General features: G+C 36.6%; 1 protein-coding gene across 2 annotated transcripts; it reads right to left on the bottom strand.

Moving 5' to 3' along the window:
* Nucleotides 1–33,867: 33,867 nt before the first annotated feature.
* LOC136128251 (platelet glycoprotein 4) lies at nucleotides 33,868–92,749 on the bottom strand. 2 transcript variants are annotated; one of them, XM_065884035.1, is made up of 16 exons: nucleotides 92,694–92,749; nucleotides 91,109–91,279; nucleotides 65,816–65,900; nucleotides 65,122–65,330; nucleotides 54,255–54,415; nucleotides 50,009–50,156; nucleotides 49,065–49,244; nucleotides 47,528–47,619; nucleotides 45,429–45,475; nucleotides 42,127–42,196; nucleotides 41,069–41,256; nucleotides 39,925–40,043; nucleotides 38,914–38,987; nucleotides 38,286–38,340; nucleotides 37,299–37,463; nucleotides 33,868–34,793 (listed from the first exon to the last, which is right to left on the bottom strand). In XM_065884035.1, the coding sequence occupies exons 4-15, from the start codon at nucleotides 65,239–65,241 to the stop codon at nucleotides 37,299–37,301; spliced, it is 1,419 nt and encodes a 472-aa protein (XP_065740107.1). In that variant the 5' UTR covers nucleotides 65,242–65,330; nucleotides 65,816–65,900; nucleotides 91,109–91,279; nucleotides 92,694–92,749; the 3' UTR covers nucleotides 33,868–34,793. The 2 variants fall into 2 exon arrangements, with proteins under 2 accessions (XP_065740107.1, XP_065740108.1); XM_065884036.1 differs by lacking the exon at nucleotides 91,109–91,279 and having other exon boundaries at nucleotides 65,816–65,904; nucleotides 92,694–92,743.
* Between the last annotated feature and the right edge of the window lie 40,456 nt (nucleotides 92,750–133,205).

Below are 133,205 nucleotides of genomic sequence, written 5' to 3'. Positions count from 1 at the left end.
TAGTTACAGAATCAGTTCCTTCAGGACCAAAAAATCCACAAGATTCAAATATGTTTGAGTAAACTTCACCAAATATTTTCGTAAAAAATACGGGTAGCAGCTATAACTTTCAAGGTAAATTTCAAAATTTTCAGTATACTCTGTCCAAGTACCTCTCCAATTGTAATTTTGAGATTCTTCCCAGGTTAACCTGCTATCTGATGATTATGTATTGGATTTATTTTTCCAGTCTCTTAATGATTCTGATAAATGAAAAAAAAATTCTATGTATTTTTTCTCTCATAAAATCCAGTCAACCACTGGACTATCTACATAACAATTTTTGTAAACTTTTTGGATTATTTTTTGAACCAATATTAAAAACAATGTTTCTTGTACTAATTTAAAACTACATAGTAAAGAAAGGACTGAAAAGTGCATGCAAAAGATTTTAGAAAACATCTTTCAATATGTAACTTGATAATTCCAGAAACTGAGATATAGAAAATTTATGCCATTTATATTTATGTATGAATTCACTTACTAATTAAATTAAAACTTTAAATTTCTTCAGAATTATTTTTGTTATCTAAACTTGGTATCATCATTCAGGAAAATAATTCACTGATATTTGTAATAAGCTTCCTAAATAGCCAAAATCATTAATTCTGAGTTGTTTTTATTCTGCTACAGAATTTTATATAATTTATACAAAATTATTAAATCTAGAATCCTTATTTGGAATTAATATAATTTACCATTCCCAGTAGCAACTACAGTATCTTTGTTCACTTAAAAAGAACATATCCAAAGAACACATTGCATTTAGCCATGTAGACAAAGTTTCACCAAAAGTTGTGAAATTCAGATAGAAAGTTAAACTAATAACTCTCTAAAATAATTAGTTAATAATTGCATATTAGGAAGCATGTTGGCATAAGAGTGTCAAATCATTTATAAGAACTAATTCCACTATACTAAATTTTATTAATGTTGACTTTTATTCATAATTTAAATTAGAAATTATGTATAAATAGCCTAAGTAGACAATGAAAGTTCTGCAGTAATCAAATTGGATAGTACCTCGTTTTAAATATTGATAAATATGTACAGATAAACATAAGTTTTAAACATCAAGAAGCAAAATGCCATAGACTAGTGGACAAGGTTTTAATATTTAACATAAAAGGTAAGAAGATTACTAACTTGGGAAACAACACAAACCTAATTTTTTTAAAAAGCCTGATAACTTCAAGAAAACAATTCCTGCTTGCTGTTGTTGTTCTATAACTTCTTAAGCGTGTTTATATAGTAGTGTCATCTTCTATTACTTTGGGAAATAGAAATCTTTTTATTAAAAAAAAATCATTATAATTCACTTTTAAAAAGGCCAAGAAGGATTTTTCAGTCAAATGCTCCAACATCTGAACAGTCAATTCTTAGTAGGACCAAATGGTATTCTGCAGAAAAACCCTACACTGAAATCCTCATTACATAAAGTGTGAGAGTTTAAATACGCTTTCAGAAAAAAAAAAAAATGAAGACGTCAGATCCCAGTGACTGGTTTGGTACAAGAGGAATTTAAAAAAAACAAAACCCACACACATCCCACCACTGATATGACTCCTGTGGGTCTATTTTTATGTTCTGGTAAGGACCCATTACCTGTATCTGAGATCCTCTGCAGCACCTTTTTTTTTGGCCATTTTCTATCTAAGTATATCAGATGCCAGAGAGACAAAAGGAACTAACTTGCTGAGTACCTCTAACATACTCTGTTTTACTACACAGTCATTACTCCAGATGATAAACTGGGTCTGAGGAATTAAAATGAATAATTAAAGAGAATTATCAGTCTCATTTTCCTGCATGATTGAGCTTGAAAAATTCATTTCATGACATTTAAATAAAACGTACTTTTCTATACAGCATTAATCTAAAGGGTATTGAGGCTAATAATTGTGAAAATGACTGGAGACTGTCAGTCAACAAGAGTGACAGACTTTAAAAAGGAAATAGCCTACTGTTCTAACTGGGAGTTCTTCACTATCATTTTCTGTTAGTTGTACAGAAGTTTCATGAGCACAACAAAATCCTTCTATGAAAACCAAAAAAATTAAATTTCTCTTAGATCTCTTCAGATAAAAAGATAACTGTTAGATAACATTTAAATAATTCTACTATTTATGATGACCCTTTAATATAAAAAAGCATAATCATAAGTTAGTTTAAAAGAAAGTCATTATTTTAAAGTCTAACCAAATCTTGCACTTTGGGAGGGTAAAAAAGACCCTCAATATTAAAAATACATTTTTAGGACTTCCCTGGTGGCGCAGTGGTTGAGAGTCCACCTGTTGATGCAGGGGACACGGGTTCGTGTCCCCGTCCAGGAAGATCCCACATGCTGCAGAGCGGCTAGGCCCGTGAGCCATGGCCCCTGAGCCTGCGCGTCCGGAGCCTATGCTCTGCAATGGGAGAGGCCGCAACAGTGAGAGGCCTGTGTACCAAAGCACTCTTTTTCCTCAAGCATTGCATTCTTTCTCCAGGGTTTTTTGACTGACACACTTATTTAACAATTAATAAGTTATAAAATTCTTTAGGTATATTGGGTGTTTTTCAAATGTCAGATCACTTAATTATGATAAAGTAGAAACAGGCTTGTGTAATCTCATTATGATTTATGTTTTTCATTTAAAAAGAATAACTTACAGGGATTTCAGGTAATTTAAGGAGATGGTTCCCTTATACCTGTGACCTTTTTCTTTGTTGTATTAGTAAAAAGGTAGTATAAAGGCTAATTTAATAAATATTTTAATTAAGAATATGTATTTTCATGTAGTTAAACTGCTTTGATACATTTCCTTCTCAGTCTTAATTCTCACAAATACACACACCCTCCTGTGTGACAATTCAGAAATAGCCTACTAACACAGGAGTTCAGATGGTATTTTATACAGCATATCTTAAATATATTGAAAGGATAGTTAAATTATAATGAAAATACGAACACTGTTAGAGAAAGATATTTCAGAAAAAAATACATGTAAAATAGATGCCTAAGTTGACACTGGACTTACTTGGATCACTATTTACTCAGTAGCCTAATGCCATCCAAATCCTCTCTCTCTGGAGAGGAAAATGTCACACCCTCCCATGAGCAAACCAGAGAATCAAATTTACATTCTCAGAGGCAGCTGTTAAGTGTTCAGTCCCATAGACAACAGTTCCTGAGTAGCTTAGCACACAGGACTCTGAAAATGTAGAGCTATGTAAAATCTGCAACCGTATTTTTATATTTCAAGCAAAATATTCTGCTTGATCAATAAGGCAGAAAAATACTGTACCCATTTCTAACGTATGTTGGGGTTTCCATGTTAAAAAGATTATGCATGTGCAATATTTTGAAGGGATATTCTTTATGAGGGTATACCTTGCCTTATGTAAATCCGCTAGAGCTCTAGACAAAATGAAAGCTAAAATTGTCCACATGCTAAAGTCGCCTTAGGCACAGTGCTTTCGGAACTCTTTTTCTCTGAAAGACCACTTAGGGTTTGGAATCAGATGTTACCAGGCCCTAGCTATATTGCCTGGGGATTAGGAGTTAGCTAACAACTCATTCTTATTTTCTTAATCAAAAAATGGAGGAAACTAAATCAGAGCATCCCAATAAGAACTAACTAAGGCGAGTTGTGTGCAACACTTGACAGGTACCTGATTATGAGGCAACAAAATGCTTCCCTTCCCATCGGGCCCCTGCCCCGTTTCTCCCTTCTCTGCTGTTTCCTGGAGATTACATATCTTCATCAGACATACATTTGACCTATTTCTTTGTCCTGTCTCTGCATCTACTAGAATGTTGGCTTCATGGGAGGGGAGACCGTTTTATCTGTTTAGTGCACTGCTGAATCCCCAGAGCAGGGAGCAGCCTCATAGCTAGTAATCAGTTGAATGAATGAACACACACATGATTATCACAACCACAATAATATTTTGAAAGGAGTGAGAATGACCAGAAATTAGAGGTTATTATATTGCTAGTTTGTAACGCAAATAGGCAGTGCTTTGAGGTGAAGGGCATCTGCTATGGAAGTGAATGGACCTAAGTGGAATTTGGAATTCTTCCCTTCCTACAGTGTGTGACTTGTTGCTAACTACCTTACCTCTCTCAGTCATAGTGGAAATAGCTCCCTCTCAGCATTGTTGTAAAGATCGAGAGTGGTAATATGAAGGACTTAGCACAGACCCTGACATACAGTATTTGTTGAATAAATAATTGTTATGTGATCATTGGCAAATTTTTATTTTAGGAAATTCATTAAAGTAATATGGACAAGTAAAAAATATTGAAAATTATAGAGGGGTATAAAATGAGAAGTCTTGTTCAACCACCAGTTCTACTCCTCAGAAGTGACCGATGTCAGGTGTGTCCTCATACCCTCCATTAATTTTAAGATTTTAAACTTATATACACATGTATATGGACTAGTACATACACTGAATCATACTTTCTGCAACTTGCCTCTTTTAATATCAGGTGCCTTCTTGTTCTCTGATCTTACAAAAATCATGCTAAAAATTCATGTCTGTATAGTTTTGTTTATGTGCTTGGGCACTAGTAAACAGAGAAAGTGAAATTTCTGGGTCAAAAATTCGTACTTATTTTTTTGGTAGGAAGAGTTTTATCTAATTTCTGTTCCTACATGTACACAGCAATGTGTGAAAATGCCTATTTCCATACATCACACACACTGGTTTATACTGAAATTTAAATTTTTAACAAGTGCTTATTTTATTGGTAAATATGTAATTGAGTGAAGTTTTAACCTATTAAGTATATTGACATGTATATTTTAAAATATTTCTGAGAATATACTTGCTCATCTTTTTTTTTTCTAGTGGGTTTGTTTGTCCTTTCCTTATTAACTAATAATGAAATAGCCTCTCTTCTTACATTTGACACTTAAAAAAATTTTTGACTATGTTAAACTTTATTTTTATTGTATTTTTAAATTACTGAAAATTTCAATTTTTATGCCATTAACTTTCACTTTTAAATATTGTGTCATGCTTTGAAAGGTTTTCTCCAAGAATATAAAAAATAACAGACTTTCTTCTAGCATTTGTATGGTTTCAAAATATCCTTTAGAACAGTATTTCTAAATAAACTGATTCGTGGACTTTATCACTTGTGAAGTAAAAGAGGAAGAGTAAAGTACATTGAGTAATTGTAAATATTACAACATATTTGAGAAGCAGACAATGTAGGCATAATAAGAGTTCTAGAAGAGGAATCACACAGCCCAAGTCCTGACCACAGCTCTTTTCATAATAATAGGTTTTGTGAACTGGGCAGCACACAGTCATCATATTCCTGATTTCCTTTCTTGTCAAAGAGAATAACTACAGAGCCTACCTACAGCCTCAAGCTGAAGGTCATTATATGGTAGATTTAAATTTAAAATGTACAGGTGTATGCAGATTCTGTACAGTAGACGAAAATGTTTGATTCATTTTTTTTTGCAGTCTAGCAAATGAAAAGAATTTTAGTGTCACATGCTTTGCAATTCTAGATTGTATGAGCAATCAAAACCTATAAATTATGATGATGATAAGGTAACAGAGTTAACATGTACTGACTGCCAGTTGTTGAAATAAGTGTTTCACGTAAGTTATCTCGTTGACCCACCACACCACCTTACTATGTTCTTTAGACAACTAGTTGAGGTCACACAGCTAGCATGTGCCAAAACAAGGATTAAAACCCTGATAGACTGACTGAAGAGCCTATACTCTTTCCCGAAAGAAAAAAATATACACAAATGAGTTTTTGATCAATACCTACCTTTCCATATTCTTTTTAAGACATTTGTATAAACAGAATAACAGTTTTAAATAACACTATGTTAGAAAATTATATCTAAATTCAACAAACAAGGAATGACAATGAACATATTCTGTATGTGGCAAATAATAGAATTATTTTGAGATTAAATAAAACAAAACTCATTCTAAAGACCTGTAACACATACACTGTAAAGTACCTCGAAACATTAGTTACCACTGCAAAACGATAAGGTAAAATTCATCTTATCACTTTAATCCTTGGGATAACTAATCATGGAGATTTACACGCACATATTTGTGCACATGCATAACACACATGCTTGTGTTTGTGTATATATATATACATAAACAAACATCTAGTTTTTCAATCAGTGCCTTGTTCATTTACAGAAGTAGTAAACCAAAGGCAGGTTCTATCTGCTTTATATAGTGAGGAGGGGCTTCACATGCAGAAGTAAATATATACATACATAGTTTAAAAAGAGAATATTAAATGCACAAGACATAACAGTATACAGCAATGCCAGTGAAAGTTTGAGAGATTAAAACTGAGGTTTTAATATCACTTTTAAAAGAAAATTTCAAGGACATCATTAAAGATAAAATGTAGAATATCAACGTCATTAAAGTTTAGACTTAAGCCATGTTGTCTAATTAATGAAAGCACAGGATGAAAGTAAACCTACTGCATCAAAGATATAAAATAAACTTACACATATGTTTCATAGAAGCCATGGTTGGAACTGTGTATAAAAGACAGGTTAAATTGAGAGCGCCTCTGTATATGTGGGTAGTTCTCATGTGAGCAGGGCTAGATCAATATGTAAATGTCAAAGGCCTCCTAAAAATCTTGGCAGACCTAATTTTTACTTGACTTGTTTGCAAAGCTGACTCAACTCTCTAAGGAGAGGGGAAAAAATCATTTTTATGTTCTTATCTATATGCACGATATATGTGTATATACACACATATATATACACGCACTCACATATGCACATATGTGCACGCATGTTTGTGTGTATGTGTGCCTCTTGTACTTCCCTTTGTTTATCTGCTTCAAAATTTTAGATGTAACAGGAAATTTTTGTCATGACTGAGAAGTTAAGGTTCGGGTACTTTAGGGACCCACACAAATTATCTATTTGCATTTGGAGCTTGACTGCTGCCCACTGAAGTTGAGGGTTGTCCTCATTTATTTCCATCCAAGCACTTTCTTAGGAGTAAAGAGGCTTCTTTTTTGAGCTAACATATGTCTTCTTTATCTTCCCCATATTGCACCCATTTATCTGGAGCTCTTGAACTATATAAAATATACATAATCCATCCATCACTTAGCAGTCCTATTGAAAAGAAGTACTAAACATTTATTTATGTTGGCTTTCCTACATTGGAATTCTGTAAGTTACTACCCCATATATTTAATGGAAAAAACTGTGTTCCATTCTTACGTTTAGAAAATTGGATTAAAGGAATATTGGTGTCTTGGAACGTATATCATGCTTATATGTTTAGTGACTCTCCAAGAGGGCTATTTTGTTTGCCATATTTCCCAAATATTTCCCCAGAGGACAAAATTTTCCCATATAGTATGTATTATTATATTCCAGAATTAGTGTTCTGAGGGATACCATTTAGTTAACTTTACTACAGGATATCTTAATTCTCAAATACAAGGATCTTCAAGGTTTCCATATTATCAAACAGGTAGTATATAGGCTGTTGGTGGCTTCGAAGAGAACCCGAAAAACTTCCAGCTTTTGGGGGATCTTTTATTATTCAAAACTGGTTTTGTTTTCATGATAATATAACTTAACAAAATCTGCATGACTTAACACAACGACAGTTGATTTCTTTCTCATAACACATGCCTCACACTTGAGAGCTGGTGGGGCTGTGCTCCACACGGTCACCCAGGAAGTCAAGCTGATGGGAGCCCACCATCTTGTCTGCACGTGGTCAGGTGTAGCAGCAGCTGATAAGAACCCGAATGCTCTGCAATGCTTCTGAGGAAGTATTCTGTGGCGCTTCCATCCACGGACAGTCAGCCAGCATTTATTGCATAACTGCTCCTAATTGTAGGGGTCTGACAGATGCAGGGGAGTGGACAAAATATTTGGGGCTACCACTGTATCTGCCACAGCTAATAACACTCCTTAACTTCTTTTTATGAGCAAAATTGCCATGGCGTTAACCGATTGATGTCTCCTGAATGTCATGATAGAGTAATCTAACTATTGTACAATGGTGAATAGAGTTTGCCACAGAATGAGGTTGTACTGAATGCAAAGGAAGAATAATCATTAGTAAGATATCCCACATGTAAGAGCAAGAGAAGAATTTCAGAAAGTTATAGCAGGGAATTAAAGGAATGTTTAGCATTCACTTAAAAATGGTAGCTGTGTAGTCCAGGAATGTGTTATATGGTACAAAAAGTTAATAAAACAATGCAGTTACTACCATGATCGGATGATTAAGGTTAGCATGCCAGTGAAAGCCACAGAAGAGGGAAGGCAACTATTCCAAATACTGAGCACTTTATATGTACCTCTTTCTGCCCTAAGTGCTTTATATTCCTGCACAGATTAAGGGTATTATAGTGATTTTTCTTAAACGACCAGGAAATAAATTCTGTGAAGCAAGCAACATAGCAACGTCCAACAGTACTTTTGAAAAATGCACTTTGTATTCGTAAGTAATTATTCTTAAGTGAAAGGAATCCATGGTCATAAAACTTTGGGAAACACTGTACAGTAAATTTTACCTCCTGGAATCTGAAAAATAATATATGTGTATAACTGAATCACTTTGCTATGCACATGAAACTAACACAACATTATAAGTCAACCATAAGTCAATTAAAAAGACCTTAAAAAATTTTTTTTCCTCTTGGAGATTTACAGCACATTAATCACTCTGAAAATCCTCCCCAGAAGAAGTTAGTTTAATGTTGTTAAACCCAAGTTTACCAAATTTTTTTTATCATAGACCTAAAAAGAGTAAAGAAAAATTAACCTATCACACACTGCTGGGCCTAGTGTAGAACTGAAAGAAGTAGTAGCCATGGGGCTTCTTGTTTTCCTACGTGTCTTGCTGGGTATGCCAAGAAGGAAAGGCGCTAACTGCTCGTTACATGAGCCTTTACTTGGGCTTATGTTTGCAGTGGTGAACCTGGAGGAATGATGTAATGTCTCACTCCTGCCCCCAAACCATAAGAGGCCTTGCTTACTGCTTGCTCTCAAAGTGGTGGATCCCTGAAACTCAGTCTTCCTGAGCTGCAGTACAATCTCACGATGTGCACAGCATCCCTTTGACCTTGTTGCATCTCCCCTGTGAGACTTGAGGTCCAGGGGGACTGACACGTGCTTTTTACTGAACTGTAATAAAGTCCTTTGCCAACATCCATGAACAATTTAGGCTAATTTATTAGCTTGTAAGTAGGGTAACTTCAAATCCAGGATGTAACAGTACAAAGTGGTAATAATAAACTTTCAGCTCTTTCCATAAATTGATTAATTTGAATAATCTTTCCAGGGCTACTAATTTCGACAGAGGAGAAGTATGAGTTAGAGATAATCAACTCACAGATGCTATGGATCTACCAAAGTTACAAGGTCTTAATTAACATTTGAGTGCTTACTCTTTTATTCACTGTGGAAAGAACTTCATATGCATTAACTTGTTTAATCCTCAAAGCCACTGTATGATGGAGGTATCAGTACCTTCATTTTACAGATGAGGAAACTAAGACACAGAGGGCTTAATTATTTCATAAGGTCACACAGTAAGTTGTGGGCCTGGAATTCAAACCCCAGGCACCAGAACCAAATTTCTATCCATCACATTTAGAGAGAGGAGATATAGGAATTTTAAATTTATTCACAATAGAAACAAAGAACAATTGTCACAAAAAATAATAAAAACCCAATTAAAGAAGGATTTTTAAAAATATTAAAAACCTGAGTTTGCAAATGTCTACCCATAAAAAAAGCAAATCAAGATTTTATTGTCCAACAAGTGTAAAGAATACATGCGAAGAGAGCAAGTGAGTTTTGAGCTAGAAGGGAGGGCCTCACAAGTCAAGATACGGTTAATACTCCTTATTTAATCATTCAGATCGTATCAAGCAGAGCAGCCCCATTCAGATGGTAACATGGGCCTCTAATCTCCAAAGTCCAGAGTTCATTGTTGGTGTGGCAAAGCAGTTCAGTCAGTTGAAGAATATCTATCTTGTGTAGTTTCAATTTTGCATAACATATACTTTACATAGCTGTGATAGGTTAGTATAATTGTAGTGTTATAGGAAACTCTCGGGTTAACCAGGCCACTCAAAATGATTACTCATGATACCAAGATTAAGCACCTTCAGCTACAGGGATCAACAAACTGTGGCACGTGGGCCAACTGTAGTCCACCCTCCGTTTTGTAAATTGATGTTCCTTGGAACACAGTCATACCCATTTGTTGGGTACCGTCTACGACTGCTTTGTGCTGCAGCGACAGAGCTGAGTGGGGGCAACTGCTACAGAGGCCCTGTGAGCTGCAAAGCCTGCAATATTTCCTATCTGGTCCTTTACAGAAAAAGTTTGCTGATTTCTGTTTTAGTACCTTAAGCACATTTTCATCAATGGTAAATATCTTTGTTTTGTTTTTAATTTTTATTGGAGTATAGTTGATTTACCATGTTGTGTTAGTTTCGGGTGTACAGCATAGTGAATCAGTTATACACATACTACATATATCCACTCTTTTTTAGATTCTTTTCCCAAATAGGCCAGTACAGAGAATTGAGTAGAGTTCCCTGTGCTATACAGTAGGCCGTTATTAGTTATCTATTTTATATATAGTAGTGTTTATATGTTAATCCCAACCTCCTAATTTATCTCTCCCCACCCCTCTTAACTCCTGGTAACCGTAAGTTTGTTTTCTTCATCTGTAACTCTATTTCTGTTTTGTAGATAAGTTCATTTGTACCCTTTTTTGTAGATTCCACATATTAGCAATATCATATGATATTTAAATACCTTATTCAGCATGTATATCAAAGTGAGTGAAACATGGAGCTTTAATGTTTCGAAGTGAACCCTACTATCAATATACTCTGAACTTTGAGTGTTTTTGTTTGTATTTCTACAATGTGACAGTGAATTAAACTAGTTGACCATAAATGTTTATTCCATTTAACAATGTCAGTGGTTAAAGCCAGACATCAAGTTGCTCATTTCATAGTTACCTGTGGGGATATTTTCCTTCGCCTAGGGATCCATGAATTTTCTCACTTAACTTTTCTCATAATAGACCTTACTAACTGTTCATGGCCTTTGGTCTGCACAGATTTGGGCTACTTAACTTTCTCAACCAGTTTAAGTCTTTCTCCACCAAATGATTTCAGGTAACTACTATCAAATAGATGTTGAAAGAAACTTATTTGCCATCTGTGCCTTATACTGCATACACTATTTGTAACTTTTTGTTATTTAGCAGGCCTGTTGAACATTTTCTTCACATTTTGCATGCTAACTTACTCCAAATAAACAGACACTTGTTTTTGATTCCCAACGTAAGAACTATAGAGTTGTGTAGAAAATTACCTTGAGGCAATAGTGTCCTCCAAGTACACGTCCCGGCACTCTCCCAGAGGTCTTAGAACAAAAAATCTCAGAGAACTTTAGATGCTCGAATACTATAATTTTAAAATCAATTTAAAATACACAGTGAGAAGTTAGGAGAGAGAGGTGGGGTAGGTTTACAAATGTAGGACAGGTTGCAAGCAGGGTGAAAGCCTCACTGTACCTGAATCCTGAGGTACATGATTCAGGAGCAAGGGCGTCCAACATACAGAAGGTGCTTGGTGTCAAATGCTACCCTTGTTGTATTGGAGAGACACACGGACAAGTATAGCCACAGCTCTAGACAATTAGTGACCTGATGGACAGCGTAGTTTTTGTTTCTGTTTTTTACTTGCTACTGACAGGGGACAAATGGGATATTTTTATGCCTCCTATAAAGGTAATGTCTTACACATTGACTGACTCATGTATATTTGGTATTTCCACCCTTCTGTTTTCAGCAAATGCTCTACTTTATATCTAATGAGTCACACTAGCTTTTACACTTAGTTTCATCTGTCCTTGTTATTTGTTCTCTGATTGGCAGAGCTGAGTACACTTTTTAAAAAATTGTATAATTGACACACAGTCATCTCTCCATATCCATGGGTTCCCCATCCACAGATTCAACCAAACTTGGAGTTTAGTCTGTGGTTGGTTGAATCTGGGAATGTGGATGGTTGACATGGATGACCGATGGCCCTATGCCACTTTATATAAGGGACTTGAGCATCCCTGGATGTTGGTATCCGAGGAGGTCCTGGACCAATCCCCTGCAGATACCTAGGAATGACTGTATAACATTACCTTAGTTTCAGGTGTACAACATAATGATTCAATGTTTTTATATACTGTGAACTGATCACCACAATAAGTCTAGTGAACAACTATCACTGTAAATAGTTACAATTTATTTCTTGTTATAAAGACTCTTGAGATGTACTGTCTCAGCAGCTTTCAAATGTGCAATAGAGTATTAATAACTAGAGTCATCGTACTGTACAATACATGCCCAAGACTTACTTATTTTATAACTGGAGGTTTGTACTTTTTGATTCCCCTACTGACTTCACCTACCTCCACCCCTTGCCACTGGCAACACCAATCTATTTTCTGTATTTATGACCTTGATTTTTCTTTTTTCTTTTGGATTCCGTATCTAAATGAGATCATACTGTGTTTGTATTTCTCTGTTTGACTTATTTCACTTAGCATAATGCCCTCAAGATTCGTTCATGTTGTCACAAATGGCAAGATTTCACTTTTCATGGTTGAATAATATTCCATTGTATGTCTGCTTGTCTATCTATCACAATTTCTCTATCCATCCATTTCTTAATCAACACTTAGGTTGTTTCGAGATCTTGGCTATTGTCAGTAATGCTGCAACAATATGGGGAATGTATATATCTTTCAAAATTAGTGTTTTTGTTTTCTTCAAAAAATGCCCAGAAGTGTAATTGCTGGATCTTATGGCAATTTTATTTTTAATTTTTTGAGGAACCTCCAGCTGTTTTTCCATGGTGGATGTTCCGATTTACATTTCCAACAACAGTGCACAATGGTTTCCTTTTCTCCATATCCTAGCCAAAACTTGTTATTTCTTGTCTTTTTGATAACAGCCATTCTAACAGGTGTGTGGTAAGATCTCAATGTGGTTTTGATTTGCATTTTCCTGATGATTAGTGATGTTGAGCATCTCTGAATGTACCTATTAGGCCATTTGTATCTCTTCTTTTGAAAAATATCTATTCAGATCTTCTGCCACTTTTGTAACAAGACTGGGTTTTTTCTTTTTTTTTTTTTGCTATTCAATGTTATGAGTTTTTTATTCTTTACGTATTTCACATATTAACCCATTATCACATATATGATTTGCAAATATTTTCTTTTATTCCATAATTTGCCTTTTTATTTTATTGGTTTCCTTTGCTGTGCAGAAACTTTTGAGTTTGATGTAGTTCTGTTTGCTCATTTTTACTTTTGTTGTAAAATTTGAAAAATTATCACCAAGATTGATGTCAAAGAGTTTACTGCATATCTTTTCTTCCAAGAGTTTTATGGTTTCAGGCCTAACATTCAAGTCTTTAATGCATGTTGAGTTAATTTTTGTGTATGGTGTAAGATAGTGGTCTAGTTTCATTCATTTGCATGTGGCTGTCCAGTTTTTGCAGCAACATTTGTTGAAGAGACTGTTCTTTCCCAATTGTGTATTCTGAGCTTTCTTGTAAATTAATTGATCATATATGCATAGGTTTATTGCTGCACTCTCTTATTCTGTTCCATTAATATGTGTCTGTTTTTATGCTAATAACATCCTGTTTTGCTTTATATTACTTTGTAATATAGCTTGAAATCAGGGTGCATGATGCCTCCAGCTTTGCTCTTATTTCTCAAAATTGCTTTCGGTATTCAGGGTCTTTTATGGTTCAATAGAAATTTTAGGACGATTTGCTCTATTTCTGTGAAAAGTACCATTGGAAGAATCTGTAATTTGCTTGGGGTAGTATGGACATTTTTACAATATTAATTCTTCCAACTTATGAGCATGGAATTTCTTTTTTTGTGACGTCTTCAATTTATTTCATCAGTGTCTCATATTTTTCAGTGTACAGGTCTTTCACCTCCTTGGTTAAATTACTCCTAGGTATTTGGTTCATCTTGATGGAATTGCAAATAGGATTGTTTTCTTAATTTCTCTTTCTGAGAGTTCATTATTAACATGCAGAAACACAACATTTTTGTATTTTGATTTTGTATCATGCCACTTTACTGAATTTATTTATTAGTTCCAACAGCTTTTTTAATAAGTCTTTAGGGTTTTTATACATGATATCATGTCATCTACAAACAGTGACAGTTTTACTTCTTCATTTCCAACTTAGATATCTTTCATTTCTTTTTCTTTTATGACTGCTATGGCCAGTGCTTCCAATACTATGTTGAATAAAAGTGGAGAGAGTAGACACCCTTGATCTTGGAGGAAATGAATTCAGCTTTTCACCATTGAGTATGATAATAGCTGTGGGTTTGTCATAAATGGCCTTTATTATATTGAGATACATTCCCTCTAACTTTGTTGAGAGTTTTCATCATAAATGGATGTTGAATTTTAAAATACTTTTTCTGTATCTATTGAGATGATCACATTATTTTTTTATCTTTCATTTTGTTAATTTGCTGTCTAACATGGATTGATTTGCACATGTTGAACCATCCTTGTGTCCTTGGAATAAATTCCAGTTGATCATGGTGTATGATCCTTTTAAAGTGTTGTTGAACATGCTTTGCTAATATTTTGTTGAGATTTTTGTGTCTATGTTCACCAGGGATATTGGCCTGTAATTGTTTTTCCTGTGACTTCCTTGTCTAGTGTTGGTATCATGGTTTTATAGGCCTCATAAAATGAGTTTGGAGTGTTTCCCCCTCTTCTGTTTTTTGAAAGAGTTCGAGAAGCATTGGTTTCAATTCTCTTTGAATGTTTAGTGGAAAGCAACAATGAAGTTGTCAGGTCCTGAACTTTTGCTTGGTGAGAGGTTTTAGATTACTGATTCAATCTCTTTACAAGTAATTGATTTATTCAGTTTTTCTGTTTCTTCATGATTCAGTCTTGGTAGGTTGTATGTTTCCAGGAATTTATCCTTTTCTTCTAGGTTGTCAAATTTGTTGATGTGTATTTGTCAATAGTAGTCTCTTATGAACCTTAAACCTTTGTACTTCTGTGGTATCAGTTCTAATGTTTTCTCTTTCTCTTGTGATTTTATTTATTTGAGTCCTCTTTTTTCTTGGTGCATGTAGCTAGAAGTTTGTCAATTTTATTTCTCTTTTCAAAGAATCAGCGCTTAGTTTCACTGATCTTTTCTACTGTCTTCTAGCCTCCATTTATTTCTGCTCTGTTTTTATTTCCTTCCTTCTGCTAACTTTAGACCTCATTTTTTTTTTCTTTTTCTAGTTCCTTGAAGTGTGAAGGTAGGTTGTTTGAGATTTTTCTTGTTTCTTGAGGTGGAATTTATCATTATGAACTCCCTCTTAAAACTGCTTTTGCTGCATCCAATAACTTTTGGTATTTTGTATTTCCATTCTCATTTGTCTCAAAATGTCTTTTGATTTCTCTTTTGTTTTACTTTCTGACCCATTGGCTGTTCAGTAGCACAGTAGCATGTTGTGGAATTGGCACATATTTGTGAATTTTCCAGTTTTCTTCTTGAAATTGACCTCTAGATTCAGAGCATTGTGGTTGTAAAAGTTGCTTGATATGATTTTAGTCTTTGTAAAGCTATTAAAACTTGTTTTTTGGTTTAACGTATAATCTATTCTGGAGATCCATGTGCACTTCAAAAGAATGTGAATTCTGTTGTTTTGGGATGGAATGGTGTATATATATCTGTTAAGTCCATCTGGCCTAATTTATCATTTAAGGCCAAAGTTTCCCTATTGATTTTCTGTCTGGATGATATATCCATTGATATAACTGGGGCATTAAAGTCTTCTTGTAGTATTGTATTCCTATTTCTCCCTTTAGGTCTGTTAATATTTGCTTTATATATTTTGTGCTCCTGTGTTGGGTACATAAATATGTACAAATGTTACATCCTTTTATTAGATTGACTCTTATCATTTTGCAATGCTCTCCTCTTTCTCTTATTACAGTCTTTGTTTAAAGTCTTTTTGTCTGAGGTAAGTATAGCTACCCCAGCTTTCTTTTGGTTTCCATTTCCATGAAATATAATTTTCTATCCCTTAATGTTCAGTGTGTATGTGTTCTTACATCTGAAGTGAGTCTTTTGTTGGCAGCAGATAGATGCATCTTTAAAAAAAGGTCCATTCAGCCAATCTTTGTCTTTTGATTGGAGAATTTAATCCATTTACATTTAATGTAGTTATTGACATATATGTTCTTATTACCATTTTGTAAATTGTTATTTGTTTTATAGTTTCTCTCTGTTCCTTTCTTCTCTTGTTCTCTTCCTTTTTGGTTTCATAACATTTTTTGTGGTGTGCTTAGATTCCTTTCTCTCTATCTTTTGTGCATCTATTATAGGTTTCTGCTTTGTGGTTCTCATGAATCTTATATATAATAACATTATAACATGCACATAAAGGCTTACATATAACAACGCATTTATAACAGTCTATTAGTTCATAACTACTTAAGTTTGAATACATTTTAAAGCTCTACATTTTTACTCTCCCACATGTTTTATGTTTTTGATGTCAAATTTACATGTTTTTATGTTGTAAATCCCTTAAGTAATTATTGTAGTTAGTTGTTTTTACTACATTTTTTTTTTTTTTTTTGCCGTACGCGGGCCTCTCACTCTTGTGGCCTCTCCCATTGTGGAGCATAGGCTCCGGACACGCAGGCTTAGTGGCCATGGCTCACGGGCCTAGCTGCTCCATGGCATGCGGGATCCTCCTGGACCGGGGCACAAACCCATGTCCCCTGCATCGGCAGGCGGACTCTCAACCACTGCACCACGAGGGAAGCCCCTGTTTTTTACTACTTTTGACTTTTAACCTTCATACTACCTTTAGTATATTTCATTTTACCAGTGAGATTTATATTTTCATATGTTTTTTTGTTACTAATTAGAACCCTTTTTTCATTTTATAAAAAAACCCTTTAACATTTCTTGTAAGGCTGGTTTAGTGGTAATTTATTCTTTTAGCTTTTTTAGCATCTATTTTCTTTTTTTCTGATTTTTACTTATTTTTTATTGAAGTATAGTTGATTTACAATGTTTCAGGTGTACAGCAAAGTGACTTAATTTACACACACACACATATATTATTTTTCAGATGCTTTGCCATTATAGGTTATTACAAGATATTGAATATAGTTCCCTAGGACCTTGTTGTTTATTTTATATATAGTAGTGTGTATCTGTTAATCCCAAATTCCCAGTTATTCCTCTGCCCTTTACCCTTTGGTAATCATAAGTTTGTTTTCTATGTCTGTGAGTCTATTTCTCTTTTGTAAATAAGTTCATTTGTATCTTTTTTTAGATTTTTAGATTTTCCATATAAGTAATATTGTATGACATTTGTTTTTGTCTGACTTACTTCTCTTAGTATGATAATCTCTAGGTCCATCCATTTCCTTCAAATAGAATTATTTCATTCTTTTTGTATGGCTGAGTAATATTCCATTATAAATATGTATATATATATATATTTCTGTAACATCTTACAGAAAAATCAAAATGAACTTTTTGGCCAACACAATACATATATATATATATATATATATATATATATATATATATATATATATATATACACACACACACACACACCATATCTTCTTTATCTATTCATCTGGCAATGGACATTTAGGTTGCTTCCATGCCTTGGCTATAGTAAATACTACTGCTATGAACACTGGGGTGCATATATCTTTTCTAATTAGAGTTTTCATCTTTTCTTGATATATGTCCAAGAGTGGGAATGGTAACTCTAGTTTTAGTTTTAAAAGCAACCTCCAGACAGCTTTTCCATAGTGGCTGCACCAATTTACATTCCTACCAACAGTGTAGGTTGGCTCCCTTTTCTCCACACCGTCTCCAATATTTCTTATTTGTCGACTTTTTGATGATGTGTGAGGTGGTGACTCATTGTAGTTTTGATTTGCATTTCTCCAATAATTAATGATGATGAACATCTTTTCATGTGGCTGTTGGTCATCTGTATGTCTTCTTTGGAGGAATGTCTATTTAGATCTGCCCATTTTAAATTGGGTTATTTGTCTTTTAGATGTTAAACTGTATAAGTTGTTTGTATAATTTGGAAATTAAGAGCTTGTCGGTTGCATCATTTGCATATTTTCTCCCAGTTCCTAGGTTTTTTCTTTTTATTTATGGTTTCTTTTGCTGTGCAAAAGCTTTTAAGTTTAATTAGGTCCCATTTGTTTATTTTTGCTTTTGTTTCCACTACTCTAGGAGACAGATCCAAAAACATATTGCTGCATTTAAAGCATGTTGTGCCTGTTTTCCTCTAGGTGCTTTATATTTACCAGTCTTACATTTAGGTCTTTAATCCATTTTGAGTTTACTTTTGTATTTGGTGTTAGAGAATGATGTAATTTCATTCTTTTACATGTAGCTGTTCAGTTTTCCTAGCACCACTTATTGAAGAGACTGTCTTTTCTCCATTGCATATTCTTGCCTCTGTTGTTGTAGATTATTTGACCATTTGGGGGTGGGTTTATTTCTGGGCTTCCTATCCTGTTCCATTGAGCTATGTGTCTGTTTTTGTGCCAGCACTATACTCTTCTGATTACTGTAGCTTCATATTACAGTGTAAAGTCAGGGCATGTGATTCCCCAGCTCCATTCTTCTTAAGATTGTTTTGACTATTTGGGGTCTTTGGTTTTTCCATACAAATTTCAAAATTTTTGTTCCACTTCTGTGAAAAAGGCCACTGGTAATTTGATAGGGATTGCAATGAACCTGTAGATTGCCTTGGGTAGTATGATCATTTTAACAATACTGATTCTTCCAATCAAAAAACATGATATATCTTTGCATCTGTTTGTGTGGTATTCAGTTTCTTTCATCAGTGTTTATATTTTCTGAGTGCAGCTCTTTTGCCTCATTACGAAGTTTTATTCGTAGGTAGGTCATTCTTTTTGATGTGATGGTAAATGGGATTGTTTCTTTAATTTTTCTTTCTGATATTTCATTGTTAGTGTACAGAAATGCAACAGATTCCTATAAATTTTTTATCCTGAAACTTTACTGAATTCATTGATGAGCTCTAGTAGTTTTCTGGTTGCATCGTTAGGATTTTCAATGATGACTTTTCCAGGTAGAATATTCTTGGTTGAAAGTATTTTGTTTTCATTTCTGTTTTTTTTTTTCCAGCATTTTGAATGTATCATGCCTCCCCCTTCAGGCCTGCAAAATTTCTGCTGCAAATTCTGCTGATAGTCATATGGAGTTTCTTTGTATAGACCAAGTTATTTCTCTCTTGCTGCTTTTAAGATTCTGTCCTCTTTTACTTTTGATTTTTTAATTATAATATCTCTTTTTTTTTCTTTTTTCTGGGACAGCATTAAATGCACCAACATATAATATCTCTTGATGTGGAAATCTTTGGGTTCATCTTATTTTGCACTCTCTATACTCCTGGAGCTGGATGTCTGTGTGCTTCCCCAAGTTAGGGAAGTTTTCAGCCATTATTCCTTTGAATAAGTTCTCTTTTCCTTCCTTTCTCTCTTCTCCTTCTAGGACCACTGTAATGAGAATGTTACTCCACTTGATGTTGTCTCATAATTCCGTTAAATTATCTTCACTTTTTCTCATTCTTTTTGATGTTCTGATTGGGTGAGTTCTACTGCCCTGTCTTTGAGTTCATTGACTTTTTCTTTTGCTTCATCTGCTCTGATGTTAAACCCCTCTTATTGTATTTTTCAGTTCAATTATTGTATTCTTCAGCTCTGTGACTTTTTTTCTACAAAGTATTTAATTTATTTTTTGGGAAGGGGCCTTCATTTTATTTTATTTTATTTATTTATTTTAACACCTTTATTGGGGTATAATTGCTTTACAATGGTGTGTTACTTACTGCTTTATAAAAAAGTTAATCAACTAAACATATATCCCCATATCTCCACCCTCTTGTGTCTCCCTCCCACCCTCCCTATCCCACCCCTCTACATGGTCACAAAGCACCGAGCTGATCTCCCTGTGCTATGCAGCTGCTTCCCACTAGCTATCTATTTTACATTTGGTAGTATATATAAGTCCATGCCAATCTCTCACTTTGTCCCAGCTTACCCTTCCCAGTCCCCGTGTCCTCAAGTGCATTCTCTGCATCTGCATCTTTATTCCTGTCCTGCCCCTAGGTTCTTCATAATCAACTTTTTTTCTTTAGATTCCGTAAATATATATGTGTGTTAGCATATGGTATTTGTTTTCTTCTTTCTGACTTACTTCACTCTTTATGATAGACTCTGGGTCCATCCACCTCACTACAAATAACTCAATTTTGTTTCTATTTATGGCTGAGTAATATTCCATTATATATATGTGCCACATATTCTTTATCCATTCATCTGTAGATGGACACTTAGGTTGCTTCCATGTCCTGGCTATTGTTAATAGTGCTGAAATGAACATTATGGTACATGACTCTTTTTGAATTACGGTTTCCTCAGGGTATATGCCCAGTAGTGGGATTGCTGGGTCGTATGGTAGTTCTATTTTTAGTTTTCTAAGGAACCTCCATACTGTTCTCCATAGTGGCTGTATCAATTTACATTCCCACCAACAGTGCAAGAGGGTTCCCTTTTCTCCACACCCTCTCCAGCATTTATTGTTTCTAGATTTTTTGATGATGGCCATTCTGATTGGTGTGAGGTGATACATCATTGTAGTTTTGATTTGCATTTCTCTAATGATTAGTGATGTTGAGCATCCTTTCATGTGTTTGTTGGCAATCTGTATATCTTCTTTGAAGAAATGTCTATTTAGGTCTTCTGCCCAGTTTTGGATTGGGTTGTTTGTTTCTTTAATACTGAGCTGCATGAGCTGCTTGTAAATTTTGGAGATTAATCCTTTGTCAGTTGCTTCATTTGCAAATATTTTCTCCCATTCTGAGGGTTGTCTTTTGGTCTTGTTTATGGTTTCCTTTGTTGTGCAAAAAGTTTCATTAGGTCCCATTTGTTTATTTTTGTTTTTATTTCCATTTTTCTAGGTGGTGGGTCCAAAAGGATCTTGCTGTGATTGATGACATAGCGTGTTTGGCCTATGTTTTCCTCTAAGAGTTTTATAGTGTCTGGCCTTACATTTAGGTCTTTAATCCATTTTGAGGTTTTTTTGTGTATGGTGTTAGGGAGTGTTCTAATTTCATTCTTTTACATGTAGCTGTCCAGTTTTCCCAGCATCAATTATTGAAGAGGCTGTCTTTTCTCCATGGCATATTCTTGCCTCCTTTATCAAAAATAAGGTGACCGTATATACCCGGGTTTATCTCTGGGCTTTCTGTCCTGTTCCATTGATCTATATTTCTGTTTTTGTGCCAGTACCATACTGTCTTGATTACTGTAGCTTTGTAGTATAGTCTGAAGTCCAGGAGCCTGATTCCTCCAGTTCTGTTTTTCTTTCTGAATATTGCTTTGGTCATTCACAGTCTTTTGTGTTTCCATGCAAGCTGTGAAATTTTTTGTTGTAGTTCTGTGAAAAATGCCATTGGTAGTTTGATAGGGATTGGTTTGGGTAGTACAGAAATTTTCACAATGTTGATTCTTCCAATCCAAGAACATGCTATGTCTCTCCATCTGTTTGAATCATCTTTAATTTCTTTCATCAGTGTCTTATAGTTTTCTGCATACAGGTCTTTTGTCTCCTTAGGAAGGTTTATTCCTAGGTATTGCATTCTTTTTGTTGCAATGGTAAATGGAGTGTTTCCTTAATTTCTCTTTCAGATTTTTCATCATTAGTGTATAAGAATGCAAGAGATTTCTGTGCATTAATTTTGTATCTTGCTACTTTACCAAATACACTGATTAGCTGTAGTAGTTTTCTGGCAGCATCTTTAGGATTCTCTGTGTATAGCATCATGTCATCTGCAAAGAGTGACAGTTTTACTTCTTTTCCTTTTTGGGTTCCTTTTATTTCTTTTTCTTCTCTGACTGATGTGGCCAAAACTATGTTGAATATTAGTGGTGAGAGTGGGCACCTTGTCTTGTTCCTGATCTTAGTGTAAATGGTTTCAGTTTTTCACCATTGAGAACGATGCTGGCTGTTGGTTTGTCATATATGGCCTTTATTATGTTGAGGTAAGTTAGCTCTATGCCTACTTTCTGGAGGGTTTTTATCATACACGGATGTTGAATTTTGTCAGAAGCTTTTTCTGCATCTATTGAGATGATCATACGGTTTTTCTCCTTCAGTTTGTTAATATGGTGTATCACATTGATTGATTTCCATATATGGAAGAATCCTTGCATTCTTGGGATAAACCCCACTTGACCATGGTGTATGATTCTTTTAATGTGCTGTTGGATTCTGTTTGCTAGTATTTTGTTGAGGATTTTTGCATCCATGTTCATCAGTGATACTGGCCTGTAGTTTTCTTTCTGACATCTTTGTCTGGTTTCCATATCAGGGTGATGGTGGCCTCGTGGAATGAGTTTGGGAGTGTTCCTCCCTCTGCTATATTTTAGAATAGTTTGAGGAGGATAGCTGTTAGTTCTTCTCTAAATGTTTGATACTGGGCTTTGTTTGTTGGAAGATTTTTAATTATAGTCTCAATTTCAGTGTTTCTGATTGGTCTGTTTATATTTTCTATTACTTCCTGGTTCAGTCTCGGAAGGTTGTGCTTTTCTAAGAATTTGTCCACTTCTTCCAGGTTGCCCATTTTATTGGCATATAGTTGCTTGTAGTAATCTCTCATGATCCTTGTATTTCTGCAGTGTCAGTTGTCACTTCTCCGTTTTCGTTTCCAATTCTATTGATTTGAGTCTTCTTCATTTTTTTCCCTGATGAGTCTGGATAATGGTTTATCTCTTTTGTTTATCTTCTCAAAGAACCAGCTTTTAGTTTTATTGATCTTTGCTATCATTTCCTTCATTTCTTTTTCATTTATTTCTGATCTGATCTTTATGATTTCTTTCCTTCTGCTAACTTTGGGTTTTTTTAATTCTAGTTTCTCTAATTGCTTTAGGTGTAAATTTAGGTTGTTTATTTGAGATTTTTCTTGTTTCTTGAGGTAGGATTGTATTGCTATAAACTTCCTTCTTAGAACTGCTTCTCCAGCATCCCATAGATTTTGGATCATTGTGTACTCATTGTCATTTGTTTGTAAGTACGTTTTGATTTCTTCTTTGATGTTTTCAGTGATCTCTTGGTTAATTAGTAGTGTATTGTTTAGGGTCCATGTGTTTGTATTTTTTACAGTATTTTTCCTGTAATTGATAGCTAAACAAGCATTGTGTGAGACAAGATACTTAATATGATTTCAATTTTCTTAACTTTACCAAGGCTTGATTTGTGACCCAAGATATGTTCTATCCTGAAGAATGTTCCATGAGCACTTGAGAAGAAAGTGTATTCTGTTCTTTTTGGATGGAATGTCCTATAAATACCAATTAGGTCCATGTTGTTTAATGGATCATTTAAAGCTTGTGTTTCCTCATTTATTTTCATTTTGGGTGATTTGTTCATTTGTGAAAGTGGGGTGTTAAAGTCCCCTACTGTGATTGTGTTAATGTTCATTTCCCCTTTTATGGCTGTTAGCATTTGCCTTATGTATTGAGGTTCTCCTATGTTGGGTGCATAAATATTTACAATTGTTATATCTTTTCTTGGATTGATCCCTTGATCATTATGTAGTGTCCTTTTCTGCCTGTTGTAATAGTCTTAACTTTAAAGTCTATTTTGTCTGATGTGAGAGTTGCTACTGCAGCTTTCTTTTGATTTCCACTTGCATGGAATATCTTTTTCCATCTCCTCACTTTCACTCTGTATGTGTCCCTAGGTCTGAAGTGGGCCTCTTGTAGACAGCATATATAAGGGTCTTGTTTTTGTATCCATTCAGCCAGTCTGTGTCTTTTGGTGGGAGCATTTAATCCATTTACATTTAAGGCAGTTATTGATATGTATGTTCCTATTACCATTTTCTTAATTGTTTTGGGTTTGTTATTATAGGTCTTTTCCTTCTCTTGTGTTTCTTGCCTAGAGAAGATCCTTTAGCATTTGTTGTAAAGGTGGTTCGGTGTTGCTGAATTGTTAGTTTTTGCTTGTCTGTAAAGGTTTTAGTTTCTCTGTTGAATCTGAATGAGATCCTTGCTGCGTAGAATAATCTTGGTTGGATGTTTTTCCCTTTCATCAGTTTAAATATGTCCTGCCACTCCCTTCTGGCTTGCAGAGTTTCCACTGAATGATCAGCTGTTAACCTATAGGGATTCCCTTGTGTGTTATTTGTTGTTTTTCCCTTGCTGCTTTTAATATGTTTTCTTTGTATTTAATTTTTGACAGTTTGATTAATATGTGTCTTGGGATGTTTCTCCTTGGATTTTCCAGTATGGGACTCTCTGTGATTCCTGGACTTGATTAACTATTTCCTTTCCCATATTCGGGAAGTTTTCAACTATAATCTCTTCAAATATTTTCTCAGTCCGTTTCTTTTTCTCTTCTTCTTCTGGAACCCCTATAATTCGAATGTTGGTGCGTTTAACGTTGTCCCAGAGGTCTCTGAGACTGTCCTCAGTTCTTTACATTCTTTTTTCTTTATTCTGATCTGCAGTAGTTATTTCCACTATTTTATCTTCCAGGTCACTTATTGGTTCTTCTGTCTCAGTTATTCTGCTATTGATCCCATCTAGAGTATTTTAAATTTCATTTTTTGTGTTGTTCATCATTGCTTGTTTAATCTTTAGTTCTTCTAGGTCCTTGTTAAATATTTCTTGCATTTTTTCTCTTCTATTTCCAAGATTTTGGATCATCTTTACTATCATTATTCTGAATTCTTTTTCAGGTAGACTGCCTATTTCCTCCTCATTTGTTAGGTCTGGTGGGTTTTTATCTTGCTCCTTCATCTCCTATGTTTTTCTGTCTTCTCATTTTGCTTATCTTACTGTGTTTGGGGTCTCCTTTTTGCAGGCTGCAGGTTCGTAGTACCCTTTGTTTTTGGTGTCTGTCCCCAGTGGCTAAAGTTGGTTCAGTGGTTTGTGTAAGCTTCCTGTTGGAGGGGATTAGTGCCTGTGTTCTGGTGTACTAGGCTGGATCTTGTCTTTCTGGTGGGCAGGTCCACATCTGGTGGTGTGTTTTGGGGTGTCTGTGGACTTATTATGATTTTAGGCAGCCTCTCTGCTAATGGGTGGGGTTGTGTTCCTGTCTTGCTAGTTGTTTGGCATAGGGTGTCCGGCACTGTAGCTTGCGGGTCGTTGAGTGAAGTTGGGTGCTGGTGTAGAGATGGAGATCTCTGGGAGATTTTCGCCGTTTGATATGATGTGGAGCTGGGAGGTCTCTTGTGGAGCAGTGACCTAAAGTTGGCTCTCCCACCTCAGAGGAACAGCACTGACTCCTGGCTGCAGCACCAAAAGCCTTTCATCCACACGGCTCAGAATAAAAGGGAGAAAAAGTAGAAAGGAAGAGGATAAAATAAAGTTATTAAAATAAAAAATAATTATTAAGTAAAAAATTAAAAAAAAAATGGATAGAAGCCTAGTTCAAATGGTGAAAGCAATGCTATACAGACAAAATCTCACACAGAAGCATACACATACACACTCACAAAAAGAGGAAAAGGGGAAAAAATAATAAATCTTGCTCTCAAAGTCCACCTCCTCAATTTGGGGTGATTCATTTTCTATTCATGTATTCCACAGATGCAGGGTACATCAAGTTGATTATGGAGCTTTAATCTGCTGCTTCTGAGGCTGCTGGGAGAGATTTCCCTTTCTCTTCTTTATTCACACAGCTCCCGAGTCTCAACTTTGGATTTGGCCCCGCCTCTGCATGTAGGTCACCAGAGGGCATCTCTTTTTCGCTCAGACAGGACGGGGTTAAAGCAGCAGCTGATTCGGGGGCTCTGGCTCACTCAGGCCGGGGGGAGGGAGGTGTGCGGATGCGCACCGAGACTGCAGTGGCAGAGGCTGGCGTAACGTTGCAGCCTGAGGTGCGCCGTGCGTTCTCCCGGGGAAGTTGTCCCTGGATCCCGGGACCCTGTCAGTGGCGGGCTGCACAAGTTTCCCGGAAGGGAGGTGTGGATAGTGACCTGTGCTCGCACACAGGCTTCTTGGTGGCAGCAGCAGCAGCCTTAGCGTCTCATGCCCGTCTCTGGGGTCCGCGCTGATTGCTGCGGCTCACGCCCGTCTCTGGAGCTCCTTTAAGCAGCGCTCTTAATCCCCTCTCCTTGCGCACCAGGAAATGAAGAGGGAAGAAAAAAATCTCTTGCCTCTTCTGCACGTCCAGACTTTTCCCTGGACTCCCTCCTGGCTAGCCGTGGCGCACTAACCCGCTGCAGGCTGTTTTCACGCCACCAACACCAGTCCTCTCCCTGCGCTCCAACCGAAGCCCGAGCCTCAGCTCCCAGCCCCCACCCGCCCCGGTGGGTGAGCAGACAAGCCTCTCGGGCTGGTGAGTGCCGGTCGGCCCAGATCCTCTGTGCAGGAATCTCTCCGCTGTTCCCTCCGCACCTCTGTTGCTGTGCTCTCCTCCGCGGCTCCGAAGCTTTCCCCCTCCGCCACCCACAGTCTCCGCCTGTGAAGGAGTTTCCTAGTGTGTGGAAACCTTTCCTCCTTCACAGCTCCCTCCCACTGGTGCAGGTCCCGTCCCTATCCTTTTGTCTCTGTTTATTCTTTTTTCTTTTGCCCTACCCTGGTACATGGGGGACTTTCTTGCCTTTTGGGAAGTCTGAGGTCTTCTGCCAGCGTTCCGTAGGTGTTCTGTAGGAACTGTTCCACGTGTAGATGTATTTCTGATGTATTTGTGGGGAGGAAGGTGATCTCCATGTCTTACTCCTCCGCCATCTTGAAAGTCTCCTCCAAAGTACTTTAAAACGTGCTTTCTTAGATTTTTTTTCTCGGTGTTGAATTTCTCATTGTGTTGCCTTGAATTCGGTGAGCTTCTTTATGACCATTACTTTGAACTTTTTATCAGGTAAATTACTTATCTCCATTTCATGAATGGTTTTTCCTCACGTTCTACCTTATTCTTTTCTGGGGAATATATTCCTTTACTTTTTTATTTTGCCTTTCTCTCTGTGTTGGTTTCTATGCATGAGATGTAATAGCCATCTCTCCCAGTCTTAAAGGATTGGTCTTGAGTAGAAGATGAGCCATATTGTTCATCTGTGCCCTAGCTCTTGATTTTCTCTCACACCTTTGTGAGCGTCCAAGCAGCCTATTTTATTTTTAATAGCTCAAAGTAATTGCAGGTGTGCAAGACCTGTCATTCTCCCAAATAGGAGGAACTCATTGAGCACTTTTATTCAGGCTGATTGGAAGCAGTACCTTAGGCTGCAACTTTTAAATTATGCTCATTTATACTGTCTGGTGGGATCACAGATTTATGCTCTTTTGGCCTCCAAAACCAAGTGTTTTGGAGGTGTGCCCTGGGTGGCAGTTGAAAAAAATCAGGGCACCAAACAAGTTAAAATAGTTCTTTTCTGGGAGTTACCAGTGAGATATAGTGAGGCAGAGGAAGAACGGAGATGGCATTCACCAGCTTATGTTCGCTGAGAGTATCTCCATAGGACTCTAGATATATGCCAATCCTGAAGCCTGCCCCTCCAGTCAAAGCTCCAAGTCAAGCAAAATCAGCTCCTTCACAGAAAGAATGGGAGTGTTTCAGTCTGTTGTTTGTGCAGTGTCCTCGGCATGGTAGTGTGCCAGAACTGTCAGTCTTATTGTTAGAGTCCCATGAGACTCAGGAACACAAGGCCCTCTGGCCTCCAGAGCCAGGTGATCAAGGGGTATCCCCTGGGAAGCACCCTCCAGATGTAAAAACTGGATCACCAAATGTGTGTAAAACTCCCGTCTGTGATATACTTGCTCTCCTTCACACTGCAGAGCATGAGTGTGAAATTGGCATCTGTTGGCTGGAGTGAGGCATAAGGGGAGCATAAGCGCAGTGTCCAAGTTGGGACAGGGGAGGTGGCACCTGCCTGATTGAGCAAAGCAGAAGAAGAGTGTGAAGATGGTGTCACCACCCTCTGTCTCCAGAAAGTATCCCAGCATGCCCCTATGTGTGTGTCAGGTGAGATGCCTGTCCCTCAGTCTGAGATTTTAAGGTTAGCAAATGAGCCTCTTTCATATACAGTCTGGGTGCCTCTGGTTCTGCTGCTTCTGTACTTGGCCCTGGGGGAGGTGAGTCTGAGCGTGTGAGCCCTTTGACTGAGTCATTTCTGAGTTTGTTATACCTTTGTGAGTCTCGTGGTTGCAAGATCTATTGGCTTTCAGACCGAGATGTTTTGGAGGCTCATGTCTCAGGTGTACATATTAAAAGTTAGGGTGCCCAATGTGGGGTTCAGACTCTTTGCTCCTCAGGGAGAAGCTCCGGGTTAAGTTTCCTCCTGAATGTTTCTTGCCAATGGCAACATTGTGTCTCAGCCTCTCCTACCTGCTTCGATGTGGGGTTTTTTCTCATTTGCTCTATGTGTAGGAATTGCTCAGCTAGTTTTTAGTTTATTCAGAGAAAACTGTTCCTTATGTTGCTGTAGATTTGAAGTGTGTGTGGGAGAAGGTGAGTTCAGGATTTTCCTATGTTGCCATCTTCAGCTGGAACCAGAGCTTATGTTATTCAGTAATAACATAAATAATGCAGCAAATAACACATGTCAACAAGAAATTATTTGTGGAAGAAGTTTCTGAATCCTAGTGACTCGACTGCCCATTCAGTTGGTTACTCCATTGATACCCCTCCTTATACTTCTGTAGACATGCTACATGTGTGCTGGTGGCAGGCTGGGGTGGGAAGGGAATGGGGGATGGGCAAAAGGAAGTGGCTGACTATCAATACAGATAATTCTCACAATCTTATAGGACCTTTAATTTTAAATGATTATTCATATATCTATGGGGAAATACATAACATTAACATGTGATGATATTTCAAACAAGTTCCAGAAAAGAGAAAATTTTTAGAATTCTGTTCCCCAGTCTATATCAAAAGCTGAAGATATTTAACACTTTCTCACGAACCATATTTCCATTTTAGGATGGTTCCTTGGACGTCTCCAATAACTAAATTATCTTCTTTAGTACTTAGGACGTGGAGTTTATAAAACTACCTGCTACTGATTACGTATTCTTTCATGTAGGCCCATCTTTTCATAATGACCATATTCCTCAACTGTGTAGACTGAGGGTAGGATTAGAGCAGAACAGTAGCTGTCAACTTGGTTCTTTGAGCCTAGATAGTTCCAAGCTCAGTTCTCTCCTCCACACTGGCCTTATTTATTCTTCTTTAACTTCATAGATACTCATTCTCTGGAAATAAACCCTCATCTTTGTATTGTCCCCCCTTGCCCCTGCTCCTTACCCCTTTCTAGACATCCTCCAAGCAAGCAATCCCACCCATTATTTTGCCCAGAGTAAAGCTCCATAGCTGTTAATATATTCCTTATAACTTATATAATATGTAAAACTCCTGGATGCTGTAGAGTCCCTTTATTCAAGTGGATAATTTCCATCTCAGATAAATTCTGGGGAATATCTCCAGTCTTAATATTCCTTACCTGCCCTGAGCTATCTCCTACTTCACATGCAGTAAATATGTGATCAAAGAACACATTCCAGAAAATTCAGAGAGAAGAGTTACTTTCACTTCACCCTCTACCCTGGCAAATAGATTAGCTCTATTACCATCTGAAAATAGCATGTACAAGCTCAACAGGGCAAATGAGAAAACTTAGTGGAACATTTATAGCAAATTGTCAAGCGAGATGACGTTCCTCTCATCTCAGTATGCTTATATAGCTTTGCTCTCTTAAGTTGTTCTGTTAATAAATCTAATACCAGCAACCAGTCAAATAAAACTTTTTTACACAGGTAGTCTGGTTTCAATATGACTTAAATCTGGACTTCTCGAATTTTCTTGTGTATAGAAATCGCTTTGGTATCCTATTAAACTACAGATTCTGATTCAGTAGTACTAGGATAGAACCCGAGATTCTGCATTTTTAACAAGTTCACAGGTGATGCTGAGGCACCTGATTCAGATTTCACATAATAAAGGAAACAAGACTTTAAAACATTTATATTTGTCCTAACTACATCAGAGTTCCCCTTCATGAGTGTGTAGAATGGAGCATTTCTGAAATGTGTGAGTATAAGCTTACTAGCATCTGAGAACAGTTGGGAAAAGAAAATAGGAGTTAATATGTCAATAACTCATGACAGGCAGAAACAGCTAATATACAATTATAGTATTAATATCAAACAACATTGATTCAAATGCATTCAAAAATTATAAATGAAAAGCAAATCATTATTCTAATAAAGGAAGTTTTTATTTTCACCAGTGTTTAAAAATGCAGCTACCTTTGAGCCAGGAAAGAAAAAAGTAGAGTTTGCCTGTATGTATTTGATACCAATATTATACACTAACTCACTTTTAGTTCATTAGCTCAGCCTGCTACAAATAACTCAGAAAAACAATCATAGGTAATTCTGTTAGTGTATGCAGAAAAGGGTAATGGACAGTGATTCTTTTTTTTTTTTAACATCTTTATTGGATTATAATTACTTGACAGTGGTGTGTTAGTTTTTGCTTTATAACAAAGTGAATCAGCTATACGTATACATATATCCCCATATCCCCTCACTCTTGCTTCTCCCTCCCACCCTCCCTATCCCACCCCTCTAGGAGGTCACAAAGCACTGAGCTGATCTCCCTGTGCTATGCGGCTGCTTCCCACTAGCTATCTATTTTACATTTGGTAGTGTATATATGTCCATGCCACTCTCTTACTTCGTCCCAGCTTACCCTTCCCCCTCCCCATGTCCTCAAGACAATTCTCTACATCTGTGTCTTTATTCCTGACCTTTTTTTTTTTTAGATTCCATATATATGTGTTAGCATACAGTATTTGTTTTTCTCTTTCTGACTTCCTTCACTCTGTATGACAGACTCTAGGTCCATCCACCTCACTACAAATAACTCAATTTCATTTCTTTTTATGGCTGAGTAATATTCCATTGTATATATGTGTCACATCTTCTTTATCCATTCATCTGTTGATGGACACTTAGGTTACTTCCATGTCCTGGCTATTGTAAATAGTGCTGCAATGAACATTTTGGTACATGACTCTTTATGAATTATGGTTTTCTCAGGGTATATGCCCAGGAGTGGGATTGCTGGGTCATATGGTAGTACTATTTGTAGTTTTTTAAGGAACCTCCATACTGTTCTCCATAGTGGCTGTATCAATTTACATTCCCACCAACAGTGCAAGAGTGTTCCTTTTTCTCCACACCCTCTCCAGCATTTGTTGGTTCTAGATTTTTTTGATAATGGCCATTCTGACTGGTGTGAGGTGATACCTCATTGTAGTTTTGATTTGCATTTCTCTAATGATTAGTGATGCTGAGCATCCTTTCATGTGTTTGTTGGCAATCTCTATATCTTCTTTGGAGAAATGTCTGTTTAGGTCTTCTGCCCATTTTGGGATTGGGTTGTTCGTTTATTTGATATTGAGCTGCATGAGCTGTTTGTACATTTTGGAGATTAGTCCTTTGTCAGTTGCTTCATTTGCAAATATTTTCTCCCATTCTGAGGGTTGTCTTTTGGTCTTGTTTAGGGTTTCTTTTGCTGTGCAAAAGCTTTTAAGTTTCATTAGGTCCCATTTGTTTATTTTTGTTTTTATTTCCATTTCTCTAGGAGGTGGGTGAAAAAGGATCTTGCTGTGATTTATGTCATAGAGTGTTCTGCCTATGTTTTCCTCTAAGCGCTTTATAGTGTCTGGCCTTATATTTAGGTTTTCAATCCATTTTGAGTTTATTTTTGTGTGTGGTGTTAGGGAGTGTTCTAATTTCATTCTTTTACATGTAGCTGTCCAGTTTTCCCAGCACCACTTATTGAAGAGGCTGTCTTTTCTCCATTGTGTATTCTTGCCTCCTTTATCAAAAATAAGGTGACCATATGTACACGGGTTTATCTCTGGGCTTTCTGTCCTGTTTCATTGATCTATATTTCTGTTTTTGTGCCAGTACCATATTGTCTTGATTACTGTAGCTTTGTAGTATAGTCTGAAGTCCAGTGATTCTTTAAGTGGAGTTGTAGATGGGCCAGAAAGGGCAGATGAAGAGAGAGCAGCCACCGTTCTCTAATACATAGAACTTCAACCAGAAACACTGAAGTAAGAGGTGGAACACACCTGCAACAAATTCCAGCTCCAAAGATAATTATTGTGTAGCTCAGACATTGATAATGGGTTAAGATTGACAGATTATTGCATATGTAAAAATCTAATGTATAGCTAGGTTTTTTTTTTCCTGAAATGATACCCCCTTTACCTCTTTCTGAGAACTAAAAGCTTTATAGATTGTTTTCTTTCTTCATGTACTTGTCAGCAACAATAAGCCTCAACCCATTTTAAGATGCTGTAGACTCTCTAATTTATGTTAACCCGTTTGTAGATGCTATACATTTTCAAACCTAAGTTTTGAACACCGATAGTTTTGTGGTGATTAAACAATTTTGAATGAAAATATGCCTCTCTAAAATATGGGGTAGTTTTTCTACAAAACAAAGCAAATTCATCCTTGTGTACAATTACACTTTCTCTGTGGCAATCAGCAGGTCAACGTTTAATGCATTCCCAGAAAGTGCTCCACTTCCACCTCAGCATGTGCACGTGGGCACGCACACACATATCCAAACCCATTTTTCACATAAATAAATCTATCTCCCATTTTTTTAAAGCAAGTATTATACTTTCTAATGGGCATTTTTAATGTGTTTCACTTATCTCTGTGTATGGACTTTTTTCCTCTGCATAATTTATAGAATTCAGGGAAAATACGGTGAGGAATGATAATGATTAGAATATACATGTATTTAGTTGAACGGTACTAAAGACATATAAGTCAAAACCTTTTTACTGATACCCAAATACTATGGAGGTGCATTCCTGTATGAAGCGTTAAAATCTGAGTCACTGATTGGTTATGCAATTCTACCATGAGGTGGATATGTAATTTCTCAACCAATTCTTTTGAACAGTTTCTACTTTACATCGTTCAGCCCTACTTAGTTTAAGATTTAAAGAAGTATCCTTTATATTCCTCCTTGATCAACATGTCCACAAATATCCTAATGCAGCAAAAGTAGACTCAAGTATCAGAAGAGGATGTTTAGGATCTCATCTGTCTATATCTTAGGGGGATACTTTTTTCTGTTGCCAATAAATGAGAGGACATTATTACATCAGTATGTTTTGAGTAGCTTCAGATTTTCAAAAGATCCTTCTGAACTGGTGGTATCTTGGTTTGGGGTTTTCAGTATTTACCCTGGCAGCTAACATGAGGAGATTAATTATTCTTGATTTTAGTATCTCAACAAACCAGTTACTAATAATTTATCCTAGAAACCTCTGTGTATAAAACACAAACAGAATGTGGTCCACCTTTCCTTTCTATGGGGAGCCTTTTTAGGGGGCCTAGTGCTCTCTGCCATAAGTGAACCCCTGCTGACGAAAGGGGTTACGTAACAATATATCTATCTTCTAATAAAAAGGAAAGATCCTTCATAGTCTAGACTTTAAGTACTACAACTCTAAAGCATGACCAAGTATCTTTTTATTTCCTTTTCCACCAACTAGCTCAAAAAATTACCTAAGGAAAAAGTAGTCAAGGTTGAATTTAGAAATGTTTCAGAAGGAAATGTAGATGCATAAAGAATTAAAGATTCAGATAGAATGCATAAGTCAGAAAACTAGAGTAAATATTTTGTGACACAACAGGAACCAGGCAAAGCACAGGAATTTAAGGAAGAACATCTTTTAATGTTTGAAACCAGTCTTTCTGTGGTGACTATAAAAGCAAGAAATACCACAACAAATAACTACGAATGGACATTCTACTCTTTGTCATCTCCCACACAATAATTTCTGTATTATCATTTACATCTCTTAATACTAGCACAGCATTCTGAAGTTGCCAAGCATAAGTTGTATACAACTGAGTGAAAAGATCAAAATCTACTCAGATTTCCAAAAGAACTGCAGAACATGGAAAATGACAGTCCCAAAAATGTCTATTTGTATGATCATTGACAAAAATATACGCCCATATTGTTATAAACAGCATGGTTATAGTGCCTACTGATGCTGTACAAAGGATTCCATAGAGAAAGAAACTTAAGTAATGTATAATAAATGGTTCATAGGCCAGTCATTTAGTTTCCATTTTTAAACGTCTTTCAAAATGGCTCATGCTCATGAAATGCAATGTCCTGACAGTCCTGGGGTCTGTGTATTGCAGGGACACTGATGAGGGTAGTGATGTTTCTCCCTTTGATGAGGACGACAAGAGTTCAGGGTCCAGGATTTGTTTAGAACATCCACCCCTTTTCTGAATTTAGCAAAAGGGAACCAATCAGCGAATCAGTACCAAGTAAAAATAACTGGATCATGCTGAAGCCACATCTGTAGAAACTGAAATCCATTCCATTGTGAACATGTTGAATTTTAAAAGTTACTGCTTTTTGTTCAAAGTGTGGATTTTAATGACATCTTAATAATCCTTTAGAAACGTGCTGCTGCTCAGTGCAGAGAACAAAAGTGCCGCCAGTTCTTCAACTGTAAGATAAGGTGTGTTTTGCAAACATAAAGCATATTAAATCTTCATTTTGTAGGTCGATATTAAGAAAGGTCCTCATGTAGCTGGTGCATAAATGTCAACTCATTTGCTTCCTGGAAAGCAGAAGAAAGGTAAGTACTTATCAGAAAGTCGTGGAAAAATAAAGCAGGTAATATTCAAATTCTAAATACTGAGGATGCCATGTTTTCTAGTAATTAGCCCAATTTCTCAAGCTGCAGAGAAAAATTCTCTGATGAACTTCATGGATAAGGCAATTATTTTCCCATTCCAGGATACATGGAAGGCTGCTTCCCGGCTCTCAAGAGCTGCGCATGGCCAGATAAGGAGGGGTAGCTCGTTAAATCTGCTCTGGATGAGCGTTTCCACTCTTTCCTGTCCCTTCAGACCATCCTCCATTTAGCGGTGTATATACTGCTACTTTCGAAAGGACTATTGGCTTACTCTCTTTGTGATTCATTGAGTAAAAGCACACCTTAGCTCCACCATCTTTGCTTTACTCCCTCTTGTACATCCATCTCCTTATTTTTCAATTGTTTATAAATCTTCCCAGAGGCATAATTATTATAATATTCGAAACTGAAGCTTGTTTAAGGAAATCTATACCTGTGATTCTTCTAAACCTAGTAAATCAGGTAATCTACAGAGAACAGTGTTCTTCTCTATTTGTATAGAAAAGAAAACAGACATATCATTGCGTAAAGAGCAGTAACTTTTCCTTGTAACAGTCAAAGTTTAAGCCAAGTCAATATACTCGTTGATAAAGACACTCTAGAAAGTTTTCAGTCTTTCACCTTAATTTAGCCACATAGAGACCCAAGATATTGGACATTCAGGGCTCATTAAGCACTGATGAAATAGATCATATAATTTTAATAATAGAGAATAGTATCAGAAAATTTTTACAACTACTATATACTTCATTTTGAAAAGCATATTCTCCCACTACAACAAGGTTTTGTTGTAAATTGGCTTTTCAGTGAATGATCTCTTCTATCTATTATATAAATGGTCATATGAAGAAGTACTTTGTTTAATCATAACTCATTTGTTACTGGACTGATGACAGGACTTAATGGTGATGCCGTATTTCCTTTATTTATTATAATGTGAATGTATTAAGTCAGCATTTTGAATACATTCTGTCCAAAATGATTGTAGGCAGAATTGTTCAGTCTTTTCAGGGAATAAATATAGGCTGAAAACATCAGAACAAAAGATGGAGTTGCCTTCCTCTCAATCTCACACAAAAAAAATATTGGTCCCAAAATGCCACTTCATTTTTTAATCTTCTATTTGACTGATTCACATTTAGAAAATGGATAATTTTGCAGTTAAAATTTACAATTTTCTGGAACGTCTCCAAAAGATAGAAAGATGATGATGGATCCATGGCTATTGGAAACTCATAAAATTTTATTAGGGATTAGTTGTGATAATTCATGTAAAATATTTAGCATGATTTTGGCACATTAAGAAGGTCAATAATTATCAGTGGCAGCTCCAGAATTTCTATATATGACAGCTTACGGTCAACAACCTGACTGAAAGTAGAGTAAGAAGACTTGTTTTGAAATTGTAATTTTTCATAGCACGTATATTGCTTTTATTTAGATTCCACTTTTTGTTTTTGATGTTCCCGGAAAGGAAGGGTGGATGGAAGCTATGGGTAAGTGGAAAATCACCCCCCGCCCCCTCAGGCCGTACCAATGTCACATATGATCATTAAAGAAAGGCTTCCATTTAGGAAAGACAGGGTCAGACATTCATTCCTCTATGTACAAGGGGGGCACAGGCACTAATGTCTAAAACACAGAGGCCTGAACCATCTCTTCAGTTTTGCTAAAACTCCTGTCTGTCCACATTTACCTGATTTTTCCTGTAAACTCTGAGTAATTTGGTTTTACTATGTTGAACTATTTTTGTCTCTATTTTCTTGTACTGTTGTCTTCAGTTCTAGCTCCTGAATTGTAATCAGGGCTTCCACATCATGATTTTGGACAGCATGTCTATATGCAGCAACTCTGTTTTAATAAGCTATCTTCATTTTACCACAGCATATTTTTATCTTATCTATATCATTTATTGAGTTTTTAATTCTCATTAATTTTTAGCTTATCTAATCTAAATTTTCCTTTTCATTTTCTTTTCCTTTGTAAATTTCAGTCTCCCCTAATATCTACCATTTTCAGTTTCACATACCCTTTCCTAGTCAGAGATCTATTAAATTAATTATCTGTGATTTTTAAAAATAATTAGCTAGAAATAATCAAGAAATAAAATTTAGTACATGTATAGCTTTTGTGCAACATTCTAACTTTTCAAAGGTGACAATTTCATAATTTAGCCCAGTCCTCCCAGAATAAAGATGAAATGTCGTGATCTGCTTAATGTTAATAGGCCTTATTACTCATTCAGGCTTTGTTTATAATTTACATTAAGCAACTCAAAACTTCAAGGATGTGTTAAAAATGCTAGATGACTAGACATATCCAGAAATATTTGCAGCCTAGTTTATAACCTCTTTTTGATAAAATGAAAACAAGTAATATATAAACTAATGTTATTAAAGCCGTATATAATTTTTGTTATATACTTACTTAATTTACTCTCTTTGATCGGCATGCACAGTATGAAATCATAAAAACAATAAACATCACCACACCAACACTGAGTAAGGTAATTTCTACCAGGCCAAGGAGGTTTATTTTTCCAGTCACTTGACTTCTGAACATTTCTGCCTTCTCATCACCAATGGTACCAGTCTGTAATCAAGTTAATAAATAACGTTATTTGGTTAGATTTGGGAACAAAATACTCAACTCTCCACTTAAGTGTATCACTCTTTTTTTGAAACACCGCATAGATGTTAGTCATCTTTATCTGTAAGACAAGCCAATGGAATTCCCTTTGCATGCATGTCAAAGAAGGCAATAAATGCCAAGGTAGAATATTTACAGAGAGAAATATAATCTTCCTCCCTTGAAACATGTCAGCTAGCATTCTTCAATATACTGATTTCATTGATAAATACAATGGTCTTACTGGAATATTCTCCAGTTTTCTGAAGGTTGTTTCCTAGTGGCAGAGGAAAATGCCAAGGGTCAACAGTTTTCTTCCTCTAAAGGCTTATACAGTTAGTTCATTTCCTAATCCCGTGGCTAATCAGTTCCCTGATTTGTACTAAAAATTTCTTGTCAGGCACTAGATAGACTGCCTACATCTACTCTAACCTGGTTTTTATAAGTTTGGTTGCCTTTTATTAGCACTACAACATTCACATGGAGTTATTTGGAGTTACACGTTTGCATGACTCTTTCCTAACATACTCATTATGACAGGAAAAATTGTTTAATAAACATTATGAAAATAAGAACACTGAAATCCAACATAAGCGTGATACTTCTGTGTGATTTGGTACTCTCAAAATAATTATTATATAATTAATAATATATAAATCTCCCATATATGCAATGGAAACACAAGTTCAATACTATATATGTGTATTCAGTTTTCAAACATCAAAAGCTTTTTCTATCTACCAAGAAGTTTACTGTTTTTAGTGACTAAGAAATAAAAATACTAACCTCATTAAGCCAAAGAATAGGCACAAAATAGTTCTGCTTCAGACCCTTTAACGCTCTGTAATAAACATTGAAAATAATTATGAATATATATAATAATATACTACCTATATATGACAGAAATGTTAATAATTATTAGTGAAAATAAATTTTCAGAAATTAGCTGCTCTTGAAACTTGGTTAAGTACCTTGATGTTTGTTCCCTGTAGTGAATCATTTAAATTTTAATATGGCTGTTTCTCAGACATCTTTCACTCTTATAAATCTTTCTAATACACATTTCTAATTAGACTGACTTTTCCTAAGCATATGTTTTGTCCTTTCAAAAAATTATACCCAGGAAACTAAAATATGAATGCTAGAAACTATTCTCTTGAAAATATTTGGACAGCTAGCAAAATGAGCAGTGCCACAAATACTCATTCCAAAATATGTGTAAATACCATTACAATACACACTAGATATAATTCTAAATTACAAGTGAAAGTTATAAGCATTTAGTAATCATTTAATGACATAAAGCCAAATAGAAGGTGAAAGTTTTATTATTTCCACTTCCTGTCATAGATATACCCACATTCGTACAAGGAGGTAGTAAAAATCATAATGAAACTTTTTCCAAGGGACTCACTCAATTTTTCTTGCTGGCTTGACCAGTATGTTGATCTGCAGCCGTTTTGCAAATCGTAAGGTAAATCCAGTTATCTAAAAAGAGAACAAACTAAAAAATTACCAACTTATTTTAAAAACATTCTTTTATAATATCCAAAACTTATTTTTACTGTTATGTAGAACCTAAGGTGAAACAGTTGTACTTAAAACTTGTGAAATTTATTAAATAATTAATTGGACTTATTAAATATTACATACAAAACTGTCCATAATTACATTTTATGTGTATATGCCTGGGTGTATACACACATGCATATATATGTGCACGCACGCACAATTTTTTGCCCAAACTACTGTCAAGGTTTTAGTTAGATTTTTGATTTTTATCTGAACTGGTTTTGGGGAATCAACAACAACAACAGTAGTGAAACGTAGAACTCATGTAGTCAGTTTAAATCCTGAACTATATACTGTCAAATATATATTCAGTCAGAATCCATGTATCATCCGTATAATTATAATGCTACTTCCGTCATTATTTAAACTGAAACATGACTACTAAAATCCTGGCATTTCATTTAACTGTTGACAAGGGAATATTAAAATAAAAGTTAAAACTGTTACACTATAGGAAACTTAGTAGATTTTTTTACACTAAGTATATCATAGATCTTGCCTCAAATGCACATATACCCATAAAACTTTTTTAATCCCTCATAGTCTACAGTGTCCCTTCATGTAAGCAATACTTGCAGATAAGTATAAAAGAAGCATAAAAGAGTACCTTATACCAAATTGTTTTAAACTGATTAGAATCATTTCCATCATTGTTATTCCTGACCTTTGCTGAAAAACTAAAATTGAATTACCTTGACATTTCATAAGCAACAATAGGAAGAAATCAACGTAATTTTCATTGAAATAAAAGTAATTTATCAAGATTGTGATACAATAAATATCAATAAATGTGATTGACAAAAGGAGAGAATTATTTTAAAAAACAAATGAGATAAATAATGTATTTGCTTACAGGTTCAACATCTAAGTACGTGCTGTGTTCTTCTTCATTTGGACTTAAGCCTTCAATAGGTTGTGAAATTTCAGGACTTGCATATAGAAAATGAGGAAGTGAAATATACACAGGTTTTCCTGAAAACAAGGTTTAAGAGACAATTGGGATAAATTGTTTTCCTCATTTCATACACCACTTAGGAAAGACTTCCTTGAAAATAAAGCTTTTTAAGTTAGAAAGAGAAATGCATAAAGTTGGCTTTGAATACTAACTGGGAGATGAGGGTGAGGGAAAATTATTATATCTGATTGCTTTTTGATCAGAAATAAAATATAAGCTTCTGCATCATCCTACTAACCATTCAGTTGATGTCTGTCGTTTATCCCTTAGGTGTTTATTTTCAATATGTAATGCTTAGCTGTTGAACACAAAGTTACAACCACATACCTTCATGTTTCAGGCAGTAGTATGTCTATGGACTGAGAATTTATTTAAGAGGCTTTTCTTTCTTTATTCTCACCCATTCCAATATGAAGAAGGTGAGCAAAATAAGATAGACTCCAAATTTCATGTTTGAATCAATTCTTGTCTCAGACACCCTGAAATATACTTATTTTAATTTACCATTTTCTAGGGTAGAAAAGGTTAGAAAAACGTCAGATGGGTAAGTTAGGATGCTCAGAATATTCTGGGAACTATTTTCATTTTACCCTAAATCTATAAGGAGCACAGGGATTCTGCACAGCAAAGAAAGCCATCAAAAAATGAAAAGGGTATCTATGGGATGGGAAAAAAATATTTGAAAAATGCATATCCCATAAGTGATTAACATCCAAAATATATAAAAAATTCACACAACTCAAAGAGATAAGCAACCCAATTAAAAAATGAGCAAAGGACCTGAAGAGACATTTTCCAAAGTAGCACTCGGAAATATCAGTAGGGCTTTACCTAATAATAACTAAGTTTTGCAACACTGAAACGACTGGGACCTTGATTGACAGCGGTACAAAAATCAAAACAAAAATATCCTACCGCCACCTTTACTTTCTGCCCTTATTGCTTTCACACTTTAAATTTTTGGTGGAAAGGATTCCTGGGTGAAGTTTAAAGAAAACTACAAATTATGGCATGGATTGTGCCATCGAGAACTTTTACTCACCGTCTTTGCATTTGCCAATATCTAGCACACCATATGAAGTACAATTTTTGGAGATAATTTTTTCTGTGCAGAAACAGTGATTGTCTGGATTTCGAAGTGGAGATGCGAAAGCCAAGGATGGAAGAATAAATCTATATACAGGGATTCCTTTCAGATTAATTTCGGCTCCAAACACAGCATAGATTGACCTAAACACAGATAAAGATCTTCATTTATACTGAGGACATTTCTCAGAGTTTCCTTTATAGATTAAATATTTATATGACTCCCTCAAGTCCTCTATTTGTGCCCAATTTAAAGAAAAATAAAATTTCAATCTTCTACAACTTAATCCTGGAGCGAAAGGCTGCTCACATGCTGGGGTGCGTGCATATGGGTTTTGATATATGTCTCCAACACTCCTGCATTTACCAAGTGTCCACCATAACCCCGGCAACATACTGGGACTCAATACATGTTTTCTAATCCCCTGTTAATTCTAGTTGAAGAAATGCTGCTCTTTTCAGTTTTACAGATAAGGAAAAATTCAGAGATATTAAATGCTTACCCACACCACAAGCGTTTAGAAACAGGGCTAGGATTCAAGGATATCGGTGTGTGTGTGCGCCAATGCTTTTGTAATAGCTGCTAGGCACCATCAATTTGAAAAGATGCTATACTGTCTGTAGAGCACATTAACATAGCCCTGTGACTGTGGTATCATCCTCTTTGGACATCTTTACAAAGACTGAACATGCCTTTCTAGACTTGACTGTTACTACACATACTACTAGTTTAGTAAAAGAATGAAAATATAGTTCTCGCTTAGAAATAACAAAGAAGAAAATGATTTGCATTATGCAAAATATCCTCCTACATCTTTCAATTTTTTAAAGACTTATGAACACATTATGAATTCCATATTATATTTCTTCTTAATACATCAAGAAAAAACTTCCCTAAATGTACTTTATTTTTCTCAAATAACATGATTATTAAGTATGAGCTTCTTGGTCTGTGTTTTATCTCTTAGGTAAAGAACTGTGACTTCGAGAAATACATCAATGTCTTTGTCTTACCTGCAAATGTCAGAGGAGAAGAATTGCAATACCTGGGTCTTCTCGATGAAAGGTGGAAATGATGCTGCATCTGTTTAAAAACCAAGCCAGTGGCAAGGGATTAGGTGTAATGTGTGTCCTAGACAAATCTAGAAATCTCGATTCCAGCAGGGTTAAGAGAAATAAAATGCAAACTGTATATATAATATTAAAATTCTCCGGTAGCCACACTTTAAAAATGAAAAAAGTATCTGGTATATTTTATTTAACCCAATATATCCAAAATACCATCATTTTAAATACAATCAATATAAAAATTAACAAAAATCTCAAAATTCAGTGTGTACTATATACTTACAGCACATTTCAGTTTGTACTAGCTGCATTTCAAGAGCGAAATTGTGGCATGTGCTAGCAGCTACCACATTGAACCAGTCTGTACACTGTACACAATCACTGGTATTCAATTTCATACTAAATTTTCCCACTCCTTAAAAATTAATGAAAGTTACAAAACAATGGCAAAATCGCACGTTGTTAAAACTGTGATTGTGTGTTTTGAAATCCTCCACCTATCAGTAGAGTAGCTCTTTTCTTACCTTGAGGTTCCTTTAGAACTCATTTTGGTAAATGTTGTTCTTACTTTTAATAACGATTCATTCACCTACCCTAACGTCTGATTAATATTTTTTAAGTCACTTATTGAAGTTCTCTCACTAAACAGAATTTCATGCAAATGGTTGGAAAATGTACACATCAAAATAAAAAGGGCATTTGTTGAGTTTATTGAATCTCTCCTATGGTTATGACCCATGGCACACACTGGATATAAGCAGAAAAAATGAGATTATTCCTCCATTTGCTCCACAAATGAATGTCACCAAAATGAGCCACCACTGAATGTGTCTGTTCAAAACAGTAAGACCTATCCTTCAACTATGAATACCATGCTCTTCTGGTAACTGCACTAACCTTGTGATCTTATTACATTTCATTTATTTATTTATTTATTTATTTCATTTATTTATTTATTTAAATACAATCAATATAAAAATTAACAAAAATCTCTTAATTAACAAAAAAAATCTCTTTTTGTGGTAAGTGAAATGTAACAGAAGATCTCAATGAACTTGATACTGACATTGAGAGAATGTTGGGACAACTGCTGTCCCAACATCGTAGCCATTAAAGGAAAAGAATACCTTGAAAAGCTTTAAAAATGATCTGAAATATCATCGAAAATTGTGTCATAATGACACCAGCAATTACCATGGGCCATGACCATAAGATAGCTGATATTAGCAGGGCTCTTTCTTGTAATACATTCAAATGTAAATCAATATTTTCATTTTCTGTCTCTTTAAACTTACTGAAGAAGGTAGAAGAGGTACATCTAAATCATGATAAAAAACACCTTGGAACACTTTCCATTTCATTAGTCTCTTTTCCCTAGTGCCATAACTAAGAATCTCTTTCACAGGGATTCCATCAGAGTCCTCTGGCCTGTTCAGTCTACCTTTGCTCCTAGTTTGTTTCACTGCTTTTTTATTCTTAGATACTTTTAGCTTCATGCCCGATACACATGTATTTATATTATAGTCATTAACGAACCCTCTAATTCCTCTTTTTTTTTTTTTTTTGCGGTATGCAGGCCTCTCACTCTTGTGGCCTCTCCCATTGTGGAGCACAAGCTCCGGATGCACAGGCTCAGCGGCCATGGCTCACGGGCCCAGCCGCTCTGCGGCATGTGGGATCTTCCCGGACCAGGGCACGAACCCGTGTCCCCTGCCTCGGCAGGCAGACTCTCAACCACTGCGCCACCAGGGAAGCCCTCTAATTCCTCTTTTAAAACTTCTCTACTTCTCTGTTTTGGACAAAGTTTATAAATATATTTTTAAGCCCATAAACAGTAGTTTACTAGAAGAAGCACAGTATATTTTTCTCTGTGTCTAAGGACTGAAGTTGATGCTTACGAAATTATTAGAGTTAGTGGTATTGGGACACTTGACTACTTGCAGAAATGAACTGCTGAGAAAGGACCTCCTTACCCATCCCCATGACTCAAAGCACTACAAAGCAAACTCAACGTTTGGTTTTGCTCTTTTCTTCTAGAAGAGTGTTAACAAAATTAAATAAACATGCAAAACTCAGCAATACGTTTGTGAAAATGAATATTCTGTTTCCTTTTTATTCCCTGCCTTTTACATAACTTTGTATTTAACATTTTTCATCTTCATTATATTACCTTCCTATAAAGTACTGTCTCACTGGCTTTGTAAACATTATACTCTGCTTCTGCTTCTTAGCAGCTGAAAGTTCACCTCTGATTTTAATTACCTCATGGGATTCGATTCCCATTGCTTTTTACAATCAATTCTTTTTTTTTACTGCTATTTTTATTTTTAAATTATTTTTTACTTATTTTTTTTTTTGCGGTACGCGGGCCTCTCACTGTTGTGGCCTCTCCCGTTGCGGAGCACAGGCCCTGGACGCGCAGGCTCAGCGGCCATGGCTCACGGGCCCTGCCGCTCCGTGGCACGTGGGATCTTCCCCCACCAGGGCACGAACCCGCGTCCCCTGCATTGGCAGGCGGATTCCCAACCACTGTGCCACCAGGGAAGCCCTACAATCTTAATTCTTAAAATGATAGGCATATGTGTACTTTGCTTTTTTTTAAGGAGAATAATAAGCTGGATCTACCACACACTAAATCTAAATTCATAGTACTTTCTTTCTTCACAACTCTAATTCAGAATGTTCATTTCTGCGTACATTTTTCATGGTTAGTACACTTATAACCTTGTTTTGTTGCTGTTTTCTCTCTCGTTTCTGATCACCTCATTCAAAAATCCGTGGCTCTGTCTTAACAGCTTCACTGATTCTACCTCATATTGAAACCTCAATTTGGATGCATGTTTTACTTTTGGTACTTATCTTGATTTTTTAATTCTTTCAGTTTTAAACCATTATGTACACAGTACTTACAAAAGATGCAGACAGTGACGACTACTCTAAAACTTTCTAACCCCTGACTTCTGTGGCCAGGGAGGGCGTTCAATTAAGTAAAGCTTTTATGAAGCAAACATTTCCCCAGGAATGCAGTAAAGGCTCATCTTCAATGGTTAATCTTCAGAAATCCCATCACATTAGACAGACATTTACTAAGCCTACATAAGAACAGAGACTCTGAATTATGTTGCAGGGATACAAAGATAGGTAAACGCATACCCTCAACCTCCAGAACACTGTAGGTACCCTGGTGGATTTGTGGGAGAAAGGAGTTGGTTTCACTGTGATTATTACCACAGAACAAATGCCCTTACCTGTACCATTAATCATGTCACAATAACTTGGCCAATAGGAGAGATTCCTTAGGAATAAAAAAAAAAAAAAAAAGAAAATGATCAGTCTCATTTCAAGAGCGTGTTTTCACATTACATTGTCTATTATGAGTCAGTACTCCTGCAAAGATAATATTGATTAGACTAGATGTGTCAAATGCTAGGTTTAAGAAGTGTTCTAAGTCATTTGGTCTATGTTTTGTTTGAAGTTTGCATCTTGTTGAGATAAGTGAAGTGCCTGATGCCATTAAGTGGCCAGATTATACAATAAAAGCTGCCAAAGGTTGGTAGTTAGAAACAACTTGGAACAGAGTTCTGCAAAAAGGAAATTGAGAAGCACTTATCAGAAATTTAGCTCTCTACTTAGGGGAAAGTTTTTTTTGTTTTGTGTGTTCAGCTGAATAGGAGGAAAATATTAACCAGATAACTGGTATAAACTCAGTATGAGGGAAGAGGGAAGTGTGGAGGAGGACAGAAAGAAGCAGATGTTTGATCAGCAGAGATTAGAAACATGTAATCAATTTAAACTTTTCCTCTCTTTTACCTCTTACGCGAGTGGGCATTAAAGTAGGATGGAGTTTGTTAATTTGTACTCTGGTATCTACATAAGATATATGTATCAACATATATATCTGGAAACAATAAAAACAATAGTAGTGATAGTCTCTCTGCACACTCAGCCCCACTTTTTGGTGATGGAAAATGGGTTTTTCACACTCCCAACATACCATCCAATAAGATGTCAAGGCAAGCTGTTGATTCTTTGTTGTTGCTTTTAATTTAATTAATTTATTTTTATACAGCAGATTCTTACTAGTTATCTGTTTTATACATATTAGTGTATATATGTCAATCCCAATCTCCCAATTCATCCAACCACCATCACCTCCACTGCTCCTGCTTTTTTAAACAGAGCAAACTTAATCATGCTCAGTCTTGCCATGGTCAGTTAAATTAACCTTGTCATAATCTTAAACTCATGTGAAATTCTTACTCCAATTTGGAGCACTTAGTAACACTCCTCAAAAACTATAATATTGAAATAGAGGAAATGCTCATTTTCCTCAATACAGAGATGTGATTCCCCTGAAGTGAGCATTTCGATGTGTTCATTTTCCTCCATTAGAATTTTCAACAAAAATACGTGACTATGAACTCTGTAGAAGAAAAAGGACTGCACGAGTGTTTAACTGTTTTAAGCAACTTTTAGATAGGAACGCAGTGTGAGGTAATGTTTACTTAATAAAAATATTTCATCTCTTTTGATTTTGACTATTCTTTGTCAGAAAATCACTGACTTAAAAGTCATTTTAACTTTGAGGAGAAAAGGCTTTTCCCTTGAATATTTATTGGGGTTCGTCCTATTTTAGACATATGATGAATAAATTAGGGGAAAGTAGGAAATCATGGCTATATGAACATATCTCATTCTACTACTGCTTCACAGGAGGCATGCTCCTTATTTTCAAGTTTAATATGTCAGTTTTAGCACTTGAAGTACTACTTCCCTTATTGCATTGATAAAGTTTTTAAAAGCTAAGTTACCAATGTAGAAAATATTTCAAGAAAATTTTGAAGGGGAAAGTCATGAAAGTGTTGGCATGGATTCATTAAGCTTCCACCTTTATAGGCACATTTAGTCATGTCCTTGGAATGAACAATTTTTATTTGACATGCTCGGTTAAAATTAAAAAAGCAGAAAGATATATTTTCCTAGTTACTAGATGAGTTAATGTATTGATTTTCTTCCTTTTCATTTGCGGTTATGTAATTGTATGAGTGCACGATAACGCTGGTTATGCAGCAGAGATGGAAGTAGTCCCTTTAGATTTCTTTAGGTAAGAGAACCTATGTAAAAAGGTCAACCCTCAGTGGGTCTGACACTCAGCACCTATGCACTAGTGTGACCAGTCGTCACAACTAAAGGGTTAACGCCTGGCAGAACAGGAGTTTCTAGGGCTGAGATACAGGCAGGTCTGTTCCATAGGTTGGTGTCTGTGTATTACCAGTTGTTAAATAAGTTTCTTGCCTGCCTTAGAGTATCCTAGTGACACACACACACACTTTGTGTGAATACTTACTTTTTGCCTTTATATGTGTCGATTATGGCAACTTTGCTTATGTTGTCCTTTCCGCTGAAAACTTTATAAACTCCATCTGCAGTATTGTTGTACTGAAAAGATACGTACAAGAAAAAATTACTTCTACAACAAGCCACATTTTCTAAGTTATAAAATATGTAATTAACTTACACATTTCTCAGTGGTTGTTCATAATTTTTTAATATGATTTGAAATATATATATGCAATAAAGTTTTTAAATTTTTGGTCTTTAACATTTTAAAAAGATATAATATAAAAGGTGCCTAGAAATAAGTGCTAGATCCTCAGACAGAAGGACACAAATAGCAAAGCTGACATCCAACTCTAGCACACTTTTCATAATTAAGCCAGAAAGGCCATCTTAATCACTACTCCTATTTTATTGAGGTGAGGGGATAATGAACAAAACCTATGAGAACAATGACAGATTTCTAGAAGTATTCTCAATATTATGATCTTTAATAAGATAATAAGTGCTTACAAAATTTAAAGCAGAATTAGCCAAGGAAAGAATTAAGAATATTTGTGTTAAATAATAGTAACTGAATTTATTATCCCTTAAGGCTTTCTATATTCATACTTGATTGATCTATGAACTTGCAACCCTAAAAACCATCTAAAGTAAAATAACAACCATGAACTGGAGAATATAACTAGTACGTCATATAGTGCCAAATGAAATCACCGTCATATTTTCAATGCAATAGTCACCTTGTCCTATTTATAATTCAAAACATTATGCTATAACTAAGTACATAACCAAGTTCACGTTTTTCTTTATCTCCAAACTGCCATTTCATGACATTTGTAGATTCCTAGAAGTTCTTATCAACTAATTCTGTGAAAATATGACATTGCTGACTTATCAATCTGCTGTGCAATTTCTGGTGACTTTTAAATTTACATTGAAATAAATTTGTAACAGGTCTAGAGAAGGAAGAATGATATGATGAATACAATTAACAAAAATAAAAATATGGTATTAAACTTGATTTTTTTTTTTTTTTTCGGTACACGAGCCTCACTGTTGTGGCCTCTCCCGTTGTGGAGCACAGGCTCCGGACGCGCAGGCTCAGTGGCCATGGCTCACGGGCCTAGCCGCTCCGCGGCATGTGGGATCTTCCCGGACCGGGGCACGAACCTGTGTCCCCTGCATCAGCAGGCGGACTCTCAACCTACTGCGCCACCAGGGAAGCCCCTAAACTTGATTTTATCAGACAGGAAATCAAAACCAAAAACAGTGTTCAAAGTCTTACCAGCTTATAACCTTATTTGTGACAACTGTATATTTATCTAAGAGTGGAAACTTGATTAAATGTGCTAAATTCAGATAAGTAAATTCTCCCAACTAGGAAAACTAAATCCATGTAGGTAGAGACTTTTAAAAACTTAGAACATGTATTCCCATATCAGAAATAGGGTTAACACACTAAATGATAAAATTATGAATTGTCAGTGCCATTATATTTATCCAACTAAAGTCTAACAGTATCAACATTCATACTTCGTACTCACAGGATAAAACACACCAACTGTAGTGGTAATAGGGTATGGAACCAAACTCAAGAATGGATCCTTATAGCCCCACAATAGTTCTTTCAAAGTTCTCTTTTGAAACATAGAAGATTTTGACTTTTTGATAAGTGAATTGAGTACTCCTTGAATAAATACGTTTGGGTAGAGGTGGGGTGCAGCCTGCAAAAAAAAATCACCGTTTAAGACAGCAATTGTAGTATCAGATTTTAAACAAATAAATGGAAAATACTAGAATTAAGCTTGATAAAAGTTTTCAACTGTATCTTTAAAATGACTGCCAAATCTTGCCAAGACTAAAAGTGTATTTTTTCTTCATCTCTGAATGATTACATTTCTCTGCCTCAGTGTGAGCCACAGGAAGAAGACTGTCAAAGTTAAATCCTACTTTTTAAAAAATAAAAATTTATTTATTTATTTATTTTTGGCTGTGTTTGGTCTTTTTTGCCGCACATGGGCTTTCTCTAGTTGCGGAGAGCGGGGGCTAGTCTTCTTTGCTGTGCGCGGGCTTCTCATTGTGGTGGCTTCTCTTGTTGTGGAGTACGGGCTCTAGGCGCATGGGCTTCAGTAGTTGTGGCTCACGGGCTCAGTAGTTGTGGCGTACGGGCTTAGTTGCTCTGTAGCATGTGGGATCTTCTCTGACCAGGACTCGAACCCGTGTCCCCTGCATTAGCAGGTGGATTATTAACTACTGCGCCACCAGGGAAGTCCTAAATAATACACTTCAAATAGTTTTCTAATTCAGTTGATTATTCTATAATCTTGTTATCTTTCCAAATGAGTGTAATTCAAAATAATGCCGTAAGAACACATTTTCATAAAAATAACAAAATAAATGATATCTAATAGTAGTTCTAATCATGAGATTAATTACAGAGGATTCTAGAGTATTTCAAAACCAGTAATTTCGCTGTTTGTCTACTCACTGCTACAGCCAGATTGAGAACAGTGAAAGTGTCATTCTCGGTTCCAACTGATAGTGAGGGTTCAAAGATGGCACCATTGGGCTGTAGGAAAGAGACCGTGTGGGTCTCAGAGTCATGGGTTATATTTTCCTTGGCTAGATAACGAACTCTGAAAAAAAAAAGTAAATAAAATTTAAAGTAATTGTTGCAAGTGAACATTAAGTCTCAAATGCCGTTCATTCATACAACAAATAATTTTTGAGTGCACAATGTCAGAAATTAGGCTAAACAAGTGGGTTAAAATGATATATAAGCAAATGCTGAGTTTCTAGCAAATCAGAGAAGGCGGGGAGGGGTGGGTGGGGAGGTGTCTTAGAGGTGCAGAGCAGGGGAGAAGGAGTACGTGTTATTATAGGAGTTTACACAGAGTCTGTGGGAAAACACAGAACAGGTACAAACCCAGGCTTGGGATGGTTATGGGGGGATAATGGACAAGACACAATTCCACACAAGTGGTCTGAATGACAAGGAGAAGTTTAGTTAGGTAAAATAGGGTAGAAAATAGCAGGTAGAAGATTAAGGAATAAGAACATGGTGTAATTTTAGATACGCAAACTTTTCACTATGGTTGGTTTACAGAGTTAGAGTAAGGAGAGTGGTGGAAATAAAGCCACTAAAATAAACAAGATCTCAAACATAAAAGGGTTGTGTCCTGTACTCAGATATTTAGCTTTTTATCCTGAGGGTCGGGAGGAGACAGCAGAGAGGCTGAAGGAGAGGAACAGTAAAAGCACATTTCCGTATATTAGAAAGAATGTTCAAAGTGCACAGCCTTTCCAGTACTGGCTTTTTCATAATTTCTGGTATTTTAATCAGAATTAAAATAACTAATGGAATATAATTTCCACTTTAGAGACCACTCCCCTCCATCTCTGCCCCATATATTGTATACTTATGAGTTCTAAGCTCCTGGCTCTAAAATCTCTAGGCAAAGTACCAACTACTTTTTAGGAATGTGGTGAAGGGTTATATATGGAAAAAAAATCTTTTGCAAGTATAAGATATTTACTGAGATGCAATAAGGTAGACATTATTCATTGCTCTATCATATATCTGAATGTCTATTATGTGAGGTTCTAATAGTTATCTGTTGTTATCTAACTAAGGTAAAGACTGAAAAAGCATGGGACTGAAATGGAAAAAATAAAACAAACCAAAAACACCTGACCTGATTTCAATCAGGTATAATAAAAATGTAAATTGCTGTAACATAGGTAGTATGTGTGTTTTGTATCCCCAAGCAGTGTCTGGTGCATGGTAAGTTCTCCGTAAATATTTTTGAATGAATAAATTTATTGTTCATATTCTTTAAAAAGAGAATTCACAAAAAATTGAAATAGATTTTATTGCTAATGTAATTTCATCAAGCTTTATTATTTATTCTTCTTGGAGTACTGTAGACATGCAAAGAATATAAAAATCTGGAACATCTCCCTGGAGAGTCTATTACTAGTCAATTACTCTTTTCTATTAGATAAGTGTATATTAAAATTAGATTACATATTAACTTTTAAAATTAAAATACTTTAATTTTCAGGATTATATATATGTATATATATATATATACATAAAATAATTGAAATAGAAAAATAATTGTGACCCAAATTCTAGTTTACTTAGTTGTACTTACATTGTACCAGTAGATGGCACTGACTAACAGAAAAATCCTTTAAACCGAGGCCTGTGTTTAGAACGTACTTTTAAAAAGAGAACATGAATCACTAAAGTTTTTGTTTAAAAATTAGAATGTATACAGGTTTCAGAAAGTGTTGGTTAATAAGGCCAAAGGGAGGAATTTGCCTCCGATTTTGCTATGTACTCCTGCCAAAACAAAGTAATGAAAAAAAAAAAAAAAAGATTGGATCTGAGAATATTCTGAAGGAGTTACCAGGTCTTCACAGAGATGGTGTAGGTTGGAACATATATAATTCAGATCTCTATCCAGGCAATTTTATGCTTTGACCCATGTCACATCTTGTCAAAGTTTCATCAAGCTCACTTTAGCAGCCAAAAGCCAAATAAGCCTGTGGTTTGAGGAGAGACATCCTCCTCCACTTAGAATTTCAACTGAGTTCAGGGTGTAACTGATGGAGAGGCAGGATCACCTCAACACGTGGAAGACTCTCAAACTATTAACTTTTTCGGAAAGGTAAACATCATTTTCCCATCATTTAAGGCATCCAAGCAGACACTAAGGACCGTTTTGTTGACATCATGAGACAAGATGACTTGTAGTTAATCATAAATTCGTTTAACATTGTTATATAAATAGGAGTTTATTGTTTATGTACTTTAGCTGCAAATCCAACTTCTCTTCTCCAGGTAAATCAATTATATCTAACCCACCCCCTTTCATCCCTTCAAGAGCAAGGTTTAAGCCTCTAAGAATAAAATATGTATTAACTGTCAACTATCAAAGCAGGACTAGGGCAGGATTCAATATTATGTTTATGTTTTCCACACCCCAATTAATATCTTTAAAAGTAAAAACATAACCCCTCCAAACAAACAAAAAATTAAAAACTGTGATGAGTTCCCAAATTCTAAGTATTCTCTTTTATCACATGTATTCGGTTCTCTCAGGGTATGATTTTTAATCAGTTATGCTTAGATTCTTACTAGGTCATATGTGAATTCTACATTTTCATAGGTACACATCACAGCTAACAACAGTTTTTGGGCGAAGGTATTCATATAGGCTTTTCATAACAACATAAGAACTATAAGACCATGAAAAAATAAAAATATTTTCCAAGGTGAGGTGTTGTTTTGTTTTGTTTTCTGGGTTTTTTTTTTTTTTTTTGGTAACAATGAAAACCATGTCTTCTTTGACAGAGCTGTGAATAGTCACAGACCTGTGCCTGGAGACAGGAGACGTGGGGATAATTATTAGGACAGAATAGGCACCAAGGCTCTTGGCAGCTTACGTATCATGTGCTATGGCAGCAGGCCTCACCCTCCCAACTACTGTTATTTCATTATATTTGCGTGTGAGTTGTCAATCTAGAAATATATTAATGCACGGAAAGGAAAGAAATTATATAATCATAGACCATCTGAAACAGATAAGAAAGTAAAACTATGAATTAGAAGAAATCATTACAAATATGAAATTTTGTAATAATACTTGATCATGGCATATGAGTAGTTGTATTATTCTTGAGGAAAAACCACTCGTGTGTATAACAAATGATACAGCAGGACTAGCTATGTTCACATATGGGCACCATAAATATATTCCTAATACATGGATACGGTTAGTGTTTTTAGCACCTCAATCTCCCCTTTTCCTACTCTGTTAGAAAATACACATAGTCTATAATTTACATAGGAGAAAATGTACACAAATATCTAAGAGTTACCTGTTCCTAGGTTTGTGTGAACATGGACAAATCATTTCACTTACCCTGGTATCACTTTGTTTTTAAATTTACAAAATGAAAAGTCCTGGCTAATTATTTCCCCCTACTTCCAATAGGCTATGATTCTATTCACAAGTATGTTAAGGCATGTAGATAAAGGTGTAGCTTATTCAGTCTCAGTACTGAAGAAAACATAAGAATGAAACTACTGAATAAATACAAACACCCACATGACCTGGAAATTAGTTGGAATAGAAGTCCTTAGCAGGTATTGTAGTTAGGTAGAAACAGTTTAATGCTGCGGTTCTCAGAATTGAGTGTGTATTGCAGTCCCCCAGAGTACTTGTAAAACTCATTACTGGGGTCTAAACCAAGTGTCTCTGATTCATTTGGTCCAAGAGAATTTGCATTTCTACTTAGTTCCCAGGAGATGCTGATGTGGCTGGTTCAGGAGCCACCCTTGGAGAACCACTCATATAACCTACACTTTCAATTTTAGGCTTTCAAAGTGCTCTGGTTTTAAAATTGTGATAGATGGTTTTCTATTTAGCATGCATACTTTAGACTTGTTGAAAATATATGCCACAAGTGTAAAACTCCTGTAACTTCCTAAATGTAGGGCAGTTAATTGGTGCCGGTAAATTCATAATAAAATATATGTTTCTTATCATCATTAAATCCTTAGATTAGGCTTTTGTATAGGCAGAAACAGAATATTTCAACGTATGTTAATGGCAAGAAAATAATAAGTACATTTCAATACAATGGCAGTTGTCAAGTGGAAGCTTTTTCAGAAACACGTATGGTCAAGGAAAGAATGCCACTTTTTATGGGGACTCGCTCACCTGTACGTGTAAGGACCTCTTTGCTTAACTTTAATTTTGCTGCTGTTAACTGCCACATCCTCTGGATTCTGCACATCAAAGATCCAAAACTGTCTGTAAACTTCTGTGCCTGTTTTAACCCAATTTTTAAAAGCAAGTGTACCTTCTTCAAGGACAGTTTCCTATGAAAAAGAAAACAAGTTTGGGTTATTTCTTTGTAGTAAATATGGGCACTTGTGGGAGTTTAAAACCATTAATGAGTTAGTGAAAGAACCAAACTCAAGTATCTTGTTTGTGAGAACCTCTGCAACCTGCCACAGGTTGCGACAGAAATGTTTTCAACACATTTGATAGCAATCTCTTTTCATCAACCTTTTACAAAGAGAATCAGTGTCTAATATTGCGGACCATGTCTGTCGATTGTAAGGCCAACCATTAGCAAGCTTTAGAGTAACCTTATGGCAACATTGCAACAGCTTATAACACAATTTATTAAGCTAATTTAAAGCTTTTCCAAAAATTTATTACCAGGTTGAATATGAACTTCTCTTCTGCCCTCAGTGAGATGGATTGAAGAGGCAAAACAGAAAAACTGAGAGAAAATTCTAGTGGTATTGGAAGCTTTTTCACTTTCTTCAAAAGTTGGATACTTCAGGGGAAAATCACTTAATATCTTTTAAATTAAGAAAAACACAAATTTGACTTCTCCCCTTCAAAACCCTGCTAAATGAGGCTTTCCCAACTCTCAGTACATTTGCAGAAACCTACTAGTACATGTTTCCAAAAATTACAAGTTTAATTCATTATTATTAGGTTAATACTTTTTTTAAAAAAAGGATGAAATAAGGAAGTTTTCGTGTTATCCTTTTGTGAAATCCATTAAAAATCTTTGATGATCCTTGTAATAAAAATAGACAGATAGGAAAAATACCAATGACAGAATCAGAAAACCCTACATTAGAAATCTCTCTTGTGCTTCAGGAGTTGGGACTGAGTAGAAAGTCACCAAAGCCCTTGGGTCAATTTCAGTATCCGTAAAATGAGGGAATTATCATAGATGCTCTCCTGGATTCCTTCCAAGGCTTTCACTCTCTGGGCAGGAAGCCTATGAAGCTCTAGTAGCTAACACAGACAAAGGTGACTTTGTAGCAGGCAGTGTTTCCAAGTAAGCACCTTGGGAGGAATGCCCAGGTGTAAAGCTCCAACTTACCTTGCTACCAGAGGAAGAGGAAGGAAAGTATTTCACACATAATGAGCCTAATAAGACCTAGGAATACAGGGACAATCTGACTTCTTTGTTTCTGTCACCTGGAAGCATCAATTCATAGAATGATGGATCAGGAAAGGACATTGGACATTAGCACATTTTCTAGGAGAGCGTGCTGAGGCTCTGAGAAACCAGGTGTCTGGCTCAAGGGTAACTGAGGCAAATACCTAGAAGAAGAATCATGACGAGGATCCTAGTCTCTGACCCTTAGGCTGGTCCTCTTTTACACCGTGTTTTTACTATTTTTTGTTCCTGTCACCTCTGCACTTAGTTGGTAGAAGTCAAGTTAAGTTTCATATCTTCAGGAAACTTTACTTATTACTTAGTGGAGAGAATAACGGAATTCCTTAGAGAAGAACAGGACATCAGCTAAAATGCCTTTACAAAACCCTGTGATGTTGCAATCATTGCTGTTGCAATGCAATTGGAGCTGCTAAAGCGATGTTAGATCTTCTTACTTTTTAGAAGCAATTGTCCTTGAAAATCTTTTTATTTGCTCCTAAAAAGTCTATTTCCATAGCAAGCTCAAAATTAAGACAAAATTGTGTACAGATAAAGTATTAATGCTATTCTTTTAAATGTAAAGGTGTTTACCCTAAATGATGGGGCTTTTGAAGCTGAAATCTATATGGAAGCTGAAAGCTATGTTAATTTACCCATTTCAAGAGACTTTATGAGGGGAAAACACACACGAACATACACACATACACATAATTACTCTCACCCTGTAGAATGTTAAGGACTAATACATATAGTATCAATTGTTTATCATGTACCTCTCAAGGCACATATTTTATTTCAGTTCTTAATGAAAGGAACTCAGTAATGTACTTGGCAGGACAGAAAACTCCCTAACTCTGATGCTTGTGCATTTCATATCAAAAGACATTGTAACTGTATCATGCCTTTCTTCTAACGCCATGAATTACTTTGTCTTATTTGTTGACCTAGAAATTTTTTTTAATGGGGAAATTGAAACACAAAGAGTTGAAATGAATGCATTGAATTACTAGCTTTAGAATTAGGGTCATCTAACCCCATCCAGTTTTTAGAAATAGAAGTGGGTCCTAGAGAAGCAGATGTCTGATCCAATGTTGTATGACAATTTAGTAGTAGATAATGGAGAATCTGGCGTTTCACTCCAATCTTGTGTGGTTTCCGTAACACCATGGTTTGTTCAGAGACACAGAGAAAAACATTGAAGCAGTCACAATAGGAATGAATTTCTTCTGATCCTAACATTATCAAACGTACTAAAAAATTGTAGAGGCCTCTGACTACCAAGGTTAAATATATCATAAGTTCCTGTAAAAGGAGCAAAAGTTTTTATGTTCTTTGTGAATTTAGGAGGCCTTGATTTTAAGTTGACTTTGGACTCTCTACCCCATTTTGCAGATCTTTTACTAAATTTGAAGTACAAAGGTGATAATTATGTGTACGGAAAAAGTAATATAATTTAACATCCTCTCACTTGGCTAATATGTACATCAGTATCTGTCCCTGACTTTAAGTGTTCAGACTATCCAGTCCTAGTAATGAGTGGATACCAGCCTGATGACTGCCACATGACAGGGTCTCCAGCTGGGTTTAAAGCCACGTACCTTGAAACTTCTATTTTGCTACATTAATTTGAAGGTAGATATATGCATCTGTAATGCCCTCTATCTAGTCACCTGGTCACTTGATTATTGCTGTTACGGGAAAATAGTACTCATCAACTTTAGTGCAACTATTAAAATGCCCTTGATATCTGCCTATGCCTGAAGTATATAGAATACATACGTAGAAAATATATTGTCCCATTTCTCAGGGCTTTTACAGAGTACCAAGAGACGGAATCGTATATAGCAGATCTTTTTTTTTCTTTGGCCACGTCACGTGGCACGCAGATCCCAGTTCCCTGACCAGGAATCAAACCTGCACCCCCTGCAGTGGAAGCGCACAGAGTCCTAACCACTGGACCACTGGGGAAGTCCAAGAGATTTTAATCTATGAGTAGATTTCCTTAGCCTACTCCCAGCCTGACCAAGTATATTGGCTTCTTCACTCAAAGCCTAGAGTGAAGTGGTTAACAATGAAATAGATGCTATGAGTTTGATTCCCAGCTTGGTCACATGCTAACCAGTTAAACCTGGGCAGGTTATTTAATTTCTTTGTACCTCAGTTTCCTTATCTGTAAAATAGGGATACTAATAATAACATTAGATTGAACTATATGAAATTAGTATTTTTGAAAGTCAAAATAAGTGGAATATGGTGTAATTAAATATTTATCCTCATAGGTTATTGTAAGAATGAATAAATGTGAGCATCAGAACAGTGTTAGCACATTCAGTAAACATTGACTATTATTATTATACAAATATTCTCCACCCCTTAGAGGGAGAACTCTCATCTCACTTACTTTCCAGATTGCTTTAACTACTTCGTTCATAGGATTCCTGTCTAAACCAGTCATCTGGCAAGAACTCATGTAAAATCCTGTGACACTACTTTTTCTATTTAATCACTTTTCTATTTATTCTCCATCCAGTGAAATCAAAACTTCCCTAAAAAGCAGAAACATACTGAAAAGAGTCTTTGTCCTCTCCACTCACTATTACAATTTGTTCTGTTTAGGACCAGTTACAAGCAGTCTTCCCATGTTCAAAAAATATTCTCCTATGTGTGTACATGATGCATATGTGTGTGTGTGTGTGCTGAGAGAGAGAATGAATTAGAATATTAGTACCAGTTGTGTTGAGAGTCAAAAAGTGGTTTTAGTCTCAGGTTATCAAGCCAACAATTAAACCACAGAATAACATTTGGTGAAATGGATCAGATTTAATGTGTTTCTGAAACTCAGAAATCAGCTGTCAATTATGTAAGTTATGTAAGAACCTAAAATGGGAGATTTTGTATTTGGCATGAAAAGTAAACTATGTTGATATTAAATTGGGCTAGAGGAAGAAAATTACACATGCTGATCTGCTTTTTCTTAAAACATTTTAAAGTGATTTTATTATTGGAGCTAATATGCAAATATATGTGTTTAAAACATGTTATTCTGCTATTTAAATTTATAATTTGTTTTAGGTTATTTCATGTTCTCATATATTATCATTAAATTTAAAACAAATGCTACCATCTTTAACAACCTATACTTCTGGCACATTTTTTTAGCTTTTTAGATACTATAATAATGTAAAAACTATTTTATCATATCTGGAAATGCTCTAAGCATATATTATGAAATTAATATAAATATAAATTAATTTTACTATTAAATATGTACTGTTGATTTGAAATTCTAGTCGTTTTAATGAACATAAATAATTGTTATTTCAATTTATTTTATCTGGAAGCACTTTTTTGGCTACTGAAGGATCATTCTTTTCAAGAATGGGGGAAGGAAATGATGGTATAATTGAATAATGGTATAATTGAACATTAGTTTTTAATTGGAAATAAAGGTATCTTTAGTTTCCTTCTTGGTGTTCTACAGTTAATATCATAGGGAAATTAAATTAAAATTATTTTAAATTGCCTATGTTATATAATATTCACCAAACATGTATCAAGTGACATTAACAGAGTCAAGTGATAAGTTAATCTTTGTAAATGGTGGCAGAACTTTGACCTTTTTCTGAAGTCCTTTGGTAGTTTCTACTCTCCACATTCATGGCAGCTCATGCCATTGACTTTTAGTGTGTCTAGCAAGAGCGCATAAACCCGCTGGGCCCACACAAATCTACTAGGAATCAAAGTCTAAAATACTGGTAAAAAAGTTTCCAGTTATAATGCATAAAAAGCACAAAGTCCCTAAAAAATATCCCTTGGAAATAACAAGAAATACACATATATATACATACACACACACACACATATACACATGAAGTAAAATGTATGGACTAGTTTAGGCCATTTCAAAGGCTGGTGTCCGGTGCCATCTTTTAGAACTGGAAGGTATCACAGAGTCCCAATTCTATATTTAAAAATTAGATAACAACATGATATGATTTTCTGATCTTTTTAAATTAAGCACTTCTTTTTTTTTATGGTGCTTGTATACAGGTAATAACTTTGCCAATTTGCTACTAGTCCGTTAAATAAAGCAAGTAATCTGCAATGAGTTTCAATTGTAGACAAAACTGACCAGTAGTAAAACTTATGTATATTTGTAAAATAACAGAATTAACCTAAGTGCTCTGAGTCAGTGGTAAGATACTTGGCTCTCTGGGATTACACATAATTCAAAGATTTGACTTATATTGCATGCCGAACAGATATATATGCCAATCTCATTTAAAAAATAATTTTTTAGGGCTTCCCTGGTGGCGCAGTGGTTGAGAGTCCGCCTGCCGATGCGGGGGACACGGGTTCGTGCCCTGGTCTGGGAAGATCCCACATGCCACGGAGCGACTGGGCCCGTGAGCCATGGCCGCTGAGCCTGCGGGTCCGGAGCCTGTGCTCCGCAACGGGAGAGGCCACAGCCGTGAGAGGCCCGTGTACCGCAAAAAAAAAAAAAAATTAATAATAATAATATTTTTTTAAACTAAATAAAAAAGAAACAGTTTTATTTAAATAAAGAAAAAATCCCAGCATCTTTACATGATTCAAATGGGCAAGATCATCATGGATATATGAACATCTGAGAGCAAACTCAGGCTTAGTCTTAAATGTACCACACAGCCCCTAACCATTGAAGGGATTCTGATGATGTCTTAGTCTGTGGATATTGAGCTGGGTTACAATGTAAACCAAAGATTGCAGATAACCCTCATTTCAAAAACAAGAAGGGAAAACACTCTATTTATTTATTTTATCCCTGCTTTGTTACCCTGCCCTAGTGAAATTATACTTTCAAAGTCATTACTGACCATGTTCTAACCATTATTTCCTTAATTTTCATCTGCCTGAGATCATTTTATTCTTTCCCTGAAAATTGGCTTCCTATTAACTTCCCAAAAAATGCACTCTATTGCTTTCATTGCTTCATATAAAATAATTTTACCCTTTTCTGTTTTTCTCTTCCTACCTACCTCTGAATGCACATATCCTATAGTAATTTCTCTGCCCTTTTGTCTCTATATTCAAATTCTCCTTAAGCAAATCTACTGTTTAGTTTTATCTGTATTCTCTATAATAATGATCAAATCTCTTGAGCTCTGACCTCTGAAATATACACTGATGTTCATATCAAATCGCTTATAAAATGTCTGTTTTTTATTCTTCTAAGGTATACATTTCTATCAATAACAACTGGACGTCTTGCAGTTTGTTCTTTCTACTCCTCTCTCTCCCTGTTTAGTCCCTCTATCCCATTGCATCCCATCACCCATCAGTTCTATGTACTCCACCACACTAAACCAGAGCGCCTTTTGTTACGTGCAGACTGTGCAAAGATCTTTCTAAAGGGAGTCTTAAATTCTCCTTGAAAGTGGTCATGTCCTACGTAGCGCTTCCTGTTTTTGGTCTCCTCACTTTCCAGTACATTCTATTGTAGAATGATAGAGTACAAAACTGTGTAAACCATTTAGTCTCTCCCTTCAGATTGCCTAGGTATGGAAACTAACTCGTCCTCCTTTTGGCTAGGTGAGTTGGCAAGTTGATTTAGGGTCTTGTGACTGTAAAATGGGTAAAATAATAGTACCTTCTCATAGATATTTCTGAAGATTAAATGAATTAGTATATATGCAGCTCTTAGTAGGACTAAATAAATGCTTTATTAGTATATAGTATGGTATATTAGTATGTATGGTATATAGCATATTAGTATATAGTATATTTGATATCAATCTCTGAATGCAGATTTTGTTATATCTAACACCTACCAGAAAACATAAACCATCTACTATTGCCTATCATTTCATTAATTAGTCTTCTAACTGATGTTCAAAGCTTCCTAAATCTTACCCCATGTTATTATTTTTCTAATTGTCTCTCCTGTTAATCCTATATTTTTGGCACATTTTTTAATATTCCTCCTTCCCTCGTCACATTTACTTGCATTTCCACAACTTTTCCCATAGTATTAAACAGTCCTTTGACACTTTTATTGGAGCCTTCTTTGGACTTTCAAAATTTTGTACTTCAAAATCCAATTCAAATCTCACCTTCTTCCTGAAGTTATTGAATACTCTGAGAAAGTTCTCTTTCTAAATAATATTTATTTTCTACAGTATATGCTTTAGAATTCAATTATAGAGTTTCACAGGTCTCTGTAGTTTTTACAATATGCTTTCCCCAGTTAAAACTTATCTTTCTTGAGATAAATATTTATTTTATTCTCTTAGCCTCTATATAAAAGCCAATTTTTGATGACTCAAAACACTTATTTCCTCAGGATTAGCCATTATGAACTTAGAGATAAATAGTAAACAATTAAAATAGATGCTGGCACCTCTCATGCCATCTAACAGGGTCTAAATGAATAATATTGTTGAATAATAAGAAAGAATAGATGATCACTATTCAGCTACAGATGATCAATTATGTATCAAAAAAGTCTTAGTCTAAAATGCTGTGCACTGGAAGATTATTGTCACTTTTCTATTCTGAAGATTTTTCCACAAAATAAGTTATAGTCTCTGTGTTAGAACTGATCCTGTTCTCTCGCCCCAGAATATACAGAAGAGAAGCAAGTTTATAGAGCAGAAAGGGTGTTAACAATGGCAATTCCCTCTCGCACTATTAGATCCTCCCCACCTCACCATCACCTGTCTGTCTCTATTGAACTGTATTAAAAATAGGGCTTCCCTGGTGGCACAGTGGTTAAGAATCCACCTGCCAATGTAGGGGACATGGGTTCGAGCCCTGGTCCAGGAAGATCCCACATGCCGCAGAGCAACTAAACCCGTGCGCCCAACTACTGAGCCTGCGAGCCACAACTACTGAAGCCCATGCGCCTAGAGCCCGTGCTCCACAACAAGAGAAGCCACCGCAATGAGAAGCCCGTGCACCGCAACGAAGCGTAGCCCCTGCTCACCACAGATAGAATAAGCCCGCGTGCAGCAACAAAGACCCAATACAGCCAAAAATAAATAAATATATAAAATATAATAATAATAATACCAAGAAAACTGGGAATTCCAAGGAAGGAGATGGAATTTAATGTATGTTTTCAGTTAAATGCATGAGGTTGAAAATTTTGCAGTCTGTTGCAGTCTGTTAGCAAGAGAAAGGATAGAAATGACTATACTGTTATTAAGCAAATATAGCATGCAACTATAGAAACTGTACTTAAAAATGTCCTATTTTTTAAAAATCTGTTATACTAAGACAAGAGCTATAATGGTACAGTGAGAAAAGTTTTTAAATTTAAAGACTAAGCATTTTAGCTAAACCAAAAAAACACTGGAAAATAGTAACTTCTTGTCCTGGGTAACTAGATTTGAAATTAAATCTTCATATTTATTTGTCAATTAGGTCAGTGCTTTAGTGAAATATAATTGTATATGTTTATACTCCTAGTAAGAGTAAGATGTTAAACATGGATGAATGGATGAGACAGATCAAGGTCTTAGCAGGAACAGAAACTGCAGTATGAGTTGGTAGTCTAGCCCATTTTCAGATTCAGTTCTTGTTGTTCTCCATGTGCACTGTGCTTACTAATGTCTAGACCGCTGACATCTGAATCAGGCTGAGAGCTGAGGCCAGCATTCAGATATGTTTTATTTGGCTAGCACTGTATTTTATTTATTTATTTATTTTTAGTGAATGAAATAATACTTTATAATTTTGATTAAGAGGTAAAGGAATAGAGAACAACTGAATTTGAGATATTCGAGAGAATAATTTGGAAATTAATCTTTCAGTGTTTACTTTCCATGTTCATACAATGAACTAGGCTTCTATTCAGCCTCACTATATATGATATGATGCATCACATAACTTTGTATAAGTTGCCACAAATACAGGATACCTAATATACAGTGAATGAAAGAAATTTTGTCAGCAAGACTGCCCTCATAGCTCCATTTCACTTTATATTTGTTTTTCAGTTTTCTTAGATTTTCAATGTATTTATACACAAACTCATTTTGTCGATAGCATTGAAATAGTAAAAAAAAAACAAAAAAAACAAACCAAAAGAATCAAACTTTTTTTTTTTTTTTTTTTTTTGCAGTATGCAGGCCTCTCACTGTTGTGGCCTCTCCCGTTGCGGAGCGTGGGCTCCGGACGCGCAGGCTCAGCGGCCATGGCTCACGGGCCCAGCCGCTCCACGGCATGTGGGATCTTCCCAGACCGGGGCACGAACCCGTGTCCCCTGCATTGGCAGGTGGACTCTCAACCACTGCGCCACCAGGGAAGTCCCAAACCTTTTAATGAGAATATCAAAATGTCATCTTTTTTTTTTTCTTTCACATATGTACTTTATTTTTCATCAATGGTAAAAAAAAAAAGCCTAACGTGCTTCACCTTGTAAGATTTTACAAAAAGGGTATATATTTCCAAACATATGTACAACAGATTTTTTTTTACACAATCAGAGGAACCAACAAAATATCCACAAATGTTGCATGCTAATTGCTCATCAACTAGCTCCACATACTTTTTCATGGTTTTGCTTCACTGTCTCCATCTTCTCTTTGTGTAAAAGCAGTGTAGCATTGTATTTTAAAAATGAACATACATGCCTTCGGGAAGAGCACACACTTTTAAATTCACAATAGTCCTTGTCTTGTTTTTACCTTGTTCTTGGTAGTTCCCCCCCCCCTTTTTTTTTTAAACCTTGTCTCCAAACCCCTGAAGCCATTTGAATTTGCCATCCCTGGTTTAGGACTTCAGCAGATCTACTTTTCTTTATTCTAGTCTTCCTTCTCTTTATCAATTAAAGTTGGTGAGTATGAAACTGAATTAGAAGGAACTAGGGTGGGAGATAAACTCTAGTTTGTTGTACAAAGCCTATATATTAAGTCACTTTATTTTTAGTGACTTAACACATAGGTGATTAAATATATTTTAGGCACTTTTATTTTTAGTTTTGTTAAAACTATAGTCAACTTGTTACATATATACTAGGATATGTTCTAAATTACATTTCTCGAAGTACCTTCTAAAAGTCAATTATCAAACTTCATCAATAAGAAATGTTCATAAGACAATCATATATTATTACACATATCATATAGAGCAGTTTACCAAACAGAAATAATTTTTACCAGTTTTACCAAATATTCCTACATCAATTTTAAACAATTTAAACAATTTTGTTTAAGTTATATATATATTAAATATGATTTTACTTTTCTCAACATTAATCAAACTGCACCTATTTTATAAATGTACCCTCACAAAATAACACTCATTTCTCATTAAAAAGCTTATCAGCATACTCTGTTGACATAATTAAATGTAATTATTTCTACTTACCTACATACCTATAATAGTTTTTTATCAGAAATTAAATATTTAGACCTAAGATGACAGTGCATTCATATAGAATATGAATGGTAGAATATACATCATACTGTGACCACTTCTCTATCATGTAGAGTTTCAGTAGTTCACAATCACGTTTGTGTTGGAGACACATTATTGCCAGTTACAATGAAATATCAAACAGCCACCCTAAGCCAAAAAGGGATGGAAGATAGAATGAATCAGGACAGCAAGAAATAGTCTTGAAATTACTTGTACCTTTTTAATTTTCTTCTCAATAAGCATGTCTCCAACTGGCATTAGAATACCTCCAAACACAGCCAGGACTGCACCAATGACAGCACCAGCGATGAGCCCACAGTTTCGATCGCAGCCCATTTTTATGGTTCAGGGAAAAAACTAAGGTTTAGCACCCGCTTCTTTCAAACTTCCAAGTCTGATGAAGGTGGTTTCCAAGAGGTCTGGTTCTATCATTAGAAGGAGATCATAAAACATAAGCATAAGTATGATACAAAAAGATCAAAGTACAAGGAAAACACACAACTGAAACAGATCATTTTGCCAGTTATAAACAGATGGTTTTTTTTTAAAAAAAAATAAAACTTTCTATGTCTTGTCCTTTCTTGATTTGACCTACCTACCAGTGGTAGAAGTAATAAATAATGTCACATACAGCAGTTCTTCAAAGTTCTCCTCTTTAAAATTTTCTTTCTATGGATGATTAACATTCTGAAATCTTATCTAAGGAGAATATGCCTACTGTACTCTTGCCCTCTGCTTACCTTGCATCAGCCTGGGACACTTACGGGCATCTTCACCGTCTATCTGGCTTCTCCACCCCAACACAACCATCTGCACCCTAACTGGAGTTCTCCTGCAAACTGAATGTGGGTGGACTGATGTCTATCACATCTAAATGCTAAGCAAGTTTGGTGACAGATATTTTCTTTACCTTTTTCACAAATAGAGAGATGCGGATTTTACAGGAAATGATCTGATGAGTCTCAGAGGAATCAATTCTTGTAATCAATTGTAAGCTATCTGTTAAAACAAAAAAGCATGAGTAAATTGGGAAAATACATTGCCAGAAAATTAGCACTAGACTACTCCCTAATAACATCAAAATTATAATCATTATTAAAAGAAAATTCCACTTTCATCAATATTGAGTTCATGCCTGCATTCTTTCTTATATACGGTGTTGAAAACATTGAAATATTTTAAAGAAGAGTACTTCATTTTCAATTTTTTTTAACATCTTTATTGGAGTATAATTGCTTTACAATGGTGTGTTAGTTTCTGCTTTATAACAAAGTGAATCAGTTATACATATACACGTTCCCATATCTCTTCCCTCTTGCGTCTTCCTCCCTCCCACCCTCCTTATCCCACCCCTCTAGGTGGTCACAAAGCACCGAGCTGATCTCCCTGTGCTATGTGGCTGCTTCCCACTAGCTATCCACTTTATGCTTGGTAGTGTATATATGTCCATGCCACTCTCTCACCTCGTCACAACCTCCCCCTACCCCTCCCCATATCCTCAAGGAAGTCCATGCTCTAGTAGGTCTGTGTCTTTATTCCCGTCTTACCCCTAGGTTCTTCATGACCTTTTTTTTTTTTCTTAGATTCCATATGTATGTCCATCAACAGATGAATGGATAAAGAAGATGTGGCACATATATACAATGGAATATTACTCAGCCATAAAAAGAAACAAAATTTAGTCAATTTCTTTTTTTAATAACTGATTTTTAGGTAGTCTAAAGGTGAAAAGACTTTAAAGAAAATATGTAGAGGATGTCTAGTTTCTGTGATAGGCATTGCTTTCTTGCTGGTCTCACATATATATATTTTAACATATTCAAGGGCAATATTGTTCATTTTGTCATGGGCAACTGACTCATGCCAGTTCTGTTAAAAGCAACTAGATTGTGTCAGTATGTATGTCACTTAGTCAGTCTTATCTTTGGAAGAAAACTCTTAGTGGAATAAGTAGATCCTATTGTGTAACAAAGTTAATAAGACTTTATTATTCAAATATTGAAAACATACTCACTTGAGCTATTTTGGTTGCAATCGCATTTTTTATAATGGGGTTGACCTGACATCAATAAACAGAATGTGCTTTGTAGCTTATAAACAAATATTCCCTACTTCAAAATGCCCCTGGCCAAGGAAAACAAAAATGCCAACAGAATGGAGGCTACAGACAAAAAAGAGGCACACGCAATATTTTTCTCAACCTTGTAAGTAGAATAATAATTATACTTTGTTATGGTCTCAGATTTTCCCTCCATAGCTTTGTTGTGGTTGAAGTACCACTCTGATGATTTTATTAGTAGTTCTTTCCACTTGAGGAAACATTTCGTTTTTTTAAAATATTAATTGCATAGCTAAGAAAATAGTGTTAAGACTAATGTTAAGAAAATAAGACTTTTCCCCCAAATGGAAAAAGATGTAATAAAATTTTTTCATGGCAATTTCTTTATTTTTCATCCTTTAGGATCTCCCTTTACCAATGCCTTATAGCTAGGATACTTCCACTGGAAATCAGGATGAGCAAACTGATTCACACTGAGGTCCTCATGGCTAAGAAGCTTGAATAGTCATGAGTGTCACATGTTTTTTTTCCCAATGTAAACAAAACACACAAGCCTAAACAAGTGATTTATTTTTCCTGTGGAATTTTATGTGTCCCTGAGCAAGTAGAGTTGGCTTTTTATTAATTGCTTGGGGGTGAAGGGGGAAGAATATATGCTACCTCCTATGGCTTTGGCCAGGATTGTCATAATGCAGTGGAACAACTTATTTAAACCTGATAATAATGACTAGATATTCACAAGTACAATCTCCTTTGCAAAGGATAATTGTACAGCACCTTAAAATTTTTGTGAAGCATCATCCTTTTTGTTTTTGTTTTTTTATTTTTGCAGTACGCGGGCCCCTCACTGTTGTGTCCTCTCCCATTGCGGAGCACAGGCTCCGGACGCGCAGGCTCAGTGGCCATGGCTCACGGGCCCAGCCGCTCCACGGCCTGTGGGATCTTCCCGGACCGGGGCACGAACCCGTGTCCCCTGCATCGGCAGGCAGACTCTCAACCCCTGCGCCACCAGGGAAGCCCTGAAACATCATCTTTTAAACGATCATTGTAATTGCTGAGTAGAGAATGTCACCCAGGTGTTCTGTACTGTATACAAGTGATCATATTCAGGGGAGCTTATCAAGTAATATTTTACTGAATGCCCATTTCATAGACCATTCCCCAGTTCAAAATCTGCAAGTTATACTTAAGGTAGTCATCAAAATACAGGGATCGAGCCTGCTGTAACTGAGAGACTGGAGAATAAACTGAAGCGTGATGGGCTACTCACTTGTCTCTTGCCAGCTGACCTTGGGCAAGTCACTTAATAGCTCTATTCCTCAGTTTCCTCATGTGTAAAATAAGATGCTAAGATGAGATCCCCAGTTTTTAATTTAGGCAGCTGAACTGGTTCTTCACTCAACTTCTTACATGGAAGACCAGGCAGAGTGACTTTGATCACAGCAGTGGCAGCAGTGGTGGGAACCCCAAGACCCTGATTCCTAACTTGGTCTCCCCACTCCCAACGAACACTATCCTATCCCATGTTTAGGAAACTTGAGGAGAATCTCTGTAGAAACAAATGGACTGCAATTCGTTAAAAAATTGGGACACGAAATCCCGAGGGTCAAATTCTAGTTTTGTTTCTATAACATCATGAATCTATTAAAAAATACAACTCAAAGATAAAATCATCTCTTTCCGAAAGATATTGTATTTTCTATATAAACACCACTAAAAATTATTCAATACTAAGGTTATTTGCAATTCTGACAGATGGAATATAAAATGAGTTAAACATTACAAGTCCATGGTTTCTGAGATGGATAGAGGTGTGTATTATTTGCCCCTTTCCAGATCTATGCCATCACCTAGTTAAGAATCTACCTGACCTTTCCCAGAATCATTCTCCTTTATTCAAGCAGCCCCACGGACTACAGGAAAGAGTTTCTGCAAGGGGCAAAGAGTCCCAAGAAAGTCCACTGGATGACCCAGGGGGCAACAGGTTATTCAATGTCTCTCTAAACCTGAAAACTCATTATTATGACTTCCAAGGACCCTGAGCCCAGAGATGTGAAGTCATGGGCAGACCTGGGTACTGCCTAGGCTCTGTCTGCTTTGAATTTAAAACTGAAGTGAGATAGTGTACACAGCCCACTGCTGTTGAGTCAAGTTCATCAGAAAACAAAAGTGTCAATAATTTTTTGGGTTGAATTGCATGGTTAGACAGTTCCTAGTCTGACACTGTCTGGATGATGCATAAGCAAAGGTACAAGAGTTACTCTAACATTCCTGCATATGTGTACTGATATTTTCAACAGAAAAAGATTGAGTTTATCTAATTTTTCACATTTTCTATTGGCCGACATACTTTTGTTACCTTGATATGTTTCCTTTTTTTTCTCTAAGAATAGGCAAGATATTTCACATGTGTAGTGTAGTCCTCCTTTATCAATGGCTTTGCTTTCCACAGTTTCACTTACCCATGGTCAAAAGTGGTCAAGTGAAGGTAACTAAACCTGTAGAAAGCAAAATCTTGGCTACAGGGGGACTACTTAGGGTTTGGTGCTATCTCTGGGTTCAGGCACCCAATGAGGGTCTTAGAAGGTATCCTCCACACCCGCGAATATGGGGGAACTACTTACTCGTGTTCATTTATTATGCTTCAGTGCCCTGTCACCATAAGTTAAGTATTGCTATTATAATTATACTTTAACCTTATGCTTCATACTACAAAATTACAAACACAAGTTGACCCTTGAACAACACGGAGGGGTTATGGACCCTGCAGGCAGTGGAAAATCCACATATAACTATACAGTCAGCCCTCCTTATCTGTAGTTCTGCATCTGTGGATCCAACCAACTACACGTTGTGGAGCAGGTAGTACTGTAGTATCTACGGAAAAAATTCTGTGTCAAAGTGGACCCACAAAGTTCAAACTTGTTCTGTTCAAGGGTCAACTGTAGTTTTATTCACCTGAAGCAAAGGAGGGACTAACAAATTAAGTAGGACATGAATTGAATACATAAAAGTTCAGGTTACTCAGGACATTCTATTCAAGAGCTTCATAAAAAAAGTGTAGTTATTCCCCACTCTCCTCTCACATGTAGCCATTTAGAGCACATAAAATTTGTGTTTTGCACACATGGTTTTCTCAGTAGTACAGCTTCTTACATAATAAAATTTATTTTACTTGCTAATATTAGATTAAGTTTTATTCTTTACTGTTATTTCTTCTTCATAATAAGACATTGAGGAGAGGACTGGCGGTGTGAACACAGCCTGCAGGGGGTTAGTGCACCACGGCTAGCCGGGAGGGAGTCCGGGAAAAGGTCTGGAGCTGCCGAAGAGGCAAGAGACTTTTCCTTCCCTCTCTGTTTCCGGGTGCGAGAGGAGAGGGGATTAAGAGCGCTGCTTAAAGGAGCTCCAGAGACGGGCGCGAGCCGGGGCTAACAGCGCGGGCCCCAGAGACGGGCATGAGACGCTAAGGCTGCTGCTGCCGCCACCAAGAAGCCTGTGTGCGAGCACAGGTTACTATCCACACCCCCTTCCGGGGAGCCTCTGCAGCCCGCCACTGTCAGGGTCCCGGGATCCAGGGACAACTTCCCCGGGAGAACACATGGCACACCTCAGGCTGGTGCAACGTTACACCGGCCTCTGCCACCACAGGCTCCTCCCGCATCCACATCCCTCCCTTCCCCCGGCCTGAGTGAGCCAGAGCCCCGGAATCAGTGGCTCCTTTAACCCCGTCCTGTCTGAGCGGAGAACACACGCCCTCCGGCGACCTACATGCAAAGGCGGGTCCAGATCCAAAGCTGAGCCCCGGGAGCTGTGCGAACAAAGAAGAGAACGGGAAATCTCTCCCAGCAGCCTCAGAAGCAGCGGATTAAATCTCCACAATCAACTTGATGTACCCTGCATCTGTGGAATACATGAATAGACAACGAATCATCCCAAATTGAGGAGGTGGACGTTGAGAGCAAGATTTATTATTTTTTCCCCTTTTCCTCTTTTTGTGAGTGTGTATGTGTATGCTTCTGTGTGAGATTTTGTCTGTACAGCATTGCTTTCACCTTTTGTCCTAGCGTTCTGTCCGTCCCTTTTTTTTAACTTAAAAAAATTTTTTTTCTTAATAATTATTTTTTATTTTTATAACTTTATTTTATTTTATCTTACATTATTTTATTTTCTCTTCTTTCTTTCTTTCTTTTTCCTTCTTTCTACTTTTTCTCCCTTTTATTCTGAGCCGTGTGGATGAAAGGTTCTTGGTGCTGCAGCAAGGAGTCAGTGCTGTGCCTCTGAGGTGGGAGAGCCAACTTCAGGACACTGGTCCACAAGAGACCCCCCAGCTCCACATAATATCAAATGGCGAAAATTTCCCAGAGATCTCCATCTCAACACCAACACCCAGCTTCACTTAATGACCAGCAAGCTACAGTGCTGGAAACCCTATTCCAAACAACTAGCAAAACAGGAACACAACCCCACCCATTAGCAGAGAGGCTGCCTAAAATCATAAAAAGGCCACAGACACCCCAAAACACACCACCAGACATGGACCTGCCCACCAGAAAGACAAGATCCAGCCTCATCCACCAGAACACAGGCACTAGTCCCCTCCACCAGGAAGGCTACACAACCCACTGAACCAACTTTAGCCACTGGGGACAGACACCAAAAACAATGGGAACTACGAACCTGCAGCCTGCAAAAAGGAGACCCCAAACACAGTAAGATAAGCAAAATGAGAAGACAGAAAAACACAAGGCAGATGAAGGAGCAAGATAAAAACCCACCAGACCTAACAAATGAAGAGGAAATAGGCAGTCTACCTGAAAAAGAATTCAGAATAATGATAGTAAAGATGATCCAAAATCTTGGAAATAGAATAGAGAAAATGCAAGAAACATTTAGCAAGGACCTAGAAGAACTAAAGAGGAAACAAGCAATGATGAACAACACAATAAATGAAATTAAAAATACTCTAGATGGGATCAATAGCAGAATAACTGAGGCAGAAGAATGGATAAGTGACCTGGAAGAGTAAATAGTGGAAATAACTACTGCAGATCAGAATAAAGAAAAAAGAATGAAAAGAACTGAGGACAGTCTCAGAGACCTCTGGGACAACATTAAATGCACCGACATTTGAAGTATAGGGGTCCCAGAAGATGAAGAGAAAAAGAAAGGGACTGAGAAAATATTTGAAGAGATTATAGTTGAAAACGTACCTAATATGGGAAAGGAAATAGTCAATCAAGTCCAGGAAGCACAGAGAGTCCCATACAGGATAAATCCAAGGAGAAACATGCCGAGACACATATTAATCAAACTGTCAAAAATTAAATATAAAGAAAACATATTAAAAGCAGCAAGGGAAAAACAACAAATAACACACAAGGGAATCCCCATAAGGTTAACAGCTGATCTTTCAACAGAAACTCTGCAAGCCAGAAGGGACGGGCAGGACATATTTAAAGTGATGAAGGAGAAAAAGCTGCAACCAAGATTACTCTACCCAGCAAGGATCTCATTCAGATTTGATGGAGAAATTAAAACCTTTACAGACAAGCTAAAGCTGAGAGAGTTCAGCACCACCAAACCAGCTTTACAACAAATGCTAAAGGAACTTCTCTAGGCAAAAAACACAAGAGAAGGAAAAGACCCACAATAACGAACCCAAAACAATTAAGAAAATGGGAATAGGAACATACATATCGATAATTCCCTTAAATGTAAATGGATTAAATGCTCCCACCAAAAGACACAGATTGGCTGAATGGATACAAAAACACTTGCTGTCTACAAGAGACCCACTTCAGACCTAGGGACACACACAGACTGAAAGTGAGGAGATGGAAAAAGATATTCCATGCAAATGGAAACCAAAAGAAAGCCGGAGTAGCAATTCTCATATCAGACACAATAGACTTTAAAATACAGACTATTACAAGAGACAAAGAAGGACACTACATATGATCAAGGGATCGATCCAAGAAGAAGATATAACAATAGTAAATATTTATTCACCCAACATAGGAGCACCTCAATACATAAGGCAAATACTAACAACCATAAAAGGGGAAATCAACAGTAACACATTCATAGTAGGGGACTTTAACACCTCACTTTCACCAATGGACAGATCATCCAAAATGAAAATAAATAAGGAAACACAAGCTTTAAATGATACATTAAACAAGATGGACTTAATTGGTATTTATAGGACATTCCATCCAAAAACAACAGAATACACATTTTTCTCAGGTGTTCATGGAACATTCTCCAGGATAGATCATATCTTGGGTCACAAATCAAGCCTTGGTAAATTTAAGAAAATTGAAATTGTATCAAGAATCTTTTCTGACCACAACGCTATAAGACTAGATACCAATTACAGGAAAAGATCTGTAAAAAATACAAACACATGGAGGCTAAACAACAGACTACTTAATAACCAAGAGATCACTGAAGAAATCAAAGAGGAAATCAAAAAGTACCCAGAAACAAATGACAATGGAGACACGACGACCCAAAACCTATGGGATGCAGCAAAAGCAGTTCTAAGAGGGAAGTTTATAGCAATAAAATCCTACCTTAAGAAACAGGAAACACCTCATATAAACAACCTAACCTTGCACATAAAGCAATTAGAGAAAGAGGAACAAAAAAATCCCAAAGTTAGCAGAAGGAAAGAAATCATAACGATCAGATCAGAAATAAATGAATAAGCAATGAAGGAAACGACAGCAAAGAACTATAAAAGTAAACGCTGGTTCCTGGAGAAGATAAACAAAATTGATAAACCATTAGCCAGACTCATCAAGAAAAAAAGGGAGAAGACTCAAATCAATAGAATTAGAAATGAAAAAGGAGAAGTAACAACTGACACTGCAGAAATACAAAAGATCATGAGAGATTACTACATGCAACTCTATGCCAATAAAATGTACAACCTGGAAGAAACGGACAAATTTTTAGAAATGCACACACAACCTGCCAAGACTGAATCAGGAAGAAATAGAAAATATGAACAGACCAATCACAAGCACTGAAATTGAGACTGTGATTGAAAATTTTACAACAAACAAAAGCCCAGGACCAGATGGCTTCACAGGTGAATTCTATCAAACATTTAGAGACGAGCTAACACCTATCCTTCTCAAACTCTTCCAAAATATAACAGAGGGAGGAACACTCCCAAACTCATTCTACGAGGCCACAGTCACCCTGATACCAAAACCAGACAAGGATGTCACAAAGAAAGAAAACTACAGGCCACTATCACTGATGAACATAGATGCAAAAATCCTCAACAAAATACTAGCAAACAGAATCCAACAGCACATTAAAAGGATCATACACCATGATCAACTGGGGTTTATTCCAGGAATGCAAGGATTCTTCAATATACGCAAACTGAACAACGTGATACACCATATTAACAAACTGAAGGAGAAAAACCATATGATCATCTCAACAGATGCAGAGAAAGCTTTCGACAAAATTCAACACCCATTTATGATAAAAACCCTGCAGAAAGTAGGCATAGAGGGAACTTTCCTCAACATAATGAAGGCCATATATGACAAACCTACAGCCAACATCGTCCTCAATGGTGAAAAACAAAGAATTTCCACTAACATCAGGAACAAAACAAGGTTGCCCACTCTCACCACTCTTATTCAACATAGTTTTGGAAGTTTTAGCCACAGCAATCAGAGAAGAAAAGGAAAAAAATGGAATCCAAATCAGAAAAGAAGAAGTAAAGCTGTCACTGTTTGCAGATGACATGATACTATACATAGAGAATCCTAAAGATGCTACTAGAAAACTACTAGAGCTAATCAATGAATTTGGTAAAGTAGCAGGATACAAAATTAATGCACAGAAATCTCTGGCATTCCTATACACTAATGATGAAAAATCTGAAAGTGAAACCAAGGAAACACACCCATTTACCATTGCAACAAAAAGAATAAAATATCTAGGAATAAACCTACCTAAGGAGACCAAAGACCTATATGCAGAAAATTATAAGACACTGATGAAAGAAATTAAAGATGATACAAATAGGTGGAGAGATATACCATGTCCTTGGATAGGAAGAATCAACATTGTGAAAATGACTATACTACCCAAAGCAATCTACAGATTCAATGCAATCCCTATCAACCTACCACTGGCATTTTTCACAGAACTAGAACAAAAAATTTCACAATTTGTATGGAAACACAAAAGACCCCGAATAGCCAAAGCAATCTTGAGAACGAAAAACGGAGCTGGAGCAATCAGCCTCCCTGACTTCAGACTATACTGCAAAGCTACTGCAATCAAGATAGTATGGTACGGGCACAAAAACAGAAATATAGATCAATGGAGAAGGATAAAAAGCCCAATGATAAACCCACACACATATGGTCACCTTATCTTTGATAAAGGAGGCAGGAATGTACAGTGGAGAAAGGACAGCCTCTCCAATAAGTGGTGCTGGGAAAACTGGATAGCTACATGTAAAAGTATGAGATTAGAACACTCCCTAACACCATACACAAAAATAAGCTCAAAATGGATTAAAGACCTAAACGTAAGGCCAGAAACTATCAAACTCTTAGAGGAAAACATAGGCAGAACACTCTGTGACATAAATCACAGCAAGATCCTTTTTGACCCCCCTCCTAGAGAAATGGAAATAAAAACAAAAATGAAGCAACTGACAAAGGAGTAATCTCCAAATTTACAAGCAGCTCATGCAGCTCAATGACAAAACAACAAACAACCCAATCCAAAAATGGGCAGAAGACCTACACAGACATTTCTCCAAAGAAGATATACAGATTGCCAACAAACACATGAAAGAATGCTCAACATCATTAATCATTAGAGAAATGCAAATCAAAAGTACAATGAGATATCATCTCACACCGGTCAGAATGGCCATCATCAAAAAACCTAGAAACAATAAATGATGGAGAGGGTGTGGAGAAAAGGGAACACTCTTGCACTGCTGGTGGGAACGTGAATTGGTACAGCCACTATGGAGAACAGTATGGAGGTTCCTTAAAAACCTGCAAATAGAACTACCACACGACCCAGCAAACCCACTCCTGGGCATATACCCTGAGAAAACCATAATTCAAAAAGAGTCATGTACCAAAATGTTCATTGCAGCTCTATTTACAATAGCCAGGAGATGGAAGCAACCTACATGTCCATCATTAGATGAATGGATAAAGACGATGTGGCATATATATACAATGGAATATTACTCAACCATAAAAAGAAACGAAATTGAGTTATTTGTAGTGAGGAGGATGGACCTAGAGTCTGTCATACAGAGTGAAGTAAGTCAGAAAGAGAAAGACAAATACTGTATGCTAACCCATATATATGGAATCTAAGAAAAAATAACAATGTCATGAAGGACCTATGGGTAAGACAGGAATAAAGATACAGACCTACTAGAGAATGGACTTGAGGATATGGGGAGGGGTAATGGTAAGCTGTGACAAAGTGAGAGAGTGGCATGCACATATACACACTACCAAACGTAGAAGAGATAGCTGGTGGGAAGCAGCTGCATAGCACAGGGAGATCAGCTCGGTGCTTTGTGACCACCTCGAGGGGTGGGATACGGAGGGTGTGAGGGAGGGAGACACAAGAGGGAAGAGATATGGGAACACATGTATATGTATAACTGATTCACCTTGTTGTAAAGTGGAAACTAACACACCATTGTAAAGCAATTATACTCCAATAAAGATGTAGAAAAAGAAAGCACATTTTACTCAAACATAAACAAAAACTAAGATATTGATATCTGTAATAACTTATTGTTTGCTTAAAGTACTTAAATTTAGAAAACAAAAAATAATCAAAGGTACAGGGAAGAAAACATATTTTTGAGACCAATAAGAAGGAAGAGAAAATAAGAAGAAATGTTTTAAGATATCACTAATCCCATAACTTTCTTCAGTCTCTATGGAGATCAGCTGTATCCTATCAGTTCACAGACATTAAGTCCTATTCCTTTTGTAGAATTCATGAGTATATGTACACGTGGCTGTTTCTTTTTTTGCTGTCATATCTACGAAATGTTTCTAGATGAACTTATGAGATTTATGCCATTATACTATGTTGGAAACCTGGTGATAGGAACTGAGACTGAGCTATAAGAAGCGTCTCCATTAGTAGGTCAGCAAAATAAAGTTCCCAGAGAATCTGTAATTATCCCCATGTGCAGATAGAGCTGTGTTTCCTGGGAAACTCCACTCAGAAAAGGCATGGCCCAGAGGTACAGTTTCCTGGGATGTGAACTACGAAACTTTAACATTTTCAGATTATAAGAGTATGTACTTGTACCATAAATGAGTGCCAGGACCTGGATGACATTTTCTAACTCATGAGTGAGTTAGAAATTTCCTATTCTCTCCATAAGCCTTCCTTCCACTTTTCCTTGGAATAGGAAACCAGATCACACACCTCTGTTTTCCACTAGACACACACTGTGATTCTTTTGATACACAGTCTTCCTCACCTAATAAATACAGTATCTGCCCACAAAACGCAGTTTTAGAGTTCTGGGGGTGGTTAATTCAACAATAGGTTGAATATGAATGATGAAAATTAGCTTTCCAAATTAAGTTCCTGCTCACACTCTTACTTTATATGATATCTAGGTGTGTTTACAAAGCCGTGATTCCCTAGCCATGAGGAAGATGCAGATTCACATCAAACTAGTTAAGTCAGTCATTTAAATCTGGTTGTGTTTCATTATGTGGAAACAGAAGGGAATTAGACTAGTACTTATTTTACACACAATCCCAACATATAAAGAGAGTTAAAAGAATAGCTATTCTGGTCAAAGTTGGCAAGAACTGTGGCCCTTTCCCCTTTCCAGTCACATCTCATTTGGGCTCTGAGTCATCCCCACAGAACCCAACGGCTATGTGGAAAATATTTAAATAACTAGATTAGGAGATCTCCGACACCTTCTCTTATTCAAGTTACCATAATCCTTTTAATTTGTATGGGCATTTCCATCCTATCAGGATATATGGAGCTAAACATATATAACAGAAAAAAGTTTATAGACATCTACAATACAAAACAATAATATACTTTACTAAATTATGCCTTTCAAATATAACAAGTTAAAACTTGTTTTGGTGGTAGTCTTACAAAATTAAAACAATAATTACATTGACTTCATTATTACACTAAATGTTCTTCTAGAAGCAAACCAACCTTTTTGGGGTAGTTTTTGGAGTACTTGAGTATAGAGATTACTATAGGTTTGAAATGATTCTCTTAGAGTCATGTCCGTTTAAATAGGATTATCTAGAGCCATTCTTTTGTTTGTTTGTTTGTTTTTGCGGTATGCGGGCCTCTCACTGTTGTGGCCTCTCCCGTTCTCTCCCGTTGCGGAGCACAGGCTCCGGACGCGCAGGCTCAGCGGCCATGGCTCACGGGCCCAGCCGCTCCGCGGCATGTGGGATCTTCCCGAACCGGGGCACGAACCCGCGTCCCCTGCGTCGGCAGGCAGACTCTCAACCACTGCGCCACCAGGGAAGCCCTAGAGCCATTCTTGATTGTTGAGTCCTAGATAGAAATGCTATTATCTCTTTTTTCCCAGCCCAACTCTTACTGTAAACAGTAGAATACTATAAGATTTGCAATTATTCTGAGCTTTGAATTCAAATAATTAGGTTCAATTCACAGTCTAACATTATAGTTTTCTGTGGCTCAGTTTTCTCTAAAATGTGTATAAATACATCATATATGGTTTAAAATGTCAAATAAAATTCAATGAGGTAATGAATAAAAATTCCTATCATAGCACATGTTATGTTATTTGAAATATTATGGAATATTATTTTGAACAATAACCTAATAGTAAAATGTTATTGCAAATTGGCCAAGTATTATTTTTTAAAAATCTAATAAATGTGTATAAGTTACACAAAGAAGAATGATTATTTCCAAAACTCTTAGGTTACAGTAAAATCTGATGAAATAGTTTATTCTTACGTATACCAGGATTTAGAATATTATGCAAATGAAAAGGCAGCTTCTAGGTTAGACTAATGCTCCTTGAAACTTTCAGCCATGACTTGGGCCAGTGAATTAAAACACGTTTGGATTAAATCAGAAAATAGTTACAGAATCCATTCCTTCAGGAAGAAAAAAAAAATCCACAAGTATTTTTTGCTAACATTTTCTTAAAAATTAAGCGTAGCAACTATAACTCCCAAAATAAATTCCAAAATTTTTAGTACACTCTGTCCAATACCTCTCCAGTTGTAATTATGTTATTCCTCCCAGCTTAACTTCTGATGAGTTTGTATTGGATTTATTGTTCCGGTCTCATAATGATTTTGGTAAATGAAAAAATTTCTATGTATTTTTCCTCTCATAAAATCCAGTCCACCACTGGACTCTCTACATAACAAAATTTTTTAAAATTATTATTTTGGTTATTTTTTGAACGAATACTAAAAGCACTGTTTCTTTTCCTAATTTAAAACTACACAGTCAAGGACTGAAAAGTACATGAAAAGATTTCAAAAACATCTTTCAATATGTTACAATTCTAGAAACTGTTAGAAATTTACTCTAGAGAATTTATGCCATTTACAGTTATGTATGAATTCACTTACTATAAATTAAAACTTTTAATTTCTCTAGAATGATTTGTCCTTTAAACTTTGTATCATCATTCAAGAAAATAATTTGCTGATATTTGTAATAAGCTTCCTAAATATCCAAAAACTTTAATTTTGTTATTTTATTCTGTTACCAAATTTTATATAATTTATAAACATTTATATAAATCAGAATCATTATTTGCAACTAATACAATTAACCATCCCCAGTAGCAATTACAATATCTTTGTTCATTTAAAAGAAAATGCTTAATAAGAATATATCTAAAACATGCACTGCATTTAACCATGTAGACAAAGTCAGGTTCACTAAAAGTTGTGAAATTAAGATAGAAGATTAAACAAAATAATGACTCTCTAAAATAATAAGTAGTTAACAATTGCATATTAGAAAGCATGCTGGCATGGAGTGGCAAGTCATTTATAAGAACTAATCCTACTATACTGGTTTTTATTTATGTTGATTTTCATTCATAATTTAAATTAAAAATCATGTATAAATAGCCTAAGTAGATAATGAAAGTTCTGCAATAACCAAATTGGATAGTACATCATTTTAAATATTAACAAATAAATATTTACAAATAAACATAAGATTTTAAACATCAAGAAACAAAATGTCATAGGCTGGTAGACAAGGTTTCAATATTTTTTTAAACATAAAAGGTAAGAAGACTGATAACTTGGAAAACAACACAAACCTACGTTTTAAAAAAAGCCTAATGACTTCAAGAAAACAGTTCCTGCTTGCTGTTGCTGTTCTATAACTTCTAATGGGTGTTTATATAGTAGTGTCATCTGCTATCATTTGGGAGATAGAAATCTTTTTACTTAAAAAAAAAATCATTATGACTTACCTTTAAAAAGGCTAAGAAGGATTTTTCAATCAAATGCTCCAACATTTGAACGGTCAATTCTTAGTAGGACCAAATGGTATTCTGCAGAAAACCCTACACTGAAATCCCCATTATAAAAAGTGTGAGTTTAAATATGCTTTAAGAAAAAAAAAAAAAAAAGAGACAGACAGACAGACGTCAGATCCCAGTGAGTGTTCTGTTGCAAGAGTAATTAAAACAACAAACAAACAAACAAAAAGCCCACACACATCCCACCACTGATATGGCTCCTACAGGTCTATTTTTATGTTCTGGTAAGGACCCATTACCTATATCTGAGATCCTCTGCAGTACTTTTTTTTTTTCTTTTGGCCATTTTCCCATCCAAGTAAGTTAGAGGCCAGAGAGACAAAAGGAACTAACTTGTTGAGTGGCCTCTAATATACTCTTTTACTACAGAATCATTATTCCAGATGATAAACTGGGCCCAGGGGTGGAAAGTGTAGATTGGGCAGAATTATCAGAGTCTAACTTTCCTGCTTGAAAACCTCATTTCATAAAGTTTAAACAAAGTGCACTTTTCATAAATCTAAAGTGTGTTGAGCCTAATAATTGCGAAAACGACTGGAGACTCTGTCAATCAACAAGGATAACAAACAGACGTTTATAAAAGGAAATAGCCTATTGTTCTAGCTGGAAGTTCTTCACTATTTATTATTTTCTCTTAGTTTTATAGAAGTTTCATGAGCACAGCAAAATCCTTCTACGAAAACCCCCCAAATTAAATTTCTCTTAGATCTCTTCAGATAAAAAGACAACTGTTACATAACATTTAAATAATTCTACTATTTAGGATGACCTTTTAATACAAAAAAGCATATACTAAAGTTACTTTAAAAGAAAGTAATTATTTTAAAATCTAACCAAATCTTGCACTTTGGGAGGATAAAAAAGACCCTCAATATTAAAAGTACATTTTTACAAAGAAATTCTCAGAAACATACAGGCAAAAATCAAAATCTTCAGAAGGTTAAACGTCATCTATCAGACAGATCAGCTAAATAAATGCCTCTAAGTCAGCCTTGAAAGACAACAACCTAACAGTAATAGGCAGAAATACATTTAGTTCATCAGATTGTATTTAAACCAGTCCTCATTGGATTGCTTGTGCTGTCACTTCTGGGCATGTGTTGGATCCTCTCATTTGCTAGCTGTGCAATACAACTGGAAAGGAATCCAAAGCACTTTTTTTCCTCTAGCATTGCTTTCTTTCTCCAGGATATTTTTACAGACACATTTATTTAAAAATTAATAAGCTATAAAAGTCTTCAGGTATATTAGAATTTTTAAAAAATATCTGATCATTTAATTACAATAAAGTAGAAATGGCCTTCTGTAATCTCATTATGATTGATGCTTTTCATTTAAAAAGAATAACTTACAGAGATTTCAGATAATTTAAAAAGATGATTCCCTTGTAATTGTGACCTTTTACCTTTGTGGTATTAATAAAAAGGTAGTATAAAAGCTAATTTAATAATTATTTTGATTAAGAGTATCTATTTTATTGTATTTAAGCTACTTTGATACCTTTCCTTCTCAGCCTTCTCACAGATACACACACATACACACACCCTCCAGTGTGACAATTCAGAAAGAGTCCACCAACATAGGAGTTCAGATGCCATTTTAAACAGCATATCTTAAATATATTGAAAGGCTAGTTAAATTGTTATTGTTTTAAATTTTGGTTGTGTCAGGTCTTGGTTGCAGCATGCGGGATCTTTCATTGCAGTGTGTGGGCTCTTCGTTGTGGCGCATGGGCTCAGTAGTTGTGGCACGCGGGCTTAGTTGCCCCGCAGCATGTGGGATCTTAGTTCCCTGACCAGGGACTGAACCCACGTCACCTGCATTGGAAGGCGGATTCTTAACCACTGGACCACCAGGGAAGTCAAGGAGAGTTAAATTATAATGAAAATTTGAACACTGTTAGAGAAAGATGATTCAGAAAAAATACGTGTAAAATAGATGCCTAAGCTGACACTGAACTTACTTGGATCACTATTTACTCAGTAGCCTAATGCCATCCAAATCCTCTCTCTCTGGAGAGGAAAATGTCACACCCTCCCATGAGCAGCCCAAAGAATCAAATTTACATTCCCAGAGGCAGCTGTTAAGTGTTCAATCCCATAGGCAACCGTTCTGAGTAGCTTAGCACACAACACACAGGAAATCTAGAGCTAAGTAAAATCTGCAACCGTATATCTATATTTTGAGCAAAATATTCACCTTGAACAAGGCAGAAAACTGCCGCACCCATTTCTGAGTAATGCATGGTGGGGTTTTCATTTTAAAAATATAATGTATGCGCAATATTTTGAAGGGATATTTTTCTATGAGGCTATACCTTGCCTTCTGTAAATCCACTACAGCACTAGACAAAATTTAGTAGAATGAAAGATAAAACTGTCAATATGCTTAAGTCAGCTTAAGCACAGTGCTTTGGGAAGTCGTTTTTTTTCTGGAAGACCACTTAGAATTTGGAATCAGACAGACATCCATGACTTCTGATGTTACCATTGCTAGCTATATTGACTGGGGATTAGGAGTTAAACAACTACTTACTCTTATTTTCTTAATCAAAAAATGGAGAATGAAGTCTTTATTGAATTTGTTACAATATTGCTTCTGTTTTATGTTGTGGTTTTCTGGCCGCGAGGCATGTGGGATCTTATCTCCCTGACCAGGGATCAAACCCACACCCCCTGCATTGGAAGGTGAAGTCTTAACCACTGGACCACCAGGGAAGTTCCCATATAGTTCTGTTTACTGTGCTAGGACACTAGTAAATAGCAGAAAGTGAAATGTAAAAGTATGTACTTTTTTTGGCAGGGGGAGTTTTACCAAATTTCTGTTCATACGTGTACACAGCAATGTGTGAAAATGCCTGTCTCACACTGGTTTACACTAAACTTTGTTTTTAACAAGTATTTATTTTATCGGTAAATATTTAATTGAGTGAAGGTTCACCTATTTTCTTAAGCATATTGGCATTTATATTTTTAAATATTTGTGATAATATCTTTGTTCATCTTTTTTTTCCCCTGTGGGTTTGTTTGTCCTTCCTTATTAGCTAGTAAGGCAATAGCCAGTCTTCTGACATTTGACAGTTTTTAAAACGTTTTTGACTATTTTAAACTTTATTTTTGTTGCATTTTTAAATTACTGACAATTTCAATTTTTATGCCATTAACTTTCACAGCAATTCCTTTTAGGTATTGTGTCATGCTTTGAAAGTCTTTCTCCAAGAATATAAAAAATAATAAACTTTCTTCTAGCATTTGTATGGTTTCAAAAAATCCTTTAGAACAGTATTTCTAGATGAGCTGATTCATGGAATTTAACACTTGTGAAATAAAAGAGGAAGAGTAAAGTACGTTGAGTAATTATAAACATTGCAACATATGTGAGAAGCAGACAATGTAGGCATAATAAGTGTTCTAGAAGAGGAATCACACAGCCCAAGTCCTGACCACAGCTCTTTTCATAATAATAGGTTTTGTGAACTGGGCAGCACACAGTCCTCATATTCCTGATTTCCTTTCTTGTCAAAGAGAATAACTACAGAGCCTACCTACAGCCTCAAGCTGAAGATCAAATCATATGTTAGATTTAAATTTAAAACGTAAAGTTGTATGCAGATTCTATATAGTAGATAAAAATTTTTAAGTGATTCATTTTTTTTACAGTCTAGCAAATGAAAAGAATTTTGGTATCATCTGCTTTGCAATTCTAGATTGTATGTGCAATCAAAGACCTATAAATTATGATGATGATAAGGTAACAGAGTTAACATGTATTGGGGGCTTGCTGTCTGCCAGTTGTTGAAATAAGTGTTTCACGTAAGTTATCTCATTGACCCACCACACCAGCTTACTATGTTCTTTAGACAACTAGTTGAGGTCACACAGCTAGCATGTGCCAAAACAAGGATTAAAACCCTGAAAGACTGACTGAAGAGCCTATACTCTTTCCCGAAAGAAAAAATATATATATATAAATAAGTTCTTGATCAATACCTCATTTACGTATTCTTTTCAACCCAGTTGTTCAAATTGAATAACAGTTATAAATAACGTCCTCTTAGAAAATGATATCTAAGTACAATAAACAAGGAATGAACAGTGAACATATTCTGTAAGTGGCAGTTAACAGAATTATTTTGAGATTAGCTAAAACAAAATTCATTCTGAAGACCTATAACACATAACACTGTAAAGTATCTCAAAACATTAGTCACCAGTGTAAAACCAAGGCAAAATTCGTCTTATCACTTTAATCCTTGGGCTAACTAATCGTGAAGATCTATACACACACACATATTTATGCCCATGCATACGACACCTGATTGTGTGCGCTATACAAACAAATACCTAGTTTTTCAATTGCTGTCTTACATTTATGGAAGTATTAAACCAGTGGCAGGTTCTACCTGCTTCATGTGGTGAGGAGGGCCTTCACATGCAGGAATAAAAATAAATATATATGTACATAACCTTAAAAGAGAATATTAAATGCACAAGACATAGCAGTACACGGTAATGCCAGCGAAAGCTTGAGAGATTAAAATGGAAGTTTTTAATATCACGTTTAAAGGAAAATTTCAAAGGACGTCATTAAAGGTAAAATGCAGAATATCAGGGTCATTAAAGTTTAGACTTAAGCTATGTTGTCTAATGAATAGAGCACACAATGAAAGTAAACTTACTGCATTAGTGATATAAAGTAAACTTCCCCCTATGTCTCATAGAAGTCATGGTAGGAGCTGTGTGTAAAAGACAGATTAAAGAGAGAGCACCTCTGTATATGTGGATAGTCTCATGTGGGCTGGGCCAGATCAATATGTAAATTTCACAGGCCTTCTAAATATGTTGGCGCACCTATCTTTACTTGAACTGTTTGCAAAACAGACTTAACTCTCTAAGGAGAGTGGGGGAAAGTCAACATTTAAGCAATACTAAGAACCTTAAGGAAGTGTTAAGATCAGCATAGTTGTCAGGACAATTTGTGTTCACACATTAGAAAGGAAATTATTAGGGGGAAAAAACAGAAATCTTCAGGTAAAAGAATAACTAGACCTCAAAGCATGTTGTTATGAAATAATAAGAAAAAAACAATAATCAATTACAAAAATAAGCATTTAGCTAACCAAATACCAGAAAAAGGTTGAAAAAAATTATGTGAGCAATTAATTTATAATTTCACATGGCAGAAATATAAAATTCATTGAATTGAGGGTACAACAGAGTTTTGTGTTGAGAAATGTCATCTACACTATAAATAGTCCCTGAAGTGGGGTCTTAAAAAGGAAATCAATAAAATAATTTTAAGAAGGGTTACAGAAATCAATTTATACATTCACATTAGCTGATGGCTTGATCAAGGTGATATGCTATGAAAGGCTAAAAGAAGCTTTCATTGTGATGAATGTATAAAACCAGAAAAGAAATCAGAGGAATAATGAGACTTAAAGTGATTTTGTTCCATGTAGTAAATAAACAGACATACTAACCATACTCTCTAGGCTGTCTTTTAAACAATTATATTGACATCTATGCCATCTGACAATCTGTTAAGTTCGGAGATACACAGCACTTGGGTGTCAAATTCCTGAAAGAGTTAAACTCACATAATGCATGCATAGGCACACACACGCACGCACGCACGCGCGCGCACACACACACACACACACACACACACAGACACTTTTCCAGGGACATGGAAGCATACCTAATTAAATTCTTTTTTAAAGCTGAGAAATAAAATACTTTCTAAGAAGTATGTCACGTAACAGTAATTTATCTTAGAAATCACCACACAGGAAATAAGATATTTCTGATGCCTTTCTTTTTCTGTTTGTTTGCTTGAAAATGGAAAAGTTTGATCCCTCTGCCCTGAAACTTTGAAGAAACATTTGTCACAAACCTTGCATTTGAGTGGCACAGCAGCTTCTGCTAGAAGCTTTAAAGAAATATTAAACAGCCTATCAAACCCTATAGTGAAATCAAATCATCATTTTCCAGGTTGGTGCTCAGTGGGCTTAAGGGAAGGATTTGCTCGTGGATAAGCCAGAGTTTTCTGTCTTCCAAGAGACCAAAGGGTTTGGTTTAGAGTGCTGCTTCTGAAATGAACTCCTTGGAAGAACTTGAAATAAATTCTTAAGATTTCCAAGAATCCATAAGGATTCAAAGTGGGAACATCCTGCTCTAAATGTATTTTTTAGTTTGAACAAAGCCTCGTGTAATAGTCTGTAAAAACAAAACAAAAACCTGGGTAACACACATACATACCCACATATAGAGTGTATGGGTGTGTGTGGCTATATATCTATCTAATATATCAAATAAAACTTCCAGAAGCAAATATTTTCCTGGAAATGCTATACATCATTTAAATTTCTTTCTATATATCTTATTTTCATGACTATATTCTATAAATCATAAACGTTAAAATCCAAACAGAATAAAAGTGACCGACTACTATTCTATCATGCATAAGGTAGATATCATAAAAATTCAGAATTCTAAAATATCAGAACCCTGCAACTGTTCTGCATGTTTCTCTGTGACAGTTGGTTATCCGCTTGAATGAAAGAAATGACAACTAGTCAGGGGTACAGCAAAACCTTCCCTTTAGTATCTGCACACTTAAACTTTGAATAATAGAGAAGTTCAACTTACCTATTAAACTTCATTTTAGCCCTAACGTTTTAGTAGCATCATTAAAGTTTGTTTCACATTAGGGGGCACTGACAATGGACTTGATAAAGGAATTTACCTTATGGTTAAGTAGAAAGAAATCTTCTATTCTGAAGTAGGTTTAAATAACATCAGCTGTGTCTTTATGCAAGTGTCTGTCATCCTCATCGTTCTCCAACAAGCGACCAAGGACTCAAATCATGTTCATTCTCACCATCCCCTTTCAGATTCCGGAAAGTTGCTCTTCTCTTTTGTCCGGAGGTTGTGACTTAAGTAAACAGTAGCAGATTATGGAATCTGAATTGCTATGGAATGTCACCCTAAATGACTCTACTGGTCCTCCTAGTTTTGCACTGGTTGATTAGTACATTTATCCTCAGAGATTGCTAACACAACTGTTTTCCTGGCTTTCAGGGCCCAGGGCCCTCAGTTGTGGTATTTAGCAAGCAAACTGTCTTACTCCACATTGCTTCCTGTTCATGGGTAAAGATACAAATGTGAATCGAGATGTTTATGTTATCCAAGTGTGTTTCAGTGTACTCTGTAGTACACCTTTTGTTAAGGACACAGGGCTTTCCTGTTGAGAGTGAATACGCTGAGATCCTCATTGTTTTCCCAATCTGTGTGTACAAGGCTTGGGGCACCATCCTCCATGCAGTCCAAGGACTAAAAACATTTTCTGGACATGATCCAAGACTGTTGCAGGCCTGTTTTTCCTTTCATTTTCTACAACTCCTCAGGGAAAACTGGATAATCACAGTAGGTTGAAGAAATGAGGACTACAGCGATTAATATTTGGAGGTGAAATAAGCCCATAAAAACCATACCATTTCATGCAACTCAAAATTAAAAACCACTAAATATTTCCCATGTTATAAATAAGTCTGTCCCAAAATATTATTTTTATAAGTTTCAGTATAGACTTCTCTCCTCCACAAGATTCCAGTTTTCATTTTTCCTTCTTTTCTTCCTTGGTTTACGTTGCATTTATCTGTCCTAGCTGATTTTTATTTGACATCTCATTTTTATCTTTCTAATAGTTTTTCAAAATTAAATGTGGTTTTAGGTATGTAAGTTTGAAATTGCATCCAAATTAACTTACTGCAATTATACTTACAAAATCACAGCTATTCCTAAATTAGCAGAAACCATGAATTCATTTGTTCCTTCACTCTTTTATTTTTCGTAAACATCTTTATTGGAGTATAATTGCTTTACAATTGTGTGTTGGTTTCTGCTTTATAACAAAGTGAATCAGTTATACATATACATAAGTTCCCATATCTCTTCCCTCTGCGTCTCCCTCCCTCCCACTCTCCCTATCCCACCCCTCTACATGGTCACAAAGCACCGAGCTGATCTCCCTGTGCTATGCGGCTGCTTCCCACTAGCTATCTATTTTACATTTGGTAGTGTATATATGTCCATGCCACTCTCTCACTTTGTCACAGCTTACCCTTCCCCCTCCCCATATCCTCAAGTCCATTCTCTAGTAGGTCTGTGTCTTTATTTCCGTCTTACCCTTAGGTTCTTCATGACCTTTTTAATTTTCTTTCTTAGATTCCATATATGTGTGCTAGCATACGGTATTTGTTTCCCTCTTTCTGACTTACTTCACTCTGTATGACAGACTCTAGGTCCATCCACCTCATTACAAATAACTCAATTTCGTTTCTTTCTATGGCTGAGTAATATTCCATTGTATATATGTGGCACATCGTCTTTATCCATTCATCTGATGATGGACACTTAGGTTGCTTCCATCTCCTGGCTATTGTAAATAGAGCTGCAATGAACATTTTGGTACATGACTCTTTTTGAATTATGGTTTTCTCAGGGTATATGCCCAGGAGTGGGATTGCTGGGTCATATGGTAGTTCTATTTGTAGTTTTTTAAGGAACCTCCATACTGTTCTCCATAGTGGCTGTATCAATTTACATTCCCACCAACAGTGCAAGAGTGTTCCCTTTTCTCCACACCCTCTCCAGCATTTATTGTTTGTAGATTTTTTGATGATGGCCATTCTGACTGGTGTGAGATGATTCCTTCACTCCTTTTATTAGATACACTCACATTATCCACTTAATGGGTATTTCTGTTTTGAAAGACACCTACCTCCTGATGGCAGTTCAATACATAACCACGGGTTTCCAAATATTACCAAAAAATACTTTAGTTATAACTGAACCCTATTCTGCCACTTATTCCTTTAAGCTCATATTTATTTACCATCCTGTGTAGTAGAAAATATTTAAATTCTTCAAGCTATGAAACTAAAAAAAATAAAGATTAAACTAAATTTGTACTGTTTACTAAACTTTCTCTGGCTTATTTGCCATGTCATTTAGGTTAGGGAAAAAATGCTGTGGTGATTTTCCTTTTTAAGTCTTTTGGTGCAATTAATTACAGGGAAAACCTTTTCTTTCTATGATAAAACATTCTACCATTGAAGATGTCACCCTTTCAGGCAATCTTCCTCCAATCTCAGGTGAATAAAATTAAAATTGAAAATAGACAATATCTGTTTTTTGAAAAATTCCAACATGCATGTGTTAAGACATGTTTTAGGAGATTGGCTTCAATTTTTTAAAGCTGAAACATAATGAATAAATATAACTAAGTTCATCCATTTTGATTGACTAAGTCATAATCTGGATGGGACATTTCTACATGCTTAAGAATTTCCCATTTTGATTGACTAAGTCATAATCTCGATGGGACATTTCTACATGCTTAAGAATTTCCCAGAGGAAAGGAAGATAGTAATGTTTCTTCAAGAACTTATCCTCAGATCCTTAGTACATCCTGTGTAGTGAGAAGCAACTAGTGTTCCGGAAGCCACAAGCAGCTGACTTTACTTTCAGAGATGCGCCTCAATATTGAGTACAGAAGGAAAGATTCAAAAGCTACCTCCAGGGCTTCCCTGGTGGCACAGTGGTTGAGAGTCCGCCTGCCGATGCAGGGGACACGGGTTCGTGCCCCGGTCCGGGAAGATCCCACGTGCCGCGGAGTGGCTAGGCCCGTGAGCCATGGCTGCTGAGCCTGTGCGTCTGGAGCCTGTGCTCCACAATGGGAGAGGCCCGCGTACCGCAAAAAAAAATAAAAAAAAGATTCAGTAGCCCAAGTCAGGTATACCAAGATGATGACTAAGTTTCCCTAACCTGTGGGTAAAATAAAATTGCAAAGTCACCTCTCTAGCAAGTCACAGTGACCACTTGCTGACTAGATCCATTCCAGGAATGCCCCAGTAGAAACTGCCTGTGACCTCTACTGGTTACTGTTGACTATAAGAGATGGGAGAGGATAGATTCTTCTTTCTCCACGACTGGGAAGACAACCACTCTGCCTTACAATCTTAATATAAGAGACTCCAAAACATATATAATAATATTCATTCTAAGTACCTCTTTGGGTAAAAGTGGCCATCTATAATTTAACAGTCTTCCTGGGCATATATCTTCTCAAGAATAAAAGGTAGCCGCACATGAATTTGCCCTTTTAATATGGTGCTCTACTAAGATATTCCATCCTTGCACGTATACAAGCATAGGTAAGTTGGAGGGTTTGGACAATTTCAAATATTTTTGAATGTCATCTTATCACTTAGTATTGTAGTTATTACTGACAAGATCATAGTAAAATTACAACACCTGACCAACTCCTTCCATTTTCTTTTAGACACAATTTCTTATCTAAAAGCTTGGGACAGGGTGCCTGAATGTCTATACCATCTCATATATTCTATTCCTTAAGAGAAGAGAAAAATGCACGTATAGCTTAAACTGGACAAGAACAAAGCAAAACTCAGAGCAAAGTAAGAGATTTTAGTATTGCAGGCACTGGTCTTGAGTCCTACACTGTTAGGCTAGATAACTTCACAGTGATTATATAGGTGTAATTACCAGTTAGAAGTCCGATGAAAAAGTGCAAGGCCACCAATGTCAACGCACTTTCAAAATGCTGGTTGGAGGATACGGAATTAACACTGATGACTCTGGTTGTGTTTGCCTTAAGTGCTGGGTCAGGTCATCGCTGTACATCAATCAGCCCCACCTCCAAGTATCCAAGAATGGCTGTGGAACTTTGATTGACCCTCCAGTGAGGCAGTGGGATTCCTAAACCAAAGTAAACCCTGCAGCCTATATTTGCCACGCTCTCCAGCTTGAAAATAAGCTGCTCTTCCCCCTGGTTCTTTCCTTAAAAAAAGAAACAATTACTCTGTGACATTTAAAAGAACACAGAAGCAACTCCTTCTCCAGGGATATCCCTACTTATTTTCTCATAGCAATTCCCTTGACTCTTTTCATCCTTCGTCTTTGTTTAGGACATTACAGTCTTCCTAGGAACCACATAACAACATGCACACTGGTCTTTAGGATAAGAAACAAAGCATCAGGGAATATTCTAGTTTGTGGAAAGCTGGAGATGCTAGCAACATTGGGCAGGATCTTGCAAAATGAGCAAGTTCAGGTTTACGATAGTTATGACATTCTTTTGCCATGTAAGATTACCAATATTTGGTGAGTATGCTATTATGTTTGCAACTCATAAGAATAAAGAAACTAAGACAAAAATAAAGGTATTCTAAAAGCAAATCAAGCCATTACAGTATATGCTACATTAGACCAAAAAATGTATGATTTTCTCCATATCTCTCAAGGTAATAATTCTGTAAAGGTTAAAGTTGATGACATGCATCCTCATACACACACACACATACTCAATGATTATTCATGATGTGGCCACTGTGTGCCTAGAATCCTGTCACAAAGAAGAAGAAAGCATGATCCCTACAGGGAGGTTTTCTGTAATGAACTTCAAATACTTGCATATAAAATGCAATGAGGGAGTACTGAATACTTTTAATCTACCATCTCGAAATGGGCAGCTACCCTAGTTGTGAATATTCATTCTAGAACTGTTTACTTAGTGTGTAATCAAAATCTGTAATTTAGTTATCTTTATCTCCTAAAATCTGGAAATTTTCATAAATGTAACAATGAGGTTTTTACTGCTGGAATTAATGGTCTCAAAGATTTACGAATTGGCTAGAAATATTACTGGCCTAAGTCTCTACCCTTACATTATAGGCTATAAAAACCCACTAAGCCCAGTTCAGAAATGGCCCATTGTCCAGCTCTTGATTTCAGGGCATTCCTGGTTGCCTGACTGGGACTGGATGGTTAGCTGAATTCTGTAGTTCGTATGTTAAGTCTGTGCCTCTGAGGAATCTTCCATGCAAGAACTACTGGGATACTTAAAAGGACTGGGTGGGGACTTCACAGAGCACGTGGAGCAGGTTGGGTTCCTGCTGGCTACTTAACTCCTTCCATCAGAAGCCAATTCTGAGAAGGTTTCTCTGTAGCTGTCTTTCGAAGAGATCTATAGCTCACCCTACTGTTGTTTATTGGAAGCTACCAATATTTACCAAGATAACCCAATAATAGTGTGTGCCCAAATTGGCTTGGATAGTTTAGCAATGCTTACCTTCAAGGAGGTCATATATTAGAGGTGTAGCTCAGGCACAGAGGACAATTCTACATAAAGATTCCAGTGTAAACAACCACAAGTCTCCAGGCTCACAGGACATTCACATTTACTCAGATATAAATAGCCGTGACAGTTAGTTCAAAGACCTTTTACCCACTTCCATGTATGACACATTTTTTCTCTCTCTCGTTTGTGACCTTTATGCTACAAAATGTGAAGGAATTTTAAGAATCATCTAGTCTTAATCATTTAGCAGATGAAGCTTCAGAGGTCTGGGGAAATGCTCTTTTTACACTGCCCTAGTGGCAGTTAAAAAACAAAACTCCTCAGCTAGAATATTGCTCTCTTTTTCTCCTTTTCACATATCTTGTCCCAGGATCTGGCCTGATATTTGCTAATGTATTACTTTAGCTTTTTTGTGTATGTCATTGTACTCTGTTCTTCTTCAGCAGTGCTAGTCAGTTTAATATTAATTTCCTGGATAACTGGAATAATTTACAACTCTCTGATTCCCATACACTGTACCCTGTTACTAGAGTGAAGTTAGTTTTTTAAAATTATTCTGGTTCCAATGCTCTTTTGGTTTTTTAAATTTTACTTTGTTTTAAATACGTTTTTTAAATTATTTAAATTAAGTTATTAAATATAAAAGTAGAATACTATTTCTTCTCCCATATAAGGACAACTTGAAAAGTTCTAAGAAAGGATAAGGGGGAGGACAAATACTTGTTAACATATTATCATGCTAAATGCTTCCATGTCATTATTTAAGTCTACAAAAAATTCTATAGGGCTTCCCTGGTGGCGCAGTGGTTGAGAGTCCGCCTGCCGATGCAGGGGATACGGGTTCGTGCCCCGGTCCGGGAAGATCCCACATGCCGCGGAGCGGCTGGGCCCGTGAGCCATGGCCGCTGGGCCTGCACGTCCGGAGCCTGTGCTCCGCAACGGGAGAGGCCACAACAGTGAGAGGACCGCGTACAGCAAAAAAAAAAAAAAAAAAAAAAAATTCTGTAATTAGGTATTGTTAACCACATTTTTACAGAGGGCATAACTGACAGAGAAAATTAGAAAAATTAGAGAAATGCTAAGATTTCCAGGATTTGTATGAAATAGGTCACCTTGGGTTTTATGCACCCAGACAAGTAATATCAAAGATTAGTCAGAAGACATAAGGATGCATGATCATGTAAGGCATTTTCTTGCCCATATCTAAATCCTTACCTTGTGTCAATATAAATCTCCCAGCAAATGCATTGTGCTATGCTACTGTGATGTTTCAGAATTATTTTCATATACAGATTATAGTTAAAATAACTCATTTGTTCACAAAATTACTTAATTTAATAAACTATTCCTCCTTGCACTAGATATTTCTGGGTCCAGAAATTATGAAAATAAAATAAATAAAACTCTAGCTTCATGGAATGACAGATAGACATATAGAAAAATTATTATAAAATCAAACAATAGATGGCCTAATGGAAGGTTTATGGTACAGTGGAAAACCTACAGAGTGGGGAGGTTTTAGGAGAGATGACAAACTTCTCAGAGGACCTGATATTCCAGCTTCTTCCTCAAGTATGAGTCAGAGAACAATTACCATGTATTGGCTAACACAGAGAACACACTGGCTAACATAAAGGCAGAGAATATTTCTCCATCTTTTGAAGGATACGGGAGTTTCTACCAGAAGCCAGTGACTTCAAGGAAGAAAATGTGAAAAGTTGCTGTGGCAACATCAAGATATATAAGATTAGAGGAAATTCAATGCAAATGAATTGAGTGTCTGCTATGTCCAGGCACTGTTATGGAAAAAAATGTAGTTTCACCCTAAAATTTAAAAGAAATTTGTATTAAACTACCAAAAGTTATAATCTTTTATTGTGTAAAAACAGTACAAATAAGAACTAAAAATTCTGCTTCAAAGCACAAAAATTTTACCGCATACGGAAAAAAGAAGAAAACCATACTGGATGCATTTTACAAGCATCTTTGTTATGTTACTATCTGGTGCCTATATAGATAAAGAAAGGCTCATTTAAATTTAGAAAATGAAAGCAAATATGTTGACTGTTATAAAAAGAAAACCTACCAGTTTAATTTGAAAATGATGGAGATTAAAAGTAAAGGTGTATACATAACTTTGGAAGCACTTCAATGATTTTTAAATTGAAAACTAGTCAGACTAAATGTATCAAAGGTAAGTGTTTAAGGTAGTTACAGATTTCTTTGCTGTATTAAGTAATGTAAATTTTAAAAAAGATCTTAGTATGTCTCTATGTCTCTTATTATAGATAAAACTTATCACCTTACTATGAATGTTAGGGATTAGAGTAAGCAAACATTCATCCTCAGGGCTAAGGAAAAAAGAAACCTGAGGTTGTATAAATACTAATTCACAATAAGATAGAAAATTAATAACGCATTCTTATTAAAAAAATAATAAACCCGGGGGAAATTTATTTCCATTTGAAAGCACAGAGGAAAAATATTTTAAAATAAAAATTTCTTGCTCCTATTTTTCACCATAAAACTTTCTGAAAATATGTAGAGCCTAGATTGTAGCACTGTGTCATGGAAGTTGGCTATTTAGAAGTACTGCTTTTCCTCTAATCTCCTTTATTCCCCTCACTTTAAAAGTTTTTTCGCAATCTCAGATCACTCATTTTAAAATGGGCTCTACAGGTACCACCCAATTATAATGCTTTCTGATTATATTCACTTCCAAACTCCACTAACCTTACCAGACTCAGAGGCAACATGAGGACAGCACACTCTCTCCATGTGTAACCCTCTCTCTGGCGTCTGCTGGGCAGTTTGTCCTGGAGTCTCTTCTTCTTCTCTATTGCTCAACTGGATTAAGTAAGAAGAAGCAGAGGTTTGCTCTCACCTATCTAATAGGTAACTCCCAGAGTCCCTGGGGGCAGGGAGTGGACTCTTCTTGCCTTGAAATTCACTGAGCTTCAATGTCTAAACTCACAAATCAAAGTTCAGGTACGTGGGCAACCTCATAGAATGGTCTTTTTTTTGACCATTGTTGACCAACAGGTCAAATAATTATTTAAGTCTAACTGTAAATACAACCCACATGGTATCTTGTGCCCTTTTCCTCCTTTAGGCTAAGGGTAACCAAAGCTATTTCTGGCGAGTACTTTTAAAAGTCATTGAACTTATCTCCAGAATCTGTCTGGAGGGCAGTTGACACACTTGTTGTGTGTTGACTGACTCTTAAAATAACCACATCACCATTTTTATTCCTTGGAATATCACTTGGCATTTAATGTGTGAAATGATAATCTTATTAGAAGCTCATTTTTTTAAAAACCCAAATTATGTCATTTTATACATATGGCTGACACTGAGGGTGCTTACTATAGGCCAGACACCATTCTAAGGACTCTATATGGATTATCTAAATTAATCTTCATAAAAATGACTTGAAATAAGAATTACTGTTTTGCTAGTATTACAACTGGCAAAAATACTAAAGTACTGAGAGGCAAAAGGACTGAGAGGTTAAGTAAACTGCTCAAGGTCAAAGAGTGCTGAGCTACTACGGTTGTATCAATTAGGATGCTTTTGTCTTCAAGTAACATAATACTCCAATAAAGTAGATCAGAATATAGTGGGAACTACTCTACGTGTCAAATAATAAATATTAGGAAATAATTATCAGCTTCCAAAATGCTAGCTTTTCTCCACAGCAGCCATTTTACAATATTGGGCTGTCATGCCATCTTGATAATAGTTATTCGCTCACATTGCACAGACATGTGTATGTATATGCAGTCAATGCTAAACAAAGACCATAGAAATGCCACCGCTTCTCTGTCACCTAGAAGGGTATATATTTCTTTAAAGGGAGAAAAAATTACATGTTAAGTTTTCAAAATCAAATCAAAGTTCAAAATAAAAATCAAGTCGAAGTTTCCATCACTCCCGGAAAACAGAATTGTCTATCCTCACAAAGGGAATGTGAAATATAAAATTAACTAATCTAAAACAAAGAAAAGCTATCATGGTTATCTGGAAGGGTTTTCCATTTGTTTTGGCAAGAAAGAAACTTCGGGGATGGCTGTCTATTACTGAAATGGAAATGAGTGTTATAGTCATAGACTCAGGTCTGCAAAAATGAAATTTCATTTTACCTCAAGCCTCCATTCTGCCTGATCCAGCATAATTAATTTAGTCACTTTTAAGAAACTTTTCATTTTTGATATTTCTCAGTCATTTCAAGTTTAAAATTGTGTTATATTTTTCTCAATAGGTGCTATTTTCAGAGGAGGAGATGAGAACACAGAGCATGCCCTCTCTAAATTTGTGGCTATAACTTTCTCTCATCCTGGCCTTGAGCACTTTGCAGGTGATGGCTCTCTTTTTCTCAGCTGACTTGCACAAAGGTCAAGGGTCTTAAGCTCAGTGTTAGGGTCCCAGGGGCTCCATAACACATAACTGCCTACACACCACACACAGCCCAGGATACTCCACTGCTCTGGTGCCGTGACTGATGCAGTGTTTTCTGAGGCTTCTCTCTGAGCGACACTTCCACTCTGAGATCCTCACACTTGTGGGGTGAAAGGGGAGAAAGAACTTGCCTTCAGGAGTGAGTCTGCGGCGGGGCAGATCACAGCAGCTCTCTGGGATTTATTCACATCTAGGCTCCCACGTTCTCACTTCTATCCAAGCTTATGGCCATTTTATCTTTTTTAGGACAGTGTTGGAAAACAGCGGTTTCAAGTTGACCATAACTATTTTCCAAGTCTTTATTAAAACCGAATAGTAACATAATGTCAGTTCCTTGTCTCCACTAAAAGTCCTCCCTCAATTTGCTGCTTCATATCTTGCAGTTAAAAAAGAGAATGAAGTGGGAGGAACAAAACTATATGGATTAATACCTCACAATATCATTTTATCGTAGTATAAAAACTATAAATTCTGGGAAACAAACACATGATAGAAGTTTAGCTAAGAAAGAGATCAATGGGGACTAAATTCCTAAGAATATGGTCACAGAACTCTTAGATCCTTAATCTTCCCTAGACGATTAGTTAAATGTGACAAAGTAGAAGGAAGTGGGATTCTCAGCCAATAAAATCAGATAATCACATAAAGCATTTAGAAATGTAACTGGGATGTTTGAAAAAAGGCATGTGCACAAGCTAAGCCTGGTGTGCCATGAAGGTTCATATCTACAAGTAGAGAGAAGTATATTACACCAGGTTATAGGAGACTTAAGTATCTGAACATAATCTGACAGAAAAGATTGAAGAAGGGAATGGCAAGATGATTTTAAGGTTTAAACATGGCAGATTGAATACATTTTCACTTGCACCTGAAATCTCTTTAAAATGCAATTAATAGAATTTACAAAAATATGAACACACACGTTCAGCTCAAAGATTTAGATAAGACAGGAAACCAGTCAACATAGAGAAAGCCATAATGGACTAACAGTAATTGCTCAGCCTAACGTGTCATATTCTAAACATCTAGACATAGAGCAGAAGCCAAAAGAATCTACTATACAATCCCAGACAGGACCATGGGTGCATGGGAAGCAGAGTCTAACTTGGTTGAAGATCTTTAGAAGTCCTAAACCCTAGATCTTCTCCCCATATACTCTGCACAGGCTGCTCCCTCTCCTTCCTCACCTGTCAGAAGGTGGGGTGTTTCCTTGGAGACTTGGAGTAAGAGATCTCTGGACCTAAGACCAGGAGGCCCAGCTAAGGGTATGAGAGAGATCAGTGTTGAAATAAGTTTAAGTGAAAGTCCACATGCTGATTCCTCTTCCACTTTCACTTCCAGAACTCTACCAAGCAAAAGATTCCAGGATTCAAAAGTAGTGTTGATACTACTTTTTGTTTTTGTTTTTTTTACATCTTTATTGGAATATAAGTGCTTTACAATGGTGTGTTGGTTTCTGCTTTGTAACAAAGTGAATCAGTTATACATATACATGTGTTCCCATATCTCTTCCCTCTTGCGTCTCCCTCCCTCCCACCCTCCCTATCCCACCCCTCCAGGTGGTCACAAAGCACCGAGCTGATCTCCCTGTGCTATGAAGCTGCTTCCCACTAGCTATCTATTTTACGTTTGGTAGTGTATATATGTCCATGCCTCTCTCTCACTTTGTCACAGCTTACCCTTCCCCCTCCCCATATCCTCAAGTCCATTCTCTAGTAGGTCTGTGTCTTTATTCCTGTCTTACCCCAAGGTTCTTCATGACATTTTTTTTTTCTTAAATTCCATATATATGTGTTAGCATACGGTATTTGTCTCTCTCTTTCTGACTTACTTCAACTGTATGACAGACTCTAGGTCTATCCACCTCATTACAAATAGCTCAACTTCATTCCTTTTTATGGCTGAGTAATATTCCATTGTATATATGTGCCACATCTTCTTTATCCATTCATCTGTTGATGGACACTTAGGTTGCTTCCATGTCCTGGCTAATGTAAATAGAGATGCAATGAACATTTTGGTACATGACTCTTTTTGAATTACGGTTTTCTCAGGGTATATGCCCAGTAGTGGGATTGCTGGGTCATATGGTAGTTCTATTTGTAGTTTTTTAAGGAACCTCCATACTGTCCTCCATAGTGGCTGTACCAATTCACATTCCTACCAGCAGCGCAAGAGTGTTCCCTTTTCTCCACACCCTCTCCAGCATTTATTCTTTCTAGATTTTTTGATGATGGCCATTCTGACTGGTGTGAGATGATATCTCAAGGTTGCCCACTTTCACCACTCTTATTCACCATAGGTTTGGAAGTTTTAGCCATAGCAATCAGAGAAGAGAAGGAAATAAAAGGAATCCAAATCGGAAAAGAAGAAGTAAAGCTGTCACTGTTTGCAGATGACATGGTACTATACGTAGAGAATCCTAAAGATGCTACCAGAAAACTACTAGAGCTAATCAATGAATTTGGTAAAGTAGCAGGATACAAAATTAATGCACAGAAATCTCTGGCATTCCTATACACTAATGATGAAAAATCTGAAAGTGAAATCAAGAAAACACTCCCATTTACCATTGCAGCAAAAAGAATAAAATATCTAGGAATAAACCTACCTAAGGAGACCAAAGACCTATATGCAGAAAATTATAAGACACTGATGAAAGAAATTAAAGATGATACAAATAGATGGAGAGATATACCATGTTCTTGGATAGGAAAATCAATATTGTGAAAATGACTCTACTACCCAAAGCAATCTACAGATTCAATGCAATCCCTGTCAAACTACCACTGGCATTCTTCACAGAACTAGAACAAAAAATTTTACAATTTGTATGGAAACACAAAAGACCCCGAATAGCCAAAGCAATCTTGAGATACTACTTCTTAGTGGAAGTGGGGAGTTCAGAGAGCATAATGAAATGGTCAGACCCTTATCTGATCACTCCAGAGCAGTACTGCCCCATGGAAGTGTGATACGAGCCTCATGCTAAATATCCTTTTGAAATGCCCAGTAGCCACATTGAAAGTATAAGTAAATAGGTAATATTAATTTTAATATTATGTATTACTTAGTCCAGTATCATAACTACTATCATTTCAATCAATATAAATTATTAATGAGATTTTTTTTCAGCACAAAGCCTTGAAGTTTGTTCTTTACTTCACTCTTGGAGGACACCTCCATTGGGATTAAGCACATTTCAAGTTCTCAATAGCCGCCAGTGGCTAGTGGCTACCGTATTGGACAATGCGGCTCTAGAATGAAATCTGTATTCATTTGGCCACAATCTTCAATACAAAGGGGCAATTAGCAGACATTTGAGGAATACTTCCGACTTGCATGAAAAAAGTTAAAAACAAATAAGCAAACAATAAGGATGAATACAAGAAAAGGGAATAAACAAACACTAAATATTTTTGTGATTAATATCTTCAGACAACGAAGAGATGATATTACATCATGAAATCACGAAATCCTGAAACCCAGAGAAATAGAAGGCAGCAATCTGGAAATTTAAAACCATGATTGTAGAAATAACACAGTCAAAAGAGCAAGCAGTTGGAATATCTGAGTACAGAGGAGCCCCTGGAGCAGCGTTAGAGTAGCCGTAGAATAGATCCAACCTCCACATAACAGGGTTTCTGAGAAAACAAGATAAAACCAGACAGACAGTGGGGAAATATGACACCGTACATGAATATTTTCTAGAATCAAAGGACATAAGTCTCCAGAGTGCAGGAAGCCACCCAACTACAGCACAGTGGATAAAAAGGGCCACAGGACGTGGTCTACCTGCCTGTCTTCACGTCTCAAGTACCAAGAATAAACAGAAGATCTTAAAATCTTCTGGTGGGTTTGGGAGTAATGTCACATATAAATCAGAAAGACAACAGACAGTAGCACTGGGAGTTTAGAAGTCAAATGAGCCATCTCTTCAAAAATCTGCAAAACTGATTTCCAACTGTTATTCTATGTGCAAACACATTTTCAAGAATGAGGATATAGACATTTTAATATATGCAAGGTCCTAAATTTTACTTCTCATTTACTCTTTCTTAAGGAGCCCAAGAAATCCCAGCATATAAACTTTACCGAAACAAGGAAGTAAACGAAGAAATCGGAAGACAGGGGGATTAAGGAAATAGCTAATCTGACAAATGAGGGGCAGAGGGAATTTTCAGGAAGAGCTGAAAGGAAGTTTCAGGGTAAGAAATATGTTACAGGTCGAGGGGAAAAAGAAAACCAAACAGTTAGTATTGGACCAGGAGGACAGAGGATTTAAGGATGCAATTATCACCAGGAAAACATAAATTGTACCAGAAAGAAAGCACTCTTTGTTTATTTCTTGGCTCTGCTGCTCAGAAAATTCATAATAATGATTTAAACAGTCAATAATATTAAAAAATAACTACACTGATTGGGTGGAAGATGGGAAGCATGTATATGGGTGTGGTGGGTGGTGTGGTATTATGTGTGATAACTATAAAAGTTAGATCCTTCTCTTCCACAGGAGGAAATTGTGTAAAGCAAAGCAATTTGGTTTTTTAAATCAAGGAGTAACACTTCAATGTCCTCCTTGGAAAAAAATCATGGGGAATGGGAGACGGTGGGAAAAATAGGACAATTGTCGTTTTATTTTTCTTCAAGCTTTGAAATACTATTTGACCGTTTGTTTTTTCTTAATAACAAACATTCATTTGACAACCACATATATTTTTGAACAAATTATATTTGAACTGAGCCATGCTTACCAATCCTTTACTTTTTTTCCTATCTTGTGACTCTTATCTTCACTCTCTTGGCTTTGCTGTGGCTTCTTCATTTTCCTAAGAATTTCCCTGGAAACCTATGTTCTCAGGATACAGCTTTATTTTCTACTTTACTGAAAAGTTTGAGGCCATCTACTGTGTATCTCTTAACATCTCTCTAAAACACAGTACCTCCTTCACCCAGAAACTATAATCCCTCACCTGGAATCCTGAGCTCTTGTGAAGGTATTTTTATGCATGGATAGTTCTTTAAATTCATGTTTCTGGTAGGGGATGGGTGTCGAAATTCCTGTAATGGCCATTTTGCTTACATCATTTCTGTTTAGTCTAAAAATGTTATTGAAGTCTTCACAAACAGTTGCTATATAATTCTATAATCAGAAAGTCAACACCAAAAATGCAATTCTTTCTTTGGAATTTGGCCAAGATATTATTGCCAGTTGCTTACTAGCTCCCAGTCACCTGCCCTGTAAATCTAGAACACTTTCTCCTATTGAAATTATGTTCATCTGTCAATAATTTTAAAAAAAAGTACTTGGGAAACTTTAGTGTAATAGTATATACACAAAAGGAAGGAAATGGAAACATAGATTCACATAATAAATAATCAAATAAACCTAGCATTGGAAGATTCTTTATAGATCATCTGGTACAACTGCTTCATTTTAGCTAAGAGGCAGAGATAAGATGTTAGAAATTACTTTTTCAGTGTCACAGATAGTAAGAGAACAGAGACCAAGTTAATGTCTCCCAAATCTGAACGCTGAAAGGGGTATTAAAAATAATTTAAATGATTTACTTTTCTGATGAGGAAACAAGAGTGTTCCCAATTGTTCATATATAGTTTGGTTTAAAATCTTAACCATAAGATAATTTTGTAGCCATTTTACAGATGGGAATTCTGAGACACTGAGAGGTTACATAATTGATTCAAGGTCACAAAACTAATATGTGGTAGCTAACACTTGAACTCAAGTCTATCCAATGCCATGTAACCTCTAGTTTTTACATTTGGGAACTACTATCAGGAAAAACCACTGAAGCTTCCTCACTAAGCCTTCATGGGAGAAATTATAAAAAGTAGAAGTAAACAGAATTCCAAGCTTCGGGTTAAAAGAAAGGAAAGGTGTTCAGGAACTAATTTATTCATCCGAACACTTACTGACCATCAACTATATATAGACTTTGAACTTAGCACTGGGACACTAAGATGAATAACATAGGGTCTTTAATAGATTGTGGTTTTGTTGAGAGAAGTTAGACTATAAAATAATGGAAGGGCTTCAGTGACAAAAGACATTTTCTAATCACACAGGAGGGAGAAAGGTCAGTACAAGCAGAAAGAACAGCATGCCTCAATTCAGAGGCAGGAGGGAATGACATATTTGGAAAATCATAAACCTTGATTTTTAGGGCAATAGTAAAAAGTGAGACAAATGGCTGAAGACCAGATGTTGAAGCTCCTTGTATAATATTCCAAGGAGCTTGAACTTTATTCTGGAAGGAGAAGAGAATCGTTAAGTAATTGTCATTAGGGAAAGGGACAGGATAAGTGTTTTCACTTTTAAAGGGTCCAATTAAAAGCAGTAAATTGGGATGAGAATCTACACAGAAGACTAATAAAATAATCCTGGAAAGACATATAGCTCTGAACTAAAACTTGTGTTCAGTCTAATGAAGAGAAGGTGTCCACCTTCAGAGTTTGGATTAGTGGGAAAATGGGTGCCGTTTATGGCGGCAGCCATTGGAAAGAGGGCTGTAAAAATAAAAAGCAAGCCCTTACAGCCGTCATCATGAGTGGGAGAAATAGGCTTGCTAAGTGTTTTTGCTTTTTTTTTGATGGCACTCTGGAGCATAACAGCAGGGGTACAAAGAGGAGAAGGAATGAAAACTGGCTAAAAACTGAAGTAACAGTCCTGGTACAAGCAGAGACAATACATTAAAGATCAAAGGGACTGAGGGACTTAGCACTTCTTTTATACTGGCTCTGGTTGAAGCGACGAACATAGTATCTGCTCTACAAACGGCAGACCAGATAACAAGAGCAAGCACAGACTTCAGTTGACATTAAGAAGTATTTAATCTCCTAATTTCTCAATTTCCCCACTTCACATTCCAGGCTGAGGTTTGCGGAATTAGGGCCGTGTTCGACATCTTTATCCCGAGTTGGGGGAAATGTGTAGGGGGTGAGGAACAAAGGTCAGGAGATGGAGAGCTCTGATGCAAACGGCCACGGAACAGTTAAGCAGGAGACATCGATCATTTGATTTACTTAGTCTAGGGTCAATAACTGGCCCTTGTCAGGAAGAAGATAAAATGATTATATGAAACTCCTTTTTGTTGAACATATTTATAATTTATCTTGTTTGGCCAGTAGGTGTGTAAAATGTAAATGCATTATGGCAGTTCAAAAAGGATAGGATGAGAGAGAAAGAGAATCTAAGCCTAAAGACAGTCAGAAAGAAAGGAGACTCTCCAAGAAATCATCTGGGTGGTGTTCGCAGTTGAAAACAATTGCCACTGTTTGCCTCCAAGCCTGATATGCTCCGAGCAGCAAGGATTATATGTAAGCAAAAAAGAGAAAGCTGCCATTTTATTCTGGCTTAAGTCATACGATAACTATTTTGAGAATATCTGTGATGTGTAAAGAATTTGCAGAAGTACACCATGTGCAGGAATATTTCAGGTAAGAAAACTGACTGACTCTAATCCTTTTGTTTTCATTTCAAATAGGTGCCTACTGCTAAAATGGGTACACAAAATACTCCTCTTGACAAAAAGCAGTAATAAATGTTCACATGCAGCAAACTTCCAGACAGTAATATTAGAGAATATACATATCCAAAAGCACATTATACAAATCTGACCGCACATCAAATCGACTCCAAGAATAATAAGTTCCCACGTAACCAATGGATATTTATCGGTATTATTCCCCTTTTACTACTGTTAACAAAGAATTAAATCAGCTATCAGGATTCGGATGTAATTTAATTATTGAACCATTTAGATTTAAGGATCCAAAGTGCTGCCATTGGTTGTACGAGGCTTGAATAAACCCACCTCTAGGCCCATGACAGGCATCTGTAATCTTTAAAATGATTTAAACCGTGTTGTTTAATTAAAAGTTAAAATGTTTAACTGGAACTTTAACTTCTCGATTTCAGTTTCCCGTTCAGTAAATTATTATTTCTGGCTCATGTAAAATGTAGCTACATGTTTTACTCGAAAACAGGAAAGATGAAATAGAATCGTACAAAAGACTAAACCGTAAGGAGAAAGTGAAAAATGAGCATCTTTCTTTGTTTAGATCATATCTTCAAGGGTAACTAAAGGGCAAAGTCCACGAAGTTCAATCAAGACATCTTCTCCTTATTAACAAGATAATATGATAAATAACGCAGAGCTGGAAAATAAATAGCTATTTCTTCTGTACTGCCTTAATTCTATTTTAAAACCAATCAAAAAAACTCAAAGATGAAGAAACTTAATTTTACTTATGGGACTGTAACCTCGAATTGATTATATAGCTCATGTTTAAAGAGCATATATGTGTAAGTCAAAGAAAGTGTTATATTTAACAATATTCTAAATACCTTAAATATTACATTATGGAAAGATGTTTTCTCATGCATGACTAAGCCTAGTTTATACAGACTCATCTCACCTCCTCCCCTCCTCAGAGCCCCACAGCACTGCCTCTACAGACCTAGGACAAGTTACAAAGCAAATTATCAGCACAGGACATTTGTCAATGGTTCTACCTATTTTAAATCCACACATTACTTAAATATTGAATATTACTCAGTCATGAACTTGAATCACTCACAATATGTTCTTTTCTTTAAGCAAAACTTATGGTAATGATAGTCTATTATGTAAGAGAAAAAGTAAGATTATCCCATTTATTTTAGGAGGCATCTAGAATGTCTAAGTAGAAAGTTTTTTAACCACATTTACATTAGTTTAACTTAGATGTATATTTCCGGAGATATGTTGATTTATGATCATTCCCAGCTCCAAGATTCTACAGTCTCTGATTATTAAGCTCTTTCTCTCTGTAGTAAGTGGAAAGACCCTCTAATTTCTTCACGAGTAACTTTCACTCAGTAAAATTAAGATGTTATTCCATCTATTTCCTATCTGCCAATGGTATATACTTTCATTTATATAACAAATCAGTGTTTATGGTATAAGTATGAAAAAATTAATCAGTTCCCTAAGCAATTTGTATACTTTTATTATACCCAGATTACTCTTCTCTTGTGGTCATCATCGTACTGCTAGCATAAGGGAATGAAATTTTGTATTAAAATACCCAATGTGCTGAGCATACCGTAGCACTTAGGGAGGAAATTACAAAGAAATTGTATGAAAATCTTATTGCCAAAGTAGTGGAAAGTGGATTTCATGGAAGTAGGTTTAATTACTGAAGTAGCAAAAAATTTTATCATGAGATAGAGAAAACAGCCCCTGACATCCAGGACCTGGCCTGGTGCTATCTGTTAGGTCTTGTTGTTTCTGGACACTGGCCTGGCACTGACAGCCTGGCCTTGGTATCCTCTTGTTGAACGTAAACAATTTCACAGAACATCGACGCTAGACGAGGGCACTCTATGATCATGAAGAATCAAGACAAAAACAAGACACTCTGTAATTGTGTCTGAATACAGACCAATCATGAACACTGTCTAAGCCACAGACAGCACATGTCCCCCTTTCCTAGCTAATATGGGTCACCACTGCTTCATCACCCAGCCAGTCTCCTCTTTCCTCTTCCTAGATAAGACTTATCAAGGCACCAAATTGTAAAAATCACCCTGCTTCCTAACGACATTCAATTCAGAGTAATACTCTACTTCCTTAAACCCTCTCCCCAAATCACTCAACCGAAGTTCAAATTCTATAAGACATCCTTTCTAAACACCTCAGACCAAGTCACCGTTGGTTCCATACGGTATACACTTCTCCCTCTTTGCAATAAGTAATGAATTCAACTTTTTCAACTCTAGGCATCTTTCTGGCGGTCCCTGGCTGAAGGGCATGTACAGTAATAAGGCAGCTAAAAAGCTTGACTCCTCAAGCCAGCGTTATCAGGAGGCTCTGACATATTTGGTAGCATAATTGCCTAGAATTTTGGAACGGAGTAAATAGAACTTCAAAGAAGGAAAATTAGAAGATGAGATAGTGATGAGGAACGGGAGAGATTATTATGGGGTTTGCAAAATGACACTGGACAAAGATTTTGAGGTAAAAGTAGCAGTTTCAAGTACGGAGTAAAAGATCCTGCTGAGATGAGGACCATGGGCCAGGGCACAGGGAAGGGCAGGTCATCAGCCGAAGGACCATGAAACATCAAAGAGTTTTATAACCCTGTTTCAAAAGTACCAATAGGGCTTCCCTGGTGTCGCAGTGGTTGAGAGTCCGCCTGCTGATGCAGGGGACACGGGTTTGTGCCCCGGTCCGGGAGGATCACACATGCCGCGGAGTGGCTGGGCCCGTGAGCCATGGCCGCTGAGCCTGCGCGTCCGGAGCCTGTGCTCCGCAACGGGAGAGGCCACAACAGTGAGAGGCCCGCGTACCGGAAAAAAAAAAAAAGTATCAATAGCTAGAAGAGTATTTTAAGTCTGAACCACCAAGTCCCAGCCACTATGTTGAAGATATTATACTATTCTTATATCTGCAAAAGAGCACAAAAGAATAGCATAGTATCACTAGGGAACTAGGGACCCTCCCGGGAAAGGGCTATCAAGATAACAGTAGGTGAATTTTAAATGACTTAGAAGGGATTAAGACAAAGTCAGTATGTAGAAGGGATTAAAATTTTAGGTAATCATGGGCTTCCCTGGTGGCGCAGTGGTTGAGAATCTGCCTGCCAATGCAGGGGACACGGGTTCGAGCCCTGGTCTGGGAAGATCCCACATGCCGTGGAGCAACTGGGCCCGTGAGCCACAATTACTGAGCCTGCGCACCTGGAGCCTGTGCTCTGCAACAAGAGGGGCCGTGATAGTGAGAGGCCCATGCACCGTGATGAAGAGTGGCCCCCGCATGCCGCAACTAGAGAAAGCCCTCAGCACAGAAACGAAGACCCAACACAGCCATAAATAAATAAATAAAACAAAAAAACCCTTGATATTTAAAAAAAATTTTTTTTAGGTAATCAGTGAGGTGGGGAGAACAGGGTACAAATGTAGATTAGGAAAACAATAAGAGTAATGATGACAATGATGATGAAGATAATTATAACAACAATGAGTTTCTTAAAAGCGGGCACTATGAGTACTGAGTTAAGCACTGTTGGGCTTCACCCCGCAGGCCTGCAAGCCCTGTGCTTGCCCCACCTCAAGACTAGAGAAACAGCCTGGAGTCAGTGACAGAGACACCAGTGGTTCAGTGGATGAGGGATCTTACATGTGTGAAGCAAGGTCCTGGAGTGACAGGGCGGCAGACAATGAGCAGGACACACAGCAGTCTTTGCTGGGTGTGGGGGTGGCGCGGGAGGAAGGTTACCAGTTGACATCAGGCTGGGTCACTGGTTACCACGGAAACCAGCAGAGGAGCACATCCTTCACTTCCCCCTTTGATAAGCTATCTTGGTGGAGATGTTCTGATCCACAGATTAGAACAATCACTAGCTGGGGCCTGGGACAAGTTTGTAGGCGTTTATTGATTAGACTCAATGATGAACAGGGAAGGTCAGTCATGTGGGTAGGATGTAGGTGGGCAGGGACTGGTTGAGCAGTGGATGTACAGAGAGCAAGAGAACAGCCATCTTGCGTGGCCTGATCATACCAGCATTCTTGGTTATTCTCATGCACACCAATTTTTTGAGATCTACTGTGCCAAAATCTAATCTGATTTAAACAACGGTTAAAACCGAGCTGAGTGCCATGAGATACTACTTCTGACTCTCTAGTTTCCAGCACTCACTTGCTAGTCCTTATTTTCCCAGAGAAGGAAGAATTTAGACTCTGAACTCGCCTTACGCATCATAGTACATGTCCTTCCCTAATCTTACCTTGCCCTCAACCTCTTGCCTACGTGGCAAGCACCTGCCAGGCAGTCACGCCTGCAACCTGAACCAACTTCTGATCTGGCTCGCTTCACAGCCAGATCACAACCCAGAAGATGAGCAAACTCTGTCTGCAGTCTTTCTGCAATGATCTTTATCGGTTCTCATATTGGATCGTTTCCCCTATCAAACTCTTTCGCAGTTTTGAAAATTTCAGATTACTTTTGAAGCTACTTTCCTAGAACAGTTTGAATCATTAACTTTGCTTTTCATTTATTTATGCTTTTATTCCTCCAATGACACTCGCACATGTGTCATTAACCTGTTGCCCTTGCGAGAGTAAAATAAAATAAATTCCTTAAGCATTCTTAGCCTGGACTTTTTTTTTTTTTTTTTTTTAGCCTGGACTTTTTTTTTTTTTTTTTTTTTTTTTATGCGTTACGCGGGCCTCTCACTGCTGTGGCCTCTCCCGTTGCGGAGCACAGGCTCCGGACGCGCAGGCTCAGCGGCCATGGCTCACGGGCCCAGCCGCTCCGCGGCATGCGGGATCCTCCCAGACCGGGGCACGAACCCGTGTCCCCTGCATCGGCAGGCGGACTCTCAACCACTGCGCCACCAGGGAAGCCCTAGCCTGGACTTTTAATTGGGATAAAATGAGAGAATCAAAAAACAAAAACCTGATATATTTTCCTGCAAGTAGCTCACAGCATGCCTAGGAAGACAGATTTGTAAACAGACAATTATAATACATTGTGACACCTACACGCAGGTGGGGAGAAGAATGGTGGGTCATGGAAGGATGTGAAAGGACAGCAAAGGGATCAAAGGCATATGCCCCAAAATACAGATGCATAAGAAAATGTAAAACTACGGAAATATAAATAGTTTGGTATGGCTTTGGTTCAATGTACGAGTTTTAGAAAAGACAAGAAAGGACACTGGAGAGGTGGGCAGAAATGACATCATGAAACCCTAACATGCATAATATACCACTGAGGGTTGTGCTTGAACACCCAGGAATTCATTCCCTCAGGAATTTCTCTTGAAAGCAATATAGAATCACTCAGGCATTTTAGGGAAGGAGTATATGATAAAATTTGGATTTAGGAAGATGGTTGTGATGTAACATGGAAAAGAGATTGGAGCTAAGGCATGAGAAAGTCTTTTGAAATAATCTAGGTAGGAAATGATATGGTCTGAATCCATGCAGTGGTTGAGGAAGGAGACATTGGGAAAGATTTCAGAGATAGTTAGTACAGACGAAGAGATATTTAGAAGGTAGCATGAACAGCTAAGCTTTGGTGATTTACACTGCCTGTAGCAAAGAACAATTACTATACATACTGTGGTTTCCCAACAAGTAAGAAGTAGAGAAATCAAAATCTATTCATTGCCTGTTAGCAAATCTTAATGAGCTAGGTAGAGAGGTAAAAAATCAAAAATGGATTCTAGGTTTCAGGCTCGGAGTAACAAGATAAAAGGAAAGAATGGAGAGGAAATAAGAGATTTGGGTGGGGGGGAGAGGATAGTTCTATCTAGCATTTTCACAAACTAGCTGCAGGACCCTGGGCCAGTATCTTAATCTCTGTGAGTCTGTTTACTCAGTCTTATGTGAGGGTAACACTGCCTATTTGAAATTATTGTGAGAATTAAATAATAATAGTTAACCCTTCTATAGCACTTGTGCAAGGCACTTATGTAAGTATTTTACGTATAGTCACTTGTTTATTTTGAACTACTGAGCCATGAAGACGGTACTTTTATTATTCTTATTTAACAGACAAGGAAGCAGAGACACAAAGAGGTTTACTATTTTGCCCAAGGTCACACAGCTGGTAAGTGGCAGATCCCAAGTTTCAAACCTTTTCAATCTAGCTGCGAGTGCATCTCAACCAATAATTTACACTGCCTCTCATTAAATACTAGGCATTTTGCATAATTATTATCAGAGTGCCCTGAGCCCACCAGTAGGTTATAATTAGCTCATATAATTTAATCCATCCTATTTGTTTAAAAGTATTTGCAGAGTACATGCACGTGCACATATTTTACTGAACATTATAAGAGAGATTCAAGCAGAGGAAGAAACACACCACTCTTGGGTTTGTTTACAGTTTAACTTTGAGCATAAAATGCACATCATGAATCAGAACAGAGTAACAAGGTTATGTGTTGAAAGAGGTTAGATACTTTCAGCTCAAGAGTAGGGCATCCATGTCTAGAAATTGACCAGCAGGCACATAAATGGATGAGTCTAAAGCCCAGGGAAGAGAATGGGGTCATGAAACGCAGATTTGGGTCTCTTCAACATCTAGGTTATAGGTTGAAACCATAAAAACCAGATGTTGGTGTTGATGGGAAGGGGGGACCTAGAAAGGGAAATGAGAAAGGGAAATGAGAATGACAATCCAATGGCTAGGCCGGGACACAAAAGCTCACTTCACTTCTACGGGCCTCAGGGTCCTCACTTATAAAAATGAGTGGATCTTGGTTTAAGACTGTGCCAAGAACTATTCCCACTTCCAATGTTTGCAGCTTTTGCCACGAACAAATGTGAACATCGGGAGACCTGCTAAAAGTTGACTTCTAGCCTTAAGCTGCAGAAAAAAGCCAAGCTTCATAGCTGCTGCTCTGCCATGGTAAATAATTATTAACCAAGTTTTCTCCTCACAAAAGCCCATTCAGATGGTTTCAATTGCTTTTCTTTATTCTACAGGATTGCAGCTTCAGAAATGCTCTTGCTGTTACTATGTACAGAGTTCCGCATGGGAGATGTGAGAGAGAAAACAAAATGGCATCTTTCAAACTCAGGAGGAATATTAATGGGGTAGAGAAGATAGTGGGAGTCATTATGGTAAGCTTCCTTTCTGCTTGCCTCTCAACATTAGAATTCACTTTTTTCCTTGCCTAATCCTGTTTCTCCTGACTTCGTCTGGTAAAACAGAATTTTGCTGAAATACTGTAATAGGACTGCAGTATAAGAATGCAAAACACAGAAGTTTGGCTAACTGGAGGCAAAGAAACTCTCAACGAGGTCTGGAAGGAACTCCGACTGGTGAATTGAGGAAGAGAACAGATAATGATGTCTGCATCTCTACTACCCACTGGCTTCTACAACCACCCCAAGGGAGGGTCTTGGAGGTATGTGTGATCAGGCTAGCAAAGAACAACTACTATACATACTGTGGTTTCCCAACAAGTAAGAAGTAGAGAAATCAAAATCTATTCGTTGCCTGTTAGCAAATCTTAAAGATGACCATTGGACCCAGAGTGCAACAACTGAGCAAAGAGCTCTTCTCTGGCTTTATCCAGAAACTTGGTACATATAGTGAAGACATCTAAGAGACTGAACACACAAGCAAGCGCACCTAAGCTTTCCATGTAGATTGGGGAAAAGGACTAAAGCTGCAGTGGCATTAGCTGAGATGAATGAGCTTCATAGACTTGACTCACTGAGAAATTATCCCTGTCTGTGAGTTTACATACTTAGTGTAATATGAAATATAGAATGTTTCTGTGTTAAATTTTGTAATTAATTTTTTTTTTTTTTGTGGTACGTGGGCCTCTCACTGTTGCGGCCTCTCCCGTTGCGGAGCACGGGCTCCTAACGCGCAGGCTCAGCGGCCATGGCTCACGGGGCCCAGCCGCTCCGCGGCATGTGGGATCCTCCCGGACCGGGGCACGAACCCGCATCCCCTGCATCGGCAGGCGGACTCTCAACCACTGCGCCACCAGGGAAGCCCTGTAATTAATTTTAATAGATGATTGCCCTATACACCCCCCTCCACCAATTAAAAAAAAAAAAAAACAGACATTCTGGGAAAGGCGGGGTTGGTGCCAGTGTTGGTGACTGTCCATGAAACTACCTACCTGAGAATTTCTCACTCAAAAATCTGCACACATCTATATATTACTTTAGAGTAGAGATTTATGTCAATTTGGATATTTTAAAAAGTGCTAAGCATAAGAGATGGGTAAAAAACCAAAGATTTTAAATTATTTTAAATGACTAAAAATTCTTAAAATTCTATTCATAGACCTCATTGGAAGGTGAACATTTTGGGTTAGAAAAGATTTAGACCTAATTGACATATATACACTACTATGTATAAAATAGATAACTAATGAGAACCTACTGTTTAACACAGGGAACCATACTCAATGATCTCTGGGGACCTAAATAGGAAGGAAATCTAAAAAAGAATGACTATATGTATACGTACAACTGAGTCACTTTGCTGTACAGCAGAAACTAACACAATATTGTTAAAGCAACTATACGCCAGTAAAAATTAATTTAAAAAATGATTTAGGGCTTCCCTGGTGATGCAGTGGTTGGGAGTCCGCCTGCCAATGCAGGGGACACGGGTTCGTGCCCCGGTCCGGGAGGATCCTACATACCGCGGAGCTGCTGGGCCCGTGAGCCATGGCTGCTGAGCCTGCGCGTCAGGAGCCTGTACTCCGCAACGGGAGAGGCCACAGTAGTGAGAGGCCCAAGTACCGCAAAAAAAAAAAAAAAAAAAAGGTTTAGACCTATTTTTGAATAAATGGATACAATCTGTCTATTGAGTGCTTACTATGTGTCTGGCATTGGATATTTCTGATACTAAGTTACAAATGACTCCTGCCTTCATGGAGCTTACATCACAGCAGGAAGTATAGACTCTACCTAATAGCAAAGTTCTGTAAACAGAGCCCTTATCACCAAACAGAGCCCTTATCACTGAGCATTGCCCTTATCACAGCTCACATTCTCTTGCACTGTAATTGCCTGTCTAACCCGACTGCTCGGATGTGACTTTTGACCAAGCAGCTCTTAAAGGGATGGGGCTCATATCAACTAGAGGTTTCCATGCAAACTAGAGGTCTTCCCCCCAACCAAGAGACTCAGCTACAATTTAGACAAAAATAGTTCAACCAGAAATAAATTTAGGAAGCTATGAAACCTAAGGCTTCATAGTCTACAGTGCAGTTATTTTTTTCTGGAGGTATTTCCATGTGCTGTATGTTAGTTAGTTAGAATTTTAAGAGTTAATTATGCATTTGGAAAGGCAATGGCGAGAAGCTAACTCTGCCCGGTATCTTCCTTCTACTCCTCCTCTACATATAGCATTATTTTTAAGTCACTTGTTTAGCCTATTTTCTTCAGGAGACTGACCGCTGCTTAAGGGGTCTGTTTGTGGGCAGTGGTGGGAAAGTATCCACAGAATTCAACTTACATCTTCATCGTTTACTGACTTAACTTTTTCTTTTTAAATTTTCATCAAAAGGTTTCATTCCATATAAACAAAATGTAGAACCACCACCTGAAAAAAAAATCCTGGATCCTTATAAATGTCCAGCACAATAAGGTTTCTAATAATGTTCTCTGTAGCCTACAACATTGTCTGACACACAGTAAGTGCTCATAAATATTTTTCAACAAATGCATCAGTGAATAAGTGTATCTGAAAGATAGTGACTCCATTATCTATCCAATCAAAATAGCTTTTTGCTCTTTTAGGGTTCTGCCTTAAAGTAGGAATACTTGTAGAAAAGATCCCACTTATTAAAATGTATGCCTGCTCTGAGAAGACGTGTTTAGGGTCCATGCTTTGGGCCCACTGTACTGAATAACCTTTTATTACTTTATTTCTAAAGCTTCCTAGAGTGAGACACAAGAAAGACCCCTTACAATAGCATCTGTTACATTTCAAACAGAGTAATGATGAAGTTCCACATAGAACAAAGGGAGCCTCCAAATGAATTTCAGTAAGACTGCGTTCTCATGACTACTACTATCCCTTTTGATTTCCTAAAAATTAAAGTGGGAGAAATGTAAGATATAAGTTTGGAAGATTTAATAAGAAAAAAACAACATTAAGAGATCAAACTAATCATTTTTAAAACTGTTCTCATTCCACTTTTAAACTTCACAAACACTGAAGGGTGAACAATGCTTTTCTATTTGAGCACACTCTGGAGACCTTGGTGACTGTAGCCAAGCTGTCTACTATGTCCCCTCCAGAATGTTTGCCAGTTTTCTGTCATTTCCTCCTTCAGATGCTAGTGTTTGTGTGACAAAGGTCTCTGGGTATATTTCAAAACATCTTAAACTATTAACAGGGTACTATCAAGCACCGATTTAAAAGTGTTATTTATTCTCCACACGACTACATTTGTCAGAAGACACAAAGCAGAATTCACCTTACCCTTCTCCATAAAGAAATGGCTGGAAAGTTCATTGTGGAATCACTGGCATACCTACTAACTGCCCTTTGTAATGGAAAAAAGTTTCCAGTGGCTTAGCCAATATCTATACTTCAACATAAAACACACGAAACAGTAAAACTATTTACTGAACTATGTTTCTCTTTTTATTCCCCGGGCACTTAAGCTAGCTTTAGACTATTTCCTTTTCCTGACAATTCATTGTTTGTGATTGAGAGGATCATTTTGGATTAGGCATTATTTCTGATTCCAGGAAGCTGATATGGAAATAGCATGCCTCCTCCACCAGCACCACCCTGCTTCTTACTCCAGATCTTTTAGGTTGTAGTAAAGTGGCGACACACTTTTCAATTTTCATCCAAAAGCATCAAAACATATAAACAACTGACCAATAAAAAACACTTTTCATTTTAAAGCATTTCTTTTTCATTTCAAAATTTTATGAATTTTTTTCAAAGAATTCAACTGTGAAGCTTCGCTTGTAAATACTATTAAATTCCTTAATTAGTAATCTCAATGAGCAATCTGTGCTAAAAGCAAAACTAGCCCTAGTCACATCAACAGCAATATATTACTCTGTATTTTTTCGCTCTAAGAAAAATATATTCTTCCATTTGATTGGTCCACTCTGCAGTCTTACTTGGTCTGTGCCACTAATTTGTTAGCACTTTAAAGCCTTTTGCTTTTTCCTTTTTCTTTTCTTTTTTGTTTTTTTTCCTAACAATGATTCTTCTGAGTTCAGGAGCTAACCCTTTCCCAGGTGAAAATCATTTTATTATCCTCAGGTGTTGGTTTTCTTTCTGAAACTCTGGGAACAGTTCATTGCAAAGTCCTGATTGTCCTTTACAAAATGATCCCATTCCAAATAATTACAGTTTGTGTTGTACGTCATCTGAAAATATCTCTCCTTTCCCCTTGTCAGGACTGCAGGAGTCTCATCTATTGCCCCACAAATCGCACTTCTATTACTTAGTCAGGTATACCTGAGAACAAGACGGGTTGCCTATTTCTCTTCATCTGATCCTGATCCTACCTGAGTTCTGAATTCTCTCACAGGAAGTGAACAAAAGTTAATACTTTTATAAGTATCAGTCTAGAATGCTTTCCCCTGAATTCAGCACAGCTCCAAGAAACCATTCTCCAAAGAATAAAAGGAAATGACCTTCTTTAAAGGTAAAGAAACCTGTCCAATTCATTCTCAGACTTTGTAGCATAGCATAGAGAGTCAGAGGGAACTGCTTTTTTTTTGTATCAGCACGAAATTTTGTCTCTAAATAAGTATATCCTTAAGTTTCCTGTCTGAGTAAGTCATTACTCTAGCATTCTTTGAAGTGTTTCCTGGTCTTATATAGCCATTGTATGAAACATACCATGTAACAAAAATTCTTCTATGTAACAAAATCCCCTCCCCTCAAATATCTGGTGCCCACAGTCAATACAATTTCTGTGATCACTAGTGATCAATAAGCTCATGTATGGAATGATTTCTTTTCCTTCTAGGAGTCAGTTTGTAAAGAGGATTGAGTCTTTTAAATTAGCAGTCTTGACAACACACCAAAAAACATTTTTAGCTCCCATGAACACAGGTCATTCAACTTCTAGTCTCATTTAAAACATGTTTTTCCAGTTTGGAAGCAAAAAATTGAACTGGTCAGAATTTTAGAGCATCCTTTTCAAAAGAGTAACGTTTTTAAAAGAAGATGCACAGAAATTGAAATAAAATAAGAAATCAGTTTAGATTAGGACATGCCAGATCAACGAAGAGAATCTGAAGGCAGAAAAATTTCCACTAAAATTGTACTTTTTAAAATAATTAGTTCAAGTTTCTGATACTTTCTAAATAAAAGGTATGAAAATATGCAAGTGGAAATTTCATAGGATGAATTGAGAGACTAGTGGAAATGAAAAATTTGTGTTAAGTCTGTCCATTTAGTTGAAAGTTTATACCTCTGTTAAAAGAAGCATCATAAACTAAATTATTATACCAGTTAATGTTTATCTTCTTAAGGAGTTAGAAATAACAATTACTAATACTTACTAGATGATAGTCCATCAACTACAAAGACATTTATAGCCACACCCCTAAACAAATAATTGTGCTCACCAACTTCTAGAGGCGCTTGCTTGCCCAGATGTAGGATCTTAAAACTGGCTTCAGAGTGACTGTTGTAGGAGGAGATGCAGAAAATAAACACATGATTTCCACAGCACAGCAGCTGAGAACTCAGAAATGAGGCTCAGGGTCCTGACGACTCCTCTGTCTTTAAGATTATCCTGACATGTGAAAGCCATTGACATCCTGAGACTTCCAGTGCTTCGGACGCATGCCTAAACCGAGATAAATATAGATCCCTGACACCTGAGCCAGATGAAATGAAAATTAACTTGAAAAAAAAACTCACTCATTTTGTGCCTCAGGTGAGGAGAATAAAACCCTTAATCCTTTTCCTTTTAAAACCTGTTATGCCCCTTAACAGATAGCTGCTTTGCTTATGAAACATGGGAATTCAGATCATCAATCTTAAACAATCAATTTGCTTCCCTCTATGATTAGCATTTGTTGTGACAGGTTTGAATTTTCCTTGATTAAGTATGAAAAAAAACATAATAGTGAATATTAAATATTTATTCAACAAACTTTTGGGGGGAAATTTTGCAGATGAGTCCTTGAAACGTGAATATCTATTTGGTAAACTTTCTAGTATTTTTTATTTTACATGGGTTAAGCAGAAATTTGGTCCATTTTGGTTTGCCTCAGTTAACAAGGCGGAAAGTGTCACGCATTGCCATCGTGCTTCATTTTAAGTTAATCTTTTGGTGTAGGTGTATAATGTAGTAGATTTAAATTGAATTTTGCTTAGTCCTGTTGGTAAGCAAATGAATAAGCCTCTACTCTCAGCCTGAGCAGACTCTATGATTAAAGTTATTACCCTGAAGCTATAATGGCAAGATTTCTAACAATAAGTCACTCCCTGGGATTCATACATTAAGGATCTATAATAATACATTAGAACAAAGTGACTAGAGAAACTAGAAAAGTCATGCTGCTTTCCTGAGATTTTGAGGTATTAATTATTTTCAGTTAATACTGTCTTTACAGAATGGCATTAGAGAAAAATGATGGATTTTGGAGTTACCACCTTCTAAATGAACTGATCTTACCTACTGTATTATCTATCATCCCAGGAAAGAGAATGACTTTTTTCAAATTACCAAACCTTGTATTTTCATATCTTGATAATAGATCCCATGCACTGAGCACTGTCTACATGCTTGGTACTTTGCTAAATTAAATATTGTACAATCTCATTCTCTTTTCCTAATCCCCAAAAATCCTTTCAAATCAAGTTAATATTTTTAGGTCCAAATGTTTACAGAAAAGGAAACAAACTCAAAAGGATAAATATTGACAATGGACACATGGCTAATAAGTAGTTCATATGAGAGTCTAACTCATACAGTTTTGACTGAAAAGATGTTTCTTTCCCACCCTAAAATATAGTTATAGGTGAAAAATGAATTTCATCCACCCATTATCTGTGTCAGATTAACCATCCTATGAGTAATGAATGCCAAGGCTGCTTTAATTTTTTTCAAACAAAGTTAGGAAAAGTACAGAAATGGTCCCTATGGAGTATTGCTATGACACCAGGAAATCCCCAGAAGCATTATGTCCCTAACACAAGGAAAAGATCGAAGATCTGTAAGGCACAACCTTACTACCAGAGATATTTCTCATCTCTTGCATTTACTTTTCTCAACTTGTCCTTGTCAGTTTGCGTAAACAGAGTTTGACCTACCAGAGCCGTGAGGGTCAGTCTCATGGCCCTTCTCAGCCATTAATATCATGTTTGGCAGTCAGAGGTTGGATAACTGGCATAGGGGAGTGACATCCAGGTGGCAAGGAGTCAGCTGGTGAGGTCAGGAGATCAGAGAGATTTTGGCATGAGAGGGAAGGCCAGGTTCTCATCTATCATAGAACGTGACCCCTTTCTTTATAGGAAAAAAAAACGTTCTGTATGTATAAAAAGTTTTTCTATTACTTGAGCTAGGAACTTGTTAAACAAAATGTTTTATCAAAGAGGTCAAAGGACAAACCACAAATTCTGCAAACTCAGGATCACACATACTTTCTATGAATCACAATAAATATCGTAGCATGCCCACACCCGACTCACCATTATCTTTGAATGTGGATTATGTCCTGTAAATAAGAATAGGAAATGTGGAATATCCTTTCTATGAGTTATGTATTCATTATCATTAAATTTTTCACTCCCTGCTGGCATTGACTTCTGAAGCGTGGGTGGTGAGGGAGAGGGAAGAAGAGTGGTGGATTGAGATAAAAAATAACTGGGCTCGGGCTTCCCTGGTGGCGCAGTGGTTGAGAGTCCGCCTGCCAAGGCAGGGGACATGGGTTCGTGCCCCGGTCCGGGAAGATCCCACATGCCGTGGAGCAGCTGGGCCCATAAGCCATGGCCGCTGAGCCTGCGCGTCCGGAGCCTGTGCTCCGCACAGGGAGAGGCCACAGCAGTGAGAGGCCCGCGTACCGCAAAAAATAAAAAAAATAAAATAAAATAACTGGGCTCTAGGGTAACTAACTCCAGCAAGACCTCTGACCCTCTTCAACCAAAGAATCGGCATTCTTCAGCAACTATCTTCAAAATTCAACATTTCATCACAGGATGTTAATTAAACCTAGGACTTTTTCACCCCAAATTCGTTGCCTTTCAAGTGTTTATGAACCTAAAGTTTTAAACTAGGCAAACTCAAAGCCTCTCCCGGTTTTTGTTGCACGATGAGTGCCATAAACTGTAAGGCATGAAAGTTGAACCAACAGTCCTGATGCTAACAGCAGCTTTTGCCAGTTGTCGATAGTATGTTCTTCACAAGACATTATTGCGAAATGTCCCATTTCTATGTGAAATTTTTTTCTCAGAACAGCAATCAAATTAATCCATCCCTACACTTAGCATCATGGTTACAGTGGCAGTAGTCACAATCATATTTTCTGTCCTTCCTTGCCCCAACCCCCAGATCCTCTTTCCCTGACGCCCTCAGGGTGCCATCTCTCTTTCAGATATCTCTTCTCCATCTGACCAGCACCATCTAGGGCGCTTCATCAAATACTATTAACAGCAATGACTTCACCCCTAAGTACTATGTCCTGCAGAACATGTTTAGGCCTTTTCAATTAATAATATGATGCTTTAAAAAAATTCCCTTCAGGACTTCCCTGGTGGTGCAGTGGTTAAGAATCTGCCTGCCGATGCAGGGGACATGGGTTCAAGCCCTGGTCCGGGAAGATCCCACATGCCGCAGAGCAACTAAGCCCGTGCGCCACAACTACTGAGCCTGCGCTCTAGAACCCACGATCCACAACTACTGAGCCCGCGTGCCACAACTACTGAAGCCCACGCGCCTAGAGCCCATGCTCTGCAACAAAGAGAAGCCACCACAATGAGCAGCCCCCACTCGCCGCAACTAGAGAAAGCCCACGCACAGCAACGAAGACCCAAAGCAGCCAAAAAAAAAAAAAAAATTCCTTTCAGGAAAATTCAAGTTTTAAATCAGAGATTCACCCCTTTGTTTATATTCCTGTCCACTGTGTAAGTGTTAACAGCAATCTGTTCTTGAGTCCCTGGTTCTGTAACATAACAGGGAAGGAATGGTTGTGGCCTTAGGAGATTTTGGCATAAACCCCTGTACACACTTGAAAACAATGAGAATATTCACCAATATACTTTAACATGTGAACCTTGCTAACTTGTTTTTAGGAAAAACACAATTGAAAAACGCCCTTGGATTATCATCAGCTTGCGTAAAGGATATATTTAGGATCTGAAAGACATTTTGAGGACTAATTTTTCACTGATTCTAGTAACACACCCTTCTTTCTAGGCTTTTCTGTTTGTTTGTCTGTTAGCTTTCCCATGTTAGCACGGAATAAATAATTTCACTCAGACATTCTTTGTAAGGACCATTTTCTTGCAGAAAAGCTGGGGAAAAGTTTTTTTTTTTAAATTGCGGTATAGTTGCTTTACAATATTGTGTTTAGTTTCTGCTGTACAACAAAGTGAATAAGCTATATGTATACATATATCCATTCCCTCTTGGACCTCCCACCTCCCCCGATCCCACCCATCTAGGTCACCACAGAGCACCGAGCTGAGCTCCCTGTGCTATATACCGCAGGTTCCCACTAGCTATCTCTTTTTCACATGGTAGCGTATGTATGTCAATTCCAATCTCCCAATTCATCCCACCACCCTTACCCCCCTCCATGTCCACACGTCCATTCTCTACGTCTGCATCTCTATTCCTGCAAATAAGTTCATCTGTACCATTTTTCTAGATGCCACATATATGTGTTAATATACGATATTTGTTTTCCTCTTTCTGATTTACCTAATCTGTGACAAAGGAGAAAAGAATATACAATGGAGAAAAAGTCTTAATATTAATCTTCTCTGCTTACCTTGCTCTCCTCAAACCTATACGTGTGTGAGATGTCTTTATTCCAAACATCAGCTTGAGGTAAAGGTTTTACCACCATTTCCTCTCAAAGCTGACTTTAGAGGCGAGTGCTGGCTTTATGTTTGTCATCCAAAGTAATGAGGATTGGGACTTCCCTGGTGGTGCAGTGGTTAAGAATCTGCCTGCCGATGCTAGGGGACATGAGTTCAAGCCCTGGTCTGGGAAGATCCCACATGCCGCGGAGCAATTAAGCCCGTGTGCCACAACTACTGAGCCTGCGCTCTGGATCGCGCGTGCCACAACTACTGAAGCCCGTGCACCTAGAGCCTGTGCTCCGCAACAAGAGAAGCCACCACAATGAGAAGCCTGCGCACCGCAACGATGAGTAGCCCCCATTCGAGGCAACTAGAGAAAGCCCACGTGCAACAACGAAGACCCAGCACAGCCAAAAATAAATAAATAAATATTTTTTTAAAAAAACAAAAGTAATGAGGATTGATGGAAATCTATACTATTAAAAATGATCTAATGGAGTGGTGCTCTTGTCTTTGACATCTAAAATTACTGCTCAGTTGTGTATCTTTATTTTTTTCTCCCTTCCAGTGTCATCTTCATTAGTTGTAAAAGCCTTACCAATAATTTGCAGTGTAAAGGATACTCCAATAAAAATTAATTAAAAATATAATTTGCAATGAAATATTATAGCTCCAAAGCAACATTCCTCCCTTCTAAGGTGGATGGTTGATCATTTAATCATTCATCCATCCAACAGCAAAACACTTTGAGATTCTGTTTATGTGTATGGTATTGTGCTACTCCTTTGAGAAAAAATGGTGAATAAAGGGCCAAAGTTTGTGCTCTCAGTATCTTATTGTTTAGTGACGGGAGACAAGCAGTATTTCACAAATCATAATGTATTATCATAAAGTGGGATAAATAATGAAGGAAAGTTTTATTGTGATAAGCTAAGCTAAAAGATCAGAGAGTTTTCCCTAATATACATATACATTTGAATGTATATATATGTGTGCATATATGTATATGTATATATACATTGTATGTATTTGTTTATATATGTATATACACGTGCATATATGTATACATCTATATATTGCATGCATTTGTTTATATGTGTGTATGTGTGTATATATATGATATATGCAGATATTGATTGTTTATATATATATAAATATACATATTATACAGGGAAGCCTATATATAGATACATTAGGGAATTCTCTCTGACCTCTCAGCTTATCATAGTGTAAATTCCTTCCAAAATTATCCTTGTTTATCTCAGTTTATTATAATATATTAAGATGTCTTAAATACTGCTTGTCTAAACAATAAGATACTTGAGAGCATTAACTTTGGCTCTTTATTTACCATTTAGTTCAACCATATATAAATACTGACATATATTTATATCATATATATCATACACACACACACACACACACACACACACAAGCTAAAAATGAGTTGCTTTTAAGTGGCAAAGAATTAGGAAAGCATTCAAAGGTAGGGGTCTAGCAACTCTAAGGAGGCTGCCATGGTCAGGAAGGAGCATGGTAGAAGACCAATGTGACTGGATGAAAGAGGGCAGGGAAGAGTAATATGAGATGAGGCAGAAGAGCTGGGGAAGAACCAGATGTCATAGGGATTTGTAGGGATTTATCCTAAGAACAATGGGAAGGCTTTGAAAGATTTTAATCAAGAGAGATACATGATTGGATCTGAATAACATTTAAAAACAAGCTCTCTGATAGCTTCGTGGTTAACGGACTAAAGAGAGGTAAGGAAGGATGCGGGGAAACCATCAAGGCAACTATTACTGACTTCAATAGTAACGTCCTAAAATGACTGAAAAAAATGGAGAAAAAAACATGGATTTGTGAAATATTTAGAAGGTAAAATCAACGGAGTTTGCTGTTGTGGTATGTGAGGAAAGGGGAAGAAGAATAATTGATAAACTGTTTAAATTGAAGCTATTCTAGAAATTATTCTACACCCTAACATGAACACTTATTCTTCAGTTAACACATGAGAACACATCTAGCTCAATGACTGGCATATTTCAGCTGGTGCTGAAACAACATTTCTTGAATGACTGATTATGTAAATGAATGACTAAGCGGAACTGAGTACAACGTGAACAGGAGTGAACGCTTATTGCGATGTCAATTTATCTTTTTTGTTTGGGTTATCCTACCAAGCTTTCACAAGGAGAGTCACAGGGAGAGTCACAACACAAGTGACACCTTAGAGACTGGAAGTCCAGGGAGATGATTAATTCTCATGGAGGAAGGACTAAAGGAAACTGAATGAACCTAATACTAAAAGCAAAATAATTTTAAGTGACTTAGAAATTGTGCAAGAGTCTTGCACACATCTGGCTCTGTGTATAGAGCTTGTAATCTAATGGAAACTTGAGTCCCCCTGGACCAGGAGCAAGTAACATCCACAGGACATAAAGTCCTTCTAGTACAACAAAACAACAGGCTGGTGGCCAATTATGGTAGCAACCAAGCAGATGTCCCACTGGTTTTTAAATCAGACACAGAGCTTTGGTTTTTTGTAATTATTACTTACATGTTATAGCACTTTCTGTTTATGAAATTTTGTTTTGATGTTATCACATGATAATCAGCTAATAATCAGGCAGTTCTTATGTACTTTTTTGGTAAGCAATTGTACAAAACACTATCTAGTGTGCTGTAGCTCTGTTTTCTTTGGGAGAGACAGGGGAAGATTAAGTAGAAGGATACTGAGACCAATCAAAACGTACTAACAAAGCTCTAGAACCAAGATTTCCAGCCCTTAGATCATACTTCAAATAGGATTCCTCTGTTTCTGCATAAATTCTTCATACCATGTTCTTGATTGTCCTTTCCCTGTCCATTTTTGTGTTCCCCTTGCTCTATCTGCATTCTCAAAATAGGTATCTTCTATGTTCTAGTCTTATCCATTCTCTTTTCTTCCTGTACCTTCTCTTCCTGGGCAATGTATGCTACTCTATGGGCTCGATTTAGCACCTCTGCACAGTTAATCCCCAACTTTATTTTTTACCCCTAAATTCTACCCTAATAGTAAATTTACTTAGCAGTTTTGAGAATTCTCTATACACTAGTAAAGGGTCTCTATTAACTCACTTTTTTAAAATTCTGGATATAAAACTAATATTTACCATTTTACACATTTAAATGAAAGTTTAGTAAAATTAAATAACTTACTTCACTGTTACAGTGCTCCGAGTAGCCAGATTTGGGCCCAGATCTCCATGGCTCCAGGTCTTAAGCTCTTAAACACCGTGTTTTGATTGACTCACTGTGACGTAACTGCACGTCAACCTTCCGTGCACATCTCTACCCTGCTGCCATAAACACATCTCCCCTTTCCTACCTCTACATCTGTGTTCTTCATCTCTGTAAAATTACATCACCATACCTCCTGTTACCCAGCCTAAATCTGTTCCCCATACACCCAGTCATCTTCCAATTCCTAACAACTCCAACCTCACCGTATATTTTCCATTTGTCGCCTGTGTTTTGTTTTCACTGCCTCTACCTAAGTCAGGTTTCAATCACCACCTACCTTTAACCATTACCATGGTCTCCTGATTGATTTTTCTGCATGCAGAAATACTCCCCTCTCATTTATCCTTCTCACTGCTTTCAGGGTAATCTTTCTAAAACCCAAATTTGATTTTATGATTTATTTATTTAAAATAAAACATTAATAGTACCCATTTCCTAGAGAATGAACTTTAAACTCCTTAGACCAGTACAGAAGTTTCTCAACTATTATTCCTATTCCTGCATGAAGTCTATTCTTCAATGAAATATTCTCTGCATTTTTTCTTGCATTTTCCACTGCTTTCAATATTTCCTCTATCCAGAATTTTCAATTCTCTACCTAAATGTTACTCTCCAAATTCAATGATCCTTAACATGGTGTGGACACTGAAAGCTTTAAAAAACATAACATGTTCATTCTTCATCCCAGACAAACTGAACTGGAATTAATGGATACCTTCATGTTTAAAAATTACTGTTTGTGCTACTATTGGCCTATGCGGTTACTTTGTGCAAATGAAAGGAACCACTTCTTCAAAATACTTTGAAGTACCCTACAAGAAAATTGCCATTATATATGTACATATATTACATCATATATAATACATCACATATATATATATATCACGTATACAATGTGAATGACACCATTTAGTACTGTTCAGTGTATAATGAGTCTTACCATATTCAGCAGGAGTCTTCCTTTAAGCTCCTCCTCTCTGTGATTTCTTCTTCAATTCCCCTTAGCCAACAAAAGCTCTTCATAAACTGACCTCCCAGAGTGTTATATGAGACTTTAATTCCCTGTAAGTTTAAAACTTATTTTATTATACTTAGCATACAAATTTATCTCTTTGATGGAATCGAGGGCTTATTCATTTAATTTAATCCAAAGTCTCTAACTACTAACCAATTGTTTAATAAATGGATGTCATATGAATCATAGTTTTAGATAGAAAGACCTCTGATTGGCAGATTTGGTCTTTTTTGTATTATACCTATTTCCAAAAGGTATTTAAAGCAACAATAAATGACAGAAAATTAATGAAGATGTGAGACAAATAAAAAAAAATCGTGAAGGAGCGGAGATGAGTTTACCCAAGACCTTAGCTGAGGAACATTCGTTCACTCAAGCCCAAGCTTGGTGTCTCCTGGCAGCCATGACCACAAGGGTACTGTTATGTGTTTTAAAACTCTCATCATAAAAGTAAACTTAGCAGTCCTTCAGAAGGCATCAAATTTCTTCATGAACCAAATTTTAAGATAACTTGATTACTAGATCTTTAAAAGAGATATACATTAAAATGGACAGTGTCGTCAAAGAGTTCTAACAAAAGGTTCAGAAGTAGAAAATACCTTCAAAGGTTCAGAATCTAAAAGACCTCATATGGTTGGCCATTGACTTCTCCTCCACCTTTATCTCTTACTATGTTCTACTTCATTCACTCTGCTCACACCACTCTGGCCTTTCTGGAACACGTCAAAACACATCCTGCCTCTGGACCTTCCACCGGCTGTTCCCTTGACCTGAAACCCTCTTCTCCCAGATATTTGTGTGTTGGTTCTGTTCCCCCGCTTTATTCAGCTTCTCTGCTCAAATGTTCTCTCTCTAGTGTCCAATGTATTTAAAACAGCAATCTCTCATCATACTCTTATCTTCTAACTCCACTTTGTTGCATTTATTATGCTACTTGATTTTATCATATATTTCTTTGGTATTTTTTAAATCTTTAATATATATTATATGAAGATGTAAAGTCCTTGGGGCCAGGGAATTTTCACTCTCTTGTTCACTGCCATATTCCACATTGCTTAGAAGAGTACCCAACATGTAGAAGGCATACCAGAAATATTTGCTGACTAGGTGAATAAACTATTTTTATATATTTATTTATGGCATTAACCTGCAACTAAAATGTTTAAGATTTAACATGGAACCCTTAATTCCATGAAAGAATTTCTGTGGGGAATGGAAAGTCTTTAGTCCCAGAAATAGCTTTCAGGTTATTTGTTTCGATATAAGAAACAATGGGAATTAATGCAACAAAAAAAAAAACAAAACAAAAACCCCCATCATATTAATTTTCTATTGCTTCATAACAAACTTAGTGGCTTAAAGCAACACCCATTTATTATCTCACAGTTCTGTATGTAGTTCGAGCATAGAGTGGCTGAATTCTCTTCTCACAGTTTCCCACAGTTTCTGCTGGGCTACTTTCTCATTTGAGGCTTGAGGTCATCTTCTACACTCGTATGTTTGCTGGAAAAAGTGAGTTCCTTGTGGTTGTAGGACTGAGATTCCTGCTTCCTTGCTTATTGTTGGCTAGGTGTTGTCCACAGCTACTAGAGGCTGCCTTCAGGTCCTAGCTATATGTGATCCTCTCAAAACATGGCAGATGACTACGTGAAAGCCAGCCGTAGTCTCTCATACTGCATCATTTTAAGACATACGTTCTTACTCTAATGAAACTTTTGATCCTAAAATTCCAGTCATTATAGATATATTTTGTTATTTGATAGTCAACATTTAAATGTAATTTCAATCCATTTCCTCTTTTTAGAACAGCATTCTCAGGTATGTTTGTGGGAAATAATGGAGAAGAACAGAGAGAACTGAGACTTCTACTATCTCTTGGCCAATCCATAGATCTCTCCAGCCAAATATAACAGAAGAAACTAGAATGGTGCTGCTGACTTTGAGGTTTAGGCATGAGAAGAAGATTATCTGAGCTTATGAAAAATATCTAGGTGATAATATCTAATTCCCTCCCTTAATTAGATGAATGATTATTGTTTATTAGATCGAATTTTATAATTTTTTTTTAAAGTTTGGTACAATGTATTATAAAAGGTAGATGAGATGGAGGACTAAAAGATTAGTCTTAGTCTTTTAGTCCTCCATCTCATCTAGGAAAGTAATGGATGATATCAAAGAACAGTGGGAAAAAACGCAATTGAATTCGGATAAATGAGGTTTACACAAAAGAAAGCTGGGAAGAAATACTAACTTCTAGGATTTGTGTCTTTCTCCTGAACATTTCAACACAGGTTGAAGCCACATGTATACCACATGCAGGCTGAAACTACACTCAAAGTAGAGCAAGAAAAGAATGGGATAAAAACTTTGCATAAGGACTACTGCATAGGTAGGTATATTACTGGAACTGCCATATCTATTATTTTTATAATTAACTTGTGCTCAAAGACTTTTGGTGGGATATCTTTCCTAAGGACCTATAGCTCATAAGTGGCAGTTTTAAAAATTCAAACCAGGTCTGTCTGGTTTTACAATCAATTTCTTCTCTAACAAATCTTGCTCTTCCCTCCTCCTTCTAATTCATGTATTTATTCATCTATTGATTTATTTATATATCACATTTCTAAGTGAATATAAAGTATTAATTTGTTATATTCAGTTTTTAATTATTTTTATTAACATTTCCAAACCTTTTCAGACCTGTGACCCATATTCATAGTTATATCTATAGCCTGTCATGTTAAAAAATTTTATTCATTTTTAATGATATGAAGTAGAGTCAGATTTCTAATTATATTAGGAAATTATTAAGGATTGTGTATTATTTAATATAGCCAAAATAGAAAACTAAATTTGATTTTTCCTACTAAGAAAGGAAATTTTACCTCCAAATAATTAAGTAATAAGAAGTTTAATTTGTTAATGCATAAACTAAAGTTTTAATGTACTGTGTTTCAGTACAAAATATATAGTGAAAGATGACCTGAAATTTAACAATTTTTTTGTCATCAAATATGGACAAAAACGTTTCCTTAATTGATATTTGACTTTTTGTATTTCATACTTTTAAACTATATCATACTATTTTTTATATTTCTATTAATTATTTAATTTCTTAATTATGAGATAAGAAAGAAGGTTAGAGGCTGCTTTATGAAAACACTTCTACATCAATAACACTATTTGGATGTGTCTTGCTTTTGTACCTAACAAGTAAAAGATTAAATATATGTGACACATATATTTTCTTTGGTTACTGATCTTGAATTTCCAGACACAACTCTTTCTTCTTTATCGAAATGTGAATTGCCTGAATGCACTTTTCAAACCTGATAAAGATGGTGTTGGTGCAAATTTGCAGATATACAAACTTCCTTACTTCTACTTTCACCTCTGGTTTTCAATACCCTTAGGTCTCTCAATATCTTTAATCAATGATTTATAAAATAGTTTTAAAAATAAGAATAATGGTAGTTTAAAACTGCATAGAGTTTAAAGCTCTTCCTTTCAGCTGGCATTGTTCAGTTTTGATAAACTGAATGGGTATTCATTTGACAGTGTTTGAGACCTCAAACTGTTTTTTTTCCTCTTTTAAGCAGTTATATTTCAAATTGATTTTAAAATTGAAATAGCAATGGACATATTTACCATCTTTATCATTGTTAATCCATGAATATTTTAACTCAGTGGTTGGAAAAACTGCTTTACAGTAATAGATAGGTAGCTAGTTTTACAATCATAGGATATGCATAACTAATTTGCTTTGAGACCTCAGAGAGAGATAAGGAAATGCAGAGATAGCACGTTATTATGTTAAGCTTTGGAAAATGAGTAGGATTTGAACAAGTGGAAAAGGCGGAAAAAAGGGCTTCTAGGTAGGGCACACAATGTTAAGAAAAATTCTGAGGTCCTTAAAGATGTGGGATGTGTACAGAAAATAGACGGGCAATCAATTTGCCTGACGTTCTGCCAACTCAAGAAGTAGGAGATAATTTTTAAATGGGGAAAAAAAGGAAAAGAGAGTCTGTATGTTTGCTGATCACAGAAGCAGTTCAATGCTTGGCCAAAGTATCCATTCAGGGACTGTGAAGATAACAAAGATTTATGAAAGAAGTTGGTAGAATTTAATCTCTGTATTATCTTGGTTCATACATTCCCTTTGCTTTCCTTTTTTTTCTTTTTGCTTTGCTATTTTTAACTCCCATTATTCTCCTTGAAAATTATAAGTATCTCAGGAGAGTAATAAAGAACATTAGAATGATAGTCAAGATGCCTGTACTACCTTTTGCCCTGATATTGCTGTTATTATTATGCTAAATTTTGCGATCCATTACTCTCCATGATATTCTATTTCCTTAATCACATATTGGCATTCAAGTACCAAATTTCTGTTTTTTACCTTAGAACTCTAAGCATATAAATTGAATATTCTTTGCCACACCATTTCCTGAGTATCACCTACATACATGTAAAGAGTATTTTTATTTTAGTAAATAGTTTATAACAACTTACTACTAGAGGGAGATAAGGGATAGCCAGGTCAAGTTTATGTACCTTATTACTGAGTTCAGGTCATATCACTGGTCCTGTCCATGATTCAGCTGGAGACTCAACAAGTAGCCAGAAATCAGTCATAACTATAAGAGTATAAGAAACAGTTTTGCCATAAAGCCTAAAGACCTAATAATAATATTATATAAGAGGATATTTTTATATTTTTGTATGAGGTAAAGTTCAAGTAACTGTTTAAAAATTACACATCACAATAGTCTCTTTTATTAGATGATAATGAAAGCCTGTATGTTTGCTGAACATACTTGTTTATTATCGAATTTCGGCACTCCAGTAATACATTCCTGAAAGACGTGAGCTAAATTCAGTTTTAACTTTTGCCTGTTCATTTGTAGATAAGATACCTTTAAGGGTATATGACACCAATAACAGCTTTCTGTTCTTTATTTTATGTATCTCTGATGAGGTTTTTATTTTGCTTTTTTTCTAGAAGTTATTTGGCTTGTTTTATTTTTGCCTTTTCAAGTACAAATAGATAGATTGACTAACTTATACACAGTACTCAAAGGACACTGTTGTCTACAATTGCTGATCGTGTTTAAAATGGCATAATGAAGCAATGATCATTCTGCCAGAACGGAGGCCATATCAAATTATATTTGAAAGTGCACAGATATAAATGGGAAACTTTATGGAATGACTGTAGATTTACTACATGGCTGTTAGTCGAAAGAGACAAAATATAAAGGCCAAAGCATAGAAGACTAACTAGGTCATCGTTTGAGCAAAGGTCAAAGGTCTGAAAACTAAATGGATCCCCTGTAGCCATGGAACTGTGGAACCATTTTTTTGCGATCCTATCAGTTTTCTTAATGTATCCTTCCCATGATGGCTCATTCTGCTGTGCATTGGATGTGAATCACTAGTATGTTTTTTAACCCTGGATCCCTGCAACTTTTCCTTGGGTGACTTTTTGTTCTGAGACACAACATGACTCTGAAACCTGAGAATATTTTTTCTTTAATGTTCCCCTAAATAATATTTCAACAGCTAGCACAGAGAGTGGCAATACACTCAGTGGGGACCTACCATGCATTTTTCAGTGAAGGAAGATACTACAAGTTATTGAATATAAACTTTATGTGATATGCCTGATGTAACTGCCACAAACCTTCCAGCAGGCAGCTGCTAAGAAATTGTTGAACATGCAATAATGTAATTTCTTTCCTTTTACTTCCAGTTTAAATAGCCTCATTTGTGTGTGGGGTGGAGATGGGGGGGCAGTTAGGAGGTCTGAGGCCTTCATTGAGAACATAGGTTATTATTTCTGATGGAAAAAGAGCCCAGCAGAAAGCAAAGAGAATTTTTGTGTGTGTGCGTGGTACGCGGGCCTCTCACTGCTGTGGCCTCTTGCACTGCGGAGCACAGGCTCCGGACGCGCAGGCCCAGCAGCCATGGCCCACGGGCCCAGCCGCTCCGCGGCATGTGGGATCTTCCCGGACCGGGGCACGAACCCGCGTCCCCTGCATCACCAGGCAGACTCTCAACCGCTGCGCCACCAGGGAAGCCCAGCAAAGAGAATTTTGCTAAATCACTGCATCTAATCACTAGCATAGATTTCCATTCAGAATATGGGAGAAATTAGTCTGCATCACTGGCACCTGAACTCTGCTGCTCAGCTCAGACAGCCTGTGAAACTCAGACCTGTTGGCTCCTTTCCAACCTGTGTTCGACATCGCTCATTTCCAGTCTGTTTGCTCATTTCCAGTCTGTGTTCATGACATCGCTCATTTCCAGTCTGTTTGCTCATTTCCAGTCTGTGTTCATGACATCGCTCATTTCCAGTCTGTTTGCTCATTTCCAGTCTGTGTTCATGACATCGCTCATTTCCAGTTTGTTTGCTCATTTCCAGTCTGTGTTCATGACATTCTCTCATCCAGCTCTGAATACTTCTCTGGTTTTAACTTTAAGCTTCATCACTGGATGTAGTTCATAGGTGCTTTGCCTGGAATATTGATCTCAGCTTTATCTTATGCTTTGCTTAGCCTCAAGCCATTGGCAAATAGGGTTTCCCAGATTTCTGAGTGGGATATTTTCAATGAGGTCTTGGGCCTTGGAAAAATCATTCTTCTTTCTCGACACTCAGATGGTGCTTCAAATGATCAGCCTGTGTACAGTTTGGGGGTTAAAAATGAAGTCTAGATAGGTCTCCTGAATTCATTTATCACCTATTAAAATGCATTTCAAAAGAGATATTTGAATATTTAAAGGCGTTGTAAGAATCTGTTTATATACTGTGTATATGTCTATAAAGTTACTTGATAGCAAAATAAATCCAGTTTCCTCTGAGTTGTGAATTGGCATGTATGCAAAACAGACAAAATTTAATGACTCTTTTCCCCTAGTGACATGGTTCCTCATCACAGTTTCAATGAGACCTACTTTAAAAAAGAAAAAAAAAGATACTGTCTTGTCATTTTTTTCTTTTGGAAATATCCTGTTTCTAAATCGAATAGGTTCTTAAGAAATAATGTAGTTTTTAAGGTAAAAACATTATGTAACCACCACTGAATTTTATCTAATGAGATTAGATAAAATTCAGCACTCAACCATTCAACACATTTGAAAATCAAATGACAACCTGGTTGAGATTCATTTACATCTTCTGTAGAAGACTTTTGAAAAGCTGGGGAAAAAAACCTGGAATATATATTTTTAAATGCTGTTTCT

Source organism: Phocoena phocoena, chromosome 9 (genome assembly GCF_963924675.1).
Source record: "Phocoena phocoena chromosome 9, mPhoPho1.1, whole genome shotgun sequence".
In the NCBI taxonomy this organism is placed as follows: Eukaryota; Metazoa; Chordata; class Mammalia; order Artiodactyla; family Phocoenidae; genus Phocoena; species Phocoena phocoena.
Note: the sequence above shows the minus strand (reverse complement) of the source record. Positions and strands in the feature narration are given on the sequence as shown.

Bases quoted from the DNA above. Each gene is read 5' to 3' on its own strand.
- LOC136128251 (XM_065884035.1), bottom strand. From the start codon at position 65,241: ATGGGCTGCGATCGAAACTGTGGGCTCATCGCTGGTGCTGTCATTGGT. The intron at 54,416-65,121 runs GTACAAGTAATT...TCTTTTTCATAG, and splicing joins TTGAGAAGAAAATTAAAAAG to GAAACTGTCCTTGAAGAAGG. The intron at 50,157-54,254 runs GTGAGCGAGTCC...TTTTTTTTTCAG, and splicing joins AGAGGTCCTTACACGTACAG to AGTTCGTTATCTAGCCAAGG.